Genomic DNA, 124,055 nt, shown 5'->3' on the forward strand with positions numbered 1-124,055 from the left:
CCCCTGCCTCATGGGCAACCGGGGGAAGCAAGAAGAGCGTGACCGGGGCACGGCCAGTGGGGAGACGGAGCCAGAGAAGACATCTGTCAGCAGACGGCCTGAGAGGGCAGAAAGTGGGCACCAGTTCGTACGGTCTTCCCTTCTTGCCCAGTCCGCCACAATGCTATGGGGGACATGAGGGAGGGGACAGACCAGAATCTCGTCAGGATTAGAAGTAAGCCTGGCTATGGACTCTGCTTGACCTCCAGAAGTTTCCCCTCAGGTGAAACAGGATTTTTCAAGTAAGTGAACAGGGAATGGAATTCTTTTTCCAAGACCAGGTGTGTGGAATTGTGAAAATACGTGGTTTGTGAGATGGAAGTGGCAGCAGAAGAAAACATTTTTGTCAAGTATTTGCTGTGTGCCAGGCATAGTACGGCTGGGATCTTTCCACCTGTTAGTTCATCGAATCCTCAAAACGCCAAGTGGTAGGTATTATTATCCCACTTTGTACAGATGAGGAGTCTGAGGCTCATAGCGTTTGAATTACCTGCCCCGAATCAGCTAGGAATTGGCAAAGCCAGGATGTGAGTCCAGAGCCCTGGCTGTCACTGTAACACCCGGTGGCTGAGGCAGGAACTCCCTGGGGGAGCTTTGGCTTGACTCTTTCTGGTGACACTGCACAGACGCCTGAAGAGGGCCACTCAGTTGAGGTCTGGCCACGCCTGCTTTGACCGGGCTGTGAGTGCTGCTGGCAGGGATGTGCCTGCCTCTGGCTGGCTTTCATCTCTGTGGGACAGCAAGGACAGGGCCTTTAGACTTCAGGAGGGAGTCCGCACTCCGTCCTCAGAAGTTCAGTGGCTGGCAGCAAGCCCGGCAGCGGCACTTCCTCTGGACGAGCCTTTCCTGGGAGCGGCCTCTATGGGAGGGCTGGCCCATCCCTCCCAGAGCAGGGAAGAGGAGGGACTGGCAGAAACTGGCCGGGACTTCACTAGAGACAGCGGAAAAGAAAAGCCTTTTGTCAGAGAGAAACGGGCGCCCCTCTCCGCTCTGGCCACGTGGCCTTAGAAGTGAGTCAGGCTGGTCCCAGGGGGTGCTTCAGGGGACTGACCCTGAGGACTTAGCAGCAATGTGAGGGCTGGCTCAGCGACTGGTCAGAGCAGCGTTACAAACCACAGGGTCCCAAGTCCTGGACTCACAAGTGTGTCCTCTTTCCAGCAGAGGATGTGACGGGCCTTTGCCATCCCAGCCCCCAGCCATCAGGAGCAGAGCCTTTGTGACACACCTCAGCTTCTGCAATGAATGAGGGCTGATGATAAATCAGGCAGCACAGGTGATACAAAGCAGGAAAAGGACACATGGAGGGAGGGGTCGCAATGTCTCTGCAGTGGCTGTGGCTAAAACCTAATTTTCTTGAGCACATATTATAGGCTGTGTGTTATGCTAAGCTCTTGCCATACATGAACTTATTTCACCCTCACAACAACCCAATTAATGAATCCATTCAATAAATATTTATTGAGTACTTGCTAGGTATGAAGCTCTGTGCTGGGTGCTGGGGATGACTCAGTGAAGGAGACAAGGCCCCTGTTCTCGTGGAATTTACAATCCAGGTCGGAACTATTATTATTCCATTTCAGAGACAAGGAAACTAAGGCCTCCTGGAGTTAACTTACTGGCTCAAGTCACTAAGAGACAGGGCAAGTGTTCGAATCCAGGCAATCTGTTTCAGAGTCCAGCATGCTATTCTGCTACCAAATCCTTCGTTTTTCTTCCCTACACTACCCAGTGTCAGACACTATAGGCTGTCTCTCTGAGATCCATCCCATGTCCCTTCTTTGCTGGAAGAAACCCAATGTATTTGGACATACACTCTCCTCCCTGCGAGTTCAGGGAAAGGAACCCCCACAGCCCCCGCCCCGCGCCAGCTCTGGGGTGAATCTTGATTAGTCTGATCCAATCTTGGTAATTCCCTTCCTCTTGCCAGGGACTGGCTTGGGCCCAAGCGTGTGGGGAAGTTTGCTGGGAGGGTTTTTGGGAAAAGTTTTCTTGTGCTGCTCCAAGTTGTTGAGCTTGTCACTGTGGTAGTCCATTGGGTTCATAAGGGGACCAGTCTGAGGACAAAGGCCAACATGCTGAGGACGGCAGAATAGAAAGGTGGAAATGACTTGGGTCCTCCATGAATTGCTGAGCTGTGGGCTTGCTGTTATGTGAGATAACAGATATTCTTACCCCTTACGATATTTGGGGTTTTCTGAGTTTTGCAGCTGAAAACTACCTAATACAAATCAGTTCCAACCCCTGCCAGGCCAGGATGGCTTCCGGGACACCCCAACTCACGTTGGCCCTCATCTCCTCTGAGTGTCCTAACACATCTGCTCCACTCCTTTGGCTCTTGGTCATGGCTTACCTTGAGATATCCTTTCACTTATTTCTCTTTATATTCTCTTGGCTGTTAACCTGTAATATCCTGTTTCTCTCAATTATAAACTCCCCTAAGGGAGTAAGCATGCCTTACATTTCTTTACATCCGTCTTGGTACCTGTCGTTAATGTGGAGCCCCAGTAGAGCTTAATAAATATTTATTGGCTGATCTTTGACACATTCCAAGAGATTATTTGTGGCCCTGGAGGGAGTAAATGAACAAGTTCCAACAAAGAGTAAAACAGGAGTCAACAGGTTGCAGCTGGAGGCCCGAGTGAATAAGAATGTCGGGCATCTCAATCGCGGCTTAGATTCCGCAATGGATTATGGCCGCTCGACTGCCTCCCGCTTGCGGCTCTGGCCTGGCGGCTGGGGAGAATCTGCTGCTTGCTGCGAACCAGGAACTTTCATGTTCAGCAGCCAGATTGTGTTTTTAGTTCTCACAACAGCCCTTTGAGGGAGGAGCCATCAGCACTAGTTTATGGACGGCAGGTGGACCTCCCTGATCAAGCGGCTGGTAAGGAGCAGACCTGGGGTTTGAGCCCAGGTTTTCCAGTTCCTGAATCGAGTTTTTAGGGTTTCCTATGTTCCCCCTTTTCTTTTTCCTGTTAAGTGGTCAATTTTTATCCACTGGCTCAGGAGGGGGATGCAGCAGAGCATAAGACAGAAATAGTTCTGAAAGCTGAAGCTCCAGCAGGAAGTCTCAGCGAGAGACCAAATGTCTTGGCCTTAAACAGGGTATGAAGGCCCTGCTCCCTAAGCCAGAGAGCCTTCCTCTGGTCGGGCAGGAGAGGAGGAGTGTAGATGGCTAGACGGGAGGGTCTGCCTCCTGCTTCCCACCAGCATGGCAGCAAGACCCTGCCTCCTACATCAGAGCCAACAGGACCAGAGTCCCGAGCTCTGGACGTGGCACAGAGCAGCAGGGAGCTGTGTCAGGAGACTCTTTGGACTGAAGTAGCCTACGGACTGAAGACTGGGCACCTGATGGACCCTCCTGATAGCCTGGTACTTGGCTGATCTTGAGACTGTCTTCTTTAAGTACGAATAATGAAGGTCACTCCCAATAGAAACAACTAATTTCCCCATCTCTTTAGACTACAGAACACCACGTTTCTTTCACTTACCGTTACTACATTACAGGTTTAGTTATACTCTGTACTGTAAATTAGTTCAAAAGACAGTAAGGCTCCAATCAAGTAGCTGGGATCCCAGTCTACTTGAGAGGTTTCCAGAGAACTTCGGACCATTAGAACTAAATCAATACAAGCATCTACAAGTATCTGTACTACTTTAGTTCTTGATATTCTATAAAGTAGGCACTCAGCTTATCCTCCTCCTTCTGGCCCTAGAGGCAGCATTTCTAACCATCATGCTAGTGTTTCGTTTGCAGCCAGAGGCAGGGAGCCCCCTCAATACTGAGGGGGTTCTGGGCTTGTGAAGTTGACTCCCTATAATGCGAGCAATACTCACAAGCTATAACCAGGGTATAAAGACACAGATCTTGTCCCATGGAGCTCACTTGAGTTAGAGAGGGAAGGCATGTACACGTATCTGGCCAAGGCAGCTAATAACCTAGAGCAGCAGGGAATGGCACAGGTGGCAGCTCGGAGGCTCCCCGGTGGCCTATGCCATGGAACCTTGACCACTGGGCCACATGCTAGGATACTGGATGTGACTGTTTGGGGGAGTCCTGAGCAAGCGGCTTCCTAATCTGTTCAGTGATGGGGTACAGTTGATCTGGAAGGTCTCTCCTAGCAATGCTAGCTAACTTTTGTCTACTCTGCCTCACTCATACTTCTGCCCGCCTGACCCCCGAGATTTTCCCTGGGACTCCTTGACTCACTCACCCTTAGCCACCTCATTTCCTTGAATGAGCCAAGCTCATTGAAGCCTCATGTGTCATCCTTTTCAATATTTTTATCACTTTATTCTAGCATTACCAGATTTCTTTTTCAACTTTGTTTCAGATGCAAAAGCAAACAAGTAAATATATATTCATCTTTTTGTTCACAGATTTTAATGGATATTTGTTTTTATGAAATGCCATCCTCACTTTGCTAATTGCAGGACTGAAGCAATTAAATAAAATGCATCACATGACCAGGCCAGTAAGATTAAACTGCTTTGAAATTGTAGCATATGATGATTCATATAACTAAGTGTTTCAAATGAATGTGAGGCTGGATTAAAGACACATGGGAAATAAAGAAAGTACACATTTTGATGGAATAAATACACCTGTGAAAATAACATTTAATTTTGAAAGGAGTAAACAGGACAATGAAGTGTAGCAGGATGTAAGGTCAGCAATCAATGACAACAGAAGGTTGTCATACGCAGAGACACACTGGAAATAAAAGTGAGATTGCAATTCTAGGCTCCTCTAGAGTTGGACAGATTTTTTTCCCCTCACCAAGACTCCAATATAACTAGCTTTTGAACTTGTGGCTGCTCTTTTCCAATGTTGTAATTCACTACTTATTTTTGAGACCCATGTGCTAATTTCTGGGAGTATATAAAATTAACAGACATACAGTTCTTTGCTTGCAAGGGGTTTGGAAACTAGCAGTTTGATTGGGTAACCACTATTTCCCATGGATAGGCCAATTTGAACCTACGTGAAATACTGCTCAGCAGCCAAAAGTCTGCCTTGGGATCCTCTAAGGAGCAAGATTATTGGAAGTGGTGTGCTTAGATGGAAAAAAGTCTATGTTTATAGAGGTTTAGCCTAAATTCCTGATTGTTTGTTCCTTTCTTAATCATACAATGTAAGTTTGTGGAAACAAGTTTTTGTATGAAAGTCGTAAAATGTATTTTGTTTTGAAAAAAGTTTTATGTAATTCAATCCCTGGTTCACAGGAAGTTGTAATAGAGGAAGATGGTAATTTTCGAAAACATGTCTCGACCAGAAACATTACAAAACATTTGAACATGTGTGAATTTTTAGCATACTAAAAATAGAAATTTAAATATATTATCTCCAATGCTTTAAAATTAATTTCACTCTTTCATTTTAATTCCAAATTAATCTTGCTTTTATATCTGGATGATAAAGCTTCCCAAATTTCCCATTTTTCAAAAAAAAACTAACACTTATCAGGCTTTTTATTTTTTAAAATGTAGAGAAGGGAAAAGATGACAAAACCATGGCCCGTAATTTCTCACCTTAGATTATCCTATAGACATAAAAAACAGTAATACCTGTACACGGTCAGAAAATTAAAAATGGTCAGAAATTGCAAAATGAAAAATAAAACCTTTGTTCTTTCCTCTCTCCACCGCTATACACTCTTCCCAGAGAAGTAACTTTTTCCCCTCGACATTTTTTAACATGAGCCGAAAATGTCTGGAATTCATCTTTCAAAGCCTAACTCAGGTTTGGCCATCTCTTCAGGCTCACGCCAAATTGAAGACTGGCCATCAGCACCGATGCCAAGGCACCCCACAGTCTACAGAAACGGTCTGATGTCACCCCTGCAGCGATTCCAGGACTCTGGTTTCCTGGGTCTGTCATCCGGATTGTCCCTGTGGGACTAACAGCCTGGGAAGCAGGGAGGACAACTATTACCCACAGTGCTTTACCTATGAGCACCTGTGCCAATGTTCATTTAGGATAAATTCTAAGAAAAATTTCTCAGCTGAAGGGAATGAACATTTAAATTTAATAAATATTGCCAAATCACCTTCTAATAATGTACCAATTTGTACTTCGAGTAATAATGAGTTTCCCCTCACCCTCACAAACACAGCTTTCAACAAATCTTTTGGACACTTTTTGTGAATGATGGAAATTTCAGGTTTATTTTGCATTTTATTTAATTGGGAATAAGAGTGAACATCTCATGTATGTTGGCCATTAAAATGTTTTCAGTGAATTGTTCATGCTATTTGTCTGTTTCTATCAGTTTTCAATTTTTTTTTTTTGGGTGAGGAAGATTGGCTCTGAGCTAACATGTGTGCCCATCTTTCTCTATTTTTTGTACATGGGTCACTGCCACAGGATGGCTTTAATGAGTCACGTAGGTCCAATGCTGGGATCGAACCTGTGAACCCAGGGCCGCTGAAGCAAAGCATGCCGAACTTAACCACTATGCCACCAGGCTGGCCCTGGTTTTTGATGTTTTTAAAGAGTTCTTCATACTTTAGGTAAAATAGTGCTTTGTCATATTTTATTCATTCAGGTACTGCCCTAGGCACTGGGGTTAAAACAGCAATCAAAGGAAATTTTTGCCCTTAAGGAGCTTAAATTGTAGTAGTGGAATACAGGAAAACAATTATACATACACACACATGCGCGTGAGGTGGTGACAGGTGCTATGGAAAAACTCAAGCAACGTAGAGGGATAGAAAGGGACAGCAGTGTGTGTGTAGGATGCTATTGTGTACAGATTGGCCAGGGCAGGCCTCTCTAACAGGGTGGAGACTTGAGAAGACATCTGAGGGGAACTAAGAGAGTAATCCACTTGAAGATCAGGAAAGAACATTCCAGGCGTAAGGAATGGCAAGCAAAGAGGCTGTAAGGAGAGAAACTAGGTGGCATGTTTGAGGAGCGGCAAGGGGGTGGACAGGCTAGAGCGAAGTGAGCAAGGAAGAGGAGGCAGGGAACAGCGGAGTCAGGGCCAGTAGGGTCTTGTGGGCTGTGACAAGGACTTTGGATTTTGTGCCTGTAAGATGGGAAGCCACTGGAGGGTTCTGAGATGACTGGAGGTGCGTGCGGGACGCACAGAGACCAGTTATGAGACCTGGAGATAATGCAAATGAAAGATGATGCAAATATCATGACCACCTCATATGGCCACACAGTGTATTCACTGCACAAGGGCACCAGGCTGAGGGGATAAGCGGGGGCTGAAGTTCAGTCAGGCGATGGTGCACTGGGAGGTACTGAATCCACTAGACAAAGGGGGCTTTTTCTAATTTGCACAAAGGTGCTGTATAAACTAGCGGTGGCAGTGGCAATAGTGTTCAAACCCTAATCCAGTGTCTCAACATCAGGTATTGAATAATCCATCATTTCCCATACTGAATTGAAATGCCACCTTTATCTTACTAAATATTCACGGCTTCTTGTGTCTTTGGTGGAACTAAGCGCTTCATTAAGGTCAAAGTGTGCTATATTAGAATTTTTTTAAAAAAATATATCTTCCTCACTAGGGAAGTCTTAATTTGAGGAGCCAGATTGGAAGCAAATTTTGGCATATTAGAAAGAGCTGGTGCAGTTGGAGGAAGAGTTCCTCATTTTCTGATGCAACAGAAAAGAAGCATTTCTTTGCTGTCTGTGAAGACTTTAGCTGAAACATATCAAGAATTTCATTTCAAAGTCTTGTGCTAACCGTCTGAAAGGCTTTCTTATCTACCTTGAGATAATAGTTCAACTAACAGTCTAAAGTCCTATGCTATAGGAAACCTTTTTATTTCCAGATTCAGGTTTGGCATGAGTTAGAACACTCTGACTTGAGTGGAAGGTTTCCCATACAACTGTCACAGGAGGATGAAGGCTCCACCCGTGGTAGATTAGCGGATGTACTGTGAATGGTGAGGCACTATATGTTTCATAGTCTCTTTTCAAACAGAAGTGAAAATCCTGTCTTTTCAGCTGTGCTTTTCTTTTTCAGGTCCATTGTTATGCTCTTCCTGCCTTAGTGAGACAAGAAATAAGAACCACTTGAAGCTTCTGCCAAAAAACAGAGACTTTCTTCTCCCAAGACAAAGAAGCATAAAACATAAGGGAGATGGAACTGCACCCGCTTTGTGCCTTGATGCTCAGGCAAAGAGAACACGAAGACATTCGAGGTTCCAAGTGGTCAGGTCCTGTTTTCTCCCCTCTCGGAAGAAGGGTCAGGGTTGGAGGGAATGCGAATGGAGGGAGAGGTGGCAAACAGTTGCAAGTTCTCTGACAAAGCAGCTCCCTCAGATTCCCCTTCCTCTCCTCAGAGTGGACTTTGAGGAGAGGCTTTAGAGAGCAGTGGTTTGTCAGCCTTGCCATCAAGACTGCTGAAGAATTCACTAGATGGCGGCTAAGCCTACGTTAAGAACCTAAATTTACCATCCAGCCTCAGAGGAATGACTTTACGTGTCGAAGTGGTGGCTTGAGAAATGAGGAGAGCAGAGGGGTGGAAGGGTTCAATTACATAAAAGATACAGATATATAATTTTACAATATCACTTGTACCAGAAGCAAAGATGAAAATGTTTGAAGTCATATTTTGGTTAAGAGCAAAAATTTCTAAGCTGCTTATCTTTCAGATCCAAGTCATGTTTCAGTGCCTCAATTATACATGCTGAAATATTTTTAGTTGAGATATACTTAGAATTTTCTGCTTTCCAGCAATCTTAAAGCAGTAACAGTGATCAACTAGAGTAAAAAATAAAAAACAAAATAAAATAAACCAGGCACCAATATGGAGGCACGTTTGATAATTTTGATATTTAGATATGAAATAAGATAGTTTTCATTGCCTTTTTTCTACCAATTTTCTTCCTTATCCCCAAGGCCAGGTGTAATTCATGCTTCCATTTGGGGGTCCAATACTTAAACTAGACTTATTCTCTCCTGAATTATCCATGCTTCCAAGTTATCCTTTTATTCTGATCTTCTGTCCCTTCAAATCTTCCAAACAACAAAACTCCCTTCTATTCTTTCATTAACCTTGCCCCTACCCAGTCATTCTGCAAGTAACAGAATGGAGATTATTCCATTTCTGAAAGGTTGCTAGACCCCATTCAAAATCTTTTCTTTTCCTTTCTAACAGACACAGTCCTAATCAAGAGACTCAGTAGCATCAGCACCACTAGATAACATAAATAGACCAAGGGGCCTGGTGGATAAAAAACAGAAACATTAAAATATAATGAAAACAATTTTGCCACTTGAAATTTAAGGAAATTTGGCCTTGTGCAAATCATTTCATTTACTTTTCACTCTAGACCACTTAGTGGAAGGTTGGGAACACCTAAAGGAATGGTTGGCTATTCTCTCTTATTATGATCCTATCATGGCAGTTCCAAGTCTAGGATATATACATTTTCATGGTAAAATAACTTCTGTCTGCAAAATCAAGCCATTTATTATCTTAGTTGAAAAAAAGTAGATGAGATGTTAGAAGCACAAATTTAACAAATACTATTTTATTATTTACAAAATACAGAGTGATCATAAGGGTACATGTCACAAATTACAAAAGGGAAATGTAGAGACAAATGTGTTAAATGACAACGTGGCACCCATTCATATGGAATCCGTTTAGAATAAAACAGTTCTTTAAAAGTTAGACAAGGCCAAGAGTACGTACATCACTGTGTAAAAAATGCCAGTTATCTAGAAATATACCTCTCCCAAGGGTAGGAAAGTGTTGGTAGTGTATCTAAATGTGTCCTAAATTAATTCTAGCATATCCGGGTCCTGCGTTCCACAATACAACCACTGGTTTTAGGCAGGAATCTGTGAGAGAGCTGATTGCCTATCTTGCTGGAAGAGCAAAGCCCCAGGACTGATTAACGTCCCCACCTTCCATAAAGCTTTGTTCAGGTGACTTTGGAATGTGGTATCAAACACCTCATTCATTTCTGCTGCAAGTTCCCTCAGAACAGACACTGTGGACTCATCACTGGCATTCAGAATCCGCACAAAGAATTTATTCCACAATTCACCATCTTTTAGCCTAAAAATATATAAAACCATTTCCATCAAATCAGGCATATAACAGTTAGACTTCTTTCTGTGTTTAACTCAGTGGTACATTTATGCACCAAGATGATTTAAGGTAATACCTAGAACTCTAGGGTTAGAGATCATGCAAGTAGTCCTTTGAAAGCCCAGGGTGGAACTACGAAAAAGAAAAAGACTACCATAGTGAGAAAAGCTATAATACAATGCACGTAAAGGGGAAGAAAGTCTCTCATCTGACACTATAAAGTTCCTCTGTGTACTAAGATGCAGCACTTCTCTTATACAAATAGAACAAAAATGAATTTTGTCTCTCCTCTAATTTTCCTGAAGTCTAGGTCATTAGAAAGACTACAGCTCCCCCTCTCCCCCTACCCAGTGGTTTATTATCTTCACAATCCTCTGAGAATCCTAAGCTTGACTGAAGTAACTACTGCTTAAATCTATGATGTTTGTATCTTCTTTTTTTTAAAATCAGAGAAGCTTCTATTACAGTCATCCCTTGGAATCGGCAGGGGAATGGTTCCAGGACCCCTGTGGATACCAAAATCTGTGGACACTCAAGTCCCTTATATAAAATGCATCATATTTGCCTCTAACCTACACACATCCTTCCGTACACTTTAAATCATTTCTAGATTACTTATAATACCTAATACAATGTAAATGCTATGTAAATAGTTGTTATACTGTATTGTTTAGGGAATAAATGACAAGAAAAAAGTCTGTACATGTTCGGTGCAGACGCAACAGTGAAGATCTTTGGATCCAAGATCGGTTGACTCTGCAGATGCAGAACCCACGGATACAGAGGGCCGACTGTATTGTCTAAGGCAGGGCTGTGAGGAAACCCCCAGTGACCCGACTTGTGCCTGTTTGTGTTAGACCTGCCTAGGACTATAACCAGCTGGAGACACTTGAATCTATCCTGTATGTCTTATATTATACCTGAAGCCCATTTTTAGAGTATATGATAGAGACAAGACTGGCCAAATTCTGAATTAATTAAAGGAAAAAATACAATTGAATTGTTGGGAGGGGGGCATGAAGGAGAAAGAATGTCAAATCTTCAACACTATTATATATTTTTTTAACTAAAGAATGTACCAATAAGTGGTAGATTGGTGAGCTTATTCTGGGAAGTCATTAGCTATGATAAGCTAAAGAGGAACTTGGAATATTTAATAAGTTTCATGAGCAGGCTTGAGGGAGTACTAAGGTTCTGAGACCAAGCAGCTCTTAATAAGAAAGCATTGACTTCTTCACCAAGGAGATTCAGTTCTCTGCTTGGGTTCCTTAAATAAATAAGAGCCTAAAAGCTTGGGTTCATTAAATAAATAAGAGCCTAAAATTAGTATATAATTTAGACACTTAACTCTCTTCAAGAGACGTTTATTAACTTTTGATAACAGTAACTATTAAAAAAGGGGGTAAGGCTAACACCAATTGGCTAGGAAATTATCTCACAAAATAGTTTAATTAACACTTCTAAACTGAGAGGCTTCCATACCACAGTTGCAGTCTACATGATACATCTAGGTCCAGAATGATGCCTGAAGTCTGAATAGCTTGACTCTTATCTTTAATTAGCAATTCCTCGGTCCTGCACTAGGTGCTCCACTGACAAAAGCTGGTTAAAATTAATGGAATCATAGCATTTGGACTAAGCAAACTAAAGCTGCCAAAGCAGAGAGAGCACCCAAGACAAAGAGAAAATTATTTGGATAAGCAAAGACCCTGAAATCACAATACTTACTCAGAAACGCTTTGGCTAAGTTTCCAGAGGGACCCATCCCAGAAGACCTGTAGGTGTTCCTTGAACAATAGTAAATGTGCTAAATCTGCTATACCAAACAGATCTACCTGAAATCACAAAAAGCACCATCAGCTAAAATAATTCTCTGCTACTATCATGGCAATTTGTTTATGTAGGAAGTTGAAAGGTATTATAATGCTTAACTAAGTTTACTTTATGACACATTTTCGTAGACTGTTCTTTACCCTACAGTAAAGGGAGAAGCTCCCCAAAGAAGTGATCAATAGAGCCAACTTTAGGAATTATCCTTAAGAACGAAAGATGACAAAAGGATCTGAACTGTCAGATTCAAATTTGTAGACCTATTGAATTTGCATGGACTCCAGCTGTGATCTAAATGTGGTCCACGTGATGAGTTCAGGTTCATGCTACAGATGCAATCGGCAAATGCCATATGTAAGAGCTGAGTCAGAAGGGATTTTTACATATAATGCTACCATATAAAACATGTTACATTTGTCCTAATGTTCTCTTTATATACATTTCATCTAATCCTCACAACAATTCTGATGTACACAGAGTACACTGCTATCCTTATGCTAAAGAGAAGATCACAGAAAATGACTTATAAAAGACCACATAGATAAGTGGTACAAATGGCCCTGACACTTAGGTTACTGAGTTACTCATGTGTCTGCATGTCTAAGTGTATATTCTTCAGTGTTGTGACAGAAAAATGGTACGTTTTGCTTGGCTTGGTAATATTTGAAAACTAGGTCATCTATTCTAGGAGAGACAATATCAGTAAACACTAGCTTTCATGGCTTATCTAGATAAGAAAGAGATTAAGAAACCTCTCCATATTTCCTCAGGTTTGTTGTACACTTACCTGGTAGGGAGAAGAACAGTTAGCCAGAATCTTTTGTCCTTCCAGGATCTGCACAGTCCGAAAGCCGCTGAGGGTAAAGACGTCTAGCTGTGCCCTAAGGTCGACACTGTAGGAAAAGTCCACTATCTTCAAAGCTTGATTGTTCTTATTAAAATCATAAGGATCATGGATTCTAAGCTCAGATTTAAGAGAAAGAGATAATAAAAATAGGCCATGAAAGAAGCTGCATAGCTGGTCTTTAAAAAAAGAAAAAAAAAAGGAAAGGAAAAAAAGAGGTACTGCAGGTGTGTCCTAGCTATCCAACAGCGCCCTCCCGTGGTTAGTTATGAAAATGCACCTGCAAGAGCTGCGGCAGTGTCCAGCCGAGCAGGGAACGTCAAGATTAGTTTAGTGACAAAAAGTATAGCTAAACCATAGTGCACGGCCACCACAGAACATTATCAGATAGTCAGGAGAAATGTAAAGAATGATTCTAACTTTTATTGTACATCAATGACCTCAGAGAGTAAGTTACCTGCTTACCCAAGACACAGGGTTGGGGCAGACAAAGCGTCTTTAAACCAGACTGCTTTACTCAAATACCACAAGATCAATGATCATTAAAAGGGTGTGTTGGTCCTCTAGTCCTTTTCAGAAAACAAAATCGCGGACCATCCTTGCCTTGTTCATGCCTCAATGTTTTCTCTAGTTTCTCAGTTCTTATTATTTGGGCCTCATTTCTTATTTCCTGCTCTGTGCTCACCCCTTGAACCTGATGGCTAAACTGGGTTTAATCTGAACCCTAACCCCTGTTCTTGATACAGTCTGCATTTACACTCGGGTTTTACCCACTTCTCTTGGCAATTAGCTCAATTCGGCCTGACTTAAGCTTTGGTCTTTGAAACTGAGCAGCGCCGAGGCTTTGCTAACATCCTCGCTTGATCCGCACTGGCCCCACTCAAAGAAAGACTAGACAATCCACTTCCCATTCCCTCAAATATTCATATATTATGTCTTTTCTTGATAGGAATCATCACAATACTCAGAGTAGTTGATTATTTTTTCTGAATTACTGTTATTTCCTCAACGTATTTTCTTTTCTTTGAATTCTTTTAAACTATTCCTCATGATTATTGACCCTAACGTATCAAATATTCTCTTAACATACTATGTTCATCAATATGGCATTTATCAAAAGGCAAAAGAAAATGGCAACTTCCATGTTTTAAGAGAAAGCTGACAGAATTATGAGAATGAAAAGGACCAACCTGTTTCTAAGAATCAGACTCCTTGGACTCAAGTCACCATGGACTATTTCTGCTTTGTGTAGTTTCTCCACTACTGTCAAAAGGTTATAAATGACCAACACTGTTATTTCATGGGTAATAAATTCACTGTGTTGAAGAAGATCCTGGAAATAGAAGGACAGAAACCTCAGTATTTCTGAAGTTGGGGTGACTGTACTCACACTCAGTGCCTTGGTAACTGCTGCGTTCACTCCTCCTTATTCTCGACTAGAACGTGGGCTCCTCTCTAGGTTGGGTCTTTGTCCCAGTTTTAACAACACTGCTCTCCTACAGGATTGTTTCTAAGAGTTTGATGAAATAATGGATAAGAGAATCAATGATGAGCTTGGCCCATAATAGGTGCTCTATAAATGGGACTTTTAAAATATCCTCATTCCAACCATTTCGGAGAATTCATATCACCATCAAAATAAGCAACAAAACTTTCTTAAGAACATTCCAAAGAATAAAATGATATATTGTGTTTGGGTTCTAAAAATAATCCAGTGGCGAGGAGTATAGATAAAACAAGAGTGGCAAAAATAGACCTCTGGTTTCCACTCCTTATGTAAGGAGCTTGGAAGTTGCCATTCTGTCCTAACAAGTAAAAAGCTAACAGACCGAAAAATCAACAATTCTTCTAGGATCTGTAAGCATATAGATCTCCACACTTTTGCGAGTTTTACCTCTAGGAGTGAGACCAGGTTTTCACAGTAAATATTGAAGAAAAATTCCTCTCATGCTTCCGGCACAGGGAACAGAAAAGGAACCATTTTGAAATGGTTGTTCTTCTTAACAAGCCCTGTCCTCTGCAGAAATTAGTTAACCAGAGCGTAACCTGCTGGGGTATTATTAGAACCTACCTGACCTGGGGAAGGAAAACACCTGACTCTAGCCCATTCTAGCCATCCTGTCCCATGTAACGGGGGGAGAAAAAAACTGAGAAACACTTGTGAAGTTCACAGTCCAGAGGCAGACACTCACTATACAAGAATATAAGTCATAGGACTATGCACTGCTTCTCCTCCCCTCCCACCTTATCACTGCATTACTAAAGGCCTATGTACAACAGTTCCTTCTACCCAGCAGAACATCATGTCCGGTTATTAAGAAAAAAATTATAAGGCATACTAAAAGGCAAAAAACACAATTTGAAGAGACAGAGCATCAGAACCAGACATGGCAGGGATGTTGGATTTATCAGACCAGGAATTGAAAACAAGAGTGGCCATGAGCTGGGGCTGGCCCGATGGCATAGTGGTTAAGTTTGGCACGCTTGACTTCAGCAGCCTGGGGTTCACAGGTTTGGATCCTGGGCACAGACCTACACCAGTCATCAAGCCATGCTGTGGCAGCAACCCATATACAAAATAGAGGAAGATGGGCACAGATGTTCGCTCAGGGCCACTCTTCCTCAAGCAAAAAGAGGAAGATTGGCAATATGTGTTAGGGCAGGGCCAATCTTCCTTATGAAAAAAAACAAGAAAAAAAAAAGAGGGCAGCCATGAGCTGATGATGATCTTAGTTAGATGACTGGGTCATTGCACAATTGTTGACTTTTATGTTTGAAAATTGACATAAGTTAAAAAAAAAAATACCAAAAAGGCTCTTGGTCAAAATAACTTGGGAAAAGACACTGACCAATGCTTTTAATTTATGATTTAATTAGTCTATTTCTAGAATAACAGGAATTTTGTTCTAAATTTCTTTGCTAAATGGAGGACAAATCTCTCTACTTGAGGACTTTAAATTATGTTTTTATATTATTGCAAACCTGAAGGGTGAAGCAGTTTATATACTGATGCCAAACAATACAGCCATCTTGGTACTGATAACAGCTGCACAAATTATCACACTCCTCATTTAAACGTTCCTGTAACTGGAGGTTGATATAAAAGTCCCATGGGACAAGCTGAGAAGATACCTGTAAGAAATTATATTTAAAAAATAAGAGCAATTAGAATCGATGGTTACGGTGGGCAAATTGAAAACACTCCCTCCAGTCCTTCGAATACCTCAACAAACAAAATAGTGAAGGGATGTTTTAAAGGTATAAATGTAGAACAAAGGGCACAGCAGCAACCAATGCCGGAAAGGAAACAAGAGGTAACTACTTGGCAGACCTAAGGAAACGTGATTCTAGCAGTGGAGAAAACTGAGAACACCCAAATTTATACTGCAAGACCATCTTCCTATAGTATAAAACTGTGGCACTAATTACCTATGGGAGTAAGGGTGAAGGTGGAGCTAAAACAGGAGTTAAAACTCTGTTAAAGAGGAAGGTAGACCCCAGAGTTCCCCTCCTGCTCCTGTGGCCCAGCCTAGCAACTGCCTCTCCTCCATTCCAGAAGTCCAGAAGTTTATTCCCAGAGAGCATAAAACAGAAGGGCTCTTGACTAGAGGATACCAGGTGCTGTGGAGGGTGGGAACACCACATGGAGAAGAGGAAAAGGAAGTTTATATATCAAATATCAAGATACACCTCCCTGCCCCTCCACTCTCCAGACTAATTTTCCCAACTCAGCTGTCAGGAAGCTAGCAGCCAGGACTATACGCTCCAGGCGGGAAATCAGAAGTATTTGCTGAGGGATCTGATCAGCCCAAGAGAAAAGACCTAAAAGATTGGGGGTTTTCCAATAAAATGTCCAAGTGAGATCATCCTACAGCGAGGCCCACAGCTTTCAAAGTCCCTCCAAATACACAGAGCTTTCAATTAGCTTTTAGAGTCCCACACTTAAACATGAATACAGAGCCAAAGACTTAAAGAAAGCCTCTAATATGAAAGACAGAGATCAGAACAGACAACAGGAAACCAATGATGCAGGGAGAAAAAAATTTAAAGCATCATTAATATACTCAGAGATTTAAGGAATATTCCATCTTTGAAATAAAGAACAGAATGCTACAAAGAAGAAAACTCTGACCATAAAAAAGAGCTCTTGCAAATTAAATACATGAGAAAAGAAATGAAAAACCTAGTAAGAGTGAAAATAAAATTGACAAAACATTCCAGAAAGTAAAGCAGAAAGACAATGAGATAGAAAATAGGAGAAAAAAGATAAGATTTTTAAAGGATCTGTCCAGATCATGTATTTTAATAAAAGGAATTCTAGAATGAGAGAACAGAGAGGACTGAGGGGAAGAATAATTTATCCTTTGAAGAAAATTTCTCAGAACTGAAGGAATTTCCAGATTGAAATGACCACCAAGTGTCTAGCATATGGGTGATAACAGACTTTTCCAAAGCATGTAATTGTGAAATTTCAGAATACTGGGAAGAAACACAACGTCCCACAAGGATCCAGGGAGAGGGAAAAACAGTCACACACAAAGAATGGCAAAAGAATTTAAAAGCAAAAAGAAGCCAAAAGATAATGGAGCTCATGTTCAAAATTCTAAGGAAAAAAGTTTTGAACCTAGAACTCTAATATCCAGCCAAACTACCAATCAAGATGAGGAATAAGCAATTGTCTGACATGCAAGGATTCAAACAATTTACATCCCATGCATCCTTTCTCAGGAAGCTACTATAATACGATGGCTTAAATCAAGAAAGAAGGAAAAATGGTATCCAATATCGCTGGGCATCTACAAAAGAAAGAGGTACTGTGAATCCCAAGGATGATGGTGAATGGAAACTTGATGGTGATACTGTGTACGTGTGAAGCCTAGAATGTAATTGTGCAGGTTGGAGCAGGCCAGAAAATTTCAGGAGAGATTTCCTCAAAAAGATAACATTGATAATACATTTGGACATATTAAGAGATTTACACAATAGCCTCTCATTTTTGATGTCTGATCCTGGCATATAACAGTGAGTGATTTCTTGATGCCTCACAGACTTTGCTATAAGGAAGCTTAAGGACTATTAGAAGGATCTGATGGTACATGGGGTCACAGTTACTGCTTCAACCCATATTATTTACAAGATAATTGAAATGACAAAGAATCAGTCCTACCTTTATTATGGTTAATTCTGCAGAGTTTCTTGGTGTCACCCAGAATAATTTGTAATCTTCACAGTTTAGATATTCTTGTTTAATGCAATAATCCTCATTACCTGTTGAGAAAATTTGATTCCATTTAAAAATCACTGTAAATATGTATAGCTCTCTGGATTTTACTTCCTGGTTTAAAAGCTAAAGGCACTTCATATTTGCCAGTTAGTACTACCTAGAATACTTTTCAAATTCACTTGTTAAAAATTGGAGGTGGGAGGTAGTGGGGTGCAGCCCGGTTGCATAGAGGTTAAGTTCATGTGCTGTGCTTCGGGGGCCCTAGGTTTGCAGGTTCGGATCTCAGGCACAGACCTACACAAGGCTCATCAAGCCATGCTGTGGTGGCATCCCACATACAAAAAAAGAAGAAGACTGGCAACAGATGTTAGCTCAGAGCAAATCTTCCTCACAAAAAAAAAAACTGCAAGAGAAGAAGAATTGCTATTGTTACTGGGATATAAACTTCAATAATGCTGTTTCTTACAATCTAGAAATATTTATTGTGCTCAAGCATCAAGCTCAAGTACAAAAAAGTCATTATTTGTAGACTGTCATACTCATAATGACAATGCATTCAGTGACACTTACCTAATTCAATTTCGTTCTCTATTTCCAACTTAGGCATTGGTCTATCTTCCACAAAAAACTCTGTAGAGGCACTCAGCTCTGGTAACGATTTTAGTAGTTGTCTGCGATACTCTGAACACCAGGGTGACTGAATAGGGTTGTCTGGGGGGAAAAATCATGCAAAAAACCTAAAATAGATATTATAATGGAGGAGGGGGGAAAAAAAAGATTGTGCAATTGACACTGCTAACCTAATAACACTCATCTATCTCAGGTCTCTATGATACTGTGTTCAGTTAGTATTAATTTATTCTAGAAAGTTCACAATTTATGGCAACTTTTCTAGAGAAGAAAAACAGAGCTCAGTTTGCTGAGGTAAGTACGCTCTCTACACTTGGATGTGGATATTTGCTTACAAGTGGTATATCTGAACCCACCCGCAGTCTCACTAGTGAGCTCCAGTTTCTCCGGAATTTGAAGACATTTGATGGAGGAGGTGCTTGCAACTGAGGCAGAAGATCCAGAGAACCCAGAGGAGTGTGTGGCTTCACGGCTGTCTTCAATAATTGGGCTGAAAGAATCACAAAGGAGTCAATCTTCATAGGGATAATACATATCAACCTATCTTTGTTATAATTTTATTTGATATTCAGTAGTTTCATTTTTAAAGTCCATTATTTTCATGAAACAGAAACAGATTCATAATTCAACAGGTTTAACCAGGGGTAACTTTGTTTGGTTGACAAGGAATGCCCAGCATTAAATTACTGAATTTTTGCTTTATTTACCTAGTCTATAGTAAATGCCTATTCTACATCTATTCTTAACTATTGAGACACATTGACTAAGACACTTTCTTCCTGTTTATCCTTTTTCTGGACTTTTTACTCTTCAATAAGAAAAGGTCAAGAAGGAAAAAGGGAAACCCACATAACTCAAGGTGAATACATACTAGCAAATGTGATAAAAAATTTCTTGGGGGAAAAAGTTTGAAACTACAATTTTAAAAGCACAAATTGGCAATTAAACAGTATTCCTAAAACTGGAATTAGTTTGTTTAAATTAGCCGACTTTTAAACATGGATAGATCATAAGGCTTAGTCATGCCATTCCCTCATACCTATTCTTTATTCATTTCCACCTCTCTAGCAAAAGATACTTAAAAAAGTACTTCTCTAGTTGCCCATGTGAAATCAGTACCAAGCTATTTTTCCATTACTTTAAATTCAGTAGTAAAGGAAAAATAAATGCCTCCTTCCTCCCAATTAGGTACACTTTGCCATTTCCTCAAAGATAGCATAATCCTCTTGGGACTCTTAGTACAACTATCAAAATTGGCTTCTTCTAACCCTCATATTCAAATCACTTATTAAACCCCACTGACACTGAATGAAAAGCACTTAGCACAGTACCTGGCAGGTAGTAAGAGCTCGAAAACTGAAGGCTATACCTGACAAGCACACACAGAATAAGAGAGCACTCTAACAAGCTGGTTGGTGCAACCTACAATGACCAATCACCTCAGCTTCTTGGTGCTGAGAGTCGGATTGTACATAGTGCCGCAGGCAGTCTGCTGGTCCTCAGAGGTCTTCACATCTAGATCCTCTTCCTGCAACAGTCTCTCAGGGTCGGAAGGGAGCTCCTTCAAGGATACTATCTCATGAAAAGGAGTGGATACAAAACGAGCTGCTCTAGCGAAGTCACAAGTGTCTTCTGGGTTTGGACAAATAGTTACATTTCTGAAACCTGTGATAATAGCATCCTCACTCAAGGGCTCAATTCCTGTAAATTCATCCTGAAAGAAAAACCACGTAAAGTTTAGCTGAAATATTTCAGTGAGCTTATGAATGGCCTATCTGTTTTATTTACAGAGACACAGATAAGTGATTTTCACCACAGGGTACAGAAGCAGTTTATCAGAACCTCTAGGAAAAGACAATTTTAAAAAACACATCATAAAATTTGAGGAAAAAAGTTTTGTATCATGAAAACAGCAAACTATATTTCTCAAAAAATACACTGTGAGGATTCTCCACACAAAGGAAAAATACTGGACAATAGTTTTTTTCCAACCATTTTCACCTAAGACTAATACTATTTTTCTTCTGGCTTTGGTCTAGAAAAATGTTCTAATAATCTGCTATCCTCCTAGTTTTTAAGTCTTCTTCTTCTGTGCCCAATACTTAATTTTTATTTTATTTTTTAAAGATAATTCATGATCATGGTAGAAAATATGAAAAACAAAGTATAAAGTATAAAAAAAGGAAAACATTTAAAATATGCGTGTCTTTAAAAGTAATACATGTATATGGTTTTAAAAAGTCAACTAGTTTAAAAGGAAATACAGTGAAAAGGTCTCCCTCCTGCATTTGACCCCAATCTCCATTCCAATTCCTGCTCCCCAGAGGCAACTGCAGTTTCCATGTACCTCTGGTAGGATACATACACAGTATATTCTATGCATTTAAAAAAGGGATTTTAAAACAAGTGAAATTATAGCATATATGCTACTATATACTATTCTTTCCCATATTTTTGGCATATTTTCTGTGCTATTAAAATTCTTTAAAAACATGATGGTCATGTGGGCCAGCTCTGTGGCCGAGTGGTCAAAATTCTGTGCACTCCACTTCAGTGGCCTGGGTTTGCGGGTTTGGGTCTCCAGCGCAAACCAGCTCCACTTGTCAGCCATGCTATGGGGGGTGTGCTGCATATAAAGTGGAGGCAGTTTGGCACAGATGTTGGCTTGGGGCAAATCTTCCTCAAGCAAAAGAAAAAAGAGGCAGATTGGCAACAGATGTTAGCTTAGGGCAAATCTTCTCACCCAAAAAACCAAAAACCTGATGGTCACACTGTGAGTCTATCAGAAGTTAACCAACTCTTTTAGGTTATTCTCTGTTTTTTACCATTATAAAACTATTTTAAATCTTCTTGCACATGTAAACCTTTATAAATATGTTACTTTTCTTAACAAAAATTCCTAAAAGTAGAATTATCAGGCCAAAAGCTTATGAACACCAAGGTTCCTTATACATATTATCTAGCTGCCCTCAGAGACTGTGCCAATTTCATAACCCTTGTGGATACTAGATATTAATTTTCTCGATCATTACCAATTTGACACATACTTTGAATTTCTGACTCAATGTTAGTAAGCAGAGGTGAGAGGTATATCTAGAAGAAACAATAAATGTAGCTAAAAAATTACAAGATTAAAGTAAAATAGATGTCTATTATCTAAGAATACATTACATGAAAATACCACTCATTAGTAGTTATAGCCCTATTAGTTTAGATATTTTAAATGTGATTTTCTTTTTTAGGGGAAAAAATTTCGGTAGGTATCTATTAACAAAATTTAAGACAAAAAACACTGATTAAGATTGACTCCTTCAACAATTCAGCCCATCCCTGAACAGCTAAACCTAGAACCACTGCCTCCAAATCCAGCCTATCTATTCATCAAGTTCTCTGGTGGTGTTCTCCAGAATATAGTATGTAATTAATTACTCTTCTACACTGTTATCTTTTCATAGCAGTCAGTGGACTATCAGAATTACCTGGGAAAGTATTTAAAACAGACAAAAGTACATGCTTGGACTTCATCCCTGGTAATTCCAATGCAGTATAGCTGAAACAGGGCCTGAGTTGTTAGTCATAAGCGACTTACTAGGCTCTCTGGGTTGCTGGAAATTTTCTGTTTTGATCTGGGTGGAGATTGCATGGATATTCACATATGTAAAAATTCATCTAGCTGTAAAATTAATATTTGTGCAGTTTACTGGATATGAAATATACCTCAATAAATAAAAAAAAGAAAACCATGTTTAAAAAAGTTCCCGAGTGATTCATTTCCTAGGATGTGGAGAACACACTGCTTGAAATCATTATAGCTACTGATCACATCTCCCCTTAAAAGTCTTCAGATTAAACATATTCAATTCTCTTCAACCTCAAGACAAGTTTCCAGATGCTAGTTTGAAGAGAGGAATGATTTTCTTCCCTAAAACTTTCAATGAAATGTCAATGATAAAGGTTATTTACTTTGACTTGAATGTCTATGGTGGGTCCTTTTATCCTAAGTATTATCATGTCACTAGTCCACAGAGGTTAAAATAGAACATTACTAAAGAAAAATGGTTGGTCCACATAACTTTCATTGCCACAAAAAGCATGTGATATAAAAACAAAGATGCTTTACTATGTCAGTTTTTAAAAAAAAGTGCTAAAGGCTTTTAAGACAGTGATTTTTTCCCCCACTTTAAAAAATTGAGATATAATTCACATACCAAAACCTCACCCTTTTAAAGAGTGGATTTTAGTGGTTTTCGGTATATTCACAAGGTTGTGCAACCATCAGCACTATCTAGCCCCAGAACATTTTCATCACTCCCCAAAAAAATCCTATACCCATTAGGATACTATATACCTATACTCTCCAACCCCGCCTCTCTCTAATCTCCTGGAAATCCCTAGTCTACTTTCTGTCTTTATGGATTTGTCTATTCTGGACATTTCACATAAATGGAACCATATAATTTTTTGTGTTTGGCTTCATTCATTTGGCAGAGTGTTTTCAAGGTTCTTTCATGTTGTAAGACGTATCAGTACTTCACTCCTTTCTATGGCTGAAGAATATTCCATTGTATGGATATACAACATTTTGTTTTTCCATGCATCAACTCATGGACACTGGGTTGTTTTCATTTTTTGGCTATTATGAATGATGCCACTACGAACATTCACGTATGAGTTTTTTGTGTGAACACATGCTTTTAATTCTCTTGGAAATATGCCTAGGAGGGAACTCTATGTTTAACATTTTGGGGAACTAGAAAACTGTTTTCTAAAGTGGAAGCACCATTTTACGTTCCCACCAGCAATGTATGAGGGTTCTAACTTCTCCACATCCTTACCAACACTTGTTATTTTCTGTCTTTTTGATTATAGCCATCCTAGTTCGTGTGAAGCAGTATCTCACTGTAGTTTTGATTTGCATTCTCAGATAAATAATGTGCTTATTTCAAGCCAGTGATTTTAATTTTAGCCCTAAACTTTCGTGAGAATTTAGTGAAACAATCCATTAGTCCATCTATATTAACTTAGGGATACCGCTCCTTACACAAACATCTGGAGACACATCCTCATTTGAGTTGATGATTTCTGAAGTTTTGAGAATTGCAAGGGGTCTTCGTTGGGCTAAAACTCGTGGGGGATCTTCAGGAGGACTGTAAAAAGACAGACTACATTTAGCATTTTTTCTTCTGTCAACATATGTATATAGTAACCCCCTAATTCATCCTCATTTATAATAATAGAAAACTTTTCAGTGTTAAAACAAAACAAAAAACCTCAAACCTGATATTCTTTTTTTCTGAAAGAAGAAACTCGTCAAAAATGGAGAAAGGTATACGGGGACCTACAGAAAGAGAGACTAGATTTATACTCAAGAGTAAATGCCCTATTCTTCAAGACAACTAGATCAATTAATATTTTGTGTTGTTTGAAAGCAGAAAGGCAATCTGTTTGTTTTTCATAATAAACAATTTCAAGCATATAAAAGGAGAGATCATTTAATAACAATTATCTAAACAAGGATGACCTTGTTTCACCTTTATTCCCCACCACCACTACTATTGCCCAAACCCAGGCAACTCTGGATTATTGTGAAGCAAATCCAAGACATCATATCATTTCATCTGTAAATATTTCAGTACATATTTCTAAATAGAAACAGAGAGGGTCTTTTTAAAAAGTATAATCTCAAAACATGATCATATCTACAGAATTAAGAATTTCTGACTATCAAATATCTAGTCACAAATTTCACATTTTACTAAAATTTTTTAGAAAGTTTGCATTGGGAATGCAGAATAAGATTCATATACTGTGACTGGCTGAAATGCCTTTTAAGTCACTTTTATTCCATGGGGGGTTTTTTCCTTTAGTAATATTTTGTTGAAGAAACTGGGTTGTTTGCCCCATAATGCTGGATTTTTTGCCACATCCTCCTGTGTTGTTTAACATGTTCCTCCATGATTTATATTTCCTATAAATTGAATCAGAGGTTTAATCAGATTCTATTTAACGGTTTTTAAAAAACTACTTATAGGTGGATACTCATGTTTTTACCACTTTTTTCTTTTTTTTTGCTTTTTCTCCCCAAATCCCCCCAGTACATAGCTGCATATTTCAGCTGTGGGTCCTTCTAATTGTGGCATGTGGGACGCCGCCTCAACAAGCCCTGGTGAATGGTGCCATGTCTGCACCCAGGATCCAACCAGTGAAACCCTGGGCCACCAAAGCGGAGCAGGTGAACTTAACCACTCAGCCACAGGGCCGGCCCCGGTTTTGCCACTTTTAACATGTTTCTGAATGGAAAAGAGAACAAATTTAAATATAAAGTAGGTTTAGATTTAAGACTTTTTTTTTTCTTCCAAAAGACCACTTTCCAGTCTTGGCTGCTGGGTACTATTGATATGCTTAACTGAGTGTACACTAGCTAAAGTGGAAGATTATTTGGTAGTTAGCATAAATTTAAATTTACATTTAAACCAAATGTTTCAAAGCACTGAGGAATTTTATGAAAGTACTCTTTCAAATGTCTATCCTATCTTGAATCATATGCTTATAACTGAATTCCATGATTCAAAGATACAATAATACCTTAGTACCCCCTCTGCCTTCTTTCAACTCCCTTTACCATAATTAAGAAAAATATTTACAACTCGTTACTAAAGCATTTGTTATCAGCAAGTTCTTCATGAGATTGTCAAATACAGCCCACCTTCAGAATGAGGTTGTTCTTGCCAAATGTTTTCTGCAAGTGAAGTCTCCCTGTGAAGAAACTTGTTTTAAAACACATGCTTAGTACCCACAGAAAGAATTATTTAATTCTTAAAAGTCCAAGAGGGTTTTTCAATAAATATCATCTTTGCTCTAAGGTAAAGAAAATATTCTAGCACTGTCAGTCCAAATTCTTTAAGAAGATAGAACCTTCAGTCATTAAAATTGTTATTGAAGTATATTTGATAATAGATGTTAAGTTACATTAACAGTATAAACAGATTACAAAAATGGTAAACTCTCAGTTTTATAAAACAAAACAAGAACAGGACACATAAGGAGAGATGTACCAATGTTAATAGTAGTTATCTCTTGATGGTGGAAATGGGTGGTTTATCTTTTAAAAAATTATTTATATCTGATTGTTTCTATAGGAAACATGTATTTTTTTTTAATGGAAGTCAGTACTCTGTTCTCCTTCATCAGCATCAAAGCTTATTTTGAGACAGAGACTTGCAAAAATCATGTCTTCTTGATACTATAAAAATCAAGGAGAATTCAAGTCAGTAGAGAGTAAAAGGTCAGTTCTAAATGCCCTCCTATAAGCACTGTCCCTTCCACCAATGTGGTCCTACCTGGCACAAGCGTTTACTGGACAAAGAGAATTGGATAGAGCCACTCCTGGTATTTCCTGAGACTCTGAAGCAATTCGAAATTCAGCTGCCTCCTTTGTAGGCATCTTCTCTTCTTGCTATTTGCATTAAACAAACAAAATCAATGTATCCCTCCTATCTAGAAAATGCTACCTATTTCCAAGCTTTACAAAATTAGCTTTACTATACTTTTCCCTAGATATCCACTAACCACATAAAATGTCTGTACCACAAGTTCTTTCTAATAATTTATGTGGTTAGTATAAACTGGGACTGTTGTACTCAACTGAGCAGGGCCAAGCATATACCGAATTTCTTCAGATAACCTCATTTTAATGGAATATGGCTAAAATAAAAAGTTGGAGTCAGAAGTAACAAAACAATGGTTTAGAGTATAACTAAGAAGTCAATAAATTGCATCACTTATATCACATGCCACATATTCCATTTAAAGTCACCTGCTAAATAACTTTCCTGCTCAATTTTGCTGCTACTAATAGCTAAGAAATGACTAGAAACTCTGAAGGCGGTCGAGATGACTTTTACCTTCTATACTTTTATATTGTTTAAATTTGGTTCAATAAGCATTAGTTTTGTGTATTAAAAAAATGGAAATGACCTGATCATCTGCTCTTTCTTGCTGAATAGTTTGGATTTCTTTTAGCTTCTTCTCCATCTCTTCAATCTGTTTCTGCATTTCTGCTCTCTTCTCTGCACTGGTCAGTAGCTCGGCTAGAAACAGTAAAGTGAGCTGAGGCATTACTCCTCATAGCAAATTATTCTGTCAGAAACTGTCTCTGGGACTCATGTCCTCAACATATATCTTAATATTACAGATGAGAATGATATAAGTGATAACCTCAACTTGAGGTCTAGGTCTCTATTCTTTTATAAATTCAGTCAATAAAAAACAGACACGTACAATTCTGAGCATTTAGGTTTCAGTGAGGCATAATACAAAGTCCTTGGTCATGTGACGTTAACATTCAATTTGGGTGAGACAAATATACACATACAAATTAACAAGAAAATCAGTGTTTAAAATAAAATAGGTGATGTGAGCATGTGTGACTGGGTAGGGTGATGGAGGTCAGGGGCTACTTAAGACTGACGATCAGGGAAGATCATTCTAAGAAAGTGACATTATAAAGCTGTAACATGAAGGACAAGGGGCCAGTCATATAAAGATCTAGGGAAAGACTCTAGGACAAGGGACTAACTGGCACAAAGGCCCTAATGCAGGAACAAGCTCACTGTGTTCAAGAATCAAAAAGAAGCCCAGAATGGTTGTAGAATAGTAAGAGAGACAAAAGTAAAAGATGAGGTTGGAGAGGTAGGCAGCGGCCAAGTCATGTGGGGCAAAGACTTTATCCTGCATTCTAAGACAATGAGTGACATGATCTGACTTTTTAAACAGATCATTTGCTGTGAGCAAAATGGACTGTGGAAAGGCCAGAATGAGGGCAGAAAGTCCAGCTGCAGTAGTCCAGGTAAAAGACTGTGGTTTGAATCAATGTAATAATGGGAATGGTGATAAATGAAGGATTTAGGAAATTTTTTGGTAGTAGAGTTGATAGCCTTATCCACTAGATATGGGGGAATGGTAAGGAAAGAGGGATCAAAGATGACTTCTGGATTTTTTTGGCTTCAACCAACTGGGCGCGTGGTGATACCTTTTACTGAGATGAGGAAGCCTGTGGTACATGTGTGTTGGGGTGTGGTCTGTAGCAGAAATCAATAATTCTGTTTTGGCTATGTTGAGTTTAAAATGTCTATTAGGAGAGCCAACAGATGCAGGCAAGTAAATATGAGTCTGGAGTACAGCTGTAACATTAAGGACAGGGAAATAAATTTGAGAGTCCATGGTTTGTAAAAAGTATTTAATCCATTACCTAGAGATGTAGAAAGAAAAGATAATTGGAATATTCCAGGACTATATCCTGGGCCTCTGGAAGAGATCCTTGATGAGAAGAATAGCAGTAAAGGAAATGGAGAGGGAATATACACCAAGGAAAAAGACGAAGAGAAGAATTTTGTAAAGAAGTATTTCATGAACTGTACCAAACGAAGTCAAGACGTCAATAAAGACCACGATTAAGAAACGGCCATTGACAACCAGAATTCAGCAATTCATCAAAAGAAGCATACATCATGATCAGGTGGGATTCATACCAGGGACACAGGGATGGTTCAACATCCACAAATCAATCAACGTGATACACCACATCAACAAACTGAGGAATAAAAACCACATGATCATCTCAATAGATGCAGAGAAGGCATTTGACAAGATCCAACAGCCATTTATGATAAAAACTCTGAACAAAATGGGCATAGAAGGAAACTACCTCAACATAATAAAGGCCATATATGACAAACCCATAGCCAACATCATACTCAATGGGCAAAAACTGAACGCCATCCCCCTGAAAACAGGAACCAGACAAGGATGCCCTCTATCACCACTCTTATTTAACATAGTACTGGAGGTCCTGGCCAGAGCAATCAGGCAAGAAAAAGGAATAAAAGGAATCCAAATAGGGAGGGAAGAAGTGAAACTCTCGCTGTTTGCAGACGACATGATCTTATATATAGAAAACCCCAAAGAATCCATTGGAAAACTGTTAGAAGTAATCAACAACTACAGCAAAGTTGCAGGGTATAAAATCAATTTGCATTAATCAGTAGCATTTCTATACTCCAGTAATGAACCAACAGAAAAAGAACTCAAGAATACAATACCATTCACAATCGCAACAAAAAGAATAAAATACCTTGGGGTAAATTTAACTAAGGAAGTGAAGGACCTATATAATGAAAATTACAAGGCCTTTCTGAGAGAATTGGATGACGACATAAGGAGATGGAAAGACATTCCATGTACATGGATTGGAAGAATAAACATAGTTAAAATGTCCGTTCTACCTAAAGCAATCTACAGATTCAATGCCATCCCAATCAGAATCCCAATGACATTCTTTACAGAATTAGAACAAAGAATCCTAAAATTCATATGGGCCACAAAAGACCCCGAATTTCTAAAGCAATCCTGAGAAAAAAGAACAAAACGGGAGGCATCACAATCCCTGACTTCAAAACATACTACAAAGCTACAGTAATCAAAACAGCATGGTACTGGTACAAAAGCAGGTGCACAGATCAATGGAACAGAATTGAAAGCCCAGAAATAAAACCACACATCTATGGACAGCTTATCTTTGACAAAGGAGCTGAGGGCATACAATGGAGAAAAGAAAGTCTTTTCAACAAATGGTGCTGGGAAAACTGGAAAGCCACATGCAAAAGAATGAAAATTGACCATTCTTTTTCGCCATTCACCAAAATAAACTCAAAATGGATCAAAGACCTAAAGGTGAGACCTGAAACCATAAGGCGTCTGGAAGAAAACGTAGGCAGTACACTCTTTGACATCAGTATTAAAAGGATCTTTTCGGACACCATGCCTTCTCAGAGAAGGGAAACAATAGAAAGAATAAACAAATGGGACTTCATCAGACTAAAGAGCTTCTTCAAGGCAAATGAAAACAAGATTGAAACAAAAAACCAACCCACTAACTGGGAAAAAATATTTGCAAGTCATATATCTGACAAATATATAATATATAAAGAACTCTCGCAACTCAACCACAAAACATCAAACAACCCAATCAAAAAATGGGCTGGAGACATGAACAGACATTTCTCCAAAGAAGATATACTGATGGCCAATAGGCACATGAAAAGATGCTCATCATCGCTGATCATCAGGGAAATGCAAATCAAAACTACACTAAGATATCACCTTACACCCATTAGAATGACAAAATATCTAAAACTAATAGCAACAAATGTTGGAGAGGTTGCGGAGAAAAAGGAACCCTCATACACTGCTGGTGGGAATGCAAACTGGTGCAGCCACTATGGAAAACAGTACGGAGATTCCTCAAAAAATTAAAAATAGAACTACCATACGATCCAGCCATCCCACTACTGGGTATTTATCCAAAGAGCTTGAAGTCAGCAATCCCGAAAGTCTTATGCACCCCAATGTTTATTGCAGCACTGTTTACAATAGCCAAGACGTGGAAGCAACCTAAGTGTCCAGCAACAGATGAATGGATAAAGAAGATGTGGTACATATATACAATGGAATACTACTCAGCTGCAAAACAGAACAAAATCATTCCATTTGCAATAACATGGATGGACCTTGAGAGAATTATGTTAAGTGAAATAAGCCAGCGAGAGAAGGACAATCTGTGTATGACTCCACTCATATGAGGAATTTAAAATTATGGACTAAGAACAGTTCAGTGGATACCAGGGGAAAGGTGGGGTGGGGGGTGGGCACAAAGGGTGAAGTGGTGAACCTACAACACGACTGACAAACATTAATGTACAACTGAAATTTCACAAGATTGTAACCTATCAATAACTCAATAAAAAAAACAAAACAAACAAACAAAAAAGAAACGGCCGTTGAAGGAGTTTTCTGCTGACCAAGATCAGAGCTGCTTTACTGGAATAGAAGGGATGCTTGAGGAAATAATAGGCAGTGAAGAAGATTACAATTGCCAGGAAATTTTGCTGTGAAGGAGAGTAGAGAAACAGAATAGTAGCTGGAGAAGAATGTGAGGATAATGGAGGACCTTTTTTTTTAAAGAATGAAGACATTAGAGTATATTTGTATGATGGTAAGAATGGTTTAGTAAAAAGGGAAAATGCTGGAGGGGAAAGAAAAAAGGGCCACTCCATTGATAGGAACAGAAAAATGTTAACTTTAACAGAAAGAATGTTAGAGTGTATATGTATAGATTGCAGATATGTTGGTGGAAGAAAAGGGAGTTATCATTGTACTCCTATTTTCTCAATGAAGTATGAAGCGAGATCATAGCTGAGGAGGGGCAGGGATGTAGAAGATTTGAAAATGTAAAAGAAAATTAAATCAGCTGTTTAGCAGAAAGAAGAAATTCACATACCAGGAAGCTGTAGTAAGACTGCTAGGCACTGGTGAATGCCCATTTGAGATTTGTGGTCATGAATTAAAGTGAGACCAGTACATACAGTTGCATTTTTCTCCAGCTACATTTAAACTACTTGGGTACAGATGTGTTAGCAGTTGGCGGGATTTAGCTAGGGTGGAGGTTTTGCCAGGTGAACACAATATGGAGATAGACGGATAAAGGGGTTAGAGGATTTGCAGGGGAGTGATTATAACAACAAATCATGGACTCCAAGCTGGAAAGAAACGAAGTCAGGACATAAGGATGGTAATGAATAATAAAAAAGTAAAATTGGTAGGGATAGACTAGTGATCTCAATGAGGCTAAAGAATTCCAGGAGTAGAGTCCTAAAGTAAGTTAGCTAGAAGAGAAGGTGGTGGTCAAAGAATAGGACCTTCAAAAGTTATTAGGTAATAGGTCAACAGTAAGACCACAGGAAGAGGTGGTGAGTAGGGTTGAAGAAGAGATCACAGGAGGTGTGGTGGTCACGAAACTGAGAAGTCATAGCACTGGATGGTGTAGGGGATATTGAGCCAGGTGCTTAGTCAATTAATGAATGATGAGGAGTGACTAAAAAGTCGGAAGTAAGAATACTAAGGAGGCTCAAGAGGTAGAAAAAAGTTGGAGGACACGAATCTGAAAGAAGCTAGAATTTTTGAAGGAAGAGAAAAACAGATTGGAAGTAGCAATGGGAGGAAAGAACAATGACCTTGTCTCTAGGCCCTGCCTGTGTCTTCCTCATTTCTTGTACTCCTACCTGAGACTAAGTAGTCAGCAACGGTCTCTGAAGCCAGTTTTCAATAGTAACAGGAAACTACTTTATTATAGGCGTGAGGATTTATAAGAGTACAAACTACATTTAGTGGGGAAATTATAAGTTCATGAACTAGATTCAGAGACCAGCTTAGAAAATGAGTATTAAGAATCTTCAGAGGTCAATACTGCTTTTTATCTACTCGAATCCCACCCAAACCTTGCATAGATCCTTCTTTGGCTAGCAGAGAATAAAATGTACTTTCATTTTACTTCTACAAATTTAGTATAAGCTAGATCTTCCCCTTAAGGAAACAGTAGTTTTTATTGAAGTACCTAGTTCCTTTCCCAGCTCATATTTGGCTATCCTCCTAGCCTACTTCTTTATTGGGTGGTTGCCATTTTTAAGAAGTCTTACTCAACTAGCTCCTTGCTTTCCAACCATTCTTCCTCTCCACCCCAGACACATAGATTCCATTTTTCAATACATAATTTGAGCCCAGAGAACTTTTGTCAGTCTTGGAAGGCAGCAGTTGATTTAACAAACGAAGGCACTTCCAAACTTACTAATATCTGGTTCAAAGAAGTTTGCTTCTAACTTGTCACCTGGAACTCCGAAATGATTTTTGCTCAAATAAATTATAAGTGATAGTTAAGTTTCCCAGCTAGCCCTATAAATGGCATATCCTGTTAAGTGAGCTGAGCTACAATAGTGGGTTACTCTGGATATTTCTGTAAAAAGAAACACTTCTTTCTTGGTATAGAACCTAGTCAAATGTCTAAAAGGATGAAATTTATTTTTGGACCCTCCCTCATCACCTTTCCTGTACTCTTCCCTCATCTTCTAACACCTTAAGCTCCAAATGCTATACTTCCCTACTTTTCAGCCCATTCTGCATTACCTCTTGCCCTCAGGGACTCCAGACAACAGAATCAGAATTGCTTCCCATTTTCTCAAAATTCCCATTTCCTCAATTTATAGTAAAGCTTCCCTTAATTTAGAAATAAGAATGCCTTTAAGGAACAATAAAAATAACTATCATCTAAGTAACTGAATATATTAATCTAAATAAGCCCTGGGAAAAATTTGAGGCAGAGTATGAAAAGGTGCAATATTTGAGGCAATATTAGAAAAAGTACTTAATGGGGAAGCAGGGCATGTACGTGTATGCATGGCAGGGATCACAGCTGTCTGCCCGTCACGCTGGGGACTATGAATTGTTCCTACAGTTCAGAGCTTCTTCTCTTCCTTTACTGTTGAACACAGACTTAGTTGCTTAGTTTTCTCTCCCAGGGGTTTCATGGAAAGCAGCAATGGGAGTTCAGCTTAAACAGAGTAACCATAGAAGCATCACATAAAGGTACAAACAATGGGGCAATTTTCCTCAGACTTAATATATCAGCTCAATCTTCCTACAACCAAGTTATTTTTATAAACTTGAACTAGATCAATACACATACCTTCCCTTTGCTCTTTTAACTTCTTTCGGAAAACTTCAGCCCGAATTTCTTCAAAGGAGAACTCCCCCACTCCTGCATAAATCTTCTCCTTACAATACATCATCTTCTCTTTCTTCTCCTCAGACTCTTGCTGATGGCTCTGAACTCTTTGCAGGAGATCGCCTTCTTCCTTTCCAGGTTTTCTTGTGCTTAGAATGTGGTTTATACTGGGTTCAATTTTACATGGTGTCCTAAAAGAAGCAAAGTAATTATTATTCATCATGCATGTCAAATGACTTATTTCTTACATGTTTTGACAAAACACAAGGACAATGTCAGTAGCAAGACTACACATGATCAATTTAAAAAAACAAAAGCAGCGGCCAGCCTGTGGCCAAGTGGTTAAGTTTGCACATTCCTCTTTGGCAGCCTGGGATTTGCCGGTTCAAATCCTGGGCATGGGCCTACATACCACTCATCAAGCCATGCTGTGGCAGCATCCCACACAGAAGAACTTGGATGACTTACAACTAGGATATACAACCATGTATTGGGGCTTTGGGGAGAAAAAAAAAAAGAAGATTGGCAACAGATATTAGCTCAGGGCCAATCTTCCGCACCAAAAAAAAAGCAAATACAATTGAGAAAAAAGGCTAAAAATAATTTACATGGGTCATCAATAATTGTGGTCTAAGTACTACTCTGTTGCAATAAGAAAATTAGCCATAAGTTAGAGTCATCAAATAACTTATATTCCTTATAGGTGAAAATAAATCTTAATATTATATCTTAATCAAACCCAGTGTATGAAAGAAAATTAACCTATGTAATACAGACCATTTTCCACTGTTTAGCACCCAAAAGAATTAGTTAGGAATAATGCACTTAGAGAATTGATGATGTGAAGTTCAAGATTCTCAGCTGAGGGAGAGGAATGAGTGGTAATGTAGGTTTGAAAAGAATGAAGCATAAAGTACCTCAATCAGGATAGGGCAGATGTTCTCAAACCCGGCTATCAATCAGAATCACTGATATACCTTTTATTTTCTTATGTACCTTTTTACAACTAAAGACACCTGGTCCTTACCCCAGATCCACTGCATTAGAACTTTTAATGGTAGGGTCCAAGCATCTACCTGCTTAAAAGGCTTCCTCAACTTGCTCAACCTGATAAAGGACATCTACAAAAAACCCACACAAACATCATACTTAATGATGAAAGACTGAATGCTTCCCCCCTAAGATCAGGAACAAGACAAGGATGTCCATTCTTGTCACTTTTATTCAACACTGTACTGGAAGTTCTAGCCAGGGCAATCAGGCAAGAAAAAGAAAGGCAAGGCATCCAGATGCGAAAGGAAGAAGTAAAACTAGCTCTATTTGCAGATGACATGATTTTATATATATATATACAGGAAAGCCTAAGAATCCACTAAAAAAACTATTAGAACTAATAAATGAATTCATCAAAGAAACAGGATACAAGATCAATACGTATTTTATATACATGCAATGAACAATCTGGAAATGAAATTAAGAAAATAATTCTATTTATAATAGCATCAAGAAGAATAAAACACTTCAGAATAAATTTTTTTAAAAGTGTGAACAGACATCTTATCTAAGATATACAGATGGCAAAAAGCATATGAAAAGATGCTCAACATCATATGTCATTAACGAATTGCAAATCAAAACAACGAGATACCACTACACATCTATTAGAAAGGCTGAAATCTAATATACTGACAACATGAAATGCTGATAAGGATGTGGAGCAACAGGAACTTTCATCCATTGCTGGTGGTAATGCAAAATGGTACAGCCACTTTGGAAGAGAGTTTGGCACTTTCTTATAAAGCTAAACTTAGTCTTACAATATAATCCAGCCAAATGAGTTGAAAACATGTCCACACAAAAACTTTCACACAAATGTTTATAGCAACCTAATTCATAATTGTCAAAACTTGGAAGCAATCAAGATGTCCTCTAATAGATAAACAGGTAAAGAGCCATACAACAGCATACCATTCAGAACTAAAAAGAAATGAGCTATTAAGTCACAAAAAGACATGGAGGAATCTTAAATGGATATTCCTAAGTGAAAGAAGCCAGTCTAAAAAGGCTACATATTGTGTGGTTCCAACTTCACAACTTTCTGGAAAAGGTAAAAGTATGAAGACAGTATAAAGATCAGTGGTGGCCAGAGATTTGGGAGATGGATGGACGAATAGGTGGAATAAAGGGAATTTTTAGGGCAGTGAAACTATTCTGTATAATATTGTAATGATGGATACATGACATTATTCATTTGCCAAAATTCACAGGCTGTAAAACACATTAGAGTGAACCCTAATGTAAACTATGAACTTTAGTTAATAATAATGTATCAATGTTGGTTCAATTAAAACAAATGTGCCACACTAATGAAAGATGCTAATAATAGAGAAAACTGCGTGCAGGGTGTGGAGGAGGAACTATATGGGAACTCTCTGTACCTTCTGCATAATTCTTTTGCCCTAAAAAATAAAGTCTACTTTTTAAAAAGAGTACAAAACTTGTGTTCTGAAAATTATGAAACATTGTTGAAAGAAATGAAAGAAGACATAAATAAAAGGAAAGATATCCCACGTTCATGGATCAGATTTAATATTGTTAGGACAGCAACAGTCATTAAATTGATCTACAGATTCAACACATTTTGTATCAAAATCACAGTCGGCTCTTTTGCAGAAATTGACAAGCTGATTCTAAAATTCATATGGATTTGCAAGAGGACCAGAATGGTCAAAACATCTTTAAAAAGAAGAACAAAGTTGGAGGACTCACACTTCTAGATTTCAAAAGTTACTACAAATTTACAGTAATCAAGACTGTGTGGTATTGGCATAATGATAGACACAGAGATCAATGGAATAGAATTAAGAGCCCAGAAACAAACCCATACATTATGGTCAATTGATTTTCAACAAGGGTGACAAGACCATTCAATGGGGAAAGAAGTTTCTTCAACAAATGGTGCTGGGACAACTGGATATCCACTTGCAGAAGAATGAAGTTGGACTCCTTATTTATACCCTACACAAACATTAGCTAAGAATGGATCACAGACCTGAATGTAAGAGTTAAAACTATAAAACTCTTGGAAGAAAACATAGGAGTAAATCTTTATGTTTGGTTAGGCAAAGCCTGCTTAGATACAACACCCAAAGCACGAGACAAAAGAAAAAAACAGAAAAATTTCACTTCATCAAAATAAAAAAAAACTTTCGGGCTTCAAAAGATATCATCTAGAAAGTGAAAAGACAACTCACAGAATGGGAGAAAATATTTGCAAATCATATATCTGATAAGAGACTTGTATCCAGAATACATAAACTCTTACAAACTCAACAGTAAAAATACAAATAATCCAACTGAAAAACAGGCAAAGGATTTGACCTGGCATTTCTCCAAAGAAGATAAACAAAGAGCCAATAAACCCATGAAGAGATGCTCAACATCATTAATCATTAGGGAAATGCAAATCAAAACCATAAGATACCACTTCATACCCACTAGAATGGCAATAACCAAACAACCAGATAATAACAAGTGTTGGTAAGGATGTGGAGAAACTGGAACCCTCATTCATTACAGCAATGTGCAGCCTCTTTGGAAAATAGTTTAACAGCTCCTCAAAATGTTAAAATATAGAGTTACTATACGACTCAGCAATTCCCCTCCTAGCTATATACCCCAAAGAAATGAAAACATACTTCCACATAAAAGGGTATACACAAATGTCCATAGAAGCATTATTCATAATAGCCCAAAATGCAGAAACAACCCAAATGTTCAAAGCGTGGCTATTCTAGACAAGTTCAGGAACTTGCAAACAGTCTAGTACGACCACATGTGGGGGAGAAAACTGGAGATGTTAGCAGAGGCCAAACCATGAACAGTCTTATAATTAATGTTAAAGAGTTTGGATTTCATCTCCAAGGTTATGGGGAGCTAGCAAGGAATTCTGGTCAGGAAAATGACATGTTCAGATTTGCAGTGTAGACCTGTGACAGCACAGAGAATGAATGGGGATGAGTAAAACTAGAGGTAGGAAGATTAGTTAGGTTGCAGTAATCCTGGGAAAGAATGATGGAGACACAGAAACCATAAAGAAGATTGTTAAATTTGTTTAAGAATTAAAAATGTATTTATAATGGTTACTATTATGCAAGGTCAAAATACAAGTGAAAAAGTAGAGGAAAATATGTGCAACTCCTATTACATTTAGCTGATTTTCTTAATCTTTGAAAAGCCTCTGGAACACATCATTAAGAAAAACACAAACTAAAGAAAAAAAGTGCAGAGGGGTCAAACAAGACAGTCATGAAAAACAGTTTAAATAAAAATACAGTTCAACATTTTTCTTTTTTAAAGATTGGCACCTGAGCTACCATCTGTTGCCAATCTTCCTTTTTTTTCTTGCTTCTTCTTCTTCTCCTCCCCAAAGCCCCCCAGTACATAGTTGTATACTCTAGTTATGAGTGCCTCTGGCTGTGCTAGGTGGGAGGCCGCCCCACCATGGCCTGATGCCCATGTCTGTACCCAGGATCCAAATCGCAAAACCCTGTGCTACCAAAGTGGAGCACATGAACTTAACCACTCGGCCATGGGGCTGGCCCCACCGTTTTCTATACCATAGTCATTTTGACATAATTGTTTCTATAAGTGATTTGAAACATTAGAAAAATTAAACATCCATAAATGGGTGTTTTCAATTCTTCAGGTAATCCTTCGTAAAGGTTCATATGACTTTCCTAATAGCCTCCCTTGTGATGAGCTCCTACCAGACAGAATTTTTCCTCTAAATCTTATCTATGTTTGCATTCCTATAGTACCAGTACATAGTGAGGCGTTATAGATGAGTTATGAGGAAATTCTTGCTCTAGGGCACAGAATATGACCCAGTATTAGAACTCTGCAATGTTATGTATTAGACTAATCCTCAGACAGCCTCATTACCTAATCATCGGTCATACTTTTTCTTATAAACAGAAATGCTAAGGGTTAGGAAGAAAAATAAAAAGACATCCAGAAGGAAGGAGCAGGATAAGAAGAAAAACTAGCACAATTTCTAATTACTGTCAATAACAAAGGTAGAACATCTCACTTAAATTGGTGAGTATCTTTGACTACAGCAATGTAAACATAAACCTATTAAGTTTATTCCTTAATAAAAATATTACCAAATGGTCTTTTAGCCCTAACATACTAAAAGGACTATAGACATAAAGGAAACAAAAAAACTTTGTCTGGTTACTTTCAGCCCCATAAAGAAGAAAATGCCTTTGAGAACTAGGATAGGTGCCCCTGCCCACTCTTAATAATTCCTATTTTAAAATATTTGGAAGTCAAACTCACATAATTGGCTGTTGTGCAGTCTCTTCCACATATGGAGTAAAACTGGGAAGCAAAGAGGGTACAGCTGTCACAGAAGCTGTATTGCCACGAGGCTGGTGATGAAGAATAAAACAAATCAGCATAGTTTTACATTATGATACAACATATGCAGACCATGCCTAATTATTCAAGAGGAATTAAAAGAGATGCTAAAAATATTCCTCTACTCTACATCTGAAGTCTTTGTTATGTTGGCATATACACTGGATCTAAGAGTTCTTACCCTGTATTCCAAAGGCCCGCCTGTGTTCCAAGGGCCTGGTTGCAGTTCATTTTCTTTGGCCCTGGACACAGGGGGTGCTATCCATGGCTGGACTGCAGGCTTAGACAACTCTGCTCTAGAAGCCTCATCAGCATTTTCATCAAAAACAGTAATTCTAGAATTACTCTGCATCTGTTGAGGGACTGGATTTTGGAGTCCTCTGTTCTGGTTTGAAGCTAGGAGAAAAATATTAAAACTTCATGTAAAATCTTTAATTATCAACTTAGATGCTAGATAAGGTATACCTAATTCATCCCCAAATCTAGGAGATTACTTCTATTACCACAAAGAGATATTTTTTTTTAAACTTTTTATTAAGATTATGATAGTTTACAACCTTGTGAAATTTCAGTTGTACGTTATTGTTAGCCATGTTGTAGGTACACCACTTCACCCTTTGTGCCCTCTCCCCAGCCCCCCTTTCCCCTGGTAACCACCAATCAGTTCTCTTTGTCTATATGTTTAACTTCCACCTAGTAGTGGAGTCATACAGAGTTTGTCTTTCTCTATCTGGCTTATTTCACTTAATATAATACCCCCAAGGTCCATCCATGTTGTTGTGAATGAGACGATTTTATCCTTTTTTATGGCTGAGTAGTATTCCATTGTATATATATACCACATCTTCTTTATCTAATCATCATTTGATGGGCACTTAGGTTGCTTCCATGTCTTGGCTATTGTAAATAATGCTATGATGAACATAGGGGTACATGGGACTTTTGGAATTGCTGATTTCAAGTTCTTTGGATAGATACCCAGTAGGGAGATGGCTGGGTCATAAGGTATTTCTATTTTTAATTTTTAAAAAAATTTTTTTTAATCTATTTTTTATTTTTTTAAAGATTTTATTTTTTCCTTTTTCTCCCCAAAGCCCCCCAGTACATAGTTGCATATTCCTCGTTGTGGGTCCTTCTAGTTGCAGCATGTGGGACGCTGCCTCAGCGTAGTTTGATGAGCAGTGCCATGTCCGTGCCCAGGGTTCGAACCAACGAAACACTGGGCTGCCTGCAGTGGAGCGCACAGACTTAACCACTCGGCCACGGGGCCAGCCCCTCTATTTTTAATTTTTTGAGAAATTTCCATACTGTTTTCCATAGTGGCTGCACCAGTGTGCATTCCCACCAACAGTGCATAAGGGTTCCTTTTTCTCCATAACCTCTCAAACATTTGTCACTTTTTGTTTTGGATATTTTTGCCATTCTAACAGGTGTAAGGTGATATCTTAGTGTAGTTGATTTGCATTTCTCTGATGATTAGTGATGAAGAGCATCTTTTCATGTGTCTATTGACCATCTGTATATCTTCTCTGGAGAAATGTCTGTTCATGTCTCCTGCCCATTTTTCAATCGGGTTGTTTGATTTTTTGTTGTTGAGCTGTGTGAGTTCTTTACATATTATGGAGATTAACCCTTTGTCAGATATACAACTTGTAAATATTTTTTCCCAACTAGTGGGTTGTTTTTTTATTTCAATCCTGTTTTCCCTTGCCTTAAAGAAGCTCTTTAGTCTGCTGAAGTCCCATTTGTTTATTCTTTCTATTGTTTCCCTCATCTGAGGAGTTACGGTGTCCGAAAAGATTCTTTTGAAACTGATGTCAAAGAGTGTACTGCCTATATTCTCTTCTGGAAGACTTATTGTTTCAGGTCTAATCTTTAGGTCTTTGATCCATTTTGAGTTTACTTTTGTGAATGGTGAAAAAGAACGGTCAATTTTACCACAAAGAGATTTTTTAAATAATTTTTTAAAAATCTTAATGGATCAAATTAATAACTTTTTAATCCATTCTGTGTTTGTTATTTATACTCTCCCTCTTTTCCCTCACCTCCAATCTTTTATTCAGATACCTCCCCCCAAAATTCCACATCTTCCTTCAGTTAACATTCTAACATTGCCTAGTTATATCAGAGACTAACCTAACCTAAATCTTCATTTTTCAGTTTAAAATTTTCTCTCAGTGGAAATCAGCTGAAATGTGCTGAATCTAGAGAAGATAAATTAGCCCATTTATTAGGGGTGTTTTCTGTTGTGGGGCTGCTTATTAAAATCAAGCTTCATCATGATCTGGATGACATATTCCTTAGGACTACATATACAGTCCCTATACCCTAATTCTAGGATCTCCAAGGAATATTGATAAGTTGATACCAGGAAAGAGATAAGAGATTTAAAAAAAATCTCGTCTACATGTCTAACTGCTATAAATTTAGTTAACAAAAGCTTATTGCTCTCTGTACCCTCCACTCAATTTTGCTGTGAACCTAAAGTTTCCCTAAAAAATAGTGAATTAAAAAAAACTTATTGTTGATCACCTTTAGGTGTACAAAGAGAGGCTGCTTTCTGACTCCAAGAAGCTGAAGACCACGTTAATACATTGTTTGAGGCTTTGCTACATGTAAGCCTCACTTTGACAATACTTGCTCATTATTGCGTATCTTCTTTCAACTAACAAGGCAAACTCAGAAACTCTTGATGCTTCCTATATATTAGGTTTTTCTTAATTAAGACTCAAAATTGCTGACATGTTTTGATTTTACTGCACACTATGATCTCAGCTCTCCTTAAATGGCCTTCTTTTTGCTACCTAGTACTCAGAAAACTTGGACAGTGTCCACATGTATATGTATATATTATCTCCTTATATAATTTGCCTACCACCTGAGACTAAGAGCCTCCCATAATGACACTTAATAAACTTACCCTTGAGAGCACCACCTACACGGCTGATGGGAGCTCTTGCTGTCTTTTTCCCTTTGCTTTTTAGTTCAGCCAGTGTGCTTCGTTGTGGTACAGAAGATCCAAAAACTTCCTCCTCTTCTTCTTTCTCAAGCGCCAACAGAGTTTGCCGAGACACCCGAGCTTGGAATTGCCTAAAGCAAGAACGGATGGTTAACTTTTGGTGAGATGAACACTACTTACCAGACTCAAAATTTCCAATTTGTTAAAACAAACAAAGGAGGAGTAGGCTGGGGGAAGAAATATATAGAAACAGCCCAAAAAAGTGTTTCTTATCTCAGGAAAAAGAAAGCCACCTTGACATCAGAGAAAGCTTTGGCTAAAATGATTTAGCTCTCCCTTTAAATGTCCAAGTTTGACCAATTAAAAATACTCCGAAGAGCACCATTTGGTTGATCTGAGGATCAGATCAGGGTGACTAAGACTAAGATTATAGAATTTATTAAGATCAGAGTTTCCCATCAACTTTTTATTATAAAACTTTCTAAACTTACAAGACAGTTGAAAGAGTAAATGAGCACCCATATACCCTTCACCAAGATTCACCAACTGTTAATGTCTTGCCACATCTATTTATCACTGTCTGTATGTCTCTTTTTCTCTCTCTATACACAATGCCCCCACTTATACCCGTTTTCCTGAATCATATGAAGTTGCATCCAACATGACATTTTACTTCAGCAAAGCTGGCAGAAGTTGGAAGACTAAACTTCCTGTGCTGCTGCCAAAGTTTTAAGTATTGTCAAAAGGGTAAAAAACCTGCATAAACTGCAAGTGCTGGCTAAGTTGGAGTAAACCCACAATAGGCCCCCTCTCTCTCACTGATTAGAATTAAAAACTCTAGACAAAATACAAAACAGCCACCGAGGCCTTGAAAAAGTAAACAAAAGCAAGTGGACTGTGGAGAGGGGTCAAACTTGAAGAAATAACCCATGCAGGGTTGTTTCCTGTTTTTGTTTTCCTCTTCTCTTTTCTCTCGTGGTTTTGAATTATTGTAACTGTGGTGTGGGAAGCTCAAACTCCTAGAGAAACCTCATGTTTCTGGCCACAGGGCTGGGAAAAGGGGACTTTGAGGGCCAATGAGTGTGGAAGAAATACTGGAGAGGATGAGCTGATGAAGGGGATCTCTTAATTCTACATGTGAGTTGCCACAAGCCCTAGACCCACTCCTGAGCTCTGCATGAACAGGGAAGACCCCAAATGGCACAGAAAAGGCTTTGAGAACTGAACTATGATATAAACCACTGCCCAAGTCCCAGACTAACCCCTGAGCAACACATACATGGGATAGACCCACAAGTCTCAAAAATTGAACTAACGGTGGAACCACTACCCACATAAGATGAGAAAGTACTTGCGTTATCTAAAGGTAGTTGCCTACTAAGATAAAAACATCAACACTCAACATTCTCCAGAGAATATCAACCAATAGGACCAGAGTCTAATAACAATATCAGGATAGATGTCCAGGGTATAATGCAAAATTACTTGACACACACAAAAAACAGGAAAATGTGACCAATTCTCAAAGGAAAAGACAATCAACAGATAGCAACATCAAGATGACCCAGGTGTTAGTTTTCAGACAGAGATTTTAAAGTACCTATTATAACGATGTTCCATGAGATAAAGGTAAATACATTTGAAATGAACGGAAAGAAAGAAGTTCTCAGCAAGACAAAGAAACTATAAAAAAGAATCAAATGGAAATTTTATACCTGAAAAATATAATATCTGAAATAAAAAATTTACTGGATGGACTCAAGATTGGAATAGAGATGGCTGAGGAAAGAGTAAATGACCTGAAGACAAATCAATAAAATACTGGGCACTCTGAAGAACTGAAAGAAAAAACTTTAAAAAATTTCTGAAAATGAACAGAGCTTCAAGGACCTGTGGAACAATACCAAAAGGTTTAACATATGGGTAACTGAAGTCCTAGAAGAAAAGAAAGAGATATAGGTGCAGAAAAGTATTTTAAAAATAAGGCTGAAAGATGTGGAAGCAACTCAAGTGCTCGTCGACAGATGACTGGACAAAGAAGATGTGGTATATATATACAATGGAGTACTACTCAGCCATAAAAAAAAGACAAAATCGTCCCATTCGCAACCACATGGATGAAACTTAAGGGCATCGTGCTAAGCAAAATAAGCCAGACAGAGAAAGACAAACACTATATGATTTCACTTATATGTGGAATATAAACAAACTTACGGACAAAGAGGATAAATTAGTGGTCACCGGGGAAGGGGGGTGGAGGGTGGGCACAAGGGGTGAAGGGGCATACTTATATGGTGTACGACCATAATGTACAACTGAAATCTCACTATGTTATAAGCTATTATGACCACAATAAAAAAAATCATGAGAAAAAAAATAACGCTGAAAACTTTTCAAATTTTGTGAAAGGCATACATTTACAAATTCAAAAAGCCCAGTAAACCCCAAATGGATTAAATGCAAAAGTAATCACCCTAGACATATAACAATCAAACTGCTGAAAACCAATGTTAAAGAAAATAATCTTAACTGCACACAGAGAAAACCCACACATTATACACAGGTGAGGTATCATCAAATAACTGCAGATTTCTCATGGGAAACCAGAAGATAGCAGAACAACACCTTTAAAGTGCTGAAAGAAAAGAACCATTGACCCAGAATTCTACATCCAGGGACAATATCTTTCAGGAATGAAGAGGAAATGAAGACATTCTCAGAGGAAGAAAAACTAACAGAATTTATTGGCTAAGGCTTACTCCAAATGACTGGCTGAAAAAAAAATCTCTTTAGGCTGAAGGGAAATGATACTACAGGAGAGTTTGGAACTTCAGGAATGAAGAAAGAACAGAAACGGTAAATACAAAAGACTATTTTTCTCCCGAGTTCTTTAAAATATGTATGGCTGTTGAAAGCAAAAATTATAACATTGTCTGGTGGGGTTTTCAATGAATGTAGATGTAACACATGTGAGAAGTATACTAAAAAAGTAGGGACGATAAAGGGACCTATACGGTTATAACGCTTCTATATTTTACTGGAAATGGTACAATATTAAATCCAAGTAAACTGTTAAAGGTGAGCTATACATATTATATACCCTAAAGCAACTACTCAAAACATAACAGACAAAATATTAAACCAAAAAAAAAAAATTAAAATTAAATACTAAAAAATATTCAAATAATCCAAAAGAAGACAGGAAAGGGGCAACAGGGGAACAAAAGGCAGAGAACTGAAAACAAATTAAAAAACAGTACATTTAAATGCAACAAAATTAATAATTACACTAAGTGTTCTAAATATATCATATAAAAGATATTGTGAGATTTGAGGAAAAAAACAAGACCCAACTAAATATTTGCTGTGTAAAAGAAACCCACTTTAAATATAAAGACATTGACAGGTTAAAAGTAAAAGGAAATCCACCCAAAAACCTGTTACATGAATGTTTTCAGCAGCATTATTTCATAATAGCCAAAAAAGGGAAATAACCTTAATATCCATTAACTGATGAATGGATAAACAAAATGTGGTATATCCAGAGAATGGCATATTATTCGGCAATAAAAAGGAATGAAATACTCATATACGCCACAACTATGTTGATCTAAGACAGTGAAACATGCTAAGTGAAAAAAGCCAGTCACAAAAGACCACATAATGTAGGATCCCACTTATGTGCAGTGTCCAGCATAGGCAAATTCAGAGGGAGAAAGCAGATTACCGACTGCCTGGAACTGGGGTGAGTGGGAATGAAGAGTGAATGCTAATGAGCACAGGGTTCATTTGGGGTGTTAAAAATGTTCTAAACTTAGATTGTGGTGATGGTTGCACAACTCTAAAGCTATTAAAAAAAGTAAAGAAAGGAAAAAGATATATCATGCAAGCAAAAGAAAGCTGAAGTGGCTGTATTAATATTAGACCAAGTAGACTTCAGAACAAGTATGACCAGGGATCAAGATGAACATTATATAACGATACAAGGATCATTTCTAAATGCATATGCACCTAACAACAGAACTTCAAAATATATGAAGCAAAACTGATGGGACTGAAAGAAGAAATAGACAAATTCACAATGAAAGAGACTTCTAGGGGCCGGCCCGGCAGCATAGTGGTTAAGTTCCCACGCTCCGCTTCAGCAGCCCCGTTAGATGGTTTGGATCTTGGGCTCAGAGAGCTATGCACCACTCATCAAGCCATGCTGTGGCAGCATCCCACATAGAAGAACTAGAAGGACTTACAATTAGGATATACAGCTATGTGCTGGGGCTTTGGGGAATTAAAAAAAAAAAAAAGAGGAAGATTGCCAACAGATGTTAGCTCAGGGCCAATCTTCCTTACCAAAAAGCATTAAAAAAAAAAGAGAGACTTCTAAATTCCTCTCTGAGTAACTGATAGAACAAGTAGACAGAAAATCAGCAAGGATACAGAAGACCAGAACAGACTACCACTCAACTTGACCTAAATGACATGTATAAAACATTGCACTCCAAAACAGCAGAAAACACATATTTTTCAAGTGTACATAGAACATTCACCACAACAGACTATATTTGGGCCATAAAACGAATCTTAATAAATTTAAAAGGATTAAAACCATACAAATTATGTTCTTTGATCATAATGGAATTAAATTGGAAATCAGTACCAGGGAGATATCTGAAAAATCCCCAAACATCTCCTAATTAAATAATACACTTCTAAGTAACCCATGGATCAAAAGGAAGACATAAGGAAAGTTAGAAAATATTTTGAACTGAATGAAAATGAAAATATAATATTACATTAAAACTTGTGGGATACAGCTAAAGCAGTGCTTAGAAAGAAATTTTTTATATTAGAAAAGATTTAGAATCAGTCATCTAAGTTGTCACTTAAATTAGAAAAAGAGCAAGTTAAACCCAAAGCAAAGCACAAAAAAGGAAATAATAAAGAATACAGATTAATAAAATTAACAGAAAATCAACTAAGAGAAAAAACAATAAAACCAAAGATCAATCAAATCTAAACTTCCAGCCAGACTGACTGAGAGAAAAAAAGACAAATTACCAAAATCGGGAATGAAAGAGGGGAGATCACTACATAACCTACAGACATTAAAAGGATAATAAGGGAATACTATGAACAACTCTATGCCCATAAACTCATCAACTTTGATGAAACAGACCAATTCCTTGAAAGATAAAAACTACCACAACTCACTCAAAGAAATCAAAGATCAAAATAAATGGAGAAATATACAGTAGCCTTTTCCATGAGGATATGTTCCAAGACTCCCCAGTGGATGCCTGAAATCTCGGACAATACTGAACCTTACATGTTCTATGGTTTTTCCTATATATACATATTTGATGTGTGACAGCAAAACCAGCATGAATTTGTTTTTTCTCCTTCATAATTTCACAGATAGAAGATCCATTCTTACTGTAGATCTTAGCAACCTCAGCATATGATTTTTTTCTTTCCTTGTTAAGTTGAGAACTTTCACTTTTTCACTTAAAGGAAGCACTTTACGGCTTCTCTTTGGCATGTCTGAATTGCCAGCATCACTACTCTTGCACTTGGGGCCATTACGAAGTAAAATAAGGGTTACTTAAACACAAGCACTTTGATATCGGGACAATGGATCTGATAACCCAGAGGGCTATTAAGTGACTAATGGGCAGACAGCGTGTACAGCATGGACACACTGGTCAAAGGGATGATTCACATCCTAGGTGGAATGGAGTGGATGGCGAGAGATTTCATCATGCCACTCAGAACGGTGCACAATTTAAAACTTATAAATTGTTTATTTCTGGAATTTTCTATTTAATATTTTCAGACCACTGTTGACTACAGGTAACTGAAACTTCAGAAAGCAAAACTGCAGATAAGGAAGGACTACTGTATCATGTTCGTGCACAATACTAATCAAAATCCCAGAAAGCTGATTCTAAAATATATACAGAAAATCAAAGGAACTCAAAGAGCTAAAAAGAACAAAGTTAGAGGACCCATATTAACTGATTTCCAGACTTACTATAAAGCTACAATCTAGATAGTGTGGTGTACACTAATGAATAAATACATCAATAGAACAAAATGGAGTAATAGAAATAAACCTACACAAATATGATCAACTGACTTTTGACAAAGGTACAAAGGCAATTCAGTGGAGAAAATCTTTTCAACAAGTGGCAGAGGAACAAATAGAAGTTCATATGCAAAAAAAAGAAGAACCTTGATCCATACTTTCTACAAAAATTAACTCAAAATGGATCACAGATCTAAATGTAAAAACTATAAAACTTCAAGATGAAAACATAAGAGAAAATCTTTGTGATCTTCGGCTAAACAAAGAATTCTCAGATGTACCAAAAGCATGATCCATACAAGAAATAATTGATGTTACATTTCTTCAAAATTAAAAACTTTTATTCCATAAAAGATACTGTTAAAAAGAATGAATAGACCAGACTTAAGCTAGGAGAAAAGATTTACAAATCACATATCTGACAAAAGACTTGTATTCAGGATATATAAAGAACTCCTACAACTCATATGCACTATGCTAAATGAAAGCAGCCAGACTCAAAAGGCGACATACTGTATGATTCCATTTATATGACATTATGGAAAAGGCAAGACTATACGGCTGGAGAATAGATCAGTGGTTGCCAGAGGAGGGGAGGGAGAGTAGGTGTTGAGCACAAAGGGACAGCACGGGGGAATTCTGTGGAGTGATAAGATTATTCTCTATCTTGATCATGGTAATGGTTACATGTCTCTATTCATTTGCGAAAACTTAAAGATCAATATACCAAAGAGTGGATTTTACTGTAATTTAAATAAAAAATATTTAAATATGTTTTTTAAAAAATGGAATAGTAACTAAGTAGACTTGCCAATCCATGGAGAGTACTTTATTCAGACGCAAAAACGACCACTTATCTCTACGAGTTTTAAAGAGCTAAGATAAGCTCCAGAGAAGCACTTTACCGGTGCTGGGACTGCAGTCTTTCCAGGGGTTCAGCCTTCTTTTGAATCCCTTCCTGAAATATCATATCTGCTTTCTTAAAGTTTTCTCTAGCTTCATATTCTTCAGCCCATGAGATATAGAACTGAGCAAGTGAAACGCCAATACCTTGGTTGTGTAAATAACTGTACATATCCAAAGGCTCATTGCATAGATGCCCCTGTAACAAATTAAAAGCATTAACAGTTAACCAATTTCTATTCACTTACTGAGTGTCTGTTATGTGTCAAACAATCATTGGAGGATACCATGTGGAGTTCCAGTATTTAAAAATTAAATAATTTTTATATAACATCTCTATCATAATACGATGTTACAAGAACTATACTGGGAGGACCTAAAAAGCAGACAAAAATAAGAGGTTAATTTAAAAAAAAAAATAAAGGGATAGGGAGGAAAGACTTCAAGAAGGTGTGACATTTGAGTGTGGCCTTGAAGAAGAAACAGACCTGCATCAGGCAGAGAATGGGAAAGGGCATTCCAGACAGAGAAAACAGCACAAGCAAGGACAGAGAAGAATAAAAGTTTGTGAGGGTGCAGCCTAAATAGGAGTTTGGAAAGAAAGGTGTGACAGGTCTTGAATGTCAAGCTAATCAACTTTAAATTTACCTGATAGTCAATGTATGTGTGTTGGGGTGGGAGAGCTATAAGCAAAAGAATGACATGATTAAAGTATTTTAGAAGGAATCTTATAAGACCACATACAATGTAGATAATTCTAGTAGCAAGAAGTGGCGGGAAAAAATCACTAAAAATCCTGCACCATTAACAGTTTGATATATGTTCTTCAGTCATTTTTTCTCCTTAAGGGAAAAAAAAGGGAACATATTACATCATTTTACACAGGATAAAAGGATTCTTACCATTTTATAAAGTTTTAATCATAATAAAATTTGCTTTTATTCCACTTAATAGTACATCATTCATTTTTCCATGGTTCTTACTCTTCACATTATTTTTAAATGGATGAATAATGTTCCATCTAGTAGATCTTCCATCATTTAACTATTTCCCTATTTTTTAGATAAACTTCTAATTTTGCCCAATTATAAATAATTCTATAATAAATATCTTCATGCATACAAGCTTTCACATTTTACACTACTCCCTTAAGATAAATTCCTAGAAGAACTATATTAAAAAGCAACAAATTACTTTCTAAGAGGGTTGTATAAATTTAAAATGCTAGTAGTGGGGCTGGCCCAGTGGTGTAGTGGTTAAGTTCACGTTCTGCTTCAGTGGCCCAGGGCTTGCAGGTTTGGATGCCGGGTGCAGACCTAGGACCAATCGTCAAGCCACCCTCTGGCAGAATCCCACACACAAAATAGAGGAAGACTGACACAGACGTTAGCTCAGCAAGTATCTTCCTCAAGCAAAAGAGGAAGACTGGCAACAGATGTTAGCTCAGGGCCAATCTTCCTCACAAGAAACAAACAAACAAAACTAACAAAAAATAAAATGCTAGTAGTAATTCCCAAATACTTGTTTCACAGAAAATACTTATTTTTAAAAGTTTCTAATTTCATATAAAAATGGCATTTCAGTGTTCTAATTAGGAATTCTTTTACTCCTAGGGAGGCTAACATTTTCTCTTGTTTATTTACTAGATGTATTTTCTTTCATATCTATCTGTTCCTGATTGTCTAGCCTAGGTTAAATTCCCTTTGTATATATACCCATACAACTGAATACTTTCTTTTTTATTACACTTTCAATTAATTGCTTAATATCTGTCTTCACCAATAAAGTAAGCTCCACAAAGGCAGAAAATATTGATATCTACTATATCCCAGTCCCTAGCCAGGCTCTGGTAGAAAAAGGTTGAATAAAGGAAATGATCCATTTATATCTTTGACAAAAACCATTAGTATTTTATGGTTTAATTTTTCAGTAATTCAGTAAATAGGTTTTTCTGGTTACCCAAATTAGTGATGTTTTCCCATACGTGATGGTGTTTCAAGCAAAGTTATAATTCTGAATGTGTTGCCAGTATAAGATCCAGTTCTTGGTATCTATTACTACACAAATAGAGCTTAACATTGATTTCACTTCGTTAATGGCTTTCTGAATAATTCTGGTGTAGCATGGGACAGCCAATAAAGATCAGGTTATTCCAGAGTGCTAAATGAGATCACTTAAGAAATAACATAAATAAAAGGACAATATGGTTAGATTAATGGATCCAAAAGTTAAATCTTTTTGGTAACCCCTAAAAAGCCAAACTAAAACAATTTTACACTTTAAACCAAAAATATTGGATATTTTCTAAGAACAAATTTTTCCTTTAGCTAGATTGTAGTTATGCCTTATAAAAGTAATTCTGACTGCAGAAATTTTTCTGCAAAGCAAAAGAAAGGAGCAGTGTGAGCAACGCATCTATTATTACTCCTCTTGACCATCTCATAAAGAAAAAAACAGGAAAAGAGTGTAATATGCACCTTCTTATCCATGTACAAAGTTCAGATTATTGCTGATCATTCTAGGGTTGATCATTTGAATTTGAAGGTTGTTTAGACCAGTAATTCTCAGATTAACTATGGTGAAGGGGCAAGTTTTGGGGGGGGGGGGGGCGGGTAGGGGGAGGGTGTTTAAAAGTTTCCATTCCATAGTTGACTGATACTTTTAAAAACTAGCAAAAAAACAGAAGTTACTGGAAAAATGATGACGTACTTAGATGTGGCAATGCCAAATTGTTAACAAAATTTCTAAATGCTTACTCTCAATTTTTGTACTTATCTTGAACAGTCTGCAGACCATTCTTTCAGTAGCATGGGTCTAGACTATGCTTTTTACTTTATGATAATGTCATTGCTCTTCAGTAACAGCGCAGGTTAGTGTAAGTGAATAGAGAAATTATTCCAATTAATTGTGACTTTTAATAGCTCCAATTAATTATAATCATAGAATCCTGGGATTAAAAGTCACTTTAGAGGTTTATCTAGTACAACCTTTTAATAAATCACATATAAGAATATTATTTAGGATAAGTAAATAGGATAGACTGAAGAACAAAATCCATTACTATACCACCAGGAACCATAGTCTCCATGATAACAAATCTGTTTAGCATTCTTTGGGTGCCATCCTTTGTTACAACTTCCTGTAACTAATTTCCCTAAGGTAATTTCTCCAGCTTGTCAATAAGGATGCCAAGATATGTCAAACACCACTTTTAGGATAAAAGTAATGAAATTAATGTCTAAGAAACTCTGGTCATTATTTTTTACGAAGATGTTTTCATAAAAAATCCTCAAGAGTGCTCTAGGAATAAAAGAACTACAAGGCAAGTGAGACAGTACAAAGTGGTCAGGTAGATATTTTTGGAAACAGCAATATACTAGGTAACAGAAGCCCAAAGACAGATGAAGAATTAAATATCACTTTTTTATGGTGATGATTCTCAAAAAGGGGAGAAAGGGATACCAGAACCACCTACAAAATCTTTTCCCCAAACAACTGTACTAATGTCATGTGTTGGCTCCTACTTATCCTCCCCCAGCACAGTTGCATGGACCAATTATGCTTAAAATAAATAAACAGATAACCCACTCCCATGGAGAGGTATATAGGACTTGTGATCACTTTTTCTAAAATTTTATTTTTCTTTTTTCTGCCCAAAGCCCCCCCAGTGCACAGTTGTATATTTTTAGTTGTGGGTCCTTCTAGTTGTGCTGTGTGGGATGCAGCCTCAGTGTGGCCTGATGAGTGGTACCATGTCCACGCCCAGGATTGGAACTGGCGAAACCCTGGGCCACTGCGGCGGAGCGCACAAACTTAACTACTCAGCCATGGGGCTGGCCCCTATGATCATTTTTAAAGGGGTAAACAACTGGATATTAAAATCTATCTTTAAAGTAGAACCCAATTTAACAAATACTGAGTATTAAATGTTTAGTATCTACTAAATGACTCAGGGTTTGCCATTTTTTTGTGCATCAGACACCTCTAGAGAAAACCCCTTGGTTTAATATTTTAAACAAATATTTCTCAGATTGAAAAGACTTACCAGTTTAAGCCAGAGACTGAGAAACCGAGGATCACTATAATACCGTTTTTCTCCTTGTAGCGCTTCCACAGCTCTTTCTAATAATGTTGACATATTACTCTCCTTCCCGCCCTGAGGATAGTTTTGCTCTGTCCACTTAATATACCTGAATGGAAAGCAAAGGAAAAAAATATTTTTAAAGTTTAACCTGTTCTTTTGTTCTTGCTCCAACACCCATTCTGGACTTTTTAAAGCAGAAATGTCTAATATATTGAAAGGATGTTTATTTAAAGGTCCTCAATGACATACCCTAAGCCTGTATCCCTCAAACTTTTCCAAGTATGGCTAACATTGCCTCTGGGAAATAATGGGGATGGGAATGAAAGGGTGTAGCTCACAGGTGCATGCCAAAAACTGGAAAGTTCTTCAGTGCTGAACACCTCAGGAAGATACACTATCATTATTCTGTCTCTCTGTATCCCCGAGACACCACTTTCTACTCTGACACACTGCTCCGTACACCCCAATTTGAGAAGCACAGCCATAAGGACTCATCTGCTAAGTTTCTACTGCCCTTATTAAAAAAAAAAAAGACCCACCTATCCCAAACATCCAGAGGGTCATTTCCAGTGTAAAATCGAATTTCAGATTCAAATGCCCTAAAATTTAAACAGAAAATGTTAGCGTAAGCAATAGTGATAACAGCCAAATGAACAAGTATCACCTTCATTTTTATTGATTTATTAAGTATTTACTATCAATCTAGATAACTGCACTGGAACTTGAGGGTTTGTTAAACAGAAAGAAAAAGAAAAGAAATTATTAGGATTCTGCCTGATAACATAACAGGAGGGACAAAACATGTAGAAACTAGAGAAACAAATTCCAAGACAACATATAGAAAAGCAGTTTACACAGCAGTTTACAGCTCTGGAACGAAACTCCCAGGTTCAAATGCAGCTCCACCATCACTAGCTGAGTGATGCTGGACAAGCTATTGAAACTGTGTTTTCAGCTTCCACATTTGTAAAATGAGGATAATAATAGTACCTATCTCATTAGGTTGATTAGTCTTAAGTGTAAAGTGTTTAAAATAGTAAGTACTCAATAAATGATAGCTATTATTTTATATGTATATGATGGTATTGAACAAACTAAACACACACACATACACAAATATAGAGAAATAAGAATCTTAAAGAAAAATCCCATGGGTAACATTAGTCAGAGAAGAATAATGCTGTATATAATTTGGGGAGTGCTTCAAAAAAAACGTGTAAAATATGACTCTATAAAGAGCTAGGAGAGGTAGAGGGCTAAGACTAAGTTAAGAGTGAACAGTTAAAACAGAGGGGAAGTATTGGGTAACAAACCACACTTCAGACAAATGATTAGTCAATGAAAACTGTATAAGGCATTATGTCTTATATAAAGAATAATAAAATAGTCACTGACACAAAGGAATTTATACTCTAATAAGAAAGTACATAAATGAAAAATTAATTAATAATACAAAGCAGTGTAGTATATTACAATTGCCAAAAATGGATGGTAAAAGCTTTCCAAGAATGGAAGTCAAAAGGAGTAGCCTCAGAAGGTGGGACTCTGAAGGGACCATAATATTTGAAAGAGTTTTCCAAGAGAGAGGGAAATAAGTACTGAATAAAGATGTGAAAATGGGAGAGTTTATCCAGAGGAAACTGAGCTATAACATAAAGTCAGTATTGGGAATAAATGGCGATGTCTGGAGAGGTAAGAAGGGCATGCTTTAAATATAAATTTAAAGACCTTGGATTCCATCTGCTTGAGTCACTATTGGTTCTTTAATTGGAAAGTATCTCATCTATGTTAAGAAAAGATTTTCAGATCAATCAAGTAACATCACAAGAGTAGGAGAAATTAGAAAAGGAGCCACAATTATGAAGCTAATATGGTGATTTAAATTTGAGATAATGAGGGGATTATCTGCACAAATGGTGAAAAAATAAAATCTAAGACACTGCTGATAAAAATCAGCAGTTCTCAAAATTTATCTACAGATTCAATGCAAATTCCAGCAGGCTCTTTTCTAGAAACTGACAAGATGATTTTAAAATTTGTTTGGAAAGGCAAAGGACTAAGAATAGCCCAAAAAATTTCAAAAACAACAGAAGTTGGAGAACTCACTCTACCTGACTTCGACTTACTATATAAAGCTAATCAAAACAATATACAATTAGTGAAAGGATAGACAGCTAGATCAATAGAACAGAACAGAGTCCAGAAATAATCCACACATATACAATATTTTGACAAGGGCCCCAAAACAATTCACTTGGGAAAGAAAAAAAATCTCTTCAACAAATGGAGGCAGAACAACTATATATCCATACTGGGGTACGGGTCGGGGGGGAGGGGGGCACTGAGAACTTTTACTCCAGCCTCACACCATACACAAGGATAAATTTAAGATGAATCACAGATCTAAACATAAAGGCTAAAACAATAAAGCTACTAGAAAAAAACGCAGGAGAATCTCTTTGCAATTTTGGAGTAGGCAAAGATCTAGAGACAACACAAAAAGCACTAACCATAAAAGAAAAACAATAACTAAACGTCATCAAAATTAAAAACTTCTGCTTATCAAAAAATACCAAGAAAATAGACAGCCATGGACTGGGAGAAAATACCTGCAACACATATTATATAAAGAACTGCTGCAATCCAATTTTAAAACTGGGCAAAATATCTGAGCAAATACACCACAAAAGAAGATATATAAAAGGCCAACAAGCATGTGAAAAAGTGCTCACCACCATTAGTCACGAGAGAAATGGGAAGTAAAACCATAAGATACTATTACATACCCGCCAGAACAGCTAAAATGAAAAAAGATTGACAACAACAAATACTGGAGTGGATTTGGGGCAAACAGACTTTCATACATTGCTGGTAGGAGTGTAAAATCTTACAACCTCTTCGGAAAACTGCTAGTTTCTTAAAAAGTTAAACATACATTTATTCTATGATCCAGCATTTCTATTCCAAGAGAAATGAAAATCTATGTCCACAAAAGCCCTGTACAAGAATGTCCATAGCAGCTTTATTCATAAAGCACAAAGCTGGAAAGAATCTAAATGTCCATCAGCTGATGAATGGATAAGCAAATGGAATACTACTAATAAAAAGGAATATACTGCAACGTGAAAAAGCCTAAAAAAAATGCTAAGTGAAAGGACTGTATGATTCCATTTATATAAAATTCTAGAATAAGCAAAAGTAACCTACAGTGATAGAAATCTGATCACTGGTTGCTTCACGAGGGACGGGAAGACAACTGATTGGGAAGGGGCATGAGAGAACTTTTTTTTTAAGATTTTATTTTTTTCCTTTTTCTCCCCAAAGTCCCCCAGTACATAGTTATATATTCCAGTTGTGGGTCCTTTCGGTTGTGGCATGTGGGATGCTGCCTCAGCGTGGCCTGATGAGCAGTGCCATGTCCGCCCAGGATCTGAACCAGGGAAACCCCGGGCCGCAGAAGCAGAGTGCGAGAACTTAACCACTCGGCCACGGGCCGGCCTGAGAGAACTTTCTGAGGTAAAAAAATGTTCTGTCTTAAAATGCATGTCAAAACTGATTAAATAGTATACTTAAAAATCTGAGCATTTCACTACATGTAAATTATACTTAAAAAAAAATCCTTAGTAAATGACTAAATAAAATTAGGGTGAGAGAGCAGTAAGATCATTCAGGTGAGTTTTGGTACCATTAACCAAAATGGAGTAGAAAAGGGAAGGTCATTTATGAGAGAAGACAGTCAGTATTTACTATATCAGTGAAACATTTATCTAATTATGTTACTGGTAGATAACATAGACATTTAGAAGGCAAGTAAGAGAAGTAAACAGTAGTTAAACAATCCTGGAAAATTTGAATATGGAAGAACAGAGGGCAAAAAACAGAGACTTAGGTTAAAAGCAGTAGGAAGCCAACAAGAAAAAAGGAAGAGTAGTTAGAGAAGTGGAAAAACTAATACAGCGTCACAGAAGCCAGGAAGAAGAGTTAGGAACAGAACACCACCACCTCTGAAACAAAACCATAAAACAAGTGCTTTTAAAGATCCAATGAGACGAAAAAAGATGTTCATTACATCATCGCCCAAAATTATAATAATTTGCCTATGATGGTAGAATTTTTTGTCAGAAATTAAGGGTAGAAATTGATACTTCAGTTTATTTTTTTGAAAAAAGCATATTTATCAAAACATGTATTAGTCAAAGGAGAGCAAGTCCTGTAGGTCCATTTGAATAACGTAGCAGTATTTTTCAGCTTTTCTTTATCCAGAGTTTGCTAAACCACTATTGAGAAACCTTCTAGCATAAATTCAATTTCTCTGAGGTTTACATTTCCTTTGGAGACCACTATTTCTTTTTGACATCTTCTCAAAAATACTTTTCTAGAAAGTTAATAATTGAGTATACATAGAAGATAGCAGATTCACTCTCCCTCAGTATTCACAATCCAAGGAAGCAATTTCTCTAATTGATTGCTATCGTTTTTTTTTTTTTTTGAAGATCAGCCCTGAGCTAACTACTGCCAGTCCTCCTATTTTTGCTGAGGAAGACTGGCCCTGAGCTAACATCCGTGCCCATCTTCCTCTACTTTATATGTGGGATGCCTACCACAGCATGGTGTGCCAAGCAGTGCCATGTCTGCACCCGGGATCCGAACCAGCGAACCCCAGGCTGCTGAGAAGTAGAATGTACGCACTTAACCGCTGCGCCACTGGGCCAGCCCCTAATTGATTGCTATCAAAGAGTTAATTCTGTTTAGAGATCCAGAATGACATAATACTTCTGGGAAATATTGTAATATGACACTTGCTTTACTTTGCTTATCACTGCCCCCTGTATAAGATGTATTTCTATTGACATAAGAGGTTGGCTGCTTCACAATGAAATAGAATCCTATAGTTCTTGTTCTTAATCATATGTGAGATTTTGAGATAGCTGTCATGTGATGAAAAAGCAGGCAAGGAGCAGATTCTCATACTACCAATTTTGAAGAGTACTCCTTATGCCATCCTGCACGGATTCACACCCACATTATCTACCGCAGTTGGGGAAGAATGATGACAGTGGAACCCCACCATTCTACACACCGTTTCTGCTGCTGAAGAGTAGTGTTACAGGCAGATTCTTGCTGGGCCAATGCTCCCTGAAGTGTGGACATGATCCTCCCCTGCCTTAAGGGTTGTACATTTTCTTTACTCAGCTCCCATTCATCTCCCTCCAGGGACATGGTTTCACTGTGAAGAGGGAAACGAAAGTACATTTCATACCAATATTGAGTTATTATATCACTAGACCACTGTAAATATTTTCAGATAAATGATTATTCATGATCTTTGGGTTGAACATGGTGGCTGGCACATTAGTAGTGTTATTATACTCCTAAGCTCTGGGCCTTTCTGTGACCTGGTTTCCAAGTTTATGGCTGTAGTATCGCCTAATGAAGAGAGAAAGTGGCAAGGGTATTGTGGATAGTACTATAAGAATAAAATTTAAGGCAGGAAGAAAAGAAGGGAAAAAAGTATTATAAATTTGGCAAAGTAGACGAAAAGCAGTTCTATGCCTACCACTGAATGCATCATCCGGTTTAATTTAAACAATTACAGCAATTTAAGCAAAGTTTTTGTCAGACTAACACCATGTTTCAACTGATGGCTTAAAACTGAAGTTTACATATATAGCTAGTCCGGAGCAGAAGCAGACAAAAACAGTCTACTGCTCACAACTGCCCCCTGCCCCCAATTCTATCAAGCCTATGCGGGGAATCCCCACAACTTTTTGGAGCCCATCACCATGTTGGGTATGTATTCTGAACTACCGACCTCTGCAGTGGTCCAACAGGCTTCTAGATGAGAGACATTACCTCTGGGTTTAAAACAGAGACAGAGGCACTAATCTTGAAAATAGAGTGAAAGCTATGTGCGAACTCAGTCTAGACGAGAGCTGAAAACTCTCCTCGAGGAAGTGAAGTGTAAGTGATTAATAATTTAGGTTGTAACTACTCATGTCTTTTAAACTATATTGTGTGAATCCTGTAAATGTTAAGGGCTCGTCACTCATTTTTGTAACCCCATGGTCTAACACAGGACCTGACACTAGTAAGCAGTGAATAAATGTCTGTGGAGTTCATCTGAATTTCTCCTCTTGCTCTAAAAATAGTAATTAAATTATCTCAGTTAAATTTCCAACGCGGAACTGGCTCTGCTCCCTCTCCCTCCTTCTCCTGCCTCCTCCCAGACCTGCTCCTCCCACAGTCTTCCCTCACCTCAAATAAACGGCAATTTCATTTTCGCAGTTGCTCAAGCCAAAAATCTTAGTGCCAACCTTGACACCCCTCTCACATCTCCCCAGTCACTCAACAAATCCTGTGGGCTCTACCGTCAAAATATATCCAGAAATCAACCTCTTCTCACCATCTCCACTGTTTCCAGCCCGGCTCAAGCCACCATGTTCTCTTGCCTGGGTGATTTCAATAACCTTTTAACTGGTCTCCCTGCTTCCATCCTTCTCTGCCTTTACCCTTTTCAACACTGCAGCCAAGGTGATCCCATTTAAACCCAAGTCAGATCATGTCTTATCTCTGCCAATGACTTGCGACTACAATCAGAGTCAAAGCCAAGTCCTTACAACGCCTGCACCCTCACCTAATTTTTTACTTCATTTCTTTATACTCTCCTGGTTCACTCTGCTCCAGCTTCTTGGCAGGTGCAGCTTCCTCTGCCAGCCCTTACCCTCCAGCCTTCGTACTTCCCCCAGAGACATGCACGACTAGCTCTTGAGTTTCCTTCAAGTCTCAACCCAAATGATACCTTCTCAGTGAGGTCCCCTGTTCAAAACTATCCAAAATTGCACCAACCACCCTCCTCCTCACTGTTTTATTTTTTGCTGTACTGACCACCATCCTTCTTTTAGCTTCTTTATCTTGTTTATTGTCTGTCGCCCCTACCCTCATCCCACCCAGAACTTAAGCTTCACGAGGGTAGGGATTTTTGTGTCTTTTGTTCATCACTGCACCTAGCGCTTAGTAGGCAGTCAATAAATATTTGTCGCATGAACTAAAGAGCTCGTGACACGGCACTTATCTAAGTATTGTGCACCCCATAATGAAAACGCATACAGAATTCCAACCTAGAAAAGCTGACACGTGTTTATATATATATATATATATATAAAAAGCAGCCAGCATGCAGAGAACAGCTTTTCAGACTTCTAACTGTGCCATTGGCATAATGATAGCACCCACTGGTTGGCCCTTATTTGGGGGCAGTTACTTTACACATGCTTTGAATTCTCCCAGAACCCGGCAAAGGAGCTTGAATAACAGCATTTTCCCTATTTAGATGTGCCCAGGGTCAAAGGCCAGCAGTGGCTGAGTTGAGATGCACACACCGGCCACACTACAGATTCCAAGTTCTCCGTACCACTGGGGTCCCACGGCCCTCCCGCCCTGCTCTGCAGCTGGAGGCAGCAGGATCCCACGGGCCTCGTCCCACGGAGGTCAGCGCTCGCCCTCATCTTCACCTCCACCCCTCGCCTCCGACTCCACAGGGAGGAAGCTCCGGCCAGCCCTGCTCTGTTCCCGACCGTGCCGTCCTCTCCTTGACTGCTCTAAGCGGCGTCGCACCACCTGCCAGGCCCTGCTCCCAGCAGCTCCCCTCCCGTACCTACCTCAGGGCACCCCCTTCCTTCCTCATCGCCGCCATCCTGCATTCCCGGCTCAGGCCCTCGTCCTGCCACGGGCCTTTCCTCGGGGCCGCAGACCGTCTGGGCCTCCTTCTGCAACCTGCCCTTAGAGGTACTGAAGCGAGCAGAGGGTGCTCCCGAACAAAAGCACGCACCCGACCCCCTCACAAACCCGCCACCTCAAGGCTTCACCCCTAGCCGCCAAGTTTCAAATTTAACGGTCCCGCGCGGACGACGTGACTACGCCCCTCCTCTCCTCCGTAGTCGCGCCTCTCCTCCAAGGAATTCTGGGGCTTGTAGTTTATCCCCGGTTTAATCCACGCTGTCGCGGTGCACAATGGGAGTTGTAGTTTCCGGGAATCTATGGCCGCTCTGGTGCCGCAGATTTAGGCGGTATAAGCTCTCTGCAGGTGGTGCCTGCGTCCTGGCTTTAAGGCTAGTCGCTGAGCCCAGCGAGGGACCCGTTAAATACCGGAATTTTTTTGATGCATTGAGCTTAGAGAGATGTCTTTGAGTGCTTGCACTTGGCCTGACTCTTTTCTGGGGTGGCTGGGCGGGCTATGATCACTCCCCGCTGTCTGCCCCAAATCTCGCACGTGTCCAGAGTTCTTAGGCCGCTCTGACCCAGCTGTTTCCTGCCCAACCCTTGAATTCAGAAAAGCTGGATTCTAGTTCTGTAAAAATCGTACCAAATGTGCAACCTTAGGCAAGCCACATTAACCTCTCTGAGTTTGTTTTCCTCATCTGTAGTGTGGTGATGATATTGCCTTGCTTTCTCTTCTGCACAGTCCACAGGCAGAACATACAGCTATGCCATGGCTCCCAAGGTTTTACCTCTTTTCCCCTTAAGGAAACCAGGCTCGACTGACACTGGACTCTTAGTCCCAGTTCCAATTTCCTAAGGGAGACGTTAGGGTGGGCTCAGTTGTGGCCAAGAGAGCAGTCTTTTGAACAAGCCCAGGGGCATGGGAGTCCTCCTCTATGATGGTGAGGATGGTGGGAGAAGTGGCAGTTCCCAGAGAGGGGAGCTGGGAGTAGGTGTCCACTACTCCTTGCCTCTTGATCCCAGCTATCACCTCTTTGTTCATACCATGTAAGCTCTTCTTTCCTCTGCATCATCGGGACTCTCAATTGCAAAGGAATGGAAATCCAAGTCAAACTGGCTTTCTCACAAAAGGGAATTTACTGGCTCATATATAAATGATGTCAAATGATGCTTAACCCAGGACTCATGTGGTGTCATCAGGACTGGGCCCCTCTCTATTCCTCACCTCTGCCCTTATGTTGGTTTATTGCCAGTCTCCATTGAGTAACAGCTTTAGGACTTTATCCTTCCAGGTTCGAGTTCAGACTCAGAGCCACTCTGCTTAGTCCTTTTCACCTAAACAATCACTGGGGCTAGTGGATTCAAGGCTCTAATTGTTCAGACCAAAATCATGTGTTTCACCTTGGGACTAAGAGAGGGACAGGGGTGGTTCCCCATATGAAATTTTGGTTACTCTTTTCTTTCAAATCCTCTAGATCCAGGAAGCCTTCCTCGATTATGGGAGATGTGATATATGGAATTTGCTCTCCGGTTCATCTTCTCTCTTACCTTACGCCAGTACTGACCTAGCCCCTCATTTCCTTTGCCCAGGGTGTCCTATTCACATCTACAACTTATCAATTTCAATTGCCTGAAAGTGTAACATTTACTTTTTTAATCTCAGTCTTTGTTGTAGCCTAGTCAGATGCCTCATAAACTGTGGACCAACACAGAACACATTCAGGCTAAAGCTTTTGCTTGTTTCACCAGAAAAAAAAAAAAGGTAGATAGGTTAAAAAATACAAAATGAATGAGAGAAGGTGCTCTATAATCTTATTTGGAACATGAGTTCTTGTTAGGCTGGACTGTGGCTGGGCATCCTGCACAGGGCCCAGTGGCGGTGATACAGGCTTCACAGCACCCACCAATCGTGAGGAAAGTCAGGATTAAGCTCACACACATTTATGGTCCAAAGAGGATGAGACAGTTGCTCAGCCTGACTACTTAAATGTGCCGAGCACCGGTGGGACACAGAAGATATGAACGGTGAACTAGACACAGTTCTTGTCCTCCGGGAACTTCAGGCTAGTGGGAGGGACAGGCAAATAAACAGGCAATTTCAGTACATTGCTGCCACAGCCAGACATAAATAAACACAGGGGACCATGGAAGCTGGTAGGAGGAGCTTCCAACCCAGGCCTGGGGGAGAGGAAGAGGTCAGGGGACATTTCCTAGAGAAGACGGTGAACCCAAAGGGCAAGGAGGATTTGGCACAAACTATTGAGCATAACAACACAAGTTGTGTAGCAGCTGACATTTCTCTATAGCATGTGTCCACTTCCTCTCTATTCTCCACTGTCTCCTGACTTCCCACACCAGGCCTCCCCTCTTTAGACCTCCATGTCAGCCCATCAAGACTTACCTGCCCCATGTCCTATTCTCCCTCACCTAACTATCGCATTGAAAACAGATGAACGAAATCACTCAAAGATGTTAACAACAGTTAATGCTTTAATGCAGTATTTTCCACATCATGTTCTAAGATGCTAATATGTTCAGGGAAATAAGGGTTTGGTGTTCAAATAAGTTTCTGAAATGCTGGATTAAGGGTATCTTTTCTGAGAGGCTCCCTAGAGCCCTCACTATGCCAAAGTGCACCGTGAATCTCTAGTTTTCTATTGCTGCTGTAACAAACTACCGTGAACTCAGTAGCTTAAAACAACACAAATGTATTATCTCGTAGTTTGATAGGTCAGAAGTTTGTCTCAGTCTCACTGGGCTAAACAAGATGTTTGCAGGACTGTGTCTGGAGGCCCTTCAAGAGAATTTGTTTCCTTTTTTTCAGTTTTCAGAGGCATTCACCGGTATTCCCCAGCTTGCGGCCCCTTCCTCTATCTTCAAAGCCAGCTGCACAGCATCTCTCTGACCCCGCTTCCATCATCACCTCTCTTTCTCTGACCGTAGTCAGGAAAATCTCTCTGCTTTTAAGGTCCATATGATTAGATTGGACCCATCTAGATAATGGAGAATAACCTTTCTATCTCAAGGTCCTGAACCTTAATCACATCTGCTAAGTCCCTTTTGCCACATAAAGTGACATAGTCACAGGTTCTGTGGGTTAGGACATCTTTGGGGGCCACTATTCTGCCTACCACAGGGTGCTAAAATATGTTGGCATCTCTAAATGTATTTGAGCACATGGGAACCTTTTCACACATCTTTCAGAACAGATTTTGGGCTCTTTGTGTTTTAACAGTAGGCTCCAGGAGAAGAAAATTCATAAAGCAGTAAATTTTAATGATGGAATTTCATGTACAGTGGCAACTGGTAGCAGTTGAGGTCTAGCAAGCCCCCCATTTTCACCTGTTTATCTTACATGCAAAGCCATCCTTAGCTTCCTCAGTGGCTGATGAGGGATTTAGTTGTCAGGGAATCTATCCTCCCTTGCTTAGTCTTGTGGAGATGTGTGTGTTCTTGATTGTGCAAAAACTGATTCCCCCAGCTTTGCCTTCATGGGTTATACAAAAGCCAGCTTTAGAAGCTAAACACCGCAAAGATGAAAATCTCTGGGTCCCCAGGGAACCCCTGGATGGACCACTTGTTTACTGTGCAACAAAAGGAGGAGGGAGGGACTATCTGGGGATGGGAGGAAGGTCAAGGGAGACCAAATGGGAGTGTGTGTGTTCAGGGCCTGAAGGAGACCACATCTGGGAAGCAGCATCACCATGCTGGCCTTTACCCCAGCAACAGATCAGCCAATCAGAGCAGCAGCTGCATCTTGAATTTGCCAGTGATGAGGTATTTTGAGGTAGAGGAACCAATGAGAAGGAGGCATAATAATCCAAACCATCTTGTGTTGCTAGGAGGAAGGGAGGTGAAGGGTGAAAAGATGCGTTAGCTCAGGGCTAGGGGCTATTGGCTCCTGCCCAGTTCCAAGTCACAGTAGCTGTTGCTGACAGGCTATTAGGGAACTCTCCAAGGAGCTGGGTTTCTCTCTACTCGATTCAATGGAAACTCCTTTCTGGACTATGCTCCTACTTTTCTGCAGAAGTACCCTACTTCTCATGGGTCTTCTCAAACCACTGGAAATTGCCTAACCCAGAATTTCCACACTGATATATGCAAATATACATGCTCAACAAGGAGATGCCAGCTATCAACTTTTCTGCACCTGGTAGAAAAGAACCAAAAAGTCAGAATGGACCACAAGCTAAGAACAGAAGCAGGCATATGGAAGGGCTGTTAAGAAACAAGGTAATGTGTGGAGTTAAATAAGCTATGTAGCTAGTAGGAAGGACAAAATTCGGCTCTTTTTCACTGGCATTATCCTGACCAGAGTTTTATGTTCCAGGAAGGTCTTGAAGAATCTAGAGTTCCCAAGCATTCATCATTGTGCTCAATTTAGTCATGAGGTGATCCAAATTCAAAGAAGTAAAGTGCCAGTGACAGTGAGGAAGAGGAAAGTAGGACCTGAATGCTTCCAGCTTCGTACTACAAGCCCAGTGCCACAAAGCTCTGTTCTAAATTAAGGGATTCAGTAAGTTCTAATGTTTAATAAACTTCAGCTTCTGGATGCCACATTCTAGTCGAGGAGCAAATTCAGGATCTGCCAGCATCATATGTAGCGGGAGCCTCCACTCACCCCAGTGTGTTAGATGTTTCCCCAACAGTGGTGGGTAGGGCCCCTAGCAGGCAATTTTGTGTTTGACGGGGAGGAATGGTGGAAGCAGGAGGGTTTTCTCATGAGCTTGGGGAGAACTGGAATGGGGAGGACTACCTAATATCCACCTTGGACAGGGATCCTTCTTTGGACTAGCCCCAAGGATTCCTGGTCCTGTGGAGCAAGGGTCTATAGGCAGAGGCTGTAAGAGTTGGTTCTATGTGATGCTGGCCTCCAACAGCACTGCCTTCACGCCCAGCTGCTGAGGGCACAGCCAACTCCAGCATCTCAAGGAGTGGCCATTCTGAGAGCATTGGGAGGTCACCCCTGGGCCTGGACACCACCCTCAAAGTGGCCTCCAGCAGAGGTGAGATATCCTCCAATGGTCTCAGCAACAGAGACCATCACCCAGGTTGATGGAGCAGGAAAGGAAGAGCATGGCAGATGCCAGGTGGTGACTGCAGGGAATGGACCATTTGGTGAGCATAAGAGCTCCGGAAAACACCCTGACAACCTGGGGGAGGCTTTGAAAGGGGAGCTGATTCAGGGCTGCGTATATCCATGGGACAAATTATGCCATGCCCACGAGTGCCTTGCCGGAGGCACAAAAGGGGACACTTTTCCTGCTTTGTTCACTCAGAGGTGGCACCTTTAAAAGTTCATGCGTCTAGAAGGGCCTCCTTTTTCTAATTCACATAAAGCACGGTCTGTGCTAACCACATCCCTGGGCCTGGAGGTCCTATGGAAGAACCAGCAGAATTTTCATTACTCTTGTGAACTTGACTCCACAGTGGTGCGGCCTGAGGAAATGAGTTACATTCTGGTCCATCCTTGTTCAAGGAGGTGGTGATCCTGCAATAGGTGGGTAACAATTGGGATGGCTCTTAGCAGAGTCAGCCAGTGTGGGAAAGTTGACAAGAGGATAGGGCGTCTCGAAGGGGGTATGTCTGGGCTCCCATTGTTTCTCCGCCAGGCAGGCTTCCTTGCTCCATCTCCCAGAGGTTGCCTCCCAAGGCCTGGTGCAGACTGTATAAAGTTTGCTTCTGATACTCTGAGGGGCCCAGCTGTGGGAGGCATTCCTGCAGATCTGGGCTCCACATTGCTTTTCTAAGAGTTGGCCAGAGGTCTGAGGCCCCCAGACTGGGAGAGAGTGAGACGACCGGGAACAACTGAGTTTGGTTGAATGTGGGAGCCAAGCATGGAGATGTTTGGATCACACGATGAGAAGCTGGCTGTGCCCTCAGCACCTGGACCTGAAGGCAGTGCTGTTGGAGGCCAGCATCACACATAGAACCAACTCTTTAGCCTCTGCCTATAGGCCCTTTCTCCCCAAGACCAGGAGTCCTTGGGGCTAGGCCAAAGAAGGGTCCCTGCCCATGGCTAGATGTGAGATGATAGAGAAGAATTAAGTGAGGTGACAAGCTATTTGGACTCTGTTCCCACCTCTACCTTCTTCCCTAAAGGCTGTCCTTTCTGGCCTTGCCTGGAAGTGTGAATCCCCCCCAGGATTGGCCAACATTCTTCCTTTCTTAAAATGATTGCCTTTCTTCCAACACAGGCTCCCAAAGTGAAGCAGGGAGAAGAGAATCCAGAGACAGGCAGAGTTAGAAAAACATCATCTAACAGCCAAAGACAAAAGTGGATCAATCTGATGCTGTCTCCAATTTTCCATCCAGGCCCCCTGTAAGGAGTCAGGGAAGGCAGTGGGCATTCCGAAACAAGGGACAGGGATATTTGCCAGCTGTAGTCCCTGTGTTTTTACCAGGCAGCTGTGGTATTTGAGAGTCTAGCTTCTGCCAACTAGGGGAGGGATGCCAGGAAGAGACAGACCCTGGACATGGATTACCTATGGTGGCTGTCCCAGGGAAGACCCCGCCTCTCAGACAGGTATGAGAGAGGCTCCTCCCTCCCATCCATGGGCTGCCGTTTCCTCCTCAACTGCCAGCAAAGCAATTGGACCTACTGGCTCCTCCAATCATTCAAAGGCTGAGTTCCACAGCGTTTCCCTCACTGGAGTGTAAGAGCCATTAGGCAAGGCATGGCAGTTTTGCTCTTTACTGAGCAAACTGCACCTGGCATACGGCAAGGTTAGAGGGCAAAGCCAGCCCCTTCTGCTCCGGGTCTAGGCAGGGCCTCCAGCTGCAGCCTGGAAGCTCGATCTCTTACCCCTGAGCTCTCAGATTTCTGAGCTAGCTATGGAGCCACCGATTCCTCCCTAGCTCTGGGAAGGGCCTGAAGATCCTTCTCCCCTGTCCCAGGGGAGAAGGGGGCGGGGCAGGGCACAGAATGGGCACCTCGCCCACCTGGGTGCATTCCCTCCCTCACCTCAGACTCGGCTTGCGGATGCCAACCTGTTTTCATTTATTTGCTTTATCCTGAGTAGGGTATTGAGACTGCCAGGACCAGGGGGAACTGCCCCAGCTGGTCTAACTGGTCGGACTGCACTTCCCAGCTCCTGTCTCTCCCAGACGGCTCCTGTGTCTCCCCTGCTCCCCTCCTTGCTGCCCCCAGCCCTGACGTGTTCCCATTGGCTGGTATGGCTCCTCCTCAGCCAGTGCTCATCACCTGGCACTGTATCCGTCTCCCCTTGAGGGTGTGATGAAGAGCACTTTGATGTTTTAATGTCTGCATCTTTCCTTGCCTCTTGGACCTGTCTGCAGACTGAGGCAGCCCTGCTATCAGGTGCACTGTCCATACGGCAAGAAACACTCCTCTCCAGGGATCTGCACCCTGAGGTGGTTCTGCTCCCTAGAAGGCATCTGGAGGGTGAGGGTATTTCTGACTGTCTTCGGGACTGGGGTGCACTGTGGGCATTTAATGGGGATGGGGCAGGGATGTCCTGTAAAGTGGGGACAACCCCCACCAACAACAGATTGTCCTTCCCCAAATAGCAGTAACTTCCCCCATCGAGAAGCACTGCATCTGGGCCCACTTTATTCACAGAAGGGTGATTCGTGTCATCTCTACAGTAGCACTTCTCAAACTTCCCCCTGCACATGAGTCACCTGGGGATCTTGTTAAAATGCAGATCCTGATTCAGTAGGGGCCTGAGACTCTGTATTTCTAACGAGCTCCCAGGTGTTGTTCAGGCTGCTGGTTCAGGACCGCACTTGGGTAACAAGGCTCTAAGGCACAAATGTGCAAGTATTTTCTTTTAGGGAGGGGCATTTTATCTGCAGTATTTGTTGAACTGGATATTGCCAAATATTTGCTTAGATCAATGGTTTTCAATCTGGAGTGATTTACGTCTTACCCCAGGAGACATTTTTGACTGTCACAACCAGGGGCTGGGGCTGGGGCTGGGGCAGGGGCAGGCTGCTACTGGCATCTAGTGGGTAGAGGCCAGGTGTACTGCTAGACACCCCACAATGAACAGGACAGCCCCTCACAACAAAGAATGATCCAGTCCAAAATGTCAGTAGTGCCGAGATTGAGAAACCCTGGCTTAGATAGAATTTTAGTTTATTTTTTAGGGGAGGGAGATTAGCTAACATCCACTGCCAATCCTCCTCTCTTTTGCTGAGGAAGATTGGCCTTGAGCTAACATCTGTGCCCATCTTCCTCTATTTTATATGTGGGATGCCTGCCACAGCATGGCTTGATAAGCAGTGCGTAGGTCCACACCCAGGATCCGAACCTGTGAACCCCGGCCCCCGAAGTAGAGCGTGCAAACTTAACCGCTACACCACCAGCAGACCCCTAGAATTTTAAAATGATGTAAAATACATTTGTGGCCAATCTGACTTCATTGCAAGTTGGTGATTCCAGCCACAATGCTGTGAACACGTGTCATCGGCTGAGGCTCGGCCCCTCTGAGCATGAGTGCATCCAGACAGTTAGAAATCAGAAGCACTGGCTTGTGGGCCCAGTGAATAAACTCTGGTAGTAGGAGTGATACTTCATAGGCCTCAGAGATGAAAAAAAAAAATCTATGGGGGGATGGCGGTGTGGTGGGGAGAGGGATCTGGTGAAGGAGGAGCACGTAGGTAGATGTGGGTATGGTCCATATTTTAGTTCTAGTGCGGGGTGTTCATGGATGGTTCTTATATTATTTTGAAATAAATAATTAATTAAACGTAAACAGACACAAACGTGGGTCATGCCTGGAACAGTGTAGAGAGAGGGCTATTGACCAAGGATTATGATTAATCCAATGTACTTGGGGTTAAAAAAGTGAATTACCCAGGGTGAGTGACTAATAATAAAGTAATACCATCATACTCATGGCAAAAATATCTGTGAGGGGGAGAGAACATGACAGGTTATGCAAAAAGGCAAAATTAGGCACTCTGGGAAGAATGCCACTTGCCTTGGATCTGACTCTTTCCCTGCACGTGCATAGTGGAGGGGGCATCTGGAAGGCCTGGGAGACAGGCTCCTCCCTCTTCTGTTCAGTTCCAGCCACCCAAGGATCCTGAGGATTGTCCCATGGGGTATCACGGTGGAAGGCCTGTGGCTCCAGGACACATCCTGACGACCTGCTGCCCAGAAGGGCCTCCCATCAGGTCTTCTGGCCAGCCCTCCCGGAGTACCTGGCCCCACCCCAGGCCCCACTGCCCCACTGCCCCTCAGCAATTCACAGCCTGGCTCATCGTGCTTTGCTATTCTGCTAAACAGACGTGGGCCAATGATAGTGTTTTCTCTGGAAACTTTCTCTGCCGCCACAATTCCCCACTGTCCCTATGTCCCCTACATTCCAGTTACCCAGGCTCCTTGCCCCCTCTCTATTTCTTGAATAACCTCAACTAATCCCAGAATACTTGAACAATATACCTTGCTTCAGACTTCTTTCCTATCCATATCAAAACTTACCTTTCCTATACCCCTTCCCACCAGACACTTCTCTCTGAGACCAGCTGATTATAAACACCAGAGAATTTTCCTCAGTGATGCTGACAGAGTTTTTATTATGATAACCTCCCCATGCGGTGGATGTGCATTTTAACAGGGGAATATCTGGGTAGCTAATGTCTCCATCCAAAGACATAATTCCAGAGGTGGGAGCTCTTTCCTCTGTGGTGGGAGTTAAAAACCGCCAAATGTCAGAAGGAGAAGAGCTCTTGGCGATCTTCCAGGGCAACTCTCTCAGTTGACATTGACAAGGAACCAAGGTTCAGAGAAGTTACTTGTCCAAGGTCACACAGCATCTGGGGGCAAAATTGAAAGCACAACCAAACCTCCATTCCTTTATTCAGTCAGTCAGTCACTCAGTCAGCCAATCCTTATGGAGCATTTGCTATCACATGCCAGGCACCAACTGGGCAGTGGGGTTACAAATAAGATGAGAGTCTTGTCCCAAGTCATCCGCAGTCTAGTTGGTGAAGATAGCCTGGTGGGAAAGAAAATGGCAATACGGTGGGGTCAGTGATTCAGCAGAAGTATCATATGCAGCTTGGGCCCACGGAGGAGGGAAAGAGAAATTCTGAGGCTGCTGAGGAGGACTTTGCAGAGCAGTTTTCTGACTGTGTCTAGGGTTTCTCTCCATAACTCTCAGCAAAGAGGGGAACTGGACACCAAACAGTTTTAGGGACGGGGGTCCCCACCCTCTCCTTTAATTGGCTGCAGACACTACTCTCCACCAGCTTGTCTCCATTATCTGTTCGCAATCACAGCCTTAGGAAACTTCACTGAAGTTGTCAGTATCCATGGCCTACCCAACACCAATTCCCCCTGCTCTCCTTTGCTAACAGGATGATTTGTTGGGATGGCAATGGGCCCTGCCCCACGCAATGGATCACGATGTTCCCAACCCACTCATGACAGTTCTGTTCCCCAGTCCCTCAGCTTCCCTTGCATCTAAGAGTGGCCATGTGATCTAATTATGACCCAAACAGAAGTCTGGAGAAGATAGGGGTGGAAGAGTTAGAGTTGGCATGGCCCTTTTGCCCTTCTTCCTACTTTGGAGATAGATGTGATGTCTGGAGCTGGGCAGCATCTTATGACCATGAAGTGAAAACAGAAAAATAAAAGCAAGTATGCCAAGAGAAAGCCGAGTAGAAAGATGGAAAGAGCCCAGCTTTGTGACAGCATCGTACACAGGCTGCACATTTGTCCTGGGGGGGAGAACAGTTCCAAGGAAAAGCAGCCATCCTGGGGGAGCTGACGAATATGCCATTCCAAAAAATCCAGCGTATTATCACATCCTATGATCATCAGCCAGTTTCCAATAATTCCATCCTTACTCTGGTTGTGGGGAAGCTGAAGGTGGATGAAGAAATGATCACTGAGTTTCACCAGTTATTTGTTCTCAAGAATATGAATCACAAATGGATCTGCACTAGTGATATTTTTAGAGCAGCTTTGTGTAATTTTCATTGCACAATTTGTATATTGACTCTTTACTCTGTTAACAGCTTGGTTTGACTTAAAAAAATGTAAAGAGCACACTGGTTTTGGGGTTTTTTTTTGCTTGGGATTAGTCGAATAAAGAAAAATGGATGGTTTCATCAAAAAAAAAAAAAAAAAAAGCCATCACACCAACCTGGAACTGTTACTCCCAGACTTCTCATTAAGCAGAAAAAATATCCTATTTGTTTAAGCCACTGTGTGTCAGGCTTTCTGTTACTTGAATTCAAATTCATTCCTAACAGAGACACCATCTGTATCAGTCACGGTCCCAGTAGAAAACCAGTGACACACTGTAAGTGAGATTTAATGGAGGGATAATTTACAATCGTGGGGACAGGGCTAAAGGGGACCCACAAAGGATGGTGAGGTACTGAGGGACTAGCAGTAGTGGGAAGCTGTCACCCCCGGTTCTGATGGGACAAGAGTTGGGAGTTGTTTCTGGAACCCATTGAGAAGTACAGCAGTGAGAGAGGCTGATGAGAGATGTGGCTAAAGGTAGAGGAATGCAGCCCCTGACAAGCATGGCACCACAGAAGAAGAAATACTCCACCCTCTCTCTCTTTCCATCTTCTGACTTCCAGCCAGGACCTCCCAATAGACAAACCAACTGGAAGTCAGAGGGCAAGAGAACTGGTTGATACAGTCCTTCCAGGATGCTGTTGGGCAAAGAGTGGAGAGCGCCTCAGGTGGAGCAAGTGGCCACTGTGCAGCACATCGTCCAAGGCAGGTCTCTAACTGACTTCCTCGCGGCCGAGGAATGCTACTGGAAACAAAGAGTTTGCTTTGTAACGTGCCAGTGGTGGCCCTGGTGGAACCTTCTTCTCTTGACCACCCACACTGATAACACGAGATATGTTAAGTCACCAGGTATCTCTGAGTTGACTTGGCTGCCAGGAAGTCAGATGTGAAATTTGCATGCAGTTACAATAATTACCCTTAAAGCACATGTTCTGGAAAAACTGTCACCCTATTTTTTATTATATGCCTCTTATTTATTTATCCTCATTTGCATGAGTCTGTCATTTATTTATCAGTTACTGTAGGTTGTCTCAAATGATTTTTGGAAATAAGTGGAATGTGAACAATAAGTTTTAACATATTTACACCAGTTGAGATTAGGTTTGGCAGTGGGTAGCAGATACTCAAAATAACCATGGCTTCCACAGGATAGAGGCTGTTTTTCTCTTAAGTGACTGTCTAGGGGTAGGTAGGGTGGCGCTGCTCCACAAAGTCCTCAGGAGCACAGGTGTGGAGGTGCTTGGCCATCAGCTGCAACTCGGCCCTCTTGTTAATTATCTGCCAAGGATGAGATAATTATCTGCCAGGAGCCAAGTGAAGGGCCCTTCAGCTGAGCAGAAGCCCCAGCCCCAGGCCTCACCCAGGCCTAACCCCCTTAGCTCCAGCTCCGTCATACCTGCTGTAGTGAGGGCCCTCCCTGAGGCCCAGGGACCCTCTGGACACCTGGGGCCCGGGAACATTTTGGGCTTGATCTTCATCCAAACCTTCCACCTTGGGGAGCAGCATGTGATAGTGAAGAAAGGGAGGAGAGAGTTGAGTCAGGCTCTAATCAGCTGCCATGGAAGGAGGAAAATGTGGCTCCTTCAGAGGCAAAGGCCCAGATGGGGCCCCATGAGAAGGCAAGTCTGGCATGTAATTGCTTGGAATGTGACCTCCTCAGAGGCCTGTAGTTGAATTGTGCTAGGGCCAGTCCCCAGGTGTATGAATGCAATGTGCAATGACATAAATAGACAATGAATAATATGATTGGAGTTTTAATTATTATTAATTCATTATCTTGCCTTGGCTTGGTGTCCTGGCTTCCTGGGTCCAGATTCTCCACTCCATGGTGGCTGCTGTCTCCCTGGCCCACTCCAGGAGGGGAAAGTCTAACATCATGGTGCAAACATCCAGAAAGTGTGTGCCCTGTCCCAAGCCTTGCTTCTCCCCAGTGAGGGGCTTTGAGTCAGCTTTAGGACAGGCCTGGATGGGGCTGGGTGTGGTCAAGGGCCACCTCCCATCTTGGGTCAGCCCGAGAGAGCTTCCTGGCTGCCTCTCTACCCTTCTGGAGCTGCCCCGAGGCCAGGCTGAGCCTCCTGGACTCCCCATAGAGTCCTAAGCCCAGTCCCCTATTCCTTCCTGTGCTGGATCTTGAAGCTATGTCCAGAATGATCAGATTGGAGCAGTGGCAGAGAAGGAAGGCCCTATAGGACCAGGGCAGCAACCCCACCCTCAGCCATTGCAGTCAGAGACTCGGAGCTACACAAGGTGACCATACAAATGATTGTCTAAAACTATAGTAATGTTGAGCACTGAAAGGGGGCACTTTTAATAATTATGCTTAGATAGCAGTTATGTATTATACGCGGGACTGTCCAAGGTAAACCTAGACACACACCTTCCTAGTTCTGGATGTGGTACCCATTGGACCTCACTCCCGCTGGCCCTCTGTCATGCTGAGGGGTTGCAGTCTAGGTTAACTTCCACCTTTCTCAGCAGCCAAGGGATGGGCCTTCCTTCTGGTTCTGCTTCTTGGGACCGAATCACCAGGCACACAGTCCTGCCTTCTGGCCTCTGAGGATGGCCCCAAAGCTGATAAACCAGTCCTCCTCACCCCTGCCCCCACCCCAGGCAGCACATGTGCCTCTCTTCGCTTTGTCCCTTGTGCCTTGCTGAGGGGGGTACAAAGAGGATTCTGCGAGGACTGGGGAGCCATCCTTGGGGATCTCAACTCCAGGGAGAGGGACTTACTGGGGGCTATTCTGGAGAGAACTGGCCTAGGTTTGAGTTTGGTGTTTCCTTACCTTAAATGGAAGGTGTTGGGCCTGAAGAAGGAATTCCCAGCTCTAACATCCCATGATTCTATGATGGTTTCATCACTGAGTGGTGAGCACAAAAGTGTTCAATCTTGGTCCTGCATCATCAGGGCGTGTCATATTTAAGATTGTACCAAAATCTACACCCTTCAAAGCAGGCCTGATTTGAAAAAAGCAAGCAGGGCTCAGTGATTAGAAATGACCAGAATTCAAAACTTATCCACACTGAGTTATACTCTTGCTGGCTGCTTGGCTCTCTCTGCTTGCATTTCCTTTACAAGAAGAGTCCACAGGGGCTGGCCCCATGGCAAAGCCATTGCGTTTGTGCCCTCTGCTTCCATGGCCCAAGGTTCATGGGTTAGGATCCTGGGCTTGGACCTGTACACTACTCCTTGGGCCATGCTGTAGGGCCATCCCACATGCAAAGTGGAGGAGGACTGGCACGGATGTTATCTTGGGGACAGTCTGCCTCAGGCAAAAAGGGGAAGATTGGGAACAGATGTTAGCTTGAGGCCAATCTTCCTCACCAAAAAACAAACCAAAACAAAACCAGCCAAAAAAAAAATAAAAAATAAGGGTCCACAGCGGGGTCCTCATGCGCCTCCCTCTGATGCACTTCTTCTAGCCATTTCTTGCAGGCTCCCTACAGCCCATCCTGGCCCTTCTTTGCCAATGGGAAAATGTGCACTCCGGCCATGCCACAATGGTGGTCTCTTCCCCTCTAGCAATTTCCATCAGAATGGAGAGAGGAAAAGTGAGGATTCCAAAAGCATATTCGTCTGGGTCATACAGATGTTGGTTTCCTCCATAATTCTCTGAGTTTTTGCGTCCTCCCCAGCTCTTGCTCTTGCCACATGCTCTTAGGCATGAAATCTGTCTAGTGGCTTGTGGTTTGATATCTACCAAAATCTTGCACCCTTTGATTGAAACCAATGAAATCGTCTCTCTGTCGTCCTCTCTGCTGTGCCTTTATTACGGCACTCCTCACCCTCTCTTGTGCTATATTGTCTGGATTTTAAGCAAAGTGAGGGCAGGGACCTTGTCTTTTTCATCTTTGAATGCTCCACGACCTTGCTAATCGATGTGTGATTTGCATTGCAGAAAGATCTCCCGGTGATTCATTAAGGTTTGAGCAGCGCTGTTCCAGGCACTCAGCATAGCACTCTTTAAATGTTGGCTTGAACCAGGAAGAGGGTATACTGTATGGATGGCTAGAGGCAATGCACTTTTGAAATGACATGTTTTGTGGGTCTGTTTTACTGTCCCCGTTAAACCATAAGCTCTGCAGGGTAGGAGCTATGTGGATTTCACACATTCCTCCCCGGCTCATATTCAGTTGCCAGTGCCCAGGGAGGTTAGGGCCTGGCAGGCTGCCTTGGGAACCTGTCTGGTTCTAGTCACCTTGTCTTCTGCCTCTGATGAGTAGATGCCAGCGTAGGAGGGGAGAGACACAGGTGACATGGAGGGCCAGCAGCCTCCAGTGGTAGGGACCTCAGCACAGGAAGAGTTTTTATGAGAATAATTTATAGTGACGGCAGCTCCTTCTCCTCCCCTTCCTAGCCCTTGTCCATCAGCTACCTTCTCCTCTTTCATTCTTCAGCCCTGCTGGCTGCGTGGTCAAGTCCTCAGGGACACCTGAGCCCTTCATTAGACATTACTCAACAGTGGCTTTCTAGTAAACAGAAAGGGCGGTGATAAGGCATCTGGCACCTGGTTTGGCTACTGCTTACGACAAGCTGCAGTGTTTGGACAATGCCCTTTCAGAGGTCTCAGGCCTTAGGCTCAGCCCAGAGAAGAGTGAGCACCTTCCAGATCTGGCCCTTTAAGGATAGCCGTTTCCCTGAGGCCACAGAAACAAAACTAGGGAGTTGCTCTGGAAAGGAGGTACAAAATAGAATAAGATAGTCAGGAAGGTCCCCCTGAGAAGGTGACATTTGAGTAAAGACACAAAGGTAGTGAGGAAATGAGTCATAAGCCCCGAGAATAGGTGAGGGAAAATTATTCCAGGGATAGGGAACAGCAAGTACAAAGGTCATGAGGTAAGAGCATGTCCAGGTATTAGAGGCCCAGCAAGTGATTTATCTTGTTGAATATTCCACGTGCACTTGGAAAGAATATACTTTCTATAGCTATTGATACAGAGATCAATAAATGTCAATTAGGTTAGGTTGGTTGATAGCATTGTTCGAATCTTCTATATACTTATTGAGTTTTTGTCTACTGTTTCTACCAATTACTGAGAAACGAGTGTTAAAACCTCCAACTATAATTACGGATTTGTTTATTTCTCCTTTTAGTTCTGTCTAGTTCTGCCTAACTTTTGTTTCATGTATTTTGAAGCTCTGTCATTAGATACATACATGTTTAGGATAGTTATTTCTTTTGACGAATTGATCCTTTCATCTTTATAAAATGTTCCTCTTCACCGTTGGCAACACTCCTTGTCCTGAAATCTACTTTTTTTGATATTAATACAGTCACATCAGCTTTCTTATGGTTAGCGTTTGATACATCTTTTTCCATCCTTTTACTTTCATATCCTTTACTTTGTCTTAATATTTAAAGTACATCTCTTGTAAACAAACATAGTTAGGTCTTACTTTTCAAACTAGTTTGACAAGTTCGGCCTTTTCTTTGGCATGTTTAGTCCATTTCATGTAATTCTTGTGTGGTTGCGTTCAAGTCTGCCATTTTGCTATTAGTTTATATGGGTTCTATATGTTCGTTGTTTCTTTGTTCCTCCTTTTATGCTTTCTTCTGGGTTGATTGATTATTTTTTAATATCCCATTTTGTCGCTTCTTTCACCTTTTAGCCACACCTCTGTTTTATTTTTTTTATTTTTATTTTTTTTGCCTGATCCGTGCATCTTGTATTTTTTTTTTTTATTAATGTTATGATAGTTACAACCTTGTGAGATTTCAGTTGTACATTTTTGTTAGTCATGTTGTGGGTACACCACTTCCCCCTTTGTGCTCTCCCCCCACCCCCCCTTTTCCCTGGTAACCACCGATCAGATCTCCTTATCAATATACTAACTTCCACCTATGAGTGGAGTCATATAGAGTTCGTCTTTCTCTGACTGGCTTATTTCGCTTAACATAATACCCTCGAGGTCCATCCACGTTGCTGTGAATGGGCCAATTTTGTCTTTTTTTATGGCTGAGTAGTATTCCATTGTGTATATATACCACATCTTCTTTATCCAATCATCAGTTTCTGAAGCCACACCTCTGTTTTATTTTTAGTGATTGCCCTAGGGATTAAGACATGCATCTTTAACCTGTTACAGTCTGTTTTGAATCTACATTATACTACTTCACAAATAATGTCAGGAACTTATAACGTTGTACTTCTATTTACCCCTTCCCACCTTTGGCTATTTTAATTCTGTATATGTAAAAAAATCCCATAATAGGTGGTGATTATTTATGTTTAAAACAGTCAATTGTCTTTTTAAATAAATTAATAAAGTAATCTTTTATATTTACCCACATATTTGCCATTTTCAATGCTCTTCATTTCTTCTGGTAGATGTAACTTTCCAAATGATATCATTTCTCTTCAGCTTTAAGAACTTCCTTTAGTATTTCTTGAAGTACAGGTCTGCTGGCAATTTCTCTCAGCTACTGTTCACCTGAAAACGTCTTTATTTCTCTTTCATTTTTAGAAACTATTTTTCTTGGCTATAGAATTCTAGATTTTCTGGGTTTTTTTTTTTTTTATATGTCATCTGTTATCTCCTGGCTTGCATTATTTCTAAAGGGAAGTTAGTCATTCTTATCACTCTAATATTCCTTTTTTACTTTAGCGGTTTTAAGATTTTCTTTTTATCTTTGGTTTTTAATAATTTGACTATTATATGCCTAGGTGTGTTTTTCTTTGTATTTATCCTACTTGGGGCTTGATGAACTTTTGGAATCTGTAGGTTGATGCTTTTCATCAAATTTGTGATTTTTTGGCTATTATTTCTCCAGAAAAACTATTGGCGCTATTTATCTTCCTCTCTTTTCTGGGATACCAATTACAGTCATGAACTGCATAACAACATTTTGGTCCAGATGGACCACATATACGACAATGCTCCCATAAGATTAGTACAATATAGCCTAGGTGTGTAGTAGGCTATACCATCTAGGTTTGTATAAGTACACTCTATGATGTTCCCCTAACAACAAAATTGCCTAACGATATATTTCTCAGAATATATCCCCATAGTTAAGTGACAAATGACTATACACCTATTAAACTACTGGATTATTGTTATTATTATTATTATTCCTGGATATTATTATTCCACAGGTCATTGGTACTCTCTTCACTAATTTTTTCTCCGTTTGTTTCAGTTTGGATAATTTTGTCTTCAAGTTCATTGACACTTTCTTCTCTGGTGTCCAATACGCTATTAAGCCAAATCAATGAATTTTTGATATCACATATGTTTTTCAGTTCTAGAATTTCCATTTGGTTCTTTTTTAGAGTTTATATTTCCCTCTGAAATAATTCTTCTAGTTCCCCATTATAGCCATCTTTTCCTGTGAACACTTTAACATATTTATAATAATTGTTTTAAAGCTCTTATCTGTTAACCACAATAACTGGGTCATCTGTGGATCCACTTCCCTTGATTATAGGTCACATGTTTCTGTTTCTTTAATCATCTCATGCTTTTTAAAAAATAGCATTCCAGAAATCTTGTATAAAAGAACAGTAGAGACTAAAAATATATACATTTTTGTTTATTTCACAGAAAGTGCAATCTTTTTCTTCTGTCTGGTGTTTGGGTTAAGAAGCTGATCGTTCACATTCCTCCTAGAGTAGAACTGAGTTGGGGCTGGACTTAAGCTTTATTTAGTTTGAATTCAACTGTGATTACCCCAGCCCCCAACTTAGGCCTCATTTTTATGTTGTCAGTATTTGAACTGGGAGGGGGTGGGCTATAGTTTCAGATATTTTTGACTCATCTTTGGACTCAACTCTGGCAGGTCCCTGGAATTTAAGCACTGTGCAAATGTGCAGGGCTATGCTATTCTGTCTGCTTTCCAGTATCCACTGCCACTTTTGCGGCAAAATTCAAGAGTCAGGTGTGAGGGGTGGTGGTGTGGAGAACTACCCGTCCAAGTCATCTGTTTTCACATTGGGGCTCTTCCAGATTCCAATCTGTCTTGCCAGCTCACACCACAGCTCAGCTGATTTCCTCTCATCCTTACAAAGTCTCTATGACTTGCTCCTCCATCTGCTTGTAGCCAGACTGGGCATACCTCCAGGTATGGAAGCTACTGTGACTTTCTGAACATCTATATAGGGCTTGTTTATTCCTGAAATTCAATTCACCAAGGCTTCCATGTATTCACTGCTCTTTACTAACCCAGTAGAAAAGAACGATTTTATATAGGTTTTTTTTTTGTCAGTATCATGATGGAAAAGGCTTTTCATGTCTTTCTACATTCTAACCAGAAGTGGAACTCTCCTGGATGTTAGAGGAACAGCAAGGAGGTCAATGTGGTTGGAGAAGAATGAATGAGGAGAGGAGGCAGAGATGAAGTCTGACAGGTAACCAGGAGTCAGTTCATGCTCAACCTTGTAGACCACTGAAAAGACTTTGGCTTTTACTTTGAGCAAGATGGGAAGCAACTGGGTGGTTCTGAGCAGAGGAATGACGTAATTTGGTATGGCTTTTAACAGGATAACTCTGGCTGCTGGGATGGGAATAGACCGTAAGGGGCAAGAGAAGCAATAGGGAGGCCAGTTATTACGACAATCCAGGCAAGGCATAACGGTGGCTTGGAGTACTAGTGAGGTGGTGAGACAAGTCAAAATCTGGATACATTTTGAAGGTAGAGCCAACAGGGTTTGCCAACAGCTCAGATGTGAAGTAGGGGAAAAAGAGGAGTTGAGGATGTCTCCAAAGTTTTGGCCTGAGGGACCAGAAGGATGGAGTTCCAGTTGGATGGGGCAGATCGAGGAGGAGCAGACTTTGGGAAGTACCCCTTAGCCATCCAAGTAGAGACGTTGAGTAGGCCCTTGGTCTGCAGTTCAGGGAAGAGATATAGGTTGGGCCTATACTTTTTTTTTTGTACAAGTGAGTGAGTGAATGTGATAAATCCCGTCAGTCTGGTTTAACGTAATAATAGCTAAGTTTTACTGAGTACTTCCTCTGCCAGGCATTGTCCTATGTTCTTATATATGTTAAATCATTCAGTCCACACCAACCCTAAGAGTTAGGTTCTACTATTATCACCCACAAAAGGGAGGTGTATTCGTTTGCCAGGGTTGCCATAACAAAATGTCACATACTGGGTAGCTTAAACAACAGAAATTTATTTTCTCGGAGTTTTGGAGGCTGGAAATCCAAGATCAAGGTGTCAGTCAGGCAGTTTGGGGTCAGGCAGTTTGGTTTCTCCTGCGCTCTCTCTGCTCGACTTGCACACAGCCTTTCTTCTGTATACATGCACCTCCAGCGTCTTCTGTGTGTCCTAATCTCTTTTTATAAGGACAGACTGGATTGGGAATAAGTCAGATTGGATTGGGGTCCACTCATATGACCTCCTTTTAACTTAACTACGTCTTTCCTAACATAGTCACATTCTGACGTACTGGGACTTAGGACTTCAACATGTGGATTTTTGGAGTGGAAACAATTCAGGCCATAATGGGAGGTATAGAGAGATTAGGCAATGTTCACAAGGTCACACTGCTGGTATATGGTGGAAGTAGGACTTGAACTCAGCAGGTCTGAGTCACAGCCTACTTTCTGAACATAGTCTATATAACCTCCTGAGTCATGCTATTCATACCTTGGTATAGTTTATTCTCCACCTGTGATAGCACACTATACATGTGCACAATTCCTTATCTGACCCCTTGGTGCCAGATAATATGGGGCACATATCATGTGTCTTGCTACCACTTCCAGCAGGGTCTGGGCCAGCACTCCATAAGTAAATACTTTACCAATTCAGCAGAAAAATGTAGTCATAATCACCCTAGGTGGGATAGAAATCATGAATAGCTTCATATCATTTTAATAGGCTTTGATGCCAAATGTGTTACACACATGGTTTTTCTTCTTTTTAGATTTTGGAGCTTTGGGATCTCAGAATTTCGGATAAGGGATTGTGGACATGTACCTGTAATTCTCGTTGTGGCTGTAACTGTCCACCTTATTGAGTTTTATACTCCACTTTCTGATTCTACACAATCACTCATGAAACACACTGCACTAAAGCAGTTTATCCTGTGATGGCCAACTGAATATGTGCCGTGTGAAGCCCCCTGTGGGAGAGGGGAATGGAGGCAAGTAAAAGGGGGAGGTTTGGGTCCATGGCTTTGGTCACAGGAGGAAAAACCCCTTGGTCCTTGGGTGGAGGTTGTAGCTGAATGTTACCCCAGAGAAGCTGGAGCACCTCCTATAGAGGAGGCCACAGCTCCTTTCTCCAAGGTTTTCTTTTAGCAACAGCTGCATCTTTTTTTTTTTTTTTGAGGAAGACTAGCCCTGAGCTAACATCTGTGCCCATCTTCCTCTACTTTATAGGTGGGACGCCTACCACAGCATGGCTTGCAAAGCAGTGCCATGTCCACACCTGGGATCTGAACCGGCGAATCCTGGGCTGCCAAAGCAGAAAGTGCGCACTTAACCGCCGTGCCACTGGGTTGGCCCCACAGCTGCATCTTAACAGGGCCTTCTGGTTACTCCAGAAGAGGGATTCCAATTGTGGATCAGGGCAGGCGGTAGGAACCCAGAGGTTTGGGGATCCTTCTCACACTATTCCATATTGGTGGCTGCATCTTGGCCTAAGTGTGGACAATCCTGTGAAGAGAGAAGGCAACTGTAGCAATGCCATGTGAGTGGCTCTGGTCATGCAGAATCTAGAGACCTCGCCCATGGTTGGGCTCTGCCCTCAGGAAACCAAGTAACTCAAAGGCTTAAGGGCACAGAGCTCCTTGACAGTGCAATTTGGGGCCAGAGGTCAGGGCAGTCCAGACTTCCCTCTAACCGGGCAAGGCTCAGGCCCAGCTGTGGATGCTGCCATACTTGCTGTCCCCTCCTACTTCCTCCAGGCACTGCCTGGCTTCTGGGGCAGAGTTCTGAGTGACAGCTCATTAGCTGCAGAGAGCCCGTGGAAATCTAAACTTTAGGACAATCTGTCTGGCCTTGTTTGGGAGCCAGGCTGGTCAGCAATGGCCAGAGAACAAAGGGCTCTGCAGCTCTGGGAAGAAAACAGCATGAAGCTTTAATGGTGCACTGTAAAGGTGGGTGTAATGACCTGGGGCCAAATTCCCCTACACTCCCAGGTCTGCTCCTCTGCCAGCCTTCCTAGAGATTTCCTTCGATGGCTCCATGCTGCTGGCATGCGCTCACATGTCTGCCCCACTGTAGCTGCTGTGCAGATTCTCTTCGGGGGGTGGGCACTCTCTAAGGGTCATGTGCCCGGCAGGCCCACCCTTCCCGGACTGAAGAGCTCTCTGCTGCCTGAGGATTCTTTGGGGCTCAGGCTCACCTTAACTCACTGCTTACGTGAGCCATGGATCTGGAGGGAGAAGAAGGGAGGGCAGCTGGGCCTGGATCTGGAAGGGGAAAAAGGCCGAAGTTGAGAGGGCGGAGAGATCAAGGGAGGACACTAGGTCTCTGTGGCACTGGATTTCTCGCCCTCACCTCAGGGAGGCCCCAGACACTGGCTGCTCCTGGGCTGCAGCAGTGTCCTGCCCTGCCGTCATGCCACCTGCTTCCCACAGGCCGGCTTATCACATTCGCTTGATTGAAATCACCACTGGCTACCCTAATTAATTCATTGTGCATGTTTGCTTCTAAGTATATGCAAATATATGCAAATAAGCACACCATCTGTGGCTATCCCAAGAGTCCTGGTGTTATTTTTGCTCAGATTCCCAGGTTGGGAATGTGGGATTCATGTGGGCATTCCAGAGGGCTGGGGGCATTTAAAAGATGGGACCATTTCCTTTTTAAAGAAAACAGCCCACTTTCCCTCTACTCCCTTTTCTTTTTTCTTTTAGAAATTCAGCCCTAGACTCTGCAAGAGAATGGAGAAATGTGAACCCAAACCCAAAAATGAAAGCCCGGAAGAAAGCCCCAAGCCCTCATGGGAATGGGTACAACCTGTGAGGCGCTGTCTCTCCTGTGAAGAAACAGGGTCACAAGATTGTCATATTATTTTTTACACTAATAATTTTAGAATTAAAATCAACTTTATGTTCTGCTATTTGCGTTTCTAAGTTGTGTACTGGAAATGTAGATTGTAAGTGAAAATGGATTCAACCACAAGTTTGCCACAGCCCTGGCTGGGGAATTATCAGAGAAATAGTTAACATGTAAATCCTACCCTGTTCTTAATTAGCAATAGCTCTGAAAGTCACAGACACCGAGTCTCAGGGACACTGGTGCTTCTGGGGGGTCACAGAGGAGATTCGGGCAGCTGACCGATCGTACCCCTGCCACTCCTTCCCTTTCCTGGGAAAGGGAAGGGAAACTAACATTTCCTGAGCATCTATGTGGCTGGCACCATTTTAAGAACTCGCACATTTGTTGTCTCATTTAATCCCCATTTTTTATAAACAGATGAAGAAACCGGGACTCAAAGAAGTTCAGTAACCTGTGAGAGGTACAGCAGGATTTCTCTCTGTGTCCGAGGATTCCAAACCTGGCCCTTCTTTCACTACCAGCTACTTCCCTAAATCAGCCTGTAGCAGAGGAAGCTTCTGCTTTACAGGCAAGCTCAACCCAGGAGTCTGGTGGCTATTCTCCCTAACTTCAGGCAAGGCTAGGAGCCACAATCCATTGTTTCCAGAGGCCCCATTTTGCATAACCACATATCCAGGATGGCACACGGGCTCTAGGGGACCCTGGCTTCCATTTTACTTCCATAGTCTGCTAAGCTGCACACCAAGTTCTCTTTCTGTCTGAGAAATCACCCTAGACTTTGAAAGCACCAAAGATAGGCCAAGTCAGGCAGGGTGTGGCCGCTGTGTGTGCTGGGTAAAGGCTGCATCTTGAGACAATCTGGATCAGGCTCCTGGGGTGCAGGATGGGGGCTGATAGAGGATCTTCCTTGTTTCATGAATAAGTAAAGGATTTGGGTGACACCAGACGCTCTTTGTTCAACGCAGACGCCTCCTTGTCCTCCAGAGGGAATTTAACACTGAGTGATTAAAAATGAACATCAGGCTCAAGCTTTCAGCGTCTGTTTCCTGGGATGGTGGTCCATCTGAGCGGAGGGGCAAGATGCATCGTTCCACGCCCTCCAGCTCCACCTCAGGTTAGCGAAGAGGCTCTGTTTCCCACTGTGTCCCTCTGTAGGGCAGATTTGGGAGGAGGAGGCGTAGGATGGAAATTAGGTCTTTTAGGCCCTCCTCCATAACCTGCATTAGTAAATTTATTAATTTTAAAGTCTGAATCTTCTTTTCTTCTTGTTAATGCAAAGCTCTCCCTAGAGGTATAGTCCTCAACCCCAGATGTTCATTTGAATAACCTGGGGAGCTTTACAAAATTCTAAGTCTCGGATCCACAGAGATTCTACTTGGTCTTGGGGAGACCACGGGCATCAGCAGTTTTTTAAGCTCCCCAGGTAGTTCTAATGTGCAGCCAATGCTGAGAACTGCTTCATCCATACCACTCGGAGGAATTCTTAAAACACAGACCGCTGGGCCCCACCCTGGGAGTTTCTGAGTCAGTAGGTCTGGCAGGGAGAAGAAGAATTTGCACTTCTAACAGTTCCAGGTGATGCTGACACTGCTGGACCAGGGACTACACTTTGAAAACTGCTGTTCTAGAGAGACTCTTAATGGTGAAGGCAACTGTTAATAATAACTCCTACTATTTATAGAGAACTTACGATATGTTGAGCACCTTGGTGTCTAGCATTTTACATTCCTATAGTAATCATATTCTGTATAATATGATTTCTTAGGTAAATTATATGCTGTTTTTAACATGTTACAGTTATTTTGTATGTGTTAGGTTTGACTCCCCAGCTAGAATATGTACCTTCTGAAAACAGGGCCAATTGTTTTTTCATTCTTTTTCTGGACTTTCTCTCCCTCTCCTGTAGTTGTCATACAGTGCTGAACACATAGCAATAGCTATGATTTGTTGAGCATCTCCTATATACCAAGGCACTCTACTAGGTGATTTGTATAGTTTCTTACAGTTTCTGTTCCCCAACAACCACAAGAAGAGGGTACTATAATCATCTCCATCTGAAAGGAGATGTAACTAAGTTCAGAGAGCTTAATTTACTATTCCCAAATCATCAGTAGGTGCCAATGCTGGAGTTCAAATTCCCATTTGTCTGACCCCAAAACCTTGTTCTTACCCTGTTACACTGGCTTCTTAACTGAGTCACAGCATTATCTCTGACCACCTTATTAAATCCCCAAGGAGTCCTGGCTCCTTTCTCAATGGCCTCTGGGCCTGACTGGAGTGGAGAAGGGGTAGCGGGTCTTGATGACTTTGGGGATGCTGGCTAGAATGGGGGGAGTGGACTAACCAAGGCCTCTTGGGCCCCACAGCTTTTATATCCTCAAACCACTATACCTGGCGCATAGTTGAAGCACAGTATTTATTTAATAGACTAGCACTATCTGTACCTTATATTATAGCACTTGATTGTATACTGTTTTGCGTTAATGTCCTCTTTTTCTTCTTCTGTGTAAAGTGTACCTCCTCAAAAGACTAAGAAAACAAAAGATTACCAAACCTAATCCAGCAATACATAGAAAGGATTATACGTGAAGCGGAATTTGTCCCAAGATTGCAAGGTTGGTTTAACATATATAATCAATCAATATAATACACAGTATCAAAAATAAAGGACAAAATCACATGATGATCTCAATAGACACAGAAAAGGCATTTGACAAAATCTAACACCCTTCCATGATAAAAACACTCAATAAACTAGAAATAGAATGAAACTTCCTCAGCCTGATAAAGGGCATCCTCAAAAACCCCATAGCTAACATCATACTTAACAGTGAAAGACTGAAAGCTTTTGCCCCAAGATGAGGAATAAGACAAGGATGTTCACTATTGTCACTTTTATGCAACATTGTACTGGAGGTTCTATCCAGGGCAGTTAGGCAAGAACAAGAAATAAAAGGCATACAGATTGGAAGTAAGAAATAAGACTTTCCTCTATTCACAGATGACCTGATCTTGGATATAGAAAAGCCTAAGGAATTCTCAAAAAAGAAAAAAAAAAAACTATTGGACTAATAAATGAATTCATCAAGATTATAGAATATGAGATCAATTTACAAAAGTTAATTGTATTTCAATACACTAGCAATGAACAATCAGAAAATAAAATTAAGAAAGTAATTATATTACAGTAGCACCAAAAGAATAAAATACTTAGGAATAAATTTCTAAAAGATGTGCAACATGTGTACACTGAAAACTATAAGACATTGTTGAAAGAAATTGAAATTAAAAAAGATCTAAATAAATGGAAAGATATCCTATGTTTATGAATTAGAAGACCTAACATTCTTAAGATGGCAATACTCCCTAGTTGATTTATAGATTCACTGCAGTCCCAATCAAAATCCCAGATGGCTTTTTTGCAGAAATTGACAAGCGGATCCTAAAATTCACATGGATATGCAAGGGACTAAGAATATCCAAACGATCTTCAAAAACAAGAACAAAGCTGGAGGACTCAAACCCCCCAATTTCTAAAGTTACTATACAGCTACAGTAATCAAGATAGTGTGGTACTGGCATAAAGGAGAGACTTAGAGATGGAAGGAATAAAATTGACAGTCCAGAAATAAACTCTCACAAATATGGTCAACTGATTTTCAACAAGGGTGCCAAGACCATTCGATGGGGGAAAGAATAGTCTTTTCAACCAATGGTGCTGGGACAAATGGATAGCCACATGGGATATAATTGAGCTCGCTCTTTAAATCATTCAGAAAAAAATTAGCTAAACATGGAGCATAGGCCTAAATGTAAGAGCTAAAACTATAAATCTCGTAGAAGAAAACATATGAGTAGATCTTTGTGACCTTGAGTTAAGTAGTGGTTTCTTAGATATGACACCAAAAGCATAAGGGACATAAGGAAGAATAGACAAATTGAACTACAACAAAATTAAAAACTTTTGTGCTGCAAATGACATCATCAACACAAGAAGTAAAAAAGTCTAAAAGAATAGGAGAAAATATTTGCAAATCATGTATCTGATAAGGGACTAGTATCCAAAATATATAAAGAATTCTTACAACTCAACAATAAAAAGACATCTAACCCAATTTAAAAATGGGCAAAGGGGGGCCAGCCTGGTGGCGTAGTGGTTAAGTTCATGCACTCCACTTTGGTGACCTGGGGTTCACGACTTTGGATCCTGGGCATGGGCCTACATACCACTCATCAAGCCATGCTGTGGAGGTGTCCCACACACAAAATAGATGAAAATTGTCACAGGTGTAAGTTTAGGGACAATCTTCCTCAAGCAAAAAGAGGAAGATTGGCAACAGATGTTAGCTCAGGGCCAATCTTCCTCACCAAAAAAAAAAAAAAAAAAAAGGAAGAAAGAAAAAGGGCAAAGGATTTGAATAGACCATTCTCCAAGGAAGATATACAAATGGCCAATAAACGCATGAAAAAATACTTAACAGTATTAGTCATTAGGTAAGTGCAAATCAAACCCACAATGATTCTTCAAAAGATTGAACATAAAATTACCATTTGACCCAGCAATTCTATTCCTAGATATATACTCAAAAGAATGGAAACAGGTGTTCAAACAAAACCTTGTCCACGAATGTTCATAGCACTATGCACAATAGCCAGAAGGCAGAAACAGTCTAAATGTCCATCAACTGATAATCAAAATGTGATAAATCCATACAATGGAATATTATCCAGCCATAAAAAGGAATGAAGTCTGATACATGCTACATCATGGATTAATCTTGAACGAATTAGGTTAAGCGAAAGAAGCCAACTATAAAAGACAACATAATACATGATTCCATTTATATGGAACGTCCAGAATAGGCAAATCTACAGAGATAGAAAGTAGATTCATAGTTACTTGGGCTGAGGAGGGGTTGAGGGAGATGAAGCATTACTGCTAATGGGTATGGGATTTCTTTTTGGGGTGACGAAAATGTTCTAAAATTGTGATGATGGTTACACAACTCCATAAATATTGTAAAAACCATTAGATTGTACGCTTTAAATGGGTGAATGATATGGTGGGTGAATTATATCTCAATAAAGACTATAAGGGCCGGCAATGGGAAGGCAGGCAGAAGTGTATAACACTCCAAATATGGTGTGGGGCACTTAGTATGTGCTCAATAAATACTTAATGTAAAGGAAAGAGTTTCTTTTCAGAGAAGAAGTCATGAGGTTACCCCTCTTGGGGATGTGTGGAAATAGGAAGAGATCCCATTGCCAAAAATCCAAAAGAGATCAAATGAAACAAAGTCCCCAAAACATAAGATGAAATTATTTTTTTTTAAATTGCATCTCAAAGATAGTGACACAAACTTTGTTTTAAGTACCAAAGAAATGGAATACAGAAGCTCTCTGCCTACAGGGCATATTTGAGCAATAAACACTTAAATAAAAACTTCCTGCAGACAAGGAAACGGGTAAACTCCAGGAATGCTTTCTGAGGAACCACCCTCTGAACACAAAGCCATATCGAGATTCTTTTTTTCTCCTCCCCTCTGAGAGCTCACTTACTCCAAAGGCACCATGAAGGTCATAGTCTATGACCCTGTCTCCGAGCTGATGTAAGCTGGGGATGCAGTTTCTCCCTAAAGTCAGTAAGAATTTATGCCAGGGGCCCACACAGAGGTCAGTTTTGTATATTTTATGCCCTCATTGAGAAAATGATTCTACTTGGAAGCGTTTGGGAATTTTTGATGTTTCTCCAGTTGTGAAATCCAGGATTGAGGCTAATACTTAGTTTCTTCATCACGAGTTTACACAGCCTCAGATGATGCTTAGGAGTCCATGAAACCTGGAATAGGCTCCACAACCTGGTCTGGCCTGGGGGAAGAGTTCAGAGTCCTTGGGGTCCGCCTTCATTCCTTAGCGGTTTATTACATCTAGAACAGGCTTAATGCCCCTGGAGCCTTAGAAGAGAGCCGGAAATGGCCCTATCGTGACTCAGTTTCACATTGCAGTTTGACTTTTTTTAAACAAAGTAAACCAGTATCAGTAACTTAAGGCTGGTCTGGTCCTAAGAGAACAACTTGATTTTTATTCAAATCACTGATTCAGGTGCCCTAACCCCTGCCAAGGAGTAAGTCAGGTTACTGGTGCAAAGAGCATCTGAGAGCTGGGAGAGACCCATGTTGCGCTCACTGGTTTAGTGTAGCTCTCTCTCCAGGTGAAGAGACACCGATAACCCTGCTAGTAGAGCCGTTGAAAATGTCACTCAGACTCAAGTGAACCATTTCCAAATGGGGATGATAACGTTAACGGAAGCAGCCTCTCCACACAGGATGACTTCCACGAAAATGTCGAGCATTTTATGAGCCGATAAAGGGCTGACTGTTGTTGCTGTGGCCCAAGGGGAGGCCAGAGAGAGGTAGCAAATGCAGGAGGAAATCAGGGTAGGAGAGATTAAGGAGATAAAGAAAGAATGCTGCATGGGGCAGCAGGAGAAGGAAGTTGGCAGAGAGGGAAAGGAAGTCCAGGATGGACAGAAGAGGAACCACAGGGGCAAGGATGTATCCTCAGTTCCAGAAGATTCCATGGCCATGTAGGGAGGAAAACACAGCCCCGTGCAGTGTCTGCCGATCTATTGGGCTCCAGAAAGCACACCAGAGACATCCTGTCTGTGTTGGCAGGCTCTTCAGCTCCTTCCTCTTGCTGGCCCACCTGACAGGCAGGCATGGCCCAGACATGTGGGCACTCTTCCTTCAAAGGCAAATGCAAGGGTAAGGGTGCCTGCCTGGGACTTGTCTGCTGCATCAAAGAAGACTTTTTCTCTGAGCCCATGGGATCTCTGATTGGTCCTTGACTGGGAAAGCCCCTTCAGCCTGACCTCCCCTTCCTCGTCTGGCAGTGCTCAGAAAAGGGATGAGGGGCCCCGGTTGGTCCTGTGCAAATCCCATCCAAGCGACAGACCACGGTCCCTTGTCCAGTCATGCATGTTAGCCTAAACCCACAGGGCTAGGGCGGGGCTAGAAGATAAGGCAGTGTGCTCAACGTAGGCAAGGATAGAAGCAGGAACTGAAAATGTGCCCCAGAGCTGATGCTGGGCCGCTGGACCGCTTCCTGCGGGTGATGCAATCACTTCTGCCGCAGGTGGTGGTGACAGTGGGAGTGTTTGCAACTGAGAGAGGCTGGAATTCACCTCGCTAGGCTGCCTCAGGCTTGGCCTTCCTGTTCTGGGGGCACAGGGGACAGTGTGTTATTGATGGGGGAAGGGGAGTGAATTCTGTCTGTGGGGAGGGACTGGGTGTGCTTTAAGGCAGTACATGTAGGGGATGTGAGCATAGGCTCTCATGTCAGAAAGATGTGGCCTCCAATCATGGTTCTGTTGCTGTTTTGACTGTCTTTGGAGAAGTGACCTTAGTGTCCTTGAGTGTAAAATGGCACTGATGGTGACAGCTCCCTCTTGGGGTTGTTTAGGATTAAATGAGATGCCTTTTGTCACATGTCTGGCATTTGGTAGGTGCTCAATAGGTGAGAGTTGTTTTGGCTAGAGCCCAGGGACCTCAGGCAAGATTGGGACAAGAAGCTGACGTTGCCCCAAAGTCCTAACTCCTGCCCAGCTGGCCTGTTTACCCAAGTTATGCCACCTCTGAATCTGTAGGGGCAAGGACATAAATTTGAGTGTTGGAAGGTCACTTGTGGATGGCAGAGCTAGGAACTAAACCCAGATTTCCTGATATCTAGCCTAGAGCCCTTTCTATTTGACCTGATGACAAGTGGGCTTCGGGAACAAGGAAGAAGTGGGGCATCAGACATTTCCAAGACGCCTTTGTGCAAGGAAACAGCAAGACTGCTTTGGTGGAAGCTCAGCCTCCCTCAGAAGGCTGTTTACCCTCAGCTCTCAAGTCACAGCTCTCCCTGCCACATCCCTCTCCTGTCCCCAGTTTCGCTTTGAGCTTGGGTGTAGGTGTGCATATAAGGGTTCATGTTTGGGGAGAAAGGGTGCGAACATGCTCAAAGATCCTCCCAGGGCTTGTATCTGCACCTCCAGTCCTTGGTATGGAGCCTAGCCCATAGCAGGTGCTCAGAAAATGTTTGATGAACTCGTACCTGGGGGATTGAGACTCTCCCTCATTGCCAGAGAGTGACCCTCTCCCACTCCAGGACATTGGGGGCTAGGGAGGTGGCTGGAAATCAGCTGATCCAACTCATCTTCTCAGAGGAGCAGATTCAAAACCTGGGAGGCTCTAGGCCTGGAAGGGACCAGTCCCCCGTTCTGCCAGGTGGCAGTTTTCCTTGATAGTAATTGATCATTCTCTGGCCTCAGCTGGAAATTTCTGAGATTTCCCTGCTAATCCCAAGGAGAAGCATGTACTGAGGTACTAATGTACTTTGCCCAGGAAAGAGGCTGCATCCTGGGGAAGTGGAGTAAAAGGAGGAGTGTTCTGATTGGATTTCTTCATTCCTCGGCAGAATACAGCCAACTTCTTTTTCGTGGGCTGGGCATGCTGAGCCCTGGGCTGGGCAGGAGGTGGGGGAGAGAGGAGCTGAGGACACTGCCCTAAGGACCATGCCTGTAGTTTTTCTGTAAATTCTTCTCCACAGACTTAGTGAGTTCCATCATGGGCCAAGCCTGGAGGAGGGTGGTCTGAGGGTATCAAAGGGATGACACATCGTCTTTGCCTCCTAGGGGCAGCCTCTGCTGGTGAGAAGAAACTCAGGTAAGGCCAGCCATCCCAAGTGGCAAACACAACGTAGATAGGACATTTATGGAAAATCCTCCACTGCAGCTTTTTTTCCCACTCGCCAACACAGAACTCTTCACATTTTTTAAATGCGGAAATGTACATTTATTCACTCATTTGGTAAATATTTATTGAGTGTTCCCCCCAAACAAAACTGAAGATGTGCTGAATGTCATAATTCATGGGCTCCTGGACCGCACCTTATCTTTTAGGTTCTACCGGGCTTCAGCACGGTAGCCTCAGACTCTGCATTTCCCTATACACACAGGTCTCTGAAGTCCCAAATGTCTTCTCTTTAGTAGCTGCTTTTTCTATTTGAATTCCCCTGAGCCAGTGACTGGCAAGTAGTGAATTCATCGACTGGGAAATCAAGTCTCTCCACTTGCTTACTCCATCAGCAGAAGCCAATTTGTCTGTTCTGCTATATTTTCTCTCTCTCTCTCTCTCTCTCTCTCTCTTGTACACACACACACACACACACACACACGCACACACTCTGTAACTCAGAAGAGAGGGGCTATTCCTTTGCCGACAGATGGAATAATGCACGGAGAGATAAATTCACTCTGTTAGAGCAAATCCAGGGAGAGAAGGATACCAAGCCTTCCAGGTTCCTGGTCTTTCTTCTGTACACGATCCCTCCTAGAGGGATTTAAGAGGCAAGGGGCTCCCCCACCAAGACCCCCACCTTACCCATAAATCAGTTTCCAATCTAACCCCTCCCTGGGGGTTGAGTTACAAACCTCGGTAACCCCGGGGCAGCCTGCCTGGTAATTCCTATTATTCAGCTGTCAGCTGGTTTTTTACAAACCTCCCTTCCCAGTGATCCAGTTACCGGAGTTTTAGAGCCCATTCCTTGTCTCAGAGAGAAATCCTATAGCCAGGTGGAACAATGGACAGGGCTCCTGCCCGCTTTCTATGGGGAGCTGGGTTTTTCTTTTCTGTTGAAAGCAGCCTCCTCTTAACTCTTTGCATCCCTCCCAGTTCATCGGGGAAGGTCTGCCTCCCTCTCAGGCTCCCACACTGATGACTTTCAGAGCAACTCTGCCTTGCCCTGGGCAAAGTTTTGCCTCCTTCAAGAGCCAGCTCTAGCCAGCAGAGGAGAAAACAAACTGGGGCAAGGAGTGGGAAGAGAAAGAGAGAAGACATTCTCCAAAGTAAAGGTTGCTGTGGCTGCAATGGGCACTTGCTCTGAGCCTAGTCAAAAGCTCAGGGTTCATCTGTTCGTGGGGTTCCTTGGTCAGGGAGCTCAGAGCCCTGATCTCCAGCCCAGTGGGCCCTGACACTGCTGAGTCTGCCCTGTGCTGGAAGGAGAGAAAGGGCCTGGAGGGAGGGGTCTGCTTTGACAGTGATGAGAGGTGGAGAGTGAGGCTCCTGACCTCCCTGACCCCTTTATCCCTGACAGTCTTTTCTGGTCCCTCCAGCTCAGAAGGCTGGGCCCCTGCTGCTTGACCTTAGAGGCTGAGAGCACAGGAGGCGAAGCCACCGGTGTCCTTCAGAACCAGCCTGAGGGAGCAGTCTGCGAAGGCCTGGGAGAGAGGTCTTGGAAGAAATGTCACTAGAGCGTGAGACCCTCCCCCCATCTTGCAAACTGCCCAGACCCATTCAGATGATCCCCTCTGCTCCCCAGCTCCATTTCCCTAAGTGGTGATGTTTAATCTTTTATAAGGAAATCTTGCAAGCTATGGAGATATCCCCCAACACACATGCACATGTTTGTGTGAACCCACAAAAAACTTACCCAGTTTCAGGGGCTCACAGACCCTAAGCTGAGGAGACCGTGGTGAGTCTGGCGAATACATGGATCCCAGGTTAAAATCTTGCTCTACCACCTTCCTTGCCTTGTGGACCCAATTCCATCGTGCAGGGCTGTGAGGAAGCAGACAGAGCTGGAGCAGCTTAGATAGGTCGGGAGAAGTAGGATGACCCCTACCCCCTGGGGCCTGTGCTACCCCAGAGGACACATTCAGAGCTGCTTGGTCCTTCAGTTCTACTCTTGACATAGTGATGCCATTTAGCACCACAGTCCAGCCTGAGATGCTGGCACAGGAGAAATGACAATAAGAAGAGAAGGATGGCAGGAAGGAGGGGAAAGAGGTCTGTGCATGGTGAACATGGTGAGGGCTCCCCAGTGCCCTGCATGGAGGCTGGGATTGGTCTCTTTATCTCCCCACGTGTGGCATTGGCCACCCTGGACTCTCCCCTCTTTCCCTTTTCCTTCTTCTCCATCCTTTGGGGACAGTGTTTTCCTACTTGAGCAACCACAGCCCTCAACATGTCTGGTTCGCTCTCTTTCAGGTACTCTTTGCAGGAGCTAGAGAAGGAATGGGTAGGAAAAAGGCTCAAGGAGACTTCAGGCTCCTCTGGGCTAAGGGTCCCAGACTCCATTTAGCTTAAGTCTGTCTGAGTTTACAACCCAGAGAGAGCAGCTTGGTGGTCAGAGCACTGCCAGTCCTCACCGCCCCATCAATGCTCACCTAGTCTGTTGCAGGGACTGGCCCCCTCTCACTGATTTCTAGCCTCTTCATTTCTCTTTCCTAAAATTCAAGCTTGGTCAAGTCACTCCTCTTCTATAAAATCTTTGCTCCCCTTTGCCTCCAGAATTAAGTACAGATTCCACAGCCTGGCATCCCAGAGACACCTCGGTATCTGACCTGAACCTACCTGTTCATGCCCACTCTTCCTGAATCCTGGTGTCCTCCAGCCTGCCCCTGCTCCCAGTACAGGTTCTCCAGTTCCACACTTTACTCTGCTGCCCCTAGGCCTGGGCTGTTTTATCTGGTTTTCTTTATTGAAAAATCTCCCCATCCTTCAAGGCCCAACTCAAAAGCCATCTCCCTGAAGCCTTCCCCAGTCTTTGCATTCTGGATTTTTCTGCCTCTCCCAGCAGTCATTATCCCTGGAATGAACACATCCATGCTGCTTTCCATCAATTTCAGTCTACCTCTCCAAGCAGACTGTCAGCTCCCTGAGGGCAGGCACCAAGCTTCTGGCATCTAGCCCAGTACCTGGCACAATGTGGGCGCTCAATAAATGTTTGTGAAATAGCCCTTACCAATAGTACGCCATCTGCAGGACACGTTGCTCTCCTGGCAGCACCAGCACCATCTCTGGATGCTGCCATAAACAGGATGTGTGTCAACCGCCCAAGCAGCCCCTACATTCTTGATCTCGCCTCTCTTCAGCTAGATGCTTATTTTCTGATTGTCCACGCCCAATCAAGAAGAGGATTTGAGGGTCCCTTTGGATGTGTTTGATCTGAATGTCACTCACTAACAGCGCGATACACGTGTTCTCATGCTTCCTACAGTATTGGGGCTGGAATTTTCTTCTGACCCGCTCGGTAGGCGGGAGAATGCTTTGCCACCAGGTCGGGATCCACAGGAACGTGTACCTTGCACTCACTGGATGCCGCCAGCCTCGTCTCAAAGCTGCCCGCCTCCTCTTCCCCTCCTTTTCTGGACGCGCGTAATTATTCAGCCTATTCCCAAGAAAGAGAAGACAAAAGTCACTTTGGCGCCCCCTCTCTCCCTCCTAATACAGAGGACTCAGGGACTCTCCTGCGCTTCCCTAGCCTGCGTTAGGAATCTGCGCGGGCGGCGGCGCTCCTATTGCGTTTCTGGAGGGGGTAGGAATTTTGCTCGGCCCCTTGCAATGTTTCCAAGGGAAGGTTCGTACATTCGTGACCGTCCCTGGCAGCCGCCCAGCCCGGGACTTGGGGCTCCACTCGCCATTGGCCAGCCGGCGGGGTGACGCGCTGGGGGCGGGGCCTCATCAGCTGTTTGCGGGATGCCCCGAGCGGGCGTATTTTGGAAACAATACCGCGCGGTGCAGAGTGGCCTCCTCCCGCGCCCGCCCGCCCGCTGCCGCCGCCGCCCCCGTCCGCGCCTCCCGCCTCCTGCCGCAGCCGGGTGAGCGCCCGGGCGGCCGGGGGCCGGGCGGAGTTGGATTGCACCTCCTCGGAGAAGTGGGGAGAGGAGTCGCGCTGCGCCTGGGGGCCCGGGAGGGGTTGGGCTGCGGGCGTCTGGGGTGACCATGAGGGACTGGGGCGCCGGGGTGCAGGAACGGGGTGCAGAACCCACATCTGGGTGCGTTGTTCCACGAGGGAACTTGGGGGTACTGGCATTTGAGACTCCAAGGAGTTGGGTCCAGGTGGGCAGGGTAAGCAGCGGTGCACGGCTGAGCAGACCTGGGCGCCCTAGAACGGCCGGCCTCTGGGTCTGACTTTGGGGTAGGGCAGGGAGTTGTGGGCCGTCCCGCCTCCCTGCAGAGTCTGAAGGCTCCTCTCCTTAACAGCTGGGCTTTTCCCCTCCTTCCCAATTGAGTCTGGGCGCCAAGCCCCCAAGTGCTCGTCACGCTGGACCCTGGCACGGAGCCCTGGCATCACGACTCGGAGGCCGAGACTCTCTCCTGGAGTCACCCAGGTCTGCTGTGTGTTGTGTGAGTGCGTGAGGGTGTATGTGTGCGTTCCCAGATTTTAGCCCCTGTGGAGGTTCAGAGTGTCTGGCTACTGCCTTCTAGGAGGAGGAGTCTAGGTTCAGCATCCCTGTTAGAGCCCTCAGGGGCTAGGAAGGCTCCAGCGGGCTTTAGTTCTCCTTGCTAGGAATAAAGCCTTCCCTGGCAGTGCTCTCAGGAGATGCCCTTCTCCTACCCGTTTGGACATCACCTCTTCAGCTCAGGGGAAGGGGAAGAAGAGGTTTCTCTTTACTGTATCCCAGCTTACACTTGGCCTTGCCCAGCAGCCCTCACCCTCAGAGGCTCCCACCTACAGAAGAGCCACCTGCAGTTCCTGTGGAGAGTGGGAAGGGTCCCCCGGGCTTGCAGAGCCACACCCTCTGGCTGCCCCTCCCCCACCGTCCAGCCAAACAAGGGTTGAACTTTGGGGCTTTGCTGGGAGGGGGAGGGGGAGGTGACGGGCTTCAAAGGAAAAACCAAGACAATGACTCCTGCTTGTGACTGGCTTTGGAGGGCCCCTGCTTAGGTTGGGATTGCCAGCTTGCAGAGGAGGTTGAAGGGCAGGAGGGCAGCCCCTGCCAGGTGACTGGCAGGACAGCACTTGGTCCTTTCAGTGGGAAACTTTCTTTCCTGGGACTGATAAGCTGGAGTTCTCTCACCCCCCTTTGGAAAACATTATCCGAAGAACACCATGTGCCTGTTTTGCCATCCAAGTGGGCATCTCCTCGCTCTCCAGGGAAGAGGGCAGAGATAGGACCATAGATAGCTCAGGGTCTGGATGGGATAGAGGGAGGGTTGAAGCAAGCAGAGAAAGCTTGCATTTGGGAAGGGCAGGATTTCTGAAATAAGGGAGATTCATTTAAGTACTTTACCAACCCACAGACCATTTGGCTTGTTCTTCAAAGGCAGGAGACCGGAGACAGAATTCCCAGGGGACCTCTAATTGAATCTGGCAGTGACAAACATTGTCTCTCTATATCCTTAACCACTTGGGGTTGCTGCTTCTGGCTGCCCTAGGGGCCCTAAGTGGTTCCTGGTGTATGTGTAGGGGCCTGGGTTGGGAGCTCACGTTGCTGGGTAGTTCCAAGCTCAGACTTCCAAGACCATCAGGCAGAGCAAGAGGAACTTCTTTATCACCATGAAACTCATATCAACAACCTGAATAGTCTAGGCTGGGAGTGAGGTCACAGAGAGAGGGCTGAATTTCACTTCCTTCTGTGAGGCAGGTTGTACCAATCTCAGGTTCAGTGCTGGCAGGAATGGGAGGCTGTGGGGAAAGATTTGAAGTCTTGGAGACTAGTGAGTAGACTGAACTGGGGGAGGCTGGCTACTTTGCTGGATGCTGGACCTACCCTCGAGTCCAGGTTGTGGTGGGCAGACAGCTCTGCTTTGCTGAGTGGGCAGCTGCAATGACGAACTTAGGTCTTTTTCCCCTGTCTCTCCTAGGACACTCTCTTACCACACCTCCAGCCTGTTTGTTGTGTTGAGCAAGCAGTGGGTGGAGACTAGTAGATGAGCAGCTGGGCGGGGCTTAGCAGGTTTGGAGGGAACCTGGCTGCCCTAGGATTGCTGGCTTTTGTTTTTGCTGGTGAGCCTGGAGCTCAGCTCAGACTGAGATGAGAGCTTGGTGGTTACTCCTCAGGGCAGTGAGTGTGTGTGTGTGTTGTGAGCACTGCTCATACAGCCAGTCACAGCGCCCTTCTGCCCTTCCACAGTCACTCACAGAGGACAGCCTTGTCCACATTTCCCCAGCTACCCATTGTGCTTGTAGCAGCTGATCCTGCCTGTGCTATTGCTCAGAGTCAGTAGCAGTCAAACTTCAGGACTGGGACTGTCCTGGGTCAGAAGAAGAGGCCAAGGGGAGGGTGACTCTGGGTGGGCCCAGGGAAGAGGTAGGGCGAGTCCCTGAAAGGTGAGGCAGTCCACATTTGGGGGTGGGTGTTACTCTTGGCACTGCTTGTCTGTCATCAGTACCAGGCCTTACTTCCCCAGATAAGAAGAGGGGCAGGGAAGAAGGAAGGCGGGGGGAGTCCTTCCAGGTTTGGCCTGACTGGGGGCAGCATCCCGGATGCCTGCATTGCGCCCTAACAGGGGACATGGAGCCGCCTCAGTGTGTAGAGGAGCTGGAGGATGATGTGTTCCAGCCAGAGGATGGGGAGCCGGGGACCCAGCCCAGGAGCTTGCTCTCTGCTGACCTGTTTGCCCCGAGCCAGCTGGACTGCCCCCTCAGCCATCTGCGGCTCTTCCCTCTCACCCACTGCTGTGGCCCTGGCCTTCGACCCACCAGCCAGGAAGACAAGGCCACCCAGACCCTCAGTCCAGCCTCCCCAAGCCAGGGTGTCATGCTGCCTTGTGGGGTGACCGAGGAACCCCAGCGACTCTTTTATGGTGAGTGCTCTTAGCCTCAGGACTCCTCCCATAGAGACTGGGGGAAAAGAGGGGACTTCCCCTCCCCAAACCTGCCCCTTGCTATTTCCTTCCCTAAATGGAGCAGCAGGGGCTGCTGAGTCCGCAGCATTCACCCTTCTGCCTCTCTGCTTGTTATTGCTCCTCACCTGTGCTCCTCGGGCCCAAGAACGGCAAGTTGCCCTGCCGTTGTTTCTGCTCTTTTGTCCCTTCCTGGAGGGATCTGTGGGTCCCTGGTGTCTCCTTGGGTTGGAGGGAGGGTCCCTGGGCTTTGGCTTTTACACCCTGTGGCCCATTGAGTGGCCCAGCCTTTTGTGTCCTGGTAATGATGTGGCTCACATTGCCCTGGAGAAGGTTGGGGGATCTGTGACTCGCTGTTGACACTGAAGGGAAAAACCCAGCCTATTCTTGGAAGGAAGGTTCCTGAAGGCAGAAGGTGGCCCCCAATTGTCACTCGGGACTTTCTGTGCTAGGAAGGGGAACTGGAGAAAGAGGTTTGGCCTGCCTGGGCTCAGTGCCAGCAGAGGGGCTGTTTCTAAGGCTCAGACAAGACCCCTTCATTTGTGGGCTTAAATGGTTTGTTTTATGAGCAACATGCCCTCCTCTGGCAAAAGGGCAGGGTTCGACACTCAGTCTGTTTTCTTGTTTGAGCACAATAGCTGCTGGAGGGAGGGAAAGGTTCGGAGGCTATCTTGCTGTGTCTGACGGAGCAGGTCGCAGGGACACTGTGGTTATTCTTAGAGGGAGCTGCTCCACAGGGCAGTTCTGGCCACGCAGTTCTGGCGGGAGTCTGAGAAGCTGGATAAGGCGGGCGGGCGGGCGGGCGGGGAAGAGGGACAGGAGGGAGCAGGCGGTGGGCACCCCTAGCGGCAGCTGGATTGCCTGCAGTGGTAAGTGAGGAGCCTGGGGCTGCCTCCAGAGAGGAACTTGGCTGTTCTGTGGGTCTAAGGAGTTTTCTCTCCCTAATTTTTGTGCCACTGTCCGGAGCTTCAGGACCGAAGACCAGCCTTTCTCTGCTTCACTAAGAAGTGAAGATGCTTTTTTGTTTTCTCTTTCTCTGTCCCTTGCTTTGCTCAACCCAGGAACTCTGGAGAGCTGCCTCCAGTGCTTTCCCAAAGAGCTTCAACCTGCTACCACATGAATAATAAATTGTGGTCAATGTAGCTCGGTAAATAAGGACAGAAGGTTAGCACGTTCACCGTGCCTATTACCTTTGCCATGGCTCTGCCAGTGACTGGAGAACTGAAGCGAAGGCTGGGACCATTTCATTCTGTTCTCCCAGCATCAACTTTTATACACTCGGGCAGATGGCAAGTCAGGCTGTCTGAATTTGGCAGAGTCCCCTGATAAAGGCAGGCTATGTTCCTCTCCCTTCCCATCCTGGGGTTTACCCTTGGCCCCAGGTCTCAGCTAGGAGTGGTAGGCATGGGGAGGATGGGGCAGTCGTGGAGAATGCTGAGATGTGGGCCCTCTGTCTTTGCAGGCAATGCTGGCTACCGGCTCCCTCTCCCTGCCAGTTTCCCTGCAGGCTTGCCCCTTGGTGAGCAGCCCCCTGAAGGGCAGTGGCAACATCGAGCAGAGGTACAGATTGCCCGAAAACTTCAGTGCATTGCAGACCAGTTCCATCGGCTTCATATGCAGCAAGTAGGCATGGGGGCTTGGGGGGGTGGTGAGTCTTCTGGGGCTGGGGGGCCGGGGCCTGCCTCAGCGACTCCGTCTGCCAAGCCTCAAGGATAAGGTCCTGGAGTTTTGGCCTAATGCTGTTGTGATTCCCGTGGACTGGATGGGCCCGACTGCGTGAGCACTCTTGCCCTCATCTCAGAGCTCTAAGTTGGTTATGGGCCTGCTCTAAGCTCAGGCTCCATGAGAGGAGGGTGTCGAGATGCTGCGACCCCTCCTGGGGAATGGGATGGCTTTCTGCAGGCTTGCTTGACAAGCTGTCTCTTCTTGAGGCCCGGGTTGGGCGATTGTCCCACGCAGACCTCAGGGGAAGATTTTCAGGGTGCTGCAGGGTAACTGGACAGTTGGGGGTGCCTGGCTGAGGTGCAGTGGGAAACAGGGGAACCCAGACTGGGGATGGGCCTGAGTGGGGGAAAGCGGTGGAACCGGTTGTAACCTGACACTTTCCAGCTGGGGAGGCCGCTCCTCATTGTCTCTGTCTGGGAAGCGGGGCTGGGACTCTGGAGAGTGTACCTCCGAGAGTCTCTCCAGACCAGCGGCCGGGCGCTCGGCGGGTGCTTGGCCGGCAGCCTGGCACCAGCCCCGCCAGGGCGGAGCATCGCGTGTCAGTCGAGCATGTGGCAGAGTCCATCAACAAAGGCGGCGGCTGGCAGGCTCGTGCTGGAGGAGCCCTCCGTGCCACGGCCTGGAGGCTGCCCTGCTCGGCAGCCGCCGTCTGGGCCAGCCCCCAGGCACTTAACCCTTCTTCTCTGGGCTGGCTTTCTGGATGGCTGCCAAGGCAGGGAGAGGAGCCCGAGGCTGGATCTGTGCTAGGACAGCCACTGCTGAAGCAAAGGCACACCACCTGGAAATGAGCACAGTCCCTACCTCTGGGACAGTGTCCCTGGGCCAGCAGGCTGTGTGTGTGTGTGTGTGTGTGTGTGTGTGTGTGTGTGTCTAGTCTTGTCTGTCTGTCAGGAAATCAAGAGAATAAATAATTCACCATGACTGGGCACCCCCTGAGGTTCCATGGGTAACTTCAGGTGACCAGAGGAGAGCTATTGATAGTAGAAGGTTTGACTTAAGGGCCAAACTGTTGCCAGCACCAGGGGAAAGAGAAATTGTGGGTGTCCTGAGAACAGGCTATCAGGGGTTAGATATGGTTAGTGCCTCTGCCAAGGGGTTCTGAGGGAAGTTTGGGGCTAGGCTTGGTCCTGGTGGCTCTTCCAGTCCCTTAGTGATCAGGAATGGAGGGTGGCCCTATGCTTAGATAGTAGGGGAGTCTGGCCTCCTCCTCTGGCCCCCAGCTGTAGTCCCTGTTCCCTCCTTTGATTGTTCTGTGGAAACTTGGCTTCGAGTTTCCCCTTCAGTCCCTGTGTGGACTTACTCTGATTATTGATTTCTGTCTCTTGGCCTCCTTCCTGCCCTTTCACTCTACCCTGGTTCTGTGGCCTGTGGCTGGACCTCACTCAGCTTCTGTCCTGGTGCTGGAGCTGATGGAGGACACAGTGGCTGTGGGTCTCCTAGACTCATCTAGAGGACTATCTGGAAGGCAGCTTTCTTCATTCCCAATAGACCGGATCTCTCCCAACACTTGCTTCCCAGAAACTTCCCCCATCCACTGTTGAGCCCCTGTAGGACTGGGAGCAGGCGGGGAGCCCTCCCTTGCCCAGCTGTGCCAGGAACAGGACCAGAACATAGCCCTGGGCCTTTCTTCCTGACTCAGTCCTGAACAGGAGGAGGCGGCCCTTATGCCAAGGTCTGACCTTGCTCTTTGCTGCTTGGCATCATTTCCCCCAGTCCGGGGCTGCCTCTTTGAGGGCATGGTTCAGCTCTGGACAAGGTGCTGTCCTCTCAGCCAGAGCCACCCCAGCCAGGGAGGAGGAGGAGCAGAACAGCAGAGCTGGAGAACTGCAAGACAGTCTCCCCTGCTCTGCATCTCACCCCATACTGGCTCTTGAGTCTCCTGTGCCCCTCACCCTCCTGCCAGCTACCTGCTTCTGCTACCCTGCAGTGGCAGGAGGCTGGCCAGTGAGGCCTTTCCCACCTAGAGCTGGTTTTCCCAGATTTTCCATTACAAAGAGCCAGCCTTTTTGTTCAGGGAGTCCTGTTGCTCTTAACCCCCTACTCCCCACTAACCCTGCTCACAGACCTTCACCAAGAGCTCATCCTGTGGGAAGGGCCAGGATCACGGTACAGGCAGAGGGAGCACTGGCATGCCTAGGACCTTCTGGTAGACAATTGTAAGAAGTGAGTCGTTTTCTGAACTTGATTATTATATAAACTATGGTCTAAATATTTTCGTATCTAGAAAGTACTGTTGTCACTCTTATATTCTTATCCTTTACCTTCTTTCCCTATTCCCTTGCCTCACCTTTGCGGGGAGGGAAACTGAGGCACTGGGATGGAAGTGGTTTGGGATTAAGTTTCTAGGCTTCAAGTACAAAGTCGGAAGGCCCAGGGCTGAGCACCAGCTCTGCCACCTGCTAGCCATTGCAGAGTCACTTGACCTCGCAGAGCCTGTTTTCTCTTCTGTCAATTACAGCTAATACCACAGAATGTGACTCTGAAGATTAAGTGAGAAAATATCTATGACCGTTCCAGGCACACAGTAGGTATTCTTTAATGCTTCTTTCTTTCTGTCTGTCTATTATCCTGATTATCCCCCACGTTTGTTCTTGTCAGTTCGCAATGCATTTCCCACCGCACCTGTCAAGCTGATCCCTGAGCAGAGCTGCCTCTTCTGAGTATCCTCTGCCTGCCCTGTCCAGAGAGATCAGTGTCCACACCATTCACTTATGGGCCTTGGCCTTGTACAGTTCTCCTCAGAGAATGGTGGTCATCCCCCAGCATTGTGGGACAGCCCAGAAAGACAACCCAAGAGGCAGTAAGAAGGTAGAAGGGGCCTGGCCATCCCTCTCCTCAGATCTGGTTGGTGTCCCAGGACCAGAGAGTGGCCATTGGTCCCTAAGTCCTGTAGGGAGTGTGAGCTCCTGCCTTTTGTCCCTGGTTGCAGACCTCAGTTATCCTTTTTTTGTGTATTTTTTTCTGTACATTCTCCCTAGAAGATGTGGAGAAGAGGGAGGGGTATGAAGATGGAGCAGTGCATTTTAGGATGGCATCATGGAATATTGAGTGCGTCAACATGACCCCAGATGCAACTGCTCCAAACTCCCCTGGGTGTGGGTTTATGTGGGCCGTAAACCCTCCCAGCCTATTTCCCAGGGATCATGGAGGGTGGAGGTCTAGCCTGGTTACCCAAGTGATCAGTTCACGGGGGCTCCTCTGGACCAACAGGTGAGGAATTGGAGGCAGAAGATCAGTAAGGTGCTTGCTGCCTGCTCTTTGGGTCTCCAAAGCGGCAAGAGAGTTGGAGGCAGAGTGAGTGGACATAAAAGCCTTTGTAGACTTCATCACACACCCTGCCTTCCTTTGGCTGGGTCAGGAGTGGAAGGTTCCCCTCTTTGCTCCTCTGTGAGCTGACTGGCTGCAGCAGGTGACCTCTAGTGGCCTTCTGACCATGGCCTACCTTGACTCGGGTTCTGTGAGAGGGCCCTGGTGTTTCCGTGTCCATCCAGCTTCTGCATGGAAGAGGGTAGTGCAAGTCTGCTTTCTCGCTGAGCTCACGGGCTGCTCTGGCCAGAAGGTGTGAGTCCCAGCTTCTTTCCCTCTGCCGTGGGCTCCTGCAGCGTGGGCTGAAGAATGGGCTGTAGCTGCTATCCTCTCCCCTTAGGAAAGTCTCCGGTCCCATTGGCACCATATTGAAATTTGTAGGGATGTTTTTGGGCAATGTTAAGAAGCCAAGAATCCTCAAAAAAAAAGTAGCTGCTGTAGACTGTTGAGTGAGCAAAGCTACAGCAGTGTTGGAATTCTTTGTGTTGGAAATGGCTTTTTCCCTTGGACCAGGAGTGGCTCCATTCAGAACAGTCGGATTTGGAAATTCCCTGAATAGTAATTAGACTTTTTGGAAAATGAAATCTGAGAAAAATTTCCAGCTACTCAGTTTAAATCATCTCTAGTTGCAATATCACAGAAAGGATCCTGGAGTTAGAGGCAGCCCTGGGTTCAAATCCCAGGTCTATAACTTAGGAGTTCTGCATTCACAGGCAAATCATTTAACTTCTCTGAGCCTCGGTTTCCAATACTTACCTTGCAGAGTTGATGTGAGGGCCCTTTGGAAACTGTAATACGTGTAACCATTAACATATGGACAGTTTAACACCTTTGGAAGTGGGTTAAAAGTTGATTTTAGGATTTCGCTTGGACAGAACTTTATAGTTCTTGGGGAGCTCTTTTGAAAGTTGTACCCAAGGTGGTGTTTGCATGGTTTATTAACTAGCAGCTGCCTTGCCAGCAGCCTGGATCCTTTGTTCAGGGAGCCACCGACTGCTTCCTGACCCTTTGGGTACGCTCTCCTTGTTGGCAAGTGGCTTTCTGGAGTTCAGACTCTGGCTAATGAGGTGGTTCGGGCCCTAGAATGAGGCAGCCCTGGGCAGGAGCCCCAGAGAGTCACCCTAGAGTAAGAAGGGTCCCTTCGGAGCCAGCCTCTGTCCCAGGAGTGGGAGGTCTACCTAGGGCATGCCTGGGGAAGAGTGAGGCTGGGGGAGGGGCTGTTGAGAGCCGCCGTGCGTGAGAGCCATGCTGGGGCTTGGGGGCCCTGTGTTTGCTCTGTGGCTGGCTCTGTTTATATCGCTCGCTATATTTAGCTTCTGAGTCATCAGCGTGGCTGACTGGAGGCCGAGTTCCCCACACAACTCTGCACCTGACTACTCTCTCTTCCAGGAGAAGGGCCTTGTAGTTCCGGACAGTTCATTCCTTCCCCACCAAGGCAAGCCATGGGGATGGGAGTTGGCTTTTGTTTTTTTTCTCTTGAGGGGTGGGGGTAATAGGGGGACGGGTTGGGGGAGGCACTGAAAAAAGAGAGAGAAAGACAAATGTCTGGTTTGCCTTTTGATCCACATCTGGCAACTAAGAGGGCAGTTCCATGACCAGAATGAGAATAGTCGTGTGTGTGTTGGGGAGGAGGGTCAGGCCTTCTTCTCTGCTCAGCTTGCCTTGTCCTGTCCAGGGAACTGGCCCCAGGCAGGACAAGAAGAGCCAGCTGCAAAGCCCCCAAATTGAAAGTCAGAGCCTTGGGGTTCCTTCTCCAGAGCACTTTAGACCCCCCACCCCCCAGTCCCCTCTCTGCCTCACCTCTGACCAGAACACACACACCGCTGTTCCTTTCTGAGTTGTTAAGAAGTTGCCCAGGAGTTTGATGGAGCTGTTCTCAGACTCAGGGAAACAGAGCCCCCCCTGGGGGAAGCTGGAGAAGCCTTCAGTAGTTCCTACCTCCAGGCGGTGGAAGGGCAGCGTGAGGCTCTGGGGACATGGGTGGTATGCACAACCCTGTCCCGAACCTCCAGCCCACAGTGCCAGTGGCTTCCAGTCGTGTTAGCGGAAGCCCTCTTGTCTTCAACTGAGAACCGGCTGGCCCCAGGCTGCCCTTTCTTCCTTGAAGAAGTGATTGGTGTTGCCATGGTGGTGGCCGGTGGCTTCAACATCCTCTTAGCGCTGCTGGCTGGGCTGAGGAAGCTCTTGGCAAGGAATATTTTTTCCTTTTCCGTTTTGCCACGTTGCTCGTTCCTCGGCTGTCTGGGTCAGGAGCATTCTGGGGCAGTAGGCACCCTGGGCCCAAGGGCTGCCCCATGGGTTTCGGAACCCATTCCTTGGCTTGGCAGCCTGGAATTCTGAGCCCAGCTGCCCCTGTCTGCCACGGCCCAGCCCAGAGTGAAAAGTCAGGGATTTCTCCAGGACTTCATGGGTCTATTTAGAAGATAGTCCTCCTAAGGGGGGCGCTGTGAGCAGAGCTTACTGAGGGAAGCATTCAGCAAAGTGAAGTGGGGCCCACGTCTCTCTTGTCCTCACCAGGGAGGGGAGAGCTGCTCTGTGCAACACCAGGTCCAACGCTTTACATATGTTTTTCTCGTTTAATCACCACAGCAACCTTGTACTTCTAGACCCCATTTTCTAGGAAACTGAGGCTCAGAGAAGTGAGATAATATGCCCAAGTTACACTATAAGTGCCTGAGCTGGGAGCCATACAGATCTGATTGATTCTAAAACCATGCTCTTCCCACCCATGCTCCTCAGCGAGCGCTCCTGGAGAGCGAGGCTACGATGGAGCTCTCACTTTTGCCCCACCCGGCCCTGCCTCCTGTAACGCTTAGTTCTGTGTTCTTGCTTTTCTCCCCTTCAGATTGTAAAATACTTGAAGACAAGGTTTACATCCTGCTCATCTTTGTATCCTTCATAACTCTTAGCTCAGTTGGGTGCTTGATAAAAGCGCACTGAGCTGAACAAAAACATCTTCCCAACTTCTTTCAAGTGAATTTTTCTTGAAGTCCCCTTATCTCTGTGTTCCTCTTCTCAGTGGCAAGGCTCTTTCCTTCAGCCTCGACCAGAGTGGGTTTAGGCTATGATGGGGGAAAGAGAAGAGACAGGAAAAGGTCACTTTATAGCATAGCTTCCTGTAAAGCCGGGTAAAGCCGGCATTCTAAAGAAACTGATGTTGGTTGCAGAACATGATCTGAAGTTATAATTTCAGTCCAGTTTTAGCTTTATTTCTGTTTGATCTTGGTTAGCTCTGCCTCTGAAAGGTTTATTTTTTCTGGTCCACAGCATTCTTACTAAATAGTTAATGATCCGGAAACAATGTCTTTAAACATGCTAGGGGAGCAATTCAGAGGCGGTTCTTTTTGAAAAGTTAATACTATTTTCATAATGTGAATAAAACACACTGTAATATTTTAGTGAAAGAACAGGGCCCCGGAGTCAGAAGTCAGGAGTCTGAATAACCCCCCACTCAGCTAACTTGCTCGGGGAAACTTTTCTGAGCCTTTGCTTCCTCCTCCATGAGATGGGATGGGTAATACCTGCCCTTTCTCTGTCCCAGATCTTTGTGAGGAGCACACGGGAAGACAGGCACGCACTCCGTTCCAAGTATGAGATATTATAAACGGCTGGCTGTTTGGAAGACTTGCAAGGTTCTTTTAAAAGCAGAGCCACCGCGTTGCCTTGCTCCTTCCTCTAATTCTCTGGGGTGAATCAGCTCTTGCTGGAGCATCTGGAACACCGATGACACACAAAGCCCCCAGAGGGTGTGAATTGGATCCGAAGCGGGAGAGGCAGAGGGAGATTCTTATGGGGGGTGAGGGGCAGGGAACACTCTTTGTGCTCAGGGCAGAGGCCATGTGGGATGAAACAGAGTTTGATTTGTGTAATCCACCCTTGTCAGACACCATAGCCAGCTCTTAAAAAAAAAAAAAAAAAAGAAAGCCATTTACTAGTTGGGCCTCTCCCCAAGCAGGAGGCTGATTCTGTCACGTCGAGCACATCTCTAGACCTGGCCAGACATCAGTTGTTCTGGCCTCAGACAAGTGGGTGATCTTGCAAGGCTGACTTGTCTGTAGTCAGTCCAGCGTGCACTCGTTGAGCACCTATTGTATGCCCCTGCCTGTGCCCTGTTATACAGGAGGAACGACGGCGCGTTCTGTCACAGTGCCTTGCATACAGTGGGGGTGACTTGAACACTTGTTGGCTGATGCCTTCATCCGTGACCACAGCAGGAAAGTGGAACTGAGGCAAAGAAGCATCCTAGATCTCTAATACCTGGTTGTGCTCCTTAAGTCAAGAGAGTGTTTTTATCCACTGTGTTAGGACCCCTTCCCGTGGAGCATCACCTCTGTTCTTTCCCTCCGTGCCTTGGCCCTGCCCTCCTGTCTCTGAATTTGAGGCCTTCTGGTGTAAGCTTCAATTCCCACCAGCTTCCCATCTGCTGTACCCCAACCCGCTACCCCTGAGGGCACCCCGGCTATGCATTATGGGAACCCCCACTCTTTGCAGGTTCCCGAACTTTGAGGGGTGCTCAAGCCAAGTCTGGGAGAGCAAGGCCTTGCTCCAGGGGTTTGTCCCCGTTGATCTCAGATTGTATGCTGGCTGCCCTGCCAAGTGCCTGAGAGTCAGAGGCCAGGCGTCCTCTCTCCTGTTCCCCTTCCTTCTTGCCTTCTCCCCACCTCTCTGGGAAGAATCCTGTTCTCTGGTGGTTGGTGTCTTTGTGTACTTCATCCTGTTCCGTGAATGGTGATTTCCTTCCTCTTTACTGTTTCTCTCACTGGCCTCCCTTCAAGTCCTTTTTCTTTCCTCTCTAGTCAGGCCCTTTTGTTTAATTTTTTTTTTTTTTTTTTTAAAGATTTTATTTTTTCCTTTTTCTCCCCAAAGCCCCCCGGTACATAGTTGTGTATTCTTCGTTGCGGGTTCTTCTAGTTGTGGCATGTGGGACGCTGCCTCAGCGTGGTCTGATGAGCAGTGCCATGTCCGCGCCCAGGATTCGAACTAACGAAACACTGGGCCGCCTGCAGCGGAGCGCGCGAACTTAACCATTCGGCCACGGGGCCAGCCCCCCCTTTTGTTTAATTTTTAAAAAAATACTTCATTTATTGTTGCTCCTCATAATCAGGGCATTCTTTGATTCTCTTGGTATGAGGCAGCTTGGTTTCTTTTCAGAAAAGGGCCTTTGGGGGGCTGCCCTGTGGCAGGAGAAGGTTCAGGGGAATATGTGTAGCATCTGCTTGTGCCCAGAGAAAGGGCTGCTGGGACCGCAGGCAGGTTCCGGGGCCAGCTCTTGCTGGCCTCACAACTGCCACAGCAGCCAGCTTCAGTTGGTCCAGGGCAGTCTGTTCTCCAGGCCAACCCGGACCCTCCACCAGGCTGACTGGAGTCACTGGTTGGTGCTGTGAGTTGTAATCCTGAATGTAACTGTGGATGACAAATGCCGAATCGCCAGTCCTTAGGGTTGGAAAGCACCTCAGTGGTTTTCAAATGCCTGTCTGTGGCCTGGCTGCCCAGAACCCCCGCGGCAGGATTTACCTCTGGCTTGGCCGAGTCCTTCCTCTGGTGGGAAGAGATTGAAAGAGACTGAAGAAAAAACCAGATTATGAAGTGTTTTCTTCTAGGATGTAGGATTATGAGTGATTTTCTTTTCTCCTCTAATTTCTTGAATTTTCCAAAGTTTCTACAGTTAACAGGTATTACTTTTATGACTAAAATATATAACGAATGTTACTTTTGATTTAAAAAATGTCACCCCGGGGAGCTTGTTCAGGATACAAATTCCTGGGTCCCTTCCCTGGAGATTCTGACCCAGTCTGGGGGGGTCCCGGGGACTCTGTCTTTACAACAGCACCTTAGTGGATTCTGTGACACAGTCAGGTTTGGGCAGCACTGATCTAATACAACACCTGCATGTCACTAATAAGGAGAGTGGAGACTCACAGACAGGCTGGTGGGAGACCCCAGCCTACGGCCAGATCCTCTGATTCCTGGCCCAGAGTGCCATGCACCGCCACGGTGCCCCGAGGCCTGTCACAGGCAGAGGCACAGAGCCTGGGTCCTTTCCCAGGGTGGGGCCGTGTGCCCTGCCTCCTGAGCCTAGGCCTGCCTGTGTCTCCCAGCAAGACCTCAGCTTTCCAGTCTGACAGTACTCCTGGCCCACAGCTGCTTCTGGGTCCCCCACCACCCCCAAATGATGGGAGAGAGGGTGCTGCCTTGTTTCATCCCTAAAGACCTCAGGACCTAGGCAGCAGGTTGGCCTTCATCAGGGGAATCTTGGGAGAAACATATAGAGATGGAATTGGCCTAGACCCCAAGTCACAGACTTGTGATCTCCCTTCCTTAGCTATTGAGCTGTTTTGAGATGATTTAGAGCAGGGGAGGATGGCGGGCCTGCTTTGGTATGAAGAAAGGTATATGGTAGCGCTCGAGCCTTGCGATGAGGGGAAGGACCAGTGCTCTAGGGCCGGGAGGTCTGGGTTTAGCCCAGTCCTGGCCACTTACCAGCTATGTGGCCAAGTTCCCTCTTTCAGTGATCTCATCTGTAAAGTGGGGTTGTACCTACGTTTATAGACCAACCTCATGGGGTTGTTGAGAGGACCCGTAGAGTTTACTTTGTGTAGAGCAGTGCTGCTCATACTCCAGTGCGTCTCCGAGTTACCTGGGGATCTTGTTAAAAATGCACTTTCTGATTCAGTAGGTCTGCATTTCTAATAAGCTCCCGATGATGCTGAGGCTGCTGGTCCGTGGACCACACTTTGAGAATCAAGGATGTAAAACACTCAGAACCTGGCACACTCAGTGTTACTATTATTGCTATGATCACGGTTGTTGTTGTTACTTGGCCTTTCCAAACAGGCACCTGAGGAGACTCAGAATTCCAGCAGACTGGCCTCTCCAGGGATTAGTCTTTTCCTGGATTCTCCTCCTGTTCCACCCCATGACCTTTGCACCTGTCCTGGGCAGCAGCTGGGGGGGGGGGGCGCCGGGGCCTCGTGCTCTGCCCAGCTGCTGTGGGCCTGAGTCTCCAGGTTTGCAGCTGAGTCCATTGTCACGCTGCTTTACTCTAACCAGATTTTGTTAAGCCGGGTGTGTTTCCTCCTTTTACTCATCTTTATTTACAAAACATGAGGAAGCCATGGTCTCCCCAGCCACAGTGGGCCAGGCCTCCTCTGTGGCACACCCCATTTCCCTTCCCTTCCTAGTAGTAGCCATGCCTCCACCTTTCTGGATTGTTTTCTGGCCTCCCTTCTGCAGATGAATGCTGAATGCTGTTGCCACAGACGTGGGGCATTCTGTTCACCTGGGTTGGCAGGGCTCTGAGGTCAGCTTCTGTTGACGCCTCCCCTCTCTTTGCGGCCTAAGGTGAAACGGAACCCAGCAGCCTGGACATCGCCTTGTTGCCTGGGGCCAGAGGGATGTGGGAAGTTCTAGGAGTCTGGGAGACCTGGCCTCACTTTCCTGTTCTGCCACTAACTTACCCGCTCCCTCCTCTTCCGCTCTGACTAGGAGTTGCCTGGTGGGGGCCCGGGCTGTGGCTAAAGACAGCCCAAGAGAGGGCTCCAGCTTCCCCAGACACTTCACATAAACGTGCTGGCTGCCTGGGCCACTACGGTAATCCGAGTCTGGCCCATGCTGGCTCCTTTCTGCACACTAGCATTTTATTCCTCTGGCCACACTGAGAACCCGGCGGAGGGGGCCCAGCCAGGTCCTCCTGCCCTGGCAGACAAAGAGAGGACAAAGACCACCTCTCCAGTGCCCCTCAGTCCCCTCAGGGGACTTCTGCTGGCCCCTGGGACGTGATACCTGTGTGGGCGGGGCACCAGCCACCGTCCTGTGAGCCACTGACCCCTGACCTTTGCCCTCAGCTTCCCTGCCTGACAGTAGGACCTGGGATAACCTCCAGAGAGTAGTGTGCATTCTTTGTTTTTGTTTTGTTTTCAAGTATGTTCTTGCTTAACGTTTAATTGGCTCCAGTCAGTAGGAAAGCTCTCCAAGAGGGATTATTTATGGCTTACTGTCAAGAGCAGCTATAAAAAGGGCCGCGCTGAGCTGGAGATGCTGGGAAGGGAGAGAGGGCGGGCGCACAAGTGTGTGTGTGTGTGTGTGTGTCTGTGAGTGTGCGTGTTTGCACTGGATGAAATCAGATTTTTGCTGCCTCAGCAGTGTGGTTTAAATTGAAGATTAACCCTTTGACCTTCACAGTGTCAAATCACTTGCAGATGCAGCCTCCCCCTGCTTTTCCCCCTTGTTCTCTGTGTTACTTTGGAGGTGGGGGGAAGCGAGGGGGGCACTTCTTCTCTTTCTTTCTGAAGAAAGTTTGTTGTTCGTGCAGCTGAGGTTTGAGGGGCTCAGGAGCCAATCTGATTAAAAGCAGCACTTGGCTAAACTCTGGAAAATCCTGCAAGCAGGGGAAAAAGTTTAATCCTCTTGTGCACAGTGCATAAAGAGCCTGGTCTTTTCTTTTTAATGTTCCAACTGCAATTGTTTTTGGAGAACTCGACTATCTCGCCGTCATCGCCACTTCTCTGGGCACCCCCCACCCCCTGCCCCGGCGCCCCCCCCAGTTTGCTGCACTGATGGGATTAAAGGGCCACCGTCCCAAGGTTTGTCCATCCGAACTTAATGGAAATGAGAGGGAGTCCTCTGAGGCTGCCTTTAGGAGTCACCTTGATTCTTTTCCTTTCAGCACCAGCAGAACCGAAATCGCGTGTGGTGGCAGACCCTGCTCTTTCTCCACAACCTCGCTTTGAACGGAGACGAGAACAGGAACGGGGCAGGTCCCAGGTGAGGCTGGGCTGCCCTCTCCGCATGGCACAGCAGGAAGGACAGCGCGAGGACTGATGCTGTGTCTTGTGGAGTTGTTTTGTGTTTTTGACTTTAAAATGTTTCTCTGTTTGTAAATAAGACATACCCAAGTGGGACCTCTTTCCCTGTTTCGGGCCTCGACCACGAATGGGGGCCTTTGTCAAACACTGTTGAAGTAGAGGCTGGTGTGTCTGTGATGGTGGGGCCTCCCAAGGGCTGTGACAAGTACATTCTTCAGTCGGCAGTTGTCGAAGATGACTGGGTAGTCATGTTCTCTGGCAAGCGGACTGTTGTTTTCTCACAAGAACTCGTTTAAGAAATAGGAGACTGGATTAGACTCCTGGTTCCACCAAACCTATCACCCTTCCACCGTGCATGGGCCTGAGATCTGGACGGTCACACTGCTTTCACCCACCAGGGCCTTGGCCAGGGGCTTTCCATCTGAGCATGGCAACTTCACTAGGCCAGCCAGCCTGTCTCTGGGTTCTCGTCTGGCCCAGCCAGCACCCACTGCAAGGGCTCAGGGGTTCTTGCCCAGCCCTGTCATCTCCAGCAGACCTCAGGGAGGGTTGGGTTTCTCCAAGGACCCCCTCAAACATGCCACAACATGAACCAAACTTCCGGGTAGGCCTCAAATCTGACTTGGTCCCACTTGGAGGCCCCAGGATTGGTCCTGAGGTGCAGAACCACTGCCACCTCTGGCTCTCTGGGACTGGCGTGGTGTCAACGATGGATGAGCCAAATAGCCAGTCAACGTGCTGTAGCCAGCAGCTTGTGCCTTTGTCAGCTCTTCTTTCTGAAGACCCAGCCAACAGACTGCATTCCATCCCCAGTATCAACACTCTAGGGCGTGAAGGGGCAGGATGGCAGTGGGACTGGGAAATGTGGTGGCCATCCCACCTGTAAGAGACAGCCCTAGAGGAACCCAGACATCTTGGTTTCCTTGGAAACAACATACCTCCTCCCCCTTATCCCCATTCCTTTTTCACACCTAGTGGGATACAGGAAGAAGCCAGCACAGTGGCTTTGTCAGCTGAAATGTGTCTTTTAGAGTAACAGACAGTGATTAGAGTGCGGAACCGTCAAAGCTGGTACACATTTCCTGTCTTCCTTCAGCTTCCAGCCAGGCCAGGAGGGTGTGCTCTGGAAGTCAGCAGGATTGCAGCTGCCTCTGTCCGAACTTCTTCCCTTCTCTCCCTGCTGTGGCACTAATGGAGAGAATTTAAAGCAGCCAGTCTGGCTGCTCTGATCGCAGACACAGGGAATCTGAAAAGACACAGGGAATCCATTAACCAGACACTTAGAAATTAAATTATAATTTTTGCATACGTAAGAAAAGATAACATTGGTGCTAATGGTGAAGCAAGGCCCAAAGAAAAGATGGCTTCCCTGGGCAGAGAAGATCCCAAGGCTACCCAAGGGAATTGGAGGAGTTCAGAGTAAACTCTCAGATCTGAACAAGCCCAGGCTCCTCCACTTCTGCCCAGAGGAGGTCTTCAGTACTGTCGAAGGAAGCATTGATCTTCTGGATGTACAGTTGGGCAGGTTGTTCACTGCACAAGGGCACCTGCAGAGGAAGATAATGGAGGCTAAAATCCAGCCCGTGCTGTGCCTGCTAAGCTGTATGCCCTAGTGTCTACCCAGGAAGGGGTGCTGTATGGGCTCACCGTGGCCCTGAGAAGGAACTCAAACTGTGGATAAGCCTTTGTTTTGTTCTGCGTGGATGCTCTGGAGGTATTACCTCTTTTTAGCCAAAATTATATTCTCAGGGTGTGTACCATGGTTTGTCTGCTAAGAAGATGGGTTCCTGCTTACAAGAAGGAGCCCAGGGAACAGGCATGAAGACTGGCTCTGGGACACGCTGACCATTGTGGAATCCAGCCTTTCCTGTGTGTCTCCATACCGTTTTATGATGGGTATAGGACGTGTGTTGTTTTCCCTTCTCCTGGACCATGGCTGTGACAGGCAGGCTGCTGCTATGTGCTTGAGTGGCACACACAAGAAAACAGGATTAGTTCTGCCAGCCACCTTTGAACCTCTCTTGGCAGACTTTCCACCTGAGCTGAGTGAGAGTAAATAAATGGTCTAGGCCTGGGTGCTGAGGCACAGCCATCGGCTTCAGACACCTTGCCAGGCCCAGGCAGGATGCCCTGTGGCCTGTCTGGGGAACTGAACCAGGACTTTGACAAGCCCACCTGGACGTCGAGCCTAGGGCCAGGCACGGGGAGGGTGGTCTGACCGCACTGTCTCCATTTTCTGCGAAGCCAGGAACTAACTCACTGTCTAAGCAAGCCGGGGCAAAATTTCAAACTCCCTTCCTTCCCCCTCCCAAAAAAACCCCAGGAGGTAACTGGCAGAGTAGCCCCAGGAGGGGGAGAGGTTCCTCCTGGCTGGCTGTGTTTAATTGGCCTGGTGAGCCAGCCTGGCCCCTTCCCCCTCTGCTTGGTGAGTTGGTCTGAACATTCCTCAAGTCCAGCCTCAGGAGACACGTCCCTCCCCTTGGGCCCCCTCTCCCCATCCCCCACCTCCAGGAGCTTGGCTGTCTCTAGTGACGGGGGTGGAGAAGCAGATTTAGAGGGAGGGAGAGTCTGCCCTGGGTCCTGACCTGTAACCGGGAGCTTTTGTGGTTTGCTGGGGGTGGGTGGTGGGAGAGGGACTGAAAACCTCCCTCCCTTTTGTAGAAATGCTCTGGAGGAAGGGAGGCCTGATATTCAGGGTCACAACAGTCCTTCTAATTCAGAACCCCAGAGGAGGGCTTTCTGGAAGCTGGTGGACAGAACTGGGGAGGGAACCCCCCCAGGCCAGACATCTGACTCGCCCAGCGAGTTGGAGGACTCAGCCTGGTCTCTCTGCCTTCGCCGGCTTCTAAGTCTGGGCTGCTGGAGAGCTGCCCCGGTGGCCTTCTCTTGCTCAATCTGAGTCAGAGAAAGATCACCTCCCAGTGACCTCCCCGAACGTGTAGGGGAGGGGGTCTGTTCTGTGTCCAGAGTTTATGTGGCAGCATGTTCCGAGTGCTCAGAGGGGCCCAGCTGACACGTCTCACTGTCCTCAGCAGCCTGTCCCTGTTCGAGGGTGGCTCCAGCCTGGGTATGGCACGGAGCGGGTTGTCTGGGATGTATCAGCCAAGGGCTCCATCTGCCTGCAGTCCTCTGGGAAGGAGCCCGCTGCCCCAGGAGAACTTGATGAAGAGGGAGGTAGGGAGAGTGGAGAGCCCCAGAAGCAGGAAGACTTCAGCTGCTGCGGCTCAGCTGGCCCGGCAGGGCGTCTGTGAATCCGTCCTGCAGCCCAGGCTGGAGGAAGCTGCCGAGTCCCTCTGTGTGTTGGCCAGGACTCTTGGTGGGAGGCCACGCCGGCCGCACTCCTTCCAGGAAGGGGTTAACCTATCAGCCTGTGTCGGCTCCTGGGGGCACTGTGGGCAGCAGGCACCCCGGGGCTGGTGAGAACTTTGAGGTTTGAGACAATAGCAGAGAAAGCTGAGCTCTTCCACAGATGTGCCAGCCTCCCCGGCTGAAGGTGCTCAGAGCCCGTGCAGGCTCCCGGGTCTGCACTGCCCCTCTCTGCACAGGTGGCCAGCACCTCTCCCTGCTCTGTGAGCATTGCCCAGTGGGCCACCCCATCCCTGAGTCCACAGGGGCTATCAAGGGGAGACCCAGTGAGAATGTAGCATTTTGTTGATCCCAGGTTAGTTGTCCTGGGTCCTAGGCACTCTGCCTCTGGGAGAGAGACAGAGAAAGAGGGAGGGGAATGGGGACCCATCGTTTTTAACCTGTACAGAGTATTCAGCTTTATGTTCTTCACATGCATATATGTGTGTGTGTGCGTGTATCTTCCCCCCCATTAATTGGTACAATTTTTAATAAAAACCATTTAAAGCAAAGCTGGTCTTTCTTTTTCCAGGTGTGGTAAAAATGTGAGGGGACCCGTTAGGGAATTGGAGACTTCTGACTTGTTTCTCAGCTGCCATCCTGAGTTACCCCCAGCTCCCGGCTTTTGTCAGGACTTCGTGCTCTCTTGGAGTTGAGAACAGCCCATCTGACTGCACAGTAAGCAGCATGGTAGAGGCCCCATGAGGTGGAAAGACTTGGGATTTGGATCCAGACTGGATGTGGATCCTGTTCCGGCCTCAACCAGCTGAATGATCTTAGGCAAGCTACGTAACCTCTCTGAGCCTTCGGTTCTTCCATGTGTAAATTACAGCTGCGCCTGCCTTGCAAGATTACAGGGAAGGTATGCACAGGCCCTGCCCATGGCCGGCACTCAGCAATGGCAGCCGCAGTGACGTCAGTGCCCTGGTGGCCGCTCCACACAGCCCCACACCCATGTGTCAAGCGGGGCTTCGGTTTCTTTTAATCAAGGTAGCATCTCAAGAGGTAGGCTAGTTGTAGGGGGACTTTGTGGATTAACAATGTGTCTGACTCAAAAGGGTAATTTAAAGCTCTTGAGAAGATTCTGAAAGTCCTTGGGAGAAACCACTCCTGGTCCTATCAGCAGTAAGCTGTGAGCCGAAGGGCCCCCTCACCTTGTCTGTGCCGCTGGGCCCCAACGATTTAGGAAGCTGTCAGCTCTCAAGGACCAGCCTCAGACTCCAGTTCCTACCCTCACAGACGGCGGGAGCTTGAAATGATGTCTGTTGTCTTGTCTGACCTCTTCGTTTTATGGAGGAGTAAACTGAGGCCCAGAAGGGGGATGAGTTTTCTGTTTGGGCTTCTTAAACAGCTGAGTCAGTCAGGGGTCCTTACTCCATCCATCTGAGTTTCCATTTGGAAATTGCTGTGCTCTTGCCCAGATCTGAGGGGAAGCCAAAACTTGTCTCTTTTTAATGCCAAATAACTGCCTCTTCTCCTGTAAAACATGACACTTCTAACCACTCTATATTTGGACAGAGAGGTTTATTTTTACTGGGGTGTGATAGAAGTGGGGCCTGGTGCCACGTCCGGATGTTATTCTATATTTCACTTGCTGGGTTGCAGTGGAGCCCATTAAGCAGCTCCTATGAGGTACACACAGAATTAGTAGGTGATGGTGATGGTAATGTCTTTCTTTCAAGTTATCAGCTCCTACTTTGGGTGAGGCCACACTCCGTTGTCCCAGCTAGAAACCGGAGAGCTCGCCCTTGTCCCACCGGGTCCCTCCCTGTCCCTCTCTTATCTCTCCAGAGGAAATCCAGTAGGAAGCTAAAGGCACAGCTGCCCAAGTTGGAACCCAGGGCTGCTTCTCACCTACTGAGTGGCATTGGGCAGGTCACATAATCTTTGCATGCCTCAGTTTCCTCATCTGTAAAATGAGATGCTAATAGTACTTCCCTCATAAGGTTGTCGTGAGCATTAAATGTGTGAATACAGGTAAGGGGCTTAGAATAGTGCTTGGTGCATATTAAGTTTTCAATAAATGTTAGCTGTCAATATGATTAATAATATTATTACTTTTATTATAACTGTAGGCAGCTGATCAATAGGCTTGGGCCATTCTTACTGGGAAACATCACTCGCGCCTATCCTCTGTTTCTGCCACATTGTCTTCACGTGAGTCCTGTTGCCTGGACAGCTGCAGAGCCCACGCACTGGTCTCTTTGCCAGCCTTGCCCCTTCCACGGAGCGCTCTCTGCTGCTGGGGGCCTTTCTAAAAGGCAGACCCAATCCCATCAGTCCCCCCTGGAAACTTGCCCCAGTGGATCAAGCCCCCAGTCCTTAGCCTGCCTCTCCAGCCGCCCCCTTGTATTAGTATTCTGAATTTGTATTCTGCGTAACAAATTACCCCAAAATTTAGCAGCCTAAAACCACACTTATTATCTCACAGTTTCTGTGGGTGCGGAATTCAGGAGTGACAGCCCAAGGTGACAGCATGATGAGAGGCTGGTGTTAAGGTGGAGCTTCCAGGAGCACCCATTTAATGTACACAAAGTCACCTGTACAGGCTCAGCAGGGAGAGAGAGAGAAACGTCTGCAGATGCATCTCCTGCCCTCCACGCAGTGACATGTGGTGCCTGGAGTGAGCGTGACATGGGAACGTGCATGACAGCCCCTTCCTGGCATCATGTCACAGCAGCATCTCCTCACACTCAAAGATAAGTCTTTCTAGTCCAACGTGGCCCTAAATGCCAGTCGTTTCCTCTGCCGCCCAACTGAGGCAGCAGAACACTTCTAAGCTGAAGGGAAAGCTGGCTGGCTGGGATTTCCTAAGAGGAGATGTGTTGCTTTGTTGGACTTAATGGGTGTCTGAAAGGATTTTCAGGGGCAATTTTCACCTCATGTGATTTTTGCCTTACAGGAGGTCTTGGAACCAGTGCCTGTGGAAAATGAGACTCCATGGGACCACTAAACGCAGCCACTCTGCCCTGAATCCCCTGCTTCCTGGGAGAAGTGTTTGCCCTCCTAACTAGGAAGGCTCAGGGTGGAATTGTAATCGCCCTGAAGCGGGGGCAGGGGTCAAAGTAAGTGATGTGCTGTCTGGCTGCTGCCTTTGCTGCCATTCCAAGGTCCCCGGCTCCATGCTACCTTGCAGGTAGATCTGTCACTAGCCTTTGAACCAATGCCAAGCCCTGCCTGTGAGAGAAGACAAGGTCCGTTGGCTGAGTCAATGGCACTGGCTGAGCAACACTACCCTAAGCCCACACACAGATTCTAAAGAAATGGGCCACAGGATCCCTGTTCTCAAAATCTGTCCTAAAAGAAACCCAGTTGGTGTGATGCAGTGGAAACCCCACTTGACTAGGACTGAGAAGACTGGGTTTTTAAGCTGACTCTATCATTAACTGGCTGAATGACTTCGGGCAAAGCAGTGACTTCAGCTCTCTAGTCCTTGGGGTCCTCATCTGTAAAATGGGGTCAGACCAGCCTGTATAGCTGTGACCTGCCCAGCATTTTATTCAGCAACTTCTTTTTTGGATCTTAGACTCCTTTTGAGATTCTGCAGAAACAATATACAAATCCTCTCCTCGAGAGAAGGCACGTTATATGTACAGACGCACTTTATGTAAGATTTCAGGCAATGTACTGAGTCTCTTTATCTGTCACTTGGTCCCTAGGTTTAAGGACTATAGTTTTACTGCAAAGGAAAAAGCTAAAAAACAAGTAATGCAAAAACTTAGAAGCCAAAGCAAGCTTCTTCCTCATTCCACTCCTGACTTTGCTCATATCGCAAGAAGTTAGCTCTCCCTCCTGTACAGTTCACTCTGTACACCGGGAAGGAGGCTGGTGACGTCTCTGGAGGCACTTGTGTTTATCGTCCTGCATTCTGGATTTCAGAGATGCACGCTCCTCCATCAGTGAACTTGGAGGAGACTGAAGCTGTGACGACGGTCTAGTCCTTTTGGAGGCCACGTACCCAGACCAGACAGGGTATTTGTGGACACAGTTGTCTTTGTAGACCTTCTAACTTATCCAGCTTGAAGCAAGGAAAGAGCCTGGGTGCCTTTCAACAAACTCAGGGAGGGGAGGGGTTTCTCATGAAGGTGTCTCGGGAGTTCGTGCTGAATGAGCTGGTGGGAAGCAATCAGATGCCCAAGGTGGTGGAGAATGTGGCCTGTGGCCCTGGGAGACCCCAGAGCTGTGAAGGGCAAAAGCCTGGGAGCTCTGGGCAGCCCTGAAAAAAGGTTATGTTTTTCACCTGAGTGAGCCCTAGGCTCTGCCCAATGAGTCTATCTTTGAAGAGGAGAGGTTTGGTGTCTGATGGCAAGCTCATTTCTAACACACCATTACATTTGCCAAGTGCCCTTGAGCACCGGGCAGCAATTTCACAGGTACTGTGCGTGCACGTGCACGCGCACGCACACACACTCAAGTGGGCTGGGTACTGTTTTAAATAGCAACCACAGATAAACCCATCAGCCCCCAAGTCTGGTAGATCAAGCCTGGGGTCAGTGAGCCTCTTGCCTGAGCACTAGAGTTTGGTACTGCCTCAATATGCAGCTGTTTATTGCCATTCCAGATACAGAATTTCAGTGATCCCTCCCTAAAATATAGAGACGAGCTGGTGACATTTCATTAACTGGGAAACTGAATCTACCTTTGTAAGACTGGATTTCATACCCTCAGCACCACCTCTCACCACTGGCAGTCACCATTTACCCAATACAACTATCACCATTTTCTTGACCACCAATGGGCATTAGGAGGTGAATGGCTCTGTGCACATCTGCATAGACTGAAGGCTCCTGGTGGCAGGAACTGGTCCGTCTCATTCACTACTATATCCCCACTATCCAGCAAAGAACTTGACACTTGCGAGATGCTCAGAAATCTTTGTGGAAAGGAGTGACAAATAATGATTGGAGGAGTGGGATGAGTATTAATGTGATGTTCAGCAAGATATGCCATCCACCGCCATGTTTGTTTCCTTTTCCTCCACCTGCCAAAGTCCGGAAGTCAAATTCTGCAGACTTTCAGGAAACTTGCTTGCTCCCTTCAGTAAGATTCAGTGCAGCAATTGCTGGGCAGAGGTGGGATTGGGGAAACGGCACATTGGCACTGTGGCAGTGGGCTCCGAGCAGTGTAGGATGGTGGGCCAGGTTGAGGGCCTCCTGCCTCACTCAGTATTGACCATAAGCAGATCCCAAGCTCATCAAGTGTCCATGGGGCCCCAGCACCTTGGAGAATGATGCTGCCAATGGGCTGCTGGTGCCTGAGGGTGCAGCCACAGTGGGCTGAGTCAGCAGCTTGTCAGCTTGCCTCTGGCAGTGCTCAGCCAAGCACCACTCTCCCCCCTCCTGAGGAGGGGCACTGACGGGGAGATGTGGTCCAAGCTGCCCTGTTCTCTTCTTCGGTTCATCCCAGCCATCCAAGACGCGAAGGGGGAGGAGCTGGGGGGAGCATTGGCACAGGAACAGCCTGCAGTGTTTAGATGTTAGGACTCCAAGGAAGTTCTATTGGATAATCTATCAAAACTCCCCTCTCGGACATTGCTGTTGCTTCCAGTTGCTTCGGCTGCCTCATCTCAACACTGGCTGCAGGAGTATGTGTGTTCCTTTGCAAGCCAAGGAAGCTCTCTTTGTTTTTTTTTTAAGTTCTTTGCTCTACCATGAGCCACAAACAGAGGCTCTCCCCACGGAAGCCTCAGAGCCTGACACAAAGAGTGGTATCCTATGAGACCCCCAAAACCTGTGTCAGCGCTCTTTCCCGCTCCCCCTGTGTTTAGCCTCAGGACTGCCAATCGCTCGCTCCCTGCACACAAAGGCTTCTCTGTTTCTGGCCAGGCTGGAGTCACATGCTTTCACTCTTAACCCAGCACTTTAAAACTAAACACCCACCCTCTTTGGCCCCGGATGACCCTGTTTACGTCTGCCGAGCCAATTCCAAACAGCAACGGTAGTGAAAACTTCTGTGGGGAGAGACTTCTTGACTATTGGTGTAGGAGAACAAATCTTCACTTTGTACAACGGGACGACTTTAAGAAGTTTTGGGAAGGACTTAGAGGAAAAAAACACAAGGAAGCCAGCAGCCTACCCCAACTTCTCTATTTTCTAAACTGTCTCTTACCAGAGACTCCAGGGGCTCAGGATAAAGCAAGAAACAGAAAATGGTGAGCAGAGTTTTAATGGCTGAGGGGAAGAACATTCTGGAATTTCTTATTGAGATCCTACTTTGTTTAACCCTTAAGGAAAGGGATGTTTTCTTTCTTTTTAAATTTATTATTATTTATTTTTTATGAAGGATATTCTGTTTGCTCCAGGTCACTGAAGATAGGAGAGAAAGATTCCCTTCCTTAGTTTAGGGAAGTGAACTGTGAAACTACAGAAGCTTCTGGAGAAGCAGTCTGGGCTGATCCGTTTCAAAGTTCTGGGTCAGAAGGACTCGCGTTTCTGTTTTTCCCCAAAGATTCCTTTTCTTTCAGTCTGTGTGGTGGCCCATGCTGGCTGTGGAGGAAGTCAAGTTTCCTTTGATTGTTCTTCCCATGATCAAAGTGGTAGAAGTTGAAGGGAAAATACCAGAGCCCGAAAGTGCTGGTAACATTGGAGGCCCCAGATTAGGTATTCGTAAACAGTACAGACAGCAGAAATGATCGAGTGCCTGTGGGTCTCATGTCCATCCCCAAAGAAAGCAGTGATGATGGAGCCAACCAGGCCAGTTCTATGTCCGAGGGGTCAGTGAAATTCTGTGGGCAGGGAATAGCAAAGAAGTTTCATCTCTAGTGATGATACTGAGAAACCGGCAGCCGCCTGTGTTAGGAAGGATTCTGAGGCTACATCGAGGCTTAGCACAAAAGAGCGCCATGACCAATGAGCAGTGTCTGCTGGGCAGGGGAGGAGGAAACGACAGCACAGATTTGCTATCTCTGTCCTAGCACAATCTCAGAAAGTTAGATTATCATACACGTGTAAAGCTGAGTAGAAAACAGGCAGTTCCAGAGAGGAAACGGTCGATGGGAGAAGATGTAGTAATTATGGCAGAGACAGTGGTGCTCGCTAAACATTGTATTTAGTCCTGCATGTTAGGTGGGCCACGTGACAAGTTCTGAGCAATGAAATATAAGCAGAAATGATGTGTGTCACTTCCAGACTGGGACAGAAAACACATGTATGTCCTTCTGTACTCTCTCTTCCCTTGTTCCATTAAGGAGGCCTCTTGTTCCAGATAGTGCAGCTACCACATGCTGTGACCTCTGTCACCCTGGGTCCCTGAGGACTGTGTGGAGCAGAGCCTCTGAGCAGCCTGAATGAAAACACAGCACAAGAGAGAAATAACCCTTTTTGGTGTCCACTGGACTTTCAGAGTTCCTTTATTACTGCAGTGTACCTACCCTGACTAACATAGTTACCAAAGGGAACAGTTTTTTCTTTTCTTTTTTCATTTTCTGCCCACATTTGAGATGACTATTTCAAAGAAATGAAAAGATAGAACCTTGAAAATCAGCTCTGGTGTATATCAGAGCTGCCAGTCCAGAAGATGCCATTTGAAGGGGGGATTACAATTCTGCAAAATAGTGAAATGTATGGGAAAGTAATTTGAAAGTATAAGCAACATACAAATATAGTGTATTTTAAACATCACTTCTAGTGCTAGTGCTTACTCTACCAATACTACTGTTACTACCTGGGGCCAGAAAGGATGGTGAGAAGCATCACTTATGAAAGGAGAAGAAAATGTTTCAGATTTATGAAAGCACTGATGTTAGGGAACTGGGGCTGGAGAAATCCAGATATAAAAGGTAAAAGAGACCTTGGCAATTTAATCATATGTCAAAGGATTTCTTAAGAAAAAATGCTGATTACCCCTGGTCACAATTATCAAAGTATTTCCATGCCAAGGTCTCTTCACCAACCTCTT

The 124,055-nt window shown here is 43.9% G+C and overlaps 2 protein-coding genes and 1 long non-coding RNA gene across 4 annotated transcripts; 2 read left to right on the forward strand and 1 right to left on the reverse strand.

The window, feature by feature from the left end:
- Positions 1–9,515: 9,515 nt before the first annotated feature.
- On the reverse strand, positions 9,516–60,653 carry BUB1B (BUB1 mitotic checkpoint serine/threonine kinase B). The gene is made up of 23 exons (XM_008536348.2): positions 60,350–60,653; positions 57,772–57,918; positions 53,231–53,290; positions 52,653–52,797; positions 48,610–48,806; positions 41,584–41,753; positions 38,845–39,059; positions 38,583–38,674; positions 33,201–33,430; positions 26,603–26,715; positions 25,966–26,081; positions 25,332–25,381; positions 23,903–23,963; positions 23,667–23,772; positions 20,065–20,339; positions 18,982–19,115; positions 18,566–18,706; positions 17,939–18,039; positions 15,754–15,903; positions 13,962–14,104; positions 12,715–12,886; positions 11,826–11,932; positions 9,516–10,064 (listed from the first exon to the last, which is right to left on the reverse strand). The coding sequence occupies exons 1-23, from the start codon at positions 60,382–60,384 to the stop codon at positions 9,833–9,835; spliced, it is 3,192 nt and encodes a 1,063-aa protein (XP_008534570.1). The 5' UTR covers positions 60,385–60,653; the 3' UTR covers positions 9,516–9,832.
- A 21,649-nt stretch (positions 60,654–82,302) lies between these two features.
- Positions 82,303–83,429, forward strand: LOC139080222 (uncharacterized). Its single transcript, XR_011534614.1, has 2 exons — positions 82,303–82,461; positions 83,224–83,429. It is a non-coding gene; the product is annotated as an uncharacterized lncRNA (long non-coding RNA).
- Positions 83,430–95,840: 12,411 nt separating this feature from the next.
- Positions 95,841–118,200, forward strand: BMF (Bcl2 modifying factor). 2 transcript variants are annotated; one of them, XM_070625463.1, is made up of 6 exons: positions 95,874–96,008; positions 96,394–96,521; positions 98,644–98,940; positions 100,442–100,602; positions 112,676–112,773; positions 116,692–118,200. In XM_070625463.1, exons 3-6 carry the CDS (start codon positions 98,649–98,651, stop codon positions 116,813–116,815), a joined length of 675 nt encoding a protein of 224 aa, XP_070481564.1. In that variant the 5' UTR covers positions 95,874–96,008; positions 96,394–96,521; positions 98,644–98,648; the 3' UTR covers positions 116,816–118,200. The 2 variants fall into 2 exon arrangements, with proteins under 2 accessions (XP_008534568.2, XP_070481564.1); XM_008536346.2 differs by lacking the exon at positions 116,692–118,200 and having other exon boundaries at positions 95,841–96,008; positions 112,676–116,671.
- The last annotated feature ends 5,855 nt before the right edge of the window (positions 118,201–124,055 follow it).

Source organism: Equus przewalskii, chromosome 1, assembly GCF_037783145.1.
Source record: "Equus przewalskii isolate Varuska chromosome 1, EquPr2, whole genome shotgun sequence".
Classification (NCBI taxonomy): Eukaryota; Metazoa; Chordata; class Mammalia; order Perissodactyla; family Equidae; genus Equus; species Equus przewalskii.

Coding starts and splice junctions, on each gene's coding strand:
- BUB1B (XM_008536348.2), bottom strand. CDS start 60,384: ATGGCGGCGATGAGGAAGGAAGGGGGTGCCCTGAG. Junction 23,773..23,902: donor TCAGAAAAAAAGAATATCAG/GTTTGAGGTTTT, acceptor GTCTTTTTACAG/TCCTCCTGAAGATCCCCCAC. Junction 10,065..11,825: donor CTTAGCCAAAGCGTTTCTGA/GTAAGTATTGTG, acceptor ATATATTTTTAG/GCTAAAAGATGGTGAATTGT.
- BMF (XM_070625463.1), top strand. CDS start 98,649: ATGGAGCCGCCTCAGTGTGTAGAGGAGCTGGAGGATGATGTGTTCCAG. Junction 98,941..100,441: donor ACCCCAGCGACTCTTTTATG/GTGAGTGCTCTT, acceptor CTGTCTTTGCAG/GCAATGCTGGCTACCGGCTC. Junction 100,603..112,675: donor ATCGGCTTCATATGCAGCAA/GTAGGCATGGGG, acceptor TTTTCCTTTCAG/CACCAGCAGAACCGAAATCG.